The following is a 130,701-nucleotide window of genomic DNA, read 5'->3' on the forward strand; positions in this document are numbered from 1 at the left end:
TCACATTTGCCAGTGATTCCAGAACCTTGGTGTAGTTATCTGGTTGTTCGGAAGAGGATCAGGGCTGGGCTAGCCGGTGGCGAGATGAGGCTCTAGTCATTCCCTGACCCTCAGGACCTAGAGATGTTGACCACATGATAGGACTCTAATCACAAGTCAAAGGCCACCCTAAGCATTTTCCCTCCAAAAACCCCCAAACACTCCATCAAGTCCTCAATCTCTGGGCCTCGAAGCCAGTTAGTCCTTTTGAATCATTCTTCCCATTTAAATCAGGGACTGATTTAGACCTGGGAGACCAGGTGGGTGCAATTAATTATCAGGCAGAACAGAAAACCAGCAGTAGTCCGGACCTCGTAGGGTCAGAGTTGAATACCGCTAATTTAGAGGCAATGTGATAGCTTGAGGGAGGGGTTTCAGTCAGAGCAACCAGAACCACTGGAGTTGTTCAGAGGCAAAAATATTCTGTACGTCGATCGCAACACTGGCCTTTACACGCAAGAACCCATATTCAGAGGCAGTGTGTGTGTTGGTCAATGTTAAGAGGGTTTCTACAGCAGGCAGCTACGGCAGAAGCTGACAGAGCGGAGGCATTGTTTACGGCAGGGTTCCCTAACTGGTGCGCTGGTGATTTTATTTGGCCCCCCAGTTTTTTAAAAATGTTTTATTGTTGGACACAAGACTAAAACACCAGCAAATCAGCTTAGTGATTTTATTTCAAATCTGTTCCAACGTATTCCCACGCATAACAGATTGTGATTGTATACTGTATATGTGATTGTATACAAATGAAAGGGGTGAAATTATCTTTTAGACAAATATTAGATCTGTTTTGTGCTTCGAGGTCAATTTGCAGTCTACAAATTCTTGGAAATTATGTTCCGTCCCTGTCCATCATCTAAAATAAAAGATGCCAAAATTGGCCTGCCGCTGAACCTAGTTGATGATCCCTGGTCTACGGGTACTGTGTGTTGGTAGGATCTCTGGCACCTCAAAATCAATGGAGCAGCACCAAAATCCAGTGACTGACCGACAGGGCACAACCCAAAACGCTGTGTGCCCATCAAAGGAGGCTGAAGTCATCCTCTGAAGAACACTACCTTCGGTCCAGGCTCCCTCCTCTGGCTGCCCTTCTCAAATCTCTGACATCACACCTCTGAGACCAAAGGCCCCGTTCAATCTCAAACCGTAGCAGATTCACCATGAGGATAAACCCAACGATCTGCCCTTGTACTTTGCTGTAGTTTAGAACACCCTTTATACAGTGTGAAGAATGTTTCTATAAGGAAAAGGGACTCAACTTGAAGGAGAGAAGAACAGCAGAGAATAGGACCAGGATCAAACGCATGGCGCAGGTATCTACACAGCCGACAATTCACCTTTTAAAAGGCAACAACATTCGCAGAGATTACATTCACGGTAAACATTGTGCAGTTCGGCTCAATTGTAAACCACCTGTTTATATTGTGCTGCCATATAACATGCATTGCATTGAATCCCGGCCTAGGTCTTTATGAATCAACAGAACAGCAATATTCATAAACCACATGCAAAAAAACATTGCTCCAACTTTTATTTCAGATAATAGTAATAGAAAACAGACTGAAAGGTGATATCTTTTTACATTTCCACCTCCGCAGTGGGTTCCTGTTCAAGTCTACAAGTTAACAGTGTAATAAAACAAACAGAATAAGGAATTTATACATCAACTTGACCTTCTTCAAACATTGAGGGTAATGCCATGACAAATATAAATATGAACACACAGTGCCCATAACGTCACAGCCCCTCTAAGCAAGAGGAACACAGATAGTAGACATTACTAGAGTAATGACATTCTACAAGCATTTAGAAATAGCTTAAATCGACAACACACACTGAAGCGTGGCTTGGGGCAGCAAGCATGGCGAACCGAGGAGAAGCCAAACAGTCTCCAATAGCCACGCGTAAAGCAAACGTATCAAATAGCCCTTCTCTCTGTGTATGCTTGTCTAGGCGGACGGAGAGAGAAGGATCAGACGCAGATGCTGCTAGAGAAAGAGAGGGCCAAACGTGGTCCTTGAGCGCAGAGCGAGAAAGCAAGACAAAGTCAGCATCGGGGGAAAGACCCCAGCAGGGGGTTAGGGTCTACAGCCTAGGATAACAAGTAGACGTCCATGCTTTGGGTAATCATTGCATCCAGGGGGGTCTGTTCCTAAGGCCAGACTGCCAGGTTGGGGTCTGGGGAGCGTGAGGTACTGGGCCGATCAGAAGCCAAGACCCTTGCTTTATTTCTTTACGATAGGCCGGGCAAAACCACATAGCCGCATGGGTTGGATTTAGGCGAGCAAGGGGTGAACATAGAGGGATAATGGCGCAGTCTAAGAGAGGATGTGAAAGGGATGGTTTGGGAATCAGCTTGGAGCTCCCCTCCCAGCAGTGCAGTTCAGGGCGAGGCAGGGTGAGATAAACGGGGTCAGGAAACAGCCCGCGGGTGCTTCATGCAGTATTGGGCCTCCGATGACGACACGTACGCCGACTCCGGAAAAAAGTCCTCGTGGAACTCAGCCAAAAACCTGGGGAGCAAAGAGAGGGATGGAGGAAGAGGGACAGAGAGAGAGAGAGAAGATAGATATAACACCATAACAGGGTCTAATTCACCACACTGAGTAGAAGTCTGAAGTTAAGGCTAGTTAACACTGCATGGCCATCAACAGACAGCTAATGCATTTGAAACAAAGACCACTGTGGGAAATGCATCACTCCCCCGACTCCTGTGGATGTCACGGACCAGACTCAGCACTCCCAATCCTGGCGTCTTCCTTCCAACAGGGGGCTTGTTAACACCCCTACCACACTCCAGGCCTGCAGTCAGTCAGTGCTTTTAGTAACTTGCCTTAAATAACCCAATTCGCCAGAGTTGGAGAGGGAAAATCTCCCCGTCTAATCAGTAGGGAAAATAATCCGGAATGTTCTTAGTAACCGCTGCTCAGCCAAATCCTCTAAATCTTGCCATCTCATCTGCAAACAAATTATCCTCATCAGAGGGCGAAATTAAGAGGCGCTTTAACCGGCGACAAATTATTATGGTCGTTGTGGAGCACCGAACTAGTCAGTACGGACCACAGGACCGTGGCTACAGATATATTTCATTATTTATTGGTCGTCCTATCTATTAGTCAGTGCATATGTAGAGCAAAGGCTGTAAACTCGAACCACATTTCTCTGCAGATGTTAGATATGGACACATTTTCATGAGAGTGCAGCTGGGCGGACACAGGCATCCTCGTTCTCATACACACTAGGCACTCCCTCGCTCTCCCTCCCCAGTGGTGGAAAAAGTACCCAATTCTCATACTTGAGTAAAAGTAAAGATACCTTAATAGAAAATGACTCAAGTAAAATACTACTTGAGTAAAAGTATGAAAGTATTTGGGTTTTAAATATACTTTAGTATCAAAAGTAAAAGTATAAATCATTTTAAATTCCTTATATTGAACAAACCTGATGGCACAATTGCCATTTAAAAATATATATTTATGGAGAACCAGGGGCACAATCCAACACAATCCGACATAATTTACAAATTAAGCACTTGTGTTTAGTGATTGCACCAGATCAGAGGCAGTAGGGATGACCAGGGATCTTCTCTTGATAAGTGTGTGAATTGGACCATTTTCCTGTCCTGCTAAGCATTCAAAATGAAATGAGGACTTTTGGGTGTCAGGGAAATGTATAGAGTAAAAAGTACATTATTTTCCTTTGAAATGTTGGGAAGTAAAAGTTGTAAAAAACATAAATGGTAAAGTACAGATACCCCCCCTAAAATACTTAAGAAGTACTTTAAAGTATTTTTACACCACTGTCCCTCCCTCTGTATCACAGAAACACACCAGACGATTCACGATTCTTCCAGAGATCCGTCCGCGTGCCCAATCCCGGCATGCACTTCTCCACTTTGCTACAGTCAACATCCAGTAAGGTTTTTTTCCTTCCTGTCTCTCACTAGTCTGAAGAGACCTCCTTTCTAAAGATGTTCGTTTTCAATCCGTAGCAGACTAAAATAAATGGGCGTGAACAGCTGAAGTTAAATCCCATCGTGGGCAGGCATCAATATATTGCTTAAAGCATCCAACATTATTTCTCTGAATGCTCCTGTATTTTCAGACAAGTAACCAGGTATCTATCCAATTAGTGACAGATTTTCATGCGAATATTCCAAAATCTGCACAAAGCCAATGTGCATTTTCCCACCAGCGGTGCGTTTCCACCAAATTGATTTGTCGCGGATAAAAACCAATGCACAAAAAGTTAATCACATTTTCAACCTTGTCAATAGTTTTATGACAAAAACTGTTGCGTTAAATAGCAAATATGCCTAGTCTGGTCTTGGCACGTGTGGTTTAGGCAACAACTTGCCGATAGTGCTGGTAGGCTAGTCTACATGAGAATAATATTTTTATTTGTCAAATGGCAGGCAAGCATCGATCATGTCACCAGAGTAATACCTTTGATATTTATTGGAAAGGAGCATCAAGCTCATATCGTACATTTTCACCACCCTGTGAAGTTCATCATAGCTTAATAAACCGCATGGTTTCCCCAGTCGTATTGGGAGGACCCCACACCATGTCATCGCGTGACTCCCAAGTTGACTTCGAGATTATAGTTATTATATCAATATTTCTGCATAAAGGCCTTTCCACCGCCATTTCTCACATAATTAATTTTACTGACACAAAAAGATCCCACCATATCTAATGAACAAATTCATAAAATTATACAGAAACTTCCTGTTTCCATCACAGCCATCACGATTATTTCTATACGGAATGACATCACTTGCATAAAACACTGTGGATGGAAACGTGGTTATTGTCAATAAAAAGATGACACTAGTGGAAGAAGCCCCTAATAGACTATTGACACGTAACCAGCTGCTAGAAGGAGTCATATGTCCCTCTGTGTGCAACAGCGCAGAGCGGTGGCTGGAGGGTAAACTGCAGGCGTTTCATTAATAAAGGAGAGAGAATAAATCCCCTAGGTTTGGGGACAGCTGAAGATCGCTGGGCAGGATTTAAAGATTAGAATCGCAGGCTTGTGTAACGCCCACTCAACTCCCTTCACTTTAATGTAGTCCGACAGTCTCACACACACACAGACAGATGCAGGTGCGCACGCGCACACACACACACACACGCGCGCATGCAGAGACTCAAAAACAGCAAATCAATCCCTCTGCATAAATAACATCTCAAGCCATCGTCGACTGATCACATCCTGTTAGACAATATTATGGCTACATTAACCATGGCAGGCATGCAGGGTGAACCAGCTTACAGGTCAGTGAGCACTTTTTCCACTCAGTGAGCTGCATGAATCACACAGAGAGTTGCTACCTAATAGCATTACACCACAGTTAACTGCCCCGGTGTATGCGCTACACTTCAGGTGACGGGGCTAACACTGGATAGGCAGAGAGGATTGTGTGCGCGTGTCAGCAGATCAATGCACACTGCACTCCCATTGCTCCCAACAGGGACCCCCATTCCTCTCTAAGATATACAAAAAGCCACCTGGGGGAAAAACCCATCTCTCTATTCTCCGGCTGCGTTGTCCAACTATTTTTTTTATTTTTATAGGCTAATGTTCATGTTACAGCAGAGGCCCGTCAAGCTGCCGCAGTGTCCAAACATTTCTGCATGCTAAGCTAACGTTAGTACGTCAGAGGCCCTCCAAGTGGAAACCACTCACCAGGCTAGCTAAGTGAGCACGTCCAAAGAAATGCTGACTTGGGCAGTATCGCGTTGCAGTGATCAAAGGAAGTCTATCATGGAACTGTCGTCGGCACGGCAACTAAATGGCAGCCTGTCCCTTCCTGCAATGCGGCCGGCCCAATTATACACCAGGCAGTGATTGACTGGGGGATAACGGGCTTCGCCCAGTCAGTGTCACTGATCCTGGAGACTGGTTTCTTGTGCATCTTCGGTTCCAATGTGCGTTAATTTGGCTTGAGGGGTTATTAAAGGAATATGGCCTGAGGAGGTGTGGTATATGGCCAATATACCACAGCTAAGGGCTGTTCTTGGACATGACGCAACGTGGAGTGCCTGGATACAGACCTTAGCTGTGGTATACTGACCATATACCACAAACACGGAGGTGCCTTATTGCTATTATAAACTGGTTAGTAACATAATTAGAACAGTAAATTGTAATTTGTCATACATTTGGTATACCACAGCTTTCGGCCAATCAGTATTCAGAGCTCAAACCACCCAGTTTAGAAAATGTGACTTATGACCTTTATTTAACCAGGAAGGTTATTGAGAAGGCATTTAAATAACCACCTGAGATTGGCTTTACGGCAGCACAAGGAAACGTTCCAGGCCTAGATTGTATGAGCTTTGGCAGCCAAAATAAGAGATTATTGTAGCCCTGGTTCTAGCCTAGTTATGGTGTGTCGCTGATCACTAAAAGAAGAATGAAAGTAAAGAAAACGTGATTATTCTATAATAAGATGGGAGGTACCTGAGGAAGAGCTCCAGGTGTTTGACCAGGGCCCTTAGGTTCTTCTCTGGGATTTGCATCTTCCCTAGGATCTCTGGCAGCTTCACTGTATGAGGGGAAGAAACCAGATTGAAAGAGAACGAGTGACTGGAGGCTATATTGAACTAAACAACAATCCCTGTTTCCCCACACACACACACACAGAGAAAGGGCTTAGGAGGACACCTACCGAAGAGGCGTAGGAGGTGCTGTGAGCCGTACAGGTAGGAGGGTGGGGGAGGCTGGTCACTCTGGGGATAGTTATCAGGGGTCAGCTTCCAGCTCAGGACCTCGTTGAGCTCATTGTTCCGTCGGCTCTCCAGGCCGGAGAAGACGCCACTGCCCTCTTTACTGGGCGTCTGGGGCAAAGGAGAGGACGAGCCACTGTGGACAGGAGTTTCTGGGAAGGGGACAGGAGGGCAGACGGCAGTCAATCAACTGATAGTGTGGGTGGAGGACAACATTGGCATGGACACTTAAGAAACAACAGACGTTCACTGTGTGCTGTAGCACTGAGAAGCTGTGCACAGACTATTCCATGTGTTTGGGAGAGTACTATAATGTATGGCAACAGGGAATAGTGCCATCTAGCGGATGGATATGGTCATTACAACAACAGAGGCAACGAGTAACATTGCATAAAGTAAAGCACTACACGATCAACTGTTTATTCTGTGATTTAGTGTGTTTTCTTGCCACTCACTCTTCTCCAGATTGAGGAAGAACTTGGGCAGCTGGGCAGGCGTGTCAAGGCGGCGTTTGGGCTGGGGTGAGGTCGTAGCGCTGCCGCTGCCCCCCTCGCCCGCCATCCGCTCGCCCCCCGAAGTGTGGCGTGTGGAGCGTCGCAGGGACTGGGGGGCGTCGGGGTCGGCTGCGGAGGCACAGCGCCGGCGTTTGGGTGTGGTGGTGGGGTTTGCCGTGGTGGTGGAGGCCTCACTCAGGGCCGGTTGGCTGTCCGTGGACTGGGGGGTGGATGGGTTGTGGCCCGAGGGGCTGGGGGTGCGCTCACGCAGGGTCCTGGGACAGGAAGGGAGGGTGGAGATGATCAAAGAAAGACCAGTTTGGTAATGACATCCAACATCACAAAGAAAGGTACAATAATTTGTCACTGGCATTTTCATCTTAGGTCAGCTATACAAACTGAACAAATGGCCTAATGTACTTAGCGTCTTCCAACAGTAAAACGTTTTCAACTTCATTTTGTTTCATCTTCTGACCTGAAAATGACCCGATGTTAATTAGTCAAGAGGATTGCATACATAGCCTGATGGTCGGTCTTACTTGCTGGAGCTGGCTGTGTTGTCCCGGATAGGCAGGAAAAACTTGGAGGAGCTGACTTTCTTGAACTGAGCGTGCTCGTTGGGGTACAGGAGGATCATGGGAAGGGTGAAGTCAAAGGTGATTCTCAGGCCGTCCACCATCTCCTTGCAAAGCTCCTCACTGAAACAAAATGGTGACTTCTAGCTACTATCAAAGATCATTTCATCCACGATGACCATGTTCGAGAGCATCGAATCTGTGATGCATTTATTGGTAATATTGTAACTGACATACTTGATCTACAAATAACACTGAGTAGTTATTTATGATGCAAGGTGATTTGTAGATCAGTCAGTTGGCAGGTGCCTGCAATGTAAAAAACAAACATTGTGTAGCCTATGAGAGGCAAAAAGGCTAATGGGAAATGTTGTACTTTGGGGACTCACTTCTTCTCTGGAGGAACATAGTGAGGACTGAGGCTAGTCTGGGCGGTGCTCTGGTGACTTCTGTACCTCTCATTGGCAGAGAAGGCTGCGTTGAAGGCAAAGTGCTTCACATATGATTCCAAGATGTTCAATATGTTCATCTGGCACGGAAGCTTCACCAACTGGGGAGAAAAAGAACAAGGCCCTTAATGATCACAGCTCATTGGCAGTGAGATGTTGAACTGTCAAAAGTCAAGGGTTGCATTCAGTAGGGTACATGGAGGCAAAAAAAATTACAACAGAAAATGACAAATTTGTGTTCCTATTGGACTAGTTCAGTTAGTACCTCCCCGTTTTTATACGTTTGTCCCTACTAAACATGACCAATATCTCGGGATTTGGAGGATTAGGAATAGGTATACGGAACTACAATAAAGCGGGAGTTATCTTTGTTTAATTACACACCTTCTTCCTCTTGTTGATGTAGTAGCAGTCATCCTCCAGTTTCTTCTTGAGAACCTCAGGGATGTCTATGTTGATGGTCTTGTCCTCACTCTCCATCTTAGCGTGAGCTTCCTGCTCTTCCTGCTAGAGATAGATAGGCAAACATTCAGATCCATCCAGCCATTTTGTCAAAATGTGTATTTCAGACAATGTCAATAGAACAACCGAGTCGATAGGTTATGTATTAAGAAAACATATTTGTCTGTAGTACTCTATAACTCAAAACACTACCATTTTGTCCAAATCTTCAGAAGAGTCGCTCTCCTCGCTTTTCAAAGACTCCGGATCCTCAGAATCGTCCTCGTCACTGTTGTCTGAAGACGTAATCAAACCTGAAAGATACCCCCACCAAAAAGTACCTGTCATTTTAGCTTGCAAGCCATTTCCAATGAAAATGAAAAACCATTCCGATAAACTAGTCAAACTCACATGCGTCATCACTCTCTTCCTTCTCTTCTGGAAGTGTCTTCAGAGCTGACTCAACACCGGGTAGACGACGACGTCTCTTCCCCCATCCCTTTCTCCTCCTGTGGGTTGAAGTGAACATAGTTAGACAGGACACTTGCACCAAAATCTGCAGTCACGCCTACTGCTTACTTTTCCGATTTTCTCCAATGGAGACAAACTTACATGCGAGCCACAGCTTTACGAGCCAGTTTACGTTGTAATTTGCGATTTTCGTCAGTTTCCCTGAGCACATGGTCTTCCGCTGCCAATCGATCCCAACTGTAGCACAAAGCAACAGATGATGAGTACCGCCCCTTCCAATTCAAGCTGCATGCAGAGTGTTTTGTCTAAGTGATATCAAGGACAAAGCTCCACTGAAGGTTTCTTTCCACACTCAATGATTTCCACCATATAGACAGCTAAAACCATAGACAACTACGTACAGTTTAAGGGATTGTTAAATAAAAGTTACCACTATGTTTAGTCAACCGTACAAGGTTTCGACCAGTAGCTTGCAAAGTAAACATTATCAGCTAACAGTCTTGGAAAATGAGCCCTTTTGCTGCTCGACATGCAGAGCCCACAAAGGATGGGGAAATTAACCTAAACCACTCATAGAAACAGGGAATGACCCTCCCACCCACCCCCCAGGAACACAGCGAGAACCCTCCTAACTGTCCCACCCATCCTCCTCACCAGTATCCCTTTATCAAGCCCACCACCTCAGACTGTCTTGTGCATGAGTTTACCTTCTGTTCCAACCATTGAAGTGAATCAGGTATTCTGGGACTCGCTTTCCACGTTCATCTTTGCCAATTACAACATCGACGACCTAAAACATACAATTCCAGAAATTAACGTTAGCCGACAAAACTCAAGTTATCGTGTAACAGACAGCAGGAAAATGTATCACCACATCTGGACAGCTAGCTAACAGTACGCATTAGTTAGCTAACGTTACATTACTAATTGGCGCTAGCTAGATAATGTTATGTAAACAACGGGTTGGCTGATTGTAATTTGTTACCCTGGCCTTGCACAGAGGCTAGCTAACGTTAACTCATTATATGTTAATTCACCGTTGGTGTTTAACGTTAACGCTAGCTAGTTTAACGTTACTTCCAACGTTAGCGGACAGTTGTTATGACAGTTAACGTTAGCTACTTAGTTGGCTAAATGTAGCAGCTACGAGCTAGCTAAGAAAATATACCCGCGCTAACTTGGCTACCTACAGTATGTGCAGAGATTAACAACAAATAACACGGCTGCAGCCATTATTGATGGCCTCCTTTTGCCATAAACCAGTTAGCCTAATAACAAACGTTAGCCTTTTAGCAGCTAGCTAGCATGACAACCTCGGTCGGGCCTTCTGTGGTCTGTCCGGATATATTAAATAAACATAATGTCTAACTTAGCTACAGTATTGGATAAAGCCATAAAAACTGGCAATCAAAATGTTTGGGAATTGCATGCGGTATCAGTCTCGTGACCGCAAACAAACTCTTGGCTAAACAACAAGCCATTTACCTTTGCATCATAGAGTACTTTAGCTTTCGTAGGGTCAGGTTCGAAACAGAGGACTTTTTCTCCTTTGTGGAATTTAAATTTCATTCCCCGGGAGTTCATTTGTTCGTCATAGCGAGCAGGAGAGGAGGCATCTGGACCCCCCGCTCCTTAACCCTTTCCCTGCCGGGCTGTATCCAAAGGGGTCTTTGAAAAAAAATATGGAGATGGCGCTAGGACACAACTCATCAAACGAATCCGTAATAGGGAATATCTAGTTTGGTCCTTCGTGGACGCCGTAGAAATAAACAGTACATAAATGTACCTGCAGAGGGCGTCCGTTATTCAAATTTGATCTTACTAAAATGTGTGTTTGCCAGGGTGCTGAGGTGACATGTAGTCCTCCCTCCCTATAATAAATCAAAAGTTTAGTGTGTACAAATGAATTAAGAAGGTAAGGCAAAAAAATAGGCCAATAGTAATGACAATTTGGCAATTTACACTGGAGTGATATATGCGCAGATGAGGATGTGCAGGTAGAAATACTGGTGTGCAAAAGAGCAGTAAAACAAAAACAATTATGGGGCTCATTATTTTAATGAGGCTCATTCTTTTCTAAATTTGGAGACTGAACTAGCATCATTTCAGACTCTGAAGGAAATCCCTCTTTGTATAGCCTATCTGCATTTGTGTGTATGATGCCTTGTATGCTCAACCTCTTATCAGTGCCAGTGTGTGCTTTTTTCCATTCTGACTGAAACCATCAGGCTATCTCTGCTGTCACATCTGTCACCGCACCGACGTGTGCCACAAAGAAGACCTGCATTCACTGTGCAATTCTAATGAGTGACACATTTAGCTCAGTCAAGTCACAAGGTCCGGATTGTATGTCATAGCCTACTTAATTAGCCTAACACACTACAAATGTTTACCGGTGGCCAGAGTAGGTTACTGATTAAGTAGGCTACCTATTTCTTGCCTTATGGCTAGACAAGTGACTTCTCCAATTATAATGAATCAGAGCAGAACAGTTTCTTTGTTAAAAATCTTTACTTTACAGCCAATTGGACTGCTATTATCTATAAACACATTTTTTTTAAAGTGTTTTTTAAATTATATTTGGTTTCTTGTGGCTGGTGCCCACTAAAGTATATTAGAAACCATTCTACTTGGTCCCTTCCCAGCGCCCCTCTCATCCTAATTTAACCCCTGCAGGCTGTTTTAGCCCCATTTCTCTGTGAATTAAATATGTGGTTTTATTAATCACACAGACTAATGGTTGGTATCTACGTATCCAGAATAAATAGACGGATCCAATGTTACATTGATGTTTGAAAGTGGTTAGAAGTCCAAAACGTGCCTGCGTTACGGTGGGACTCATTGGGTTAACATGGGGGAGCTCACATGCACATGTGACGAGGATGATTTCTACCTCTGGTACACACCAACACTGTGTCTGGTTTTACAACCACTGCAGCCGGGAGGTAGAGCAGCAATAGATTGCTTCTCTCTGACTCCTTCTCACCAATCTCTATTCCTCTACTGCACTTTCACCATTTTGTTTCACCTTTATTTAACTAGGCAAGTCAGTTAAGACTATATTCTTATTTACAATGACGGCCTACCCCGGCCAAACCCTAACCCAGACAACGCTGGGCCAATTGTGCGCCGCCCTATGGGACTCCCAATCACTGACAGCTGTGATACAGCCTGGACTCGAACCAGGGTCTGTAGTGACGCCTCTAGGACTGAGATGCAGTGCCTTAGACCGCTGTGCCCTCGGGACCCCAAAATGATGAGAAGGGATGAATAATTGCCTTGCTTGTGTGTATGTGTGTGTGTGTGTGTGTATGCCTTTCTGTGTACGTACATGCGTACCTTCATTCATGTGTATGTGTGCATGCGTGTGTACCTGCGTGAATGTGTGTGTGAAGGTATGGGGAAAATGCTGCATCATGGGAGACTGGAGGAGGGGGTTGCCCTGATAAAGCTGCTTATGAAGCTACACTGCATGACACTGATAACAGCTCAGTCAGATTTGACCAGCCTAAAAACAGACGGGGGGAACGGATGAGATAAAGAGAGAGAGAGAGATCCACAAAGAATTTGAAAACGCTGGGGCTCCTCCCTTTTGTACTTTAACTGTTTGCACATTGCTACAACACTATATAGACAAAATATGACATTTGAAATGTCTTTATTATTTTGGAACTTCTGTGAGTGTAATGTTTACTGTTAATTTTGATTGTTAATTTCACTTTTGTTTATTATCTATTTCACTTGCTTTGGCAATGATATCATATCTTTCTCATGCCAATGAAGCCCCTTGAATTGAATTGAATTGAATTGAGAGAGAGAGAGAGAGAGAGAGAGAGAGAGAGAGAGAGAGAGAGAAAGCAGAGATAATTATAGAAAGAGGAAGCCATGACCCTATAACCCTGAGATTCTCAAAAGACACCATCGAAATGTCCATTACAATGGAAACACTAATAGAGTTGGGTTGGAGGAAAGCGCCAAAATCTGAGCTCCTTCTGGCCAAACGTGCTGCACAGCAGCTAACCCATATATAGCAACATTGTGGTGCCTGACAGTCTTTCTCGCGGCTTCTGAGAAACTTGTGGTGCGAAAATGCAGAGAGCAAGATAATCAGACCATGATATTTATTTTGAGCGAGTAAGACACAAGTGTGCCCCAATGTAATGCAAAAAATGTGAATAGTAGTAAAATAGGCTAGACTATAGGATTAATCCTCATTTATGGATTATGGCTTTAGGTCGATGATTAATCTTTATGCCTTGTCCTCAATCGGCCAGCTTTAGTTGTGCTTTATTTCAACAAAGTGAAAGTTAGGCTATGCAGCTATAGGCCTATGCATCACATATGTCAGATATGTAGGCTATACAATTAATGTATGGTACAAACTTGAAAGATGCAGATAAAGACCCGGGGAAGACACTTGTATGCACTGGTTTTGCTCATTGGAGCAACATGAGAGCGCTGTCTTAACGGCCACAGGAGCGCATTGGACGGATTAGAGGAGCGGCGGCGAGGGTCATCAGTTGCGAAACTTCTCTCATCCTGCCGTCCGCTCTGACTACAGTTTGGGAATGAGCTGAGCTGCATGCATAATAACACCGCACAGAGAATTGGATACATTTGCGCGCTGTCTGTCTCTCGCTTTATCTGAAGCAAAGGCATTCTGGCGATGACATCATAAATACACGTGGACCAAGGGTTCACTGTCAGAGTATATTGATGGGACTTATCTCGTGGTTTGGTTCTTTATGGCGCTCGAACTAAACTTCTGAGAAATTGTTTTTTTAAACGCTGCTGCGTTTGTGCAGAGGGGAGATAGAGATGTCATCTGGACAAGGAATATTGAACGTCTTCTCCTGCTCCACTCCAGCCTCCAAAGCCATCTCCAAAAGGAAGTTGCGACAAACTCGGAGCCTGGACCCTGATATTATAAGGAAATGTGGCACAGAGACAGATGGAACCCGTGGGGACCGCTTGGGTTTACCGGGTTTGCGCGTTGAGGATGCAGGTGCGTTTTCATCCTCGCCAAGCTCCTCTGAGCACCCGGTTGCGTTGAAATCAGATCCCCGTTCCAGAAATCTTAGGGTGAAACAACCCCTTTCGTCTTTATCTGGTCCCTCCACACCCTTGGACATCTCCCCGACATCAAACTTTCCCTTTGACTATGACGTGACTGTGAGGGGCACAAAGCGGAATACCGCGTGGGATTTACCGTTTCTGGTGAGGAGCCCCAGCGTCACTCCAACTGGGAGCACGAACACATTATTCTCACCGCGGAGATGGCTTCAGAAGAAGCAGCAACAGTCCAGTTCTCACGCCTATATCGTTTGGAAGTCGGAGGTAAATATGACGACGCGTGCACTCCACGCAGTAAAAAAAAAAAAAAGTCTTCATGGTATTTCAGAGGAATGATATAATGAAATGACAACCTACTTTTGTTTTTGAAGATTTACAGTGCCTTCATAAAGTATTTACACCCCTTGACTTTTCCCCGCATGTAGTTGTTACAGACTGTATTTAAAATAGATTACATTTAGATTTGGTGTCACTGACCTACACAAAATATCGCGAATTAGGCTTTTAGAAATGTTTACAATTAATTAAAAATGAAAAGCTGAAATGTCTTGAGTCAATAAGTATTCAATACCTTTGTTATGGCAAGGTACACACACATGCATACGCACACATTGTGATATTGTATAGTGGTATTATTAAACGTTTTGTGTTCTGGATATGTGGTGGTGTAGGGATGTTATATGATGTACTGTTTTATCTTTAGCTCATTCAGTACAAACATAGTTCACTGTTTTATATTTTGTTTGATATGTAATGTGGGTGCGTGCATTGGTGTGTTTGGACCCCAGGAAGAGCAGCAGCTAATGGGGATCCCTAATAAATACAAAATACAAATACAGAATACAAATATTCCAAAACCTGTATCCTGATTGCAATAAGGCACTAAAATAAAACTGCAATGCAATGTGTATGTTTGGGGCAAAGAGTACCACTTCAAATTTTCGGCAAGGACTAGGGAGTTTTTTAGGATAAAAATAAACGGAATAGACACTGGGAGATACATCTTCCTTTCACCAGGACAATAACCTAAAACACAAGGCCAAACATACACTGGAGTTGCTTACCAAGGCGACCTTGAATGTTCCTAAGTGGCCTAGTTACAGTTTTGACATAAATCGACTTAAAAATCTCCGCAAGACTTATAAATGGCTGTCTAGCAATGATCAACAATCAACTTGATAGAGCTTGAAGAATTAAAACAAATTATACATGTGCAAATATAATACAACCCAGGTGGGCAAAGCTCTTAGACTTACCCAGGAAAAAAAAAGCACAGCTGTAATCGCTGCCAAAGGTGATTCTAACATGCATTGACTCAGGGGTGTGAATAATTATGTAAATTAGATATTTCTGTATTTCATTTTCAATTAATGTGCAAAAATGTCTAAAGACATGTTTTCACTTTGCCATCATGGTGTTATTGTGTGTAGTTGGGTAGAAAAAGAAGAAGATTGAATCCGTTTTGAATTCAGGCTGTACCACAACAAAATGTGTAACAATTTAAGGGGTTGGAAGACTTTCTGAAGGCACTGTATAACGGTCCCGAGTTTTAATGTGTTTTTATTTCCATTTCTTGTCTTTTAATAATTAGAGATTGTTCGTTTAATCTTTTTTACAGTTAATAAAGGAGAGAGTACCTGCAATATTAGGCCTTCCAAATGAAGCGTGCATGTAGCAGGGTCTGCAGAGTGTGTGCAGCAGTCAGACCCATAATGAAATCCTTACAAAAACATACTTGGGACTTATTTTTAGCAGCGGCTTCATTGGCCGCATATTTGGCAGCTGTCCACATGCTGTCCACATGCTCCAGTCTAGTTGAAAGGTATAATGATGTTTTTCCCCCCATCCCTTGTGGACTCCCTTGCTATCCGGTATCCTTGGGACGCTCATACATGAAGTTTAAATTTAAAATGGTTAAAGTAAGGGCTAAAGTTAGGGTTAGGTAAGGGAGAACGGCTCATTATAATGGCTGGAAAGGAGTTAATGGAATGGCATCAAATACATGGAAACCATGTGTTTGATGTATTTTATACCATTCCACCGTTTCTGCTCCAGCCATTACAATCAGCCCACCCTCCCCAATTAAGGTTCCACCAAACTCCTGCGGTTATGGTTAAGGTTAGGGTAAATCAGGGCTCTCCAACCCTCTTCCTGGAGCGCTACCATCCTGTAGGTTTTCACCTCAACCCTAATATATCGCACCTGATTCTAATAATTAGCTGGTTGATAAGCTGAATCAGTTACAACTGGTTTTGGAGCGAAAACCTACAGGACGATAGCGCTCCAGGAACAGGGTTGGAGAGCTCTAGGGTAAATGTAGGGGTTAAGGTTAGGGTTACTGTTGGGACGTCCCAAGGATCCCGATTAGCGTTAATGACCCTGGAATTAAGCTCATGTAGCGTTGCTTTGGCAGCACGTGACGACGAGTTTTGATGGCACTGAGTTGGTTCTCAAGAGTGTGAACTGAACTGTCACGGGGTCAAAGACAGACACATGAAAAAAAAAGAGCTATCTCACGATTTTATCCCCTCCCCATTATGTTGTTGTTCCCCAAACAGGGCAATGAATGTGACATAGACCTATGATTCAGGAAACTCAGTCAATGTGAATGGTGGGAATTTCCAACAAGCCTGAATGTGATTGAATATAATGTAATTGTATGAAATATATATTTAAATCCATTAAACAGAGGCAACAGAAATGATTCCTTTTTGTGCTGACAGTTAAACTATGGTGACTTCGATGCTCTAGGATGCAGGAGTAGAGGTAGTGTCTTACCTGAGACTGGTATTATCCCTTCGAGCTACACTACACAAGTAAGTGGACACCTGCCCGTCAAACATCTTATTCCAAATCATGGGCGTTAATATGGAGTTGGTCACCGCTTTGCTGCTATAACAGCCTCCACTCTTCTGGGAACGGCTTTCCACTAGATGTTGGAACATTGCTGCGGGGACCTGCTTCCATTCAGCCATAAGAGCATTAGTGAGGTCGGGAACTGATTTTGGGCGATTAGGCCTGGCTCGCATTTGGCGTTCCAATTAATCCCAAAGGTGTTTGATGGGGTTGAGGTCAGGGCTCTTTGCAGGCCATTCAAGTTCTTCCACACCGATCTAGACAAATCATTTCTGTATGGATTTCGCTTTTTGCATGGGGGAATTTTCATGCTGGAAAAGGTAAGGGCCTTCCCCAAACTGGAAGGCCCTTTCATTGTATGCTGTAGCGTTAATATTTCCCCTCACTGGAACTAAGGGACCTAACCCAAGACCATTATTCTTCCTCCAACAAACTTTACACTTGGCACAATGCAATTGGGCAGGCATCTTTCTCCTGGCATCCGCCAAACCTAGGTTTGTCCGTCGGACTTCCAGATGGTGAAGCGTGATTCACCACTCCAGAGAATGCGTTTCCGCTGCTCCTGAGTCCAATGGTGGCGATCAGCACTTGGTGGTCCCGTTCTGCTTGTGTGACATACCACTTCGCGGCTGAGCCGTAGTTTCTCCGAGACATTTCCACTTCACATTAACAGCAACTTACAGTGCACCGGGGCAGCTCTAGCAGGGCAGAAATCTGTCGGAAAGGTGGTATCTTATGACGGTGCCAAGTTGTTTAAAATACTCCCTCTCAAAACCAGCATTTCAGGTTTACTGGGTTTGTCAGGTATATGGCAACGGAAAGGACAGATAGTTCATCATTACCAGAGGTTCTAAACTAGTTGACATCAACAGCATATGATGTAACATATAAAGTATTGTGGTTCTCTGATTCAGTTAGTGTGTGGAAAAGTTTGTTTGATTTGCTATCTAAGATCTCTAGAAGACTCCTTTGAAGTCTACAATCAATCGTCTACCTGGGTGTAATTGGGTGTTGCCTCCCTGGGTGTCTAATTTCCCATCCCGAATTAAACCAATCAATCAATAAATCAATCAAATGAATTTATCAAACCCTTTTTACATCAGCAGATGTCACAAAGTGCTTATACAGAATCCCAGCCTAAAACCAAAAGGGCACCTATTGAGAGTACAGGGAACATTAATTGCAAACTGAAAGTGGCAAAGGTGGTTTGGGATTTATGGTTTTTGGATCACTCCAAAGTCCTATCATATTATACACTAACAAGGTCGTAACTCTGTTTTTGGAATCCTACCACTGCATACATTATGTATAATTGAGATAAAGCAGGGTTGCTTCTTCATCTCCACATTATTCAGATACGGTAGTGGTATCCCACTAGTCTATTCTTACAGACAACTAGTGGATTCATGTTGTCGTGTTTTCTGTTTTTTCCAACATGTTATTGTCATATCATATTTAGTTTTGTAGCTTGCTTATCTTGTCATAAATTGCCATTTGACAGTCTATCTTTGGATTCTCTTCGTGGGTGTTGGGTGTTGATTAGTGGGTGTTGATTCTGCATGGATTCTGTGTCAGAGAGGCCTAATGAAATCACAAGATACCGAATGGAACATTTCGACCAACCCCTCAGCTAAGAGATTCAGAGTAAAGTAATTCTTATCTTCCGATGTGATCCACGAACAGGAAGTGAAACCAGTGTGTTGACTTTTGTGAGGAACTAGGTTTACATTCAGGAACTATTTTTAGACATCACTAGTATTAATGGTTTAAGAGTGACCGAGTGGAAAGAAGAAAAAGAGGGAAGAGAAGGAGAAAAGCAGTAGCTAGGGTGTCTTAGTTTATCTTATTGAGTCCATCGACTAAAGACACCCGCTTGGAGCTTCAGTCAGGCTATAACAAGAAAGGTCCATTACTGGACATACTGCATGTTTACTTTTTAAGTTCCGTTGTCGCTAAGTAGCCCTGAGACTCATCCAGGCCTATATTACTTCATTTAATGCACATTCTGTAGAGTATAGCATAAGAAGAGTTTATTTCCAATATGCTTTATCCACCTATTTTTCACATTTGTGTTTTTCATCAGAAATGATTGCTAATGGGTGCCTTCACCTGTGTGTGTAATATATTACTGTTCTCAAATGTTCAATTCATAGATTGTAGATGTGTATAGGAAATGGTTTTATTTTTGGCAAAACGCTATATATCCATTGTTTAGCTGGAATGGAATGTTCGTATCCTGTATATTTGACTGTGATATGCGGTCGTCTCACCTAGCTATCTTAAGATGGATGTCCTTAACGTAACGTCGCTCTGGATAAGAGCATCTGCTAAATGACTAAAATGTCAAGTGTAAATGTTTTAAATAGAACATCTCATATTACTGTATTTAATGATGCATATACAACAAAAATGATGTATATTTTAAATATGGATGTCAATTTCTTTTGTCTTATGTGTTACATTTGACTGTGTAAAACTTAGCAACACTACTTATTTATCTGAGAGTGATGAGGATATGTAGCATTTTGAAAAAAATATGATTATTTCTCCCTCTGAAATGAAACCAAATACTGTACATGTCTGTCAATGAACAACCCCATGCCATGAAAAAAAAACACTCCAATCTCTTTTATAATTTCTTAAAACAATATCAATCAAATTCAATCAAATGTATTTATAAAACCCTTCTTACATCAGCTGATGTCACAAAGTGCTGTACAGAAACCCAGCCTAAAACCCAGAACAGCAAGCAATGCAGGTGTAGAAGCACGGTGGCTAGGAAAAACTCCCTAGAAAGGCCGGAACCTAGGAAGAAACCTAGAGAGGAACCAGGCTATGTGGGGTGGCCTGTCCTCTTCTGGCTGTGCCGGGTGGAGATTATAACAGAACATGGCCAAAATGTTCAAATGGTCATAGATGACCAGCAGGGTCAAATAATAATAATAATCACAGTGGTTGTAGAGGGTGCAACAGGTTAGCACCTCAGGAGTAAATGTCAGTTGGCTTTTCATAGCCGATCATTCAGAGTATCTATACCGCTCCTGCTGCCTCTAGAGAGTTGAAAACAGCAGGTCTGGGACAAGGTAGCATGTCCGGTGAACAGGTCAGGGTTCCATAGCCGCAGGCGGAACAGTTAAAACTGCAGCAGCAGCACGACCAGGTGGACTGGGGACTGCAAGGAGTCATCAGGTCAGGTAGTCTTGAGACACGGTCCTAGGACTCAGGTCCTCATAGAGAGAGAGAGAGAGCGAATACTTAAATTCACACAGGAAACCAGATAAGACAGAAGAAATTCTCAAATCAAATTGTATTGGTCACATACACATGTTTAGGAGATGTTAATGCGAGTGTAGCGAAATGCTTGTGCCTCTAGTTCCGACCATGCAGTAATATCTAACCAGTAATCTAACAATTTCACAACAACTACCTTATACACACAAGTGTAAAGGAATGAATAAGAATATGTACATATGAATGAGCGATGGCCGAAAGGCATAGGCAAGATGAAGTAGATGGTATAGAGTACAGTATATACATATGAGATGAGTAATGTAGGGTATGTAAACATTATATAAAGTGGCATTGTTTAAAGTGACTAGTGATACATTTCCAATTTTTAATTGTTAAAGTGGCTAGAGATTTGAGTCAGTATGTTGGCAGCAGCCACTCAATGTTAGATATAACAGACTGACCCTAGCCCCCGACACATAAACTATTGCAGCATAAATACTGGAGGCTGAGACAGGAGGGGTCGGGAGACACTGTGACCCCGTCCGATGATACCCCCGTACAGGGCCAAACAGGCAGGATATAACCCCACCCACTTTGCCAAAGCACAGCCCCCACACCACTAGAGGAAATATTCAACCACCAACTTACCATCCTGAGACAAGGCCGAGTATAGCACACTGAGATCTCCGCCAACCCGGACAGGAAGATCACATCAGTGACTCAACCCACTCAAGTGATGCACCCCTCCTACTGACGGCATGGAAGGGCACCAATAAGCCAGTGACTCAGCCCCTGTAATAGGGTTTGAGGCAGAGAATCCCAGTGCCCGTAAAACCTTATTTACCAACATCTCAGAAAAATTGCCATGTAGCATTTTGGTATGAAACTCTTCACATAGTTCTGGTTGGAGCATGTGCATTTCACTGATATGTCCACATCATATTCATTTAGTGTAAGTATGTATTCATTTAGTTACTAGATGTTATCTCAAAGAGATATTCACAAACTGGCACCCCGTCGTTACCCCTTCCCTCCTTACTTGTGATTTATACTGGCAACCTATTGGTCCATTTAGCTGCAGTTACCCAATGGTTTCTTCCCACTGCTATAAGGTCACAGTAGGATAACAGAGTATTCTGATATACAGGATGGCAGGTTGCAGTTGTCCATATTCAATCTTGTTCTGATGGCAGCTCTGCCTCGAGGGCAGAAATAAATGTGAATGGTTTATTTAAGCGGGAAATGTGACAGGTTAAGTTTAGACATGTAATCCCAATTGTTTAAGGTTAGGGGTGCGGTTAAGTTTGTGCAATCACTGTTAGTGTAAGATTGAATAAGGAAAACTCCTCTGAGCTACAGGTTGGTTGATGCTCAGTGCTGCTATGGACAGTTTCCACTGTATAATGCACGTGTTCTAGTCTAGCTGACAGAGACAGACACCCAGAGGTACATTCTTCAGTCAAGTTACCGAGAGAAGATCTCCAGTCAAAACAATCGAGACCATGTGTTCAAAGACCATTGATAACTGCCCGTACCTGTTCAAAGACTGCAGACTGCAGGCCTAACTTCCCATACCTGTTCAAAGACCGCAGACTGCAGGCCTAACTTCCCATACCTGTTCAAAGACTGCAGACTGCAGGCCTAACTTCCCGTACCTGTTCAAAGACCGCAGACTGCAGGCCTAACTTCCCGTACCTGTTCAAAGACTGCAGACTGCAGGCCTAACTTCCCGTACCTGTTCAAAGACCGCAGACTGCAGGCCTAACTGGATGCATGTGTTCAAAGAAGTTTAGGTAGATATTACTGTACTGGACGTGTGCTGAGTGTGTCTCCTCAGTATCGTCATTGCAAGGTCTGTCTTCAGTCCAGTTGATTGATAACACATTGTGAGGGATCACACTGTTATCTTTTAGGAAAGGGTTTTGATTTCAATGCCATCTTGCCTAAAAGCTACCCCACCTTACACTCTGCACGTGCGCACACGCACGCACACACAGGCACGCATGCACACACACACACACACACGCACACACACAGTTTTTAAAGATGCGTCGGGAGGGTGACGACCTTGACAGAGACATCTCCGGGAATGTTTCCCAGAGTGTGTGTAGTAGCGTCTGGATTGGTTCAACCTGCCATCCCCTTTGCCCACTTCGCTTTTTCACGCAGTGCTGAATCGCAGCTCTGTTTTTAGCTCGGAGAAGAAGTCTCGGTGAATGTCATCCGACAATTCTTGTTCCCTGGCCGGACTTCAATCAAATGTTGAAGTTGCCCGGAGAAAGAAGACAGTGCGTCTGCATGGCACACCAGCAGAAATAGCTGGTTCGCATTTTTCCCCGCTCACATAATTCTCCTTGGGGAAATCAACCGTGGTTTTGCGTCTGCGGATCTGCTGCCGCTAGAGTTCTAATCTAATTTCACGCAGAATGTAATTTGTTGTGGTCGTTGTTATTATCGATCGACACCATGCTATCTAGGTCAGATTGTTTTTTTTAGAGTTGTTGCTTGCGTTTCATATCTCTATGATGTATCAGTCAATTACAGATGCTATCTGACTGAGAAAGTGGACTTAAGACAAAGAAAATCCTAGAAGCAAAAATAGCATGTTATTGGATTTGTGTATGAAGGGGACTATTTGTTGGTTTATCAGGAGACACATTGACACACCATTCCTACAACTTCTAGCCAGATCTCTGTGCTCTTCGGACTCTTCTCCGATGACAAGACAGCACATAGAGATCTGGGGCCAGGCTATGCAACTACTGCTAGCCCACCATCACCACTAGGCTATTGACTTTTGGCCTCTGCATTATCTCAAGATGGCTCCCTCAGGAGATACACAGAGTGAAGTGCTCCTGCTGTCTTTGTGAGAGAAACAGTGGAATGTTTATGCAGTACAAAATCACATCACACATCTCATTCTAGGATGATGTTATACAGCTTGGAGAAATGAAAATGGCCATCCTCTGATCTCCCTGTCAGGAGAGGAAAACATTCCAAACTGTGGGTTTGTTCAAACACAGGAGTTGGGTGCCACAAAGGACACAGGAGTTGGATGCCATGACAAATATGATCTCGCTGAGGGTGATCATTTTGTTAGTTTGTAATATTGAATGCTGGATTTTTGTACGATTTTCAGTGCTTTAAAACGTTTTGGTTGCTACGTTTCACAACTGTAGTGGGAAATGTATACTGTTAATTAGCAGTCATTTCACCAAACAAATGGAATTTTAGGGCATGGTTTTGGTTTATTATTTGTCTATATGGAAAGGATTCTCTCCTTTGAGAAAAAGGGGCATATACTGAAATAGAATCACATGCAAAGTAAACATTCATTTCGTTGCCAAATCTCAGTGTCTGTTGCCAATTAAGTCTCTCCTACAAGGACACACACATTAATGTGGTCAGTCATGGGAAAAGCATGTATATGATTTAAGCCATTTCAAACCCTCACAATCCTCCGATATGACTGTTTGTACTGGGTATTGGGTTTATGAATCCAATGTATTCATTAATTTTGTTGAATATAAACTGTGGCAATCTGATATACAAAGGCTACATTTTCACATGGAGAAATTCACAAGTGATAGACCTGGGGCCTCATTTATAAACGTTGCGTAGGCACAAAAGAAGGCGTATGCCACTTTCTAAGCAAACGTTGGGATTTATAAAAAACAAACTTGATGAGAGAATGTGCATGTTATGACATTTATTCTAATAAAACATAAGGTGAACAGTAGGGCAACTTACGTTTAAACTGACGCCGTTTTCGATGCCTTTGTCGGGCAGATAAGAGTACACAGTTTCACAAATTTCATACATGTTTGTTGCGCAGAACTGTCAATGTAATTCTGGCCCAGTCATTGTCAGTTACAACCGGGGTAATTACCACACCTGAAGGTGTTACGCAATTGGGTATCTTTGACAATCAAATGGGTGGGTATAAAAAAGGCATGCAATTACAATGCGTATTGACGCACAATGGCTGCTGTTGGAAGATGTGGCGAATGGAAGAATTCAGAGAGAGCCAATTTTAGAGACCTGCAAGATTTACTGGCCAATGATGAGGAGGGCTTATGAGCCGGTTCCGATTTCCAAGAGCTGTTCTCTTGGATCTCTGTGCTGTAGTGGGCCCAGCTTTACAGAGAAGCACCTGCAGAAACCAAGCCGTGCCTGTCCCACTTCAAATCCTTGGCAACCTCGGTTAATAGCGTCGTTGGTGTCTCTTTGCGTTTGCAGGACTGCATCTGTGAGGACACGGCCGCCGGAGGGTTGTGACGCACGAGGTGCGGTGGAGACGCCGGGGCAGGGTGCACTCAGCTCCTGCTCAGCTGCAGCACCACCGACCCCGCTAGAACACGCAGCGACTAAAAACAATAGAAAATGTCACAATTGTTTGTGTAAATAAATGTTTAAACACAACTTGAATGCATTTGGTTTACTCTTTTCAAACGAGGGAATACTAATTACATACCTGGATCATCCGGTGCGTCTTGCATGTCCGTGTCCACCTCCGTCACTACTGCACTCAGGAGGGATTCCCCTATAATACCGGCAAGTCAAGGGGGTTGAGCTCCGGTATCCCCTTTTCCCCGCCGGTGGCACAAACACTTTGTCTGTGTAAGGCCATCTTGGCCTCCATTTTTGTCGGACCACTTCTTTTTTTTTATTTCTGAGGGGGTCCGACCTTCTGAGCCAGCAGCATTCACAGCGTCCGCCACATGCTGCCACTCTAACTAATTTTTGGCATTTGCAATGCTCACACTGTGTCCACCAAACAATATATTTTTTCATTGCTTCAACCTCCCCTACAAGAACTTTCTTTTTTTTAGCCTTTCTGTGAGGATGTGCGGTCATTGTTGTCATGCAGTCAGTATGGATGAATATTAATTAGGGACCTTTCACTGACTATCTATAGGCAACTATGGGTGTTCACGTGCGCCAAATTTCGAGTTGATTGTGATTTATAAAGTGAAACCGGGGTGGAACGTGCGTGGGCACTGTGTTATAAATCAGAATATTTTTGTGCATAAGCACATTCAGTGTTTGGTCCATAAGCCACCTTTTGACGTGAATCCTCCTCACAGTTTTATAAATGAGGCAGCTGGGCTTTCAACCCCTGTGAAATAGAATAGTGGCTGTGGAAGAGGCCCTCCGTTCCCATCAAGCCAATATTACTGTTTGCCATGTTTGTGGCTGTTCAATAGAACACCTTATAGACTACCTACACACTTGCTCAAGATCACAAAGCTTGGAGAGTTAGACTCAGGTATTTTGCTCTACTGTTATTACCATCTTACATGCCACCTGAAGACTAGTTTAGAGGTGCTGCTGTTTCTCTGTGCCTCTGTTCATCTGTAATAGAGGGCTGTACCGGCTGCCCCTTCTGCCAGCAGGACCTGTAGACTATCAGGCCAAGGAAATCGAGACGTTTTCATTACTAGAGAATGAGCCCGAAGGAAGGAAGTGTTTTAGAGGCCAGGTCTACTTCTGTTGGTCAGGAGAGTTTAATAAGAAATATTATATTTGACACACAAGTGGTGTGTCCAGCTATAGTAAGTTTCCATTTCACTATAGTCTACTGGTGGTTGCGATTCACATATTGTTTCAAATGACTTTTTATACGTGAATTTATTTGCGATGTGAATTCTATCTCTTTTGGAGAGAGAAGCCTGAAAACAACTGTCATTAGCAAATTATTACAACTATATGTCTTCATTTACCTTGTGCTTTAATTTCCATCTAGGATTTTGTCTGTGTTAGAACTCTCAACATTGGTACAGTTCTACTCAAATCAGATAAGATCGGCATAAGCAGAAATGATTTGTGCTTGTTTTTCGAGAACATTAAGTTTGGCATCTAGTTTCCTTTCGCATGCCGTTCCTACTGAGACTCAGTATCACTATGAGGGAGAAGAAAGAAATCACTTTTAAGACGGGATTACCACTCCCACATCCAAGAATTCCATATTTTGTGCTTAACTTTTTGAGATACAATAATTCCTAATACAGTCATTCCGAAAAAGAAGAAAGAAAAGTGTTCTTGGGTGCAGTAGGTTACGTTTTACGTGTCCGAATCATCCCGTTTTTTTCTGTACACTTTCATAGTAGATGAGGGAATGAAGCTTGTCCATTACTGCTTCCTGGACCCATGGCTGGTTTCCAGCAACACTCGTCCTTGGTTGCTTCCTAGCTTCCGCCTCACTCGTCCACGGCAGTCATTCTAGCTTCATCCTCACTCGTCTATGGCTTCTTACTAGCTTCAGCCTTAGAGAAGGGTGGAAGAGTTGTTTGGAATTCCAGTCCATTGATGCATGGGACCCTGTCGAAAAAGGGTGACTGCCCACAATTCCCAATCCTCTGGCTTCACACTCAGCTAAATTCCAGCTATTTCTGCTTTATTTTTTCACCCTGCTTTCCCAGGCCTGTTGTTACCTAGAATAACCAAGGCACTGGTGTCAGAAACATACAGTAGTCTGAATGGCATATGGATGTTTATGCTGTAGAACTACTAGGTCCCCTTCATTCAGTTATGTCTATAGGAGCCTTGGCTCACTGTTAGAAATAATAATATGGATCGTTTTGAATCTGATTCCACGCTTCAAGACTGCTTCGAACACGTGGATTGGGATATGTTCCGCATTGCGTCCAAGAACAACATTGACGAATATGCTAATTCTGTGAGCGAGTCCATTAGAAAGTGCATCTGCGATGTTATACCCATGGCAATGATTAAAACATTCCCAAACCAGAAACCGTGGATTGATGGCAGCATTCGCGCAAAACTGAAAGCCAAACCACTGCTTTTAACCAGGGCAAGGTGACCGGAAACATGACCGAATACAAACAGTGTAGCTATTCCCTCCGCAAGGCAATCAAACAAGCTAAGCGTCAGTATAGAGACAGTATAGAGTATAGAGTCAGTATAGAGACAAGAGGTATGTGGCAGGGTCTACAGTCAATCACGGATTACAAAAGGAAAACCAGCCCTTTCGCGGACCAGGATGTCTTGCTCCCTGGCAGACTAATTTGAGGACAATACAGTGCCACTGACACGGCCCGCTACCAACACCTGCAGACTCTCCTTCACTACAACCATGGGAGTAAAACATTTAAACGTGTCAACCCTCGCAAGGCTGCAGGCCCAGACGGCATCCCCAGCCGCGTCCTCAGAGCATGCGCAGACCAGCTGGCTGGTGTGTTTACGGACATATTCAATCAATCCTTATCCCAGTCTGCTGTTCCCACATGCTTCAAGAAGCCACCATTGTTCCTGTTCCCAAGAATGCTAAGGTAACTGAGCTAAACGACTACCGCCCCATAGCACTCACTTCCGTCATCATGAAGTGCTCTGAGAGACTAGTCAAGGACCATATCGCCTCCACCCTACCTGACACCCTAGACCCACTCCAATTTGTTTACCACCCCAATAGGTCCACAGACGACGCAATCGCAACCACACTGCTCACTGCACACTGACCCTAACCCATCTGGACAAGAGGAATACCTATGTATTCATCGACTACAGCTCAGCATTTAACACCATAGTACCCTCCAAACTCGTCATCAAGCTTGAGACCCTGGGTCTCGACCCCGCCCTGTGCAACTGGGTACTGGACTTCCCACCACCTGGGGTAGGTAACAACATCTCCACCCCGCTGATCCTCAACACGGGGGCCCCTCAAGGGTGCGTTCTGATCCCTCTCCTGTACTCCCTGTTCACCCACGACTGCGTGGCCATGCACGCCTCCAACTCAATCAACAAGTTTGCGGACGACACTACAGTGGTAGGCTTGATTACCAACAACGCCGAGACGGCCTGCAGACAGGAGGTGAGGGCCCTCGGAGTGTGGTGTCAGGAAAATAACCTCACACTCAACGTCAACAAAACAAAGGAGATGATTGTGGACTTCAGGAAACATCCCCATCGACGGGACAGTAGTGGAGAGGGTAGTAAGTTTTAAGTTCCTTGGCGTACACATCATGGACAAACTGAATTCGTCCACCCACACAGACAGTGTTGTGAAGAAGGCCTCAGCAGCGCCTCTTCAACCTCAGGAGGCTGAAGAAATTTGGCTTGTCACCAAAAGCACACACAAACCTCTACAGATGCACAATCGAGAGCATCCTGTCGGGCTGTATCACCGCCTGGTACGGCAACTGCTCCGCCCACCACCGTAAGGCTCTCCAGAGGGTAATGAGGTCTGCACAACGTATCACCTGGGGCAAACTACCTGCCCTCCAGGACACCTACACCACCCGATGTCACAGGAAGGCCATAAAGATCATCAAGGACAACAACCACCCGAGCCACTGCCTGTTCACCCCGCTATCATCCAGAAGGCGAGGTCAGTACAGGTGCATCAAAGCAGGGACCGAGAGACTGAAAACAGATTCTATCTCAAGGCCAGCAGACTGTTAAACAGCCACCACTAACATTGAGTGGCTGCTGCCAACATACTGCCTCAACTCCAACCACTTTAATAATGGAAATGGATGGAAATGGATGGAAAAAATGTATCACTAGCCACTTTAAACAATGCCACTTAATATAATGTTTACATATGTAACGGATGTGAAATGGCTAGCTAGTTAGCGGTGGTGCGCGCTAATAGCATTTCAATCGGTGACGTCACTTGCTCTGAGACCTTGAAGTAGTGGTTCCACTTGCTCTGCAAGGGCCGCGGCTTTTGTGGAGCGATGGGTAACGATGCTTCGAGGGTGACTGTGGATGTGTGCAGAGCGTCCCTGGTTCACGCCCAGGTCGGGGCGAGGGGACGGACGTAAAGTCTATACTGTTACACATACCCTACCTTACTCATCTCATATGTATATACTGTACTCTATATCATCTACTGCATCTTGACATCTTTATGTAATACATGTATCACAAGCCACTTTAAACTATGCCACTTTTATGTTTACATACCCTACATTACTCATCTCATACTGTACTCGATATCATCTACTGCGTCTTGCCTATGCCGTTCTGTACCATCACTCATTCATATATCTTTAAGTACATATTCTTTATCCCTTTAGTAGTTGTGGAATTGTTAGGTTAGATTACTCATTTGTTATTACTGCATTGTCGGAACTAGAAGCACAAGCATTTCGCTACACTCGCATTAACATCTGCTAACCATGTGGATGTGACAAATCAAATTTGATTTGATTGACCATTTGATTGATGTAGACGGGAGGATACAGTTTAATCCTATATCGATATAGGATCATGTTGACACTCAATCAAGTCCATGCCTAGCAACATTGTCATGTCACTGATTCCATATTCAGATGTTTGAGTTGGGCATCAATTCATAGCTAAACAAACTCCACAGGCAGCCTGTGATATGGTTCAGTGCGTTCTTATGCAAGTGAACATAGAATCCAATGTTCTGTCCTAGACAGCTCTCTGATTGACTCGGGTCAAAAGAGGGGTAAGTCAGCGTGGGGAGGCATGAGGCCCAAGCGAGGAACCCTGTCTAAACTCATCAGCCTGATATTATATGCTCATCTGCATGCTACCTCTGTCATGTTGAAACTGCTGATATTAACTCACTGCCACTTTCACTACTTCTACTTTTACCACTAGAAAATTATACTGTTACCACTACTTTTACTGATGTTGTCATTGGATACGCATGTATCTGTAATAACAACAGGCAGGCCCGTCATGCAACCGAGCAGACAGACCTCTCTCTCTCTCTCTCTCTCTCTCTCTCTCTCTCTCTCTCTCTCTCTCTCTCTCTCTCTCTCTCTTCTCCGCTCCCTCTCTCCGTTCTGTCTGTTCAGTGCTGTGACCTGACCTCTGGTTTCCGTGGCAGCCAACTGGGCTGAGTCCTCCTCCTCCTCCGTATTCTAGCGTTCTTCACCGCACTTAATCACACGGACGAAGCTCACAAACAATTCTTAGTTGTGGGTCGAGAAGTATCCGAGTCCGCCTTACTCATCAACCATGTGGCAGTTTTATTAAATCAAATAGTCCGGCTAACTGACAAGCTCTATCCACTTAAATGCACCCCACTGCTACCAGTACATTCCAAAACAAGCTAACTGCAACCCCTGTATGACAACATATAGCTAGACCCCAGCAATCATTGCACCCATATGTCCTACCTGAACAGATCACAGAGCCTGACTAACTTGTCGTTCTTGTAGGCCTATCCATCCTAAGCAATGATGGGAGATAGAAACTCTGTGAGCTTTTGTGTCAGACAGGCAGAGCCCAGCAGCTGAAGAATCTCCACATTTAAACACAGGGATGTTGGGATGCGCCTCAGATGTAGGCCAAACAGACTCTCTAACCAGAAGACCTTTCACCCTGAACTCTGTCAGACAGCAAGGAAGCATAACAAAACATGAGGCAAGAGGAAAATAGCTTTCGACTATTTTGTTGCTCTCTCTCCGGACGGCCTACGTTTGAGAAACAGGGCGATGTGTTTAGTGTGTGTGTGCCAACTACACAGTACATGTCCATGTGAACGTGGTAGTGGGTGCAGTTGGTGTCAATATACAGTAGGTGTTTCTTTGTGGAGTCGTGTGTGTATGTGTGTCTGCCTCATGTCACAGGCCAGTACACACTGGAGGCTTTGTGAGTAGGACAGGAAAAGAACACCTCGTTATAGAGTGTGTGTATGCCCTGTCACACAAAAATGCATTTGAGGAGATTATCCATCGACAATAATTGATTAACCCGATTCCAGATAGTCTCTTCTGGAGTGCTCCTCTGTGACAATGCGTCTGAAAAGGAGTGTATTTTCTCTCATTTGGCAATGCAACCCTTCAACTCCACCTAGTGGTGTTCATTTCAATGTGGCTGAGTTGGGAGTTTGACTGGACCGCATCCAGAGTGCAAGAAACAAAATGGAATGTTGAGAAATTGGAGGTGTAGGTTGCCGTGTTAACCAGACGGGGGTGCTATTGACCCTCCCCATCCCATATTACAGCCTCACTCAAAGCTTGCTGAACTGAGTGCTGAGTCGACAGCTGCAATGACATTTGGTACAATCCAGCAAAACACAGTCAGTGTGAATGAGCTGAGCTCCCGGGTGGCCTGTGGTTACCGTGGTACCCAGCTGCCTGGACTCCCCTCCTCTGGCTAACCTGCCATGAATATCTCTCCCTGCTCTAACTTGGTGGTGGAAATGACTCATTGGATCATAACCCCTATAAATGATCATGCTGTTACAACATAATACTCTTGTTGAAGAGTGTGAACTATGGTAATACTGTGGCCAGAAAATAAAGTACTAACGAGTTACTCAGAGGGTTTAGACATGAAATCCAGGCATGGATCCCTTACCCTACTGCTGGGTCCCTTCCCAGAAGCCTGGTGCTGTGACGTGTGACGTGTGACGTGTGTGTGTGTGTGTGTGTGTGTGTGTGTGTGTGTGTGTGTGTGTGTGTGTGTGTGTGTGTGTGTGTGTGTGTGTGTGTGTGTGTGTGTGTGTGTGTGTGTGTGAGTGAGTGAGTGAGTGTGTGTGTGTGTGTATAAATGTGGTGTGTATCCTGGCCTCTAGATGTGAGAGCAGTGTAGGGTAGTGATGGGGGAAAAGATCGCTACAGTTACATATCGGGATATTATTTTTTGATGATATATTGTATCTTTTTGACAATATTGCAGTATTATTTTTGCACTAGTTGGCTGTAGCTGCACCAAAACGTCAGTATTTTTCCCTCATAGCTTGTTCTCCATTTTATTTTTAAATAGGGAGCCAATTTGTTTTCAGCGCTTCTATTTCCATGACTGATAAAAAACTATATTGTCCCTTTGCAGCAGACATATGGTGAGCAATAGGCTTGGAATATCGAATCGCAATAAAATCACAGTTTTGAATCGCGATACATATATATTCGTGAGAATCACAATGCATATCTTATCGGCACCTAAGTATCATGATAATATCATATCGTGAGGTCCCTGGTAATTCCCAGCCCTAGCATAGGGTTGAGTTCACCAGGGTTAGGGTCGAGTTCATCAGGGTTAGGGTCGAGTTCATCAGGTTTAGGGCTGAGTTCACCAGGGTTAGGGTCGAGTTCATCAGGGTTAGGGTCGAGTTCACCAGGGTTAGGGTCGAGTTCACCAGGGTTAGGGTCAAGTTCACCAGGGTTAGGGTTGAGTTCACCAGGGTTAGGGTTGAGTTCACCAGGGTTAGGGTCGTGTTCATCAAGGTTAGGGCTGAGTTCACCAGGGTTAGGGCTGAGTTCACCAGGGTTAGGGCTGAGTTCACCAGGGTTAGGGCTGAGTTCACCAGGGTTAGGGTTGAGTTCACCAGGGTTAGGGTCGAGTTCATCAAGGTTAGGGCTGCGTTCACCAGGGTTAGGGCTGAGTTCACCAGGGTTAGGGCTGAGTTCACCAGGGTTAGGGCTGAGTTCACCAGGGTTAGGGCTGAGTTCACAAGGGTTAGGGCTGAGTTCACCAGGGTTAGGGTTGAGTTCACCAGGGTTAGGGTTGAGTTCTCCAGGGTTAGGGTTGAGTTCACCAGGGTTAGGGTTGAGTTCGCCAGGGTTAGGGCTGAGTTCACCAGGGTTAGGGTTGAGTTCACCAGGGTTAGGGTTGAGTTCTCCAGGGTTAGGGTTGAGTTCACCAGGGTTAGGGTTGAGTTCGCCAAGGTTAGGGTTGAGTTCACCAGGGTTAGGGTCGAGTTCACCAGGGGTGAATAGATGGTAACATGGGAGGACTGTAGGAGAGTGACTATTATTATTGCACAAATGAGGCGTGGGGGAGTCAGTTGAACCAGGACGAGCAGGGTAGCTGAGGTAACAAACCGACAACCTTTAGTATGCTGTTCTACTAACACCGATGGAGGGCTATATTCTTATGTCAACATAGAAAAAGAAGCGATATGGCACACTCGTTATGGTACGGTCTGCAACCCTGTATGTATTCTAATATGGGTGCTTGAAATATTTAGTTGCTTTACTTAGGATAATCTATTGATATGTCACCTTGCTGTATTGCATTGTATTCTAACACCCTTTCATTGTCCACCTTTTCCCCTCTCCTCCTCCTCCTCTCAAACCTTTTATCTCTCCTTTTCCTCCTTTCATCTCTCTATTGGCCATCCCTTTCTTTATTCTGATGGCATGTCCTCCTTAAGTCACAGGATGTGCCACAAATGGCACACTATTCCCTATATAGTGCACTACTTTTGACAAGAGCCGTATGGCCCCTTAATGCACTGTATAGGGAATAGGCTGCCATTTGGGACATTGCCACAGTCTCCATGTTAGTAGCTAATTAAATAGACGGCAGAAAGAAGCTGTCCTTTTGTTATCTTGGTTACAGAGGTAAACATAGCGCCTGTGTCTATTCCTCTTTCCCCCCCCCCCCCCCCCCCCCTCCCTCCCCCCTCCCTCCCTCCCTCCCTCCCTTGCACTCACACTGTTTTGGAAGGGAGCAAAGACCCTCGTCATACCAGAGCAGGTTCTGAAGAGCACTGACGCACTTCAGTGTTCTGTGTGTGTGTGTGTGTCTGTTTTAGCAGTTGGATACACTTGATGATGTGCTCATGTCCTGGCCAAGTGCTTAATAAACCTTTAAATGCCCTTGTTATGATTTAGAGAAGACTAGAGCCATAGATTGCTCTAGAGTCTAAAATGTCATCATTCTACCCAAAGCCCAGTGCACTGTGGGAATGTGTGCAGAATAAACACACTGAAAGAGTCCCCTTTAGTGGCCACTTTACTGTGCCTAGTCTGACTGGCTTTGTCCATGCTGCTGCTCCTGTCTCTCTCTGCTTCCACATCCCTTTGTCATGTTGTATCACTACACCCACACCCCACTGGCTCCACTCAGACGAGAACAGTCTGCTGCTGGAATGTAGACATTACAGGAATAAGCATTTTTCTTTCGGGCCCTTTCGGGAAACTCGAGCTGCCGTGGCAATGGAGGAGTATTAGGGAGAGAGGCAGACGGCTTCAGGGGTAGAGAGAGGAGAGGGAGGGAGGGGCAGGGAAGGAGTAGGGGGAGGAGGGTGTTACTACAGGGAAAGGAGGCTGAGTTCTCGTTATTCAAAAGTCAGAGTCATTTGAATCAAGACCCCCATGGGGTCATTTACATTAAGAAGCCCAAAAGATGGGCGAATTTCAGTTTAGAATAGCCTAATTGTCTCTGGATCATTTGAATGAAGGAAATACATTCGGGAGGCTTGTTGAAACAAAGAGGGGAGGTTCTTGTGGTAAATCTAAAAAAAAGAGGAGCCAACACTTTAACTAGGAGTCTAGATCATTATATTAAGACATTAGTCTGAGCTTTAATACGATCGTAAAAATGGACGTCTCCTACTAATTTGCAGCAGAATGCTGAATTCATTTTCCTGGCTAACCAAACTTGCTTAGGCCAAACATGAGTTTATTCTCCGCAATGAGTTTGGGCCTGAGTACCTTCCAGACGATTTCTAGAACGAAAACACATTCTAACCATTCTGATTGGAACCAGAAACCGATGGGTTGGGCTAGAGCCATAAAACGTGGGTAAAAGCAGCATTTTGAAAATGTGTCATTGGCTTTGATACTCTGATTGGTTAGAAATGACCCAATTGCAGATTACTTTGTTTTGTACAACATCCCTCATTTTGACATCACCACAAACGACTTCAACGATGGCAGTCTCAGACTGAAGTATGGAGCGAACATAGAACAGTCGAAGAACTCAGTTTGAGTCGCCAGGCAATGAATGAATCATAATTTGCCCTAAACTGAGAGGAGGGCGGTTAATAAGCCTCAAAGCCCAGGGGTAGCGTGGGAAACGGAGTTCTGGGTAGAAGCTGCTCAGCCTGAGGCCTGTTTGGGAGCTGTGGTTGTCTGGAGCCACACCTGTGTCAGATTAGCTGAGCCAGCAGGGAGGGCTTCCCTCTAATGGAGACTTAATAGGCTCTGAAATGACTTACTGCTGCTGCCGCTGTGTGAGGAGCAAAGCACTGTCTTACTGGGTTCAGTGTGAGACAATGGCTTCCATGTAAGACAGTGGGTTTCATGTTAGACACTGTGCTGTACCCACAGACAGACAGACAGACAGACAGACAGACAGGCAGGCAGGCAGGCAGGCAGGCAGGCACACACCCTGCGTGCGCACACACGCGCACACGCACACACGCGCACACGCACACATGCGCACACGCACACACACGCACACACACACACACACACACACACACACACACACACACACACACACACACACACACACACACACACACACACACAAACTGCAATCACTCATACCAAACTGTCCCTTCTCACCTCCTGTTCTTCTGTTTGCCGACAGACACAGCACATTTGGGTTAAACCTGTACTTCGTAGATTCATAGCATGTGGGTTTGTCATCGTCACTGTGTTGCCAACACTGTTTCATTGTAGTGCAGCAGCAGAGCGACTAGAATATGCCCTCTACTGGCCAACACTGCTACCAACCAGCAGCCCAACATTCTTCTCTCAGGGGGCTGTCCATCCAAGTTTCTATAACTTAATAAACTCATCAGTCTGCTACTGTATGCTCAACTGCATGCTACCTCTACCATGTTGAAACTGCTGATATTAGCCCACTATCACTTTCATGCTACTACATCTACTTTTACCACTAGCAATTGATACCACTACTTTTACTGATGTTGTCATTGGATACACATGTATCTGTAATAACAACAGGCAGGCCCGTCATGCAACCGAGCAGACAGACCTCTCTACCTCACCCCTGGAGTGTATCTCTCTCTCTTCCTCTCCCTCTCTCTCTCTCTCTTCCTCTCCCTCTCCCTCTCCCTCTCCCTCTCTCTCTCTCTCTCTCTCTCTCTCTCTCTCTCTCTCTCTCTCTCTCTCTCTCTCTCTCTCTCTCTCCCTCCCTCCCTCCTGCTCTCCCTCACTTTCTCTCTCACTCTCTCACTTGGTGTCGGCTCACCCCTATGGAGCCAAGAACAGCTGGAAGCTCTCAGAGCAGGAGGACACACGCTGCTAACCTCTCACTGAGAGGACACTCGAGACGAGGGCCTGTGGTGCATTAAGACTCAGGGAAACGGACTGACCAGTGAGTGGCCACTGTCCTCTAGGTTGACCATCCACTCTGACTGAATAGATGGAGGGTTACAGGTCATGGTTCTAAAATGAAGTACCCTTTTCACACTATCATGCCAAACCGAACCATACTGTACGGTTCCAGGAACTATGGTAGTGTGAAAAAGGCAGACTAAGGAGTGAAATCCATGGACAGTACTCAGTTGGGCAATTCTTTAAAAAAATATATATATATATACTCATTGTGTTGCGTCCAAGAAAAATATTGGATTCTCCATCTGATAATAATGTAACATTTTGTATGTGGTTAGTTAGGTCATCGAATGTTGCAATAGCCAAGCAATGGTAGGACCTAAAACTGTACAATTTGCCGGATATACGTTTTGCTTTTGCGTAATCCCGACGGTGATATTTCCCCACACACTCCTCTCTGCTTCCTCCTGCGTGCTATGGCGACCATGGAGAGTTGTAAACATTTCTCGTGACCCTGTCTGTAGGAGGGTGACTACGTAGGGTAATGCAGAAGAACGGTATTGGACTAAAGCCTCTGAGATGTCTCTATACTGCATTTAGTCCCAGATTGGTTACAGCATCTTTACAGGTTCTATAAACCAGAACGCGGACCGATTACACTCAGAGAATATTAAAGGCTCATACACATAGCTTACAGTATAGGTAGGTAGGCTGTAATGAACAGGGGCTACATGTGGTTGTGAGGAACAAGCATTGGGGCGGCAGGGTAGCCTATTGGTTAGAGCGTTGGACTAGTAACCGAAAGGTTGTAAGTTCATATCCCCGAGCTGACCAATAGGCTACCCTGCCGCCCCAATGCTTGTTCCTCACAACCACATGTAGCTCCTGTTCTGTCGTTCTGCCCCTGAACAGGCAGTTAACCCACTGTTCCTAGGCCGTCATTGAAAATAAGAATTTGTTCTTAACTGACTTGCCTAGTTAAATAAAGGTAAAATAAATAAAATAAAAATATCCACCTCCTTTGGCTATTATAGGGGCCAAATAAACCCCCCAGTGTCTGTCCGTTAAAGAACCATGAATTCCACCTCAAGAATACCACCTCCGACACACAATGTAACATCCACATCAGTTTGAACCATCTCTTGTGCTGTGATTAGTTGAAGATCTCATCTCTGTGTGTTTTGTTGCAGTGCTAGAGGAGCCTGCTGGTTTGAGATGGAGGGAGGCTGGAGCTGAGGGGTGGGGCACATGGGGGAGTCTGGGTAGGATTCCAGACACATTCCGGAGCTCCCAGGGAGGGCAGAGGAGCCGGGATGGATCTTTCAATCTCCACCTTTTCTCCCCCTCCTCCCTCATTCCCTCATCCCTCTCTCTCCCACAATTGCCTGCAGAAGCTCAAATAGAAGTGGAACACATAACTAAGCTTTTGGAAGGAGAGTCAATTCATGAGATAAAGCTTTAGAATCGTTCTCCAAAATGTAGATGTTTCAATTGTCTAAGCTTTTGGAAGGAGAGTCAATTCATGAGATAAACCTTTAGAATCGTTCTCCAAAATGTAGATGTTTTAATTGTCAAATCCTCTGTGGGTTAGTGTAAATGTTTACAGAACGTCTGGAAAAGTACAGTTTGGACCTAATGCTGCAAACAATGAATTCAATATTGTTTACAGTACTTTTACACCGACTGCCAATAGACTATATAAACAGTGGTAGTTTGTGTTCACTCATCATTAATGCCACATACTTCATACTATGGATATACAGTATGACGTGTAAAATACTATAATATGATGTGTAGTGGAATTCCCCACAAGCTGATGTGAGAGAATGTATAACCCATTATGGTCGTGTTTGCTTCATAGGTCAGGTGAACAAGGTCATATACAACAAAACTATACTATGGGTAGGCTAAGATGAAACGTCATGAATGTTTTTTTGGGTCTTTGTGCGTGTGTGAGCGTGTGTGTTAATGTTTGCGGTGGCCTAGTGTGGTGTAGGTGTCACGGATAGCTAGGAGTGGTGGGTGTGGAGTCAGGCGCAGAGAGCAACGCATACGTTTATTAAGCTGAGTCTAGCCAACAACCAGGCAAAATGACCAATAAACAGGTATGTCCCCAAAACCAGGAAAAATAACAGACAGCAAAATTCGTATAAGCAAAACAATTACACCACTGACAGCGAGAATAAGCCCGCACAAATGCAGTCGGGCCCTGGAAGTTTAAATAGGCCAATAATTAACAACAAATAAGTAACAAGGTGAAAACAATCAAGACAAAACTAACAGAAATGAAAAAGGAATCGGTGGCAGCTAGTAGACAGGTGACGACGACCGCCGAGCGCCGCCCGAACAGGGAGAGGAGCCACCTTCGGTGGAAGTCGTGACAGTAGGAGGTGAGATAGCAATGTCATGGTCCAGTCTACGTTGTGTTTGACAAATAGGGCACTCTGACACAAGAAGAGGCGGCATGAAACCAAAACGATATCCTCGGTGCTTGCCCTCTCTCTGCTTGCTCCCTGTCCTTCTTCTAACACATACAATGACCCCGTTTTTACAGCTTGCAGACCGGGTTCTCAGAACTATGTGTTTAGAATCCAACATAAATATTTAGGACGAGAGCGCAAAAGAACTGGAGCTTCTCGGTTGTGCGACAGATAAGGGTTTCGATGTGTTCAACGTCAAGACTTTGTTGATTTGGACGTTGTGAAATGACAACAACAAAAAATCTTAGAAATGAATTATTAGCAAAGTCACTAAATATGTCCTGTATGTTTTTTTGTAGAGTAGTGGGCTGTTCCCAGCTCTCAGTATAATATAGTGGGTTGACTGGGTTCACTGGGTTGTGTTTCTTTTAGAGAGGATGATCGGTTCTCCCGGGTGGTGCAGTGGTCTAAGGCACTGCATCACAGTGTAAGCTGTGCCACCAGAGACTCTGGGTTCGAGCCCAGGCCATGGGACGACGCACAATTGGCCTAGCATGGTCCGGGTTAGGGAGGGTTTGGCCGGTAGGGATATCCTTGTCTCATTGCTAGCTTTTTCAAGCAGAAATTTGCTTCCTGCAAAAAAGTTCTGGGACACTGTAAAGTCCATGGAGAATAAGAACACCTCCTCCCAGCTGCCCACTGCACTGAAGATAGGAAACACTGTCACCACTGATAAATCCACTATAAATTAGAATTTCAATAAGCATTTTTCTACGGCTGGCCATGCGTTCCACCTGGCTATTCCTACCCCGGTCAACAGCACTGCACCCCCCACAGCAACTCGCCCAAGCCTTCCCCATTTCTCCTTCTCTCAAATTCCAGTCAGCTGATATTCTGAAAGAGCTGCAAAATCTGGACCCCTGCAAATCAGCCGGGCTAGACCTTTCTTTCTAAAATTATCTGCCAAAATTGTTGCCACCCCTATTACTAGCCTGTTCAACCTCTCTTTCGTGTCGTCTGAGATTCCCAAAGATTGGAAAGCAGCTGCGGTCATCCCTATCTTCAAAGGGGGGGACACTCTTGACCCAAACTGTTACAGACCTATATCTATCCTACCCTGCCTTTCTAAGGTCTTCGAAAGCCAAGTCAATTGGTTTCTCAAATGATTGCCTCGCCTGGTTCACCAACTACTTCTCTGATAGAGTTCAGTGTGTCAAATCGGAGGGTCTACCGTCCGGACCTCTGGCAGTCTCTATGGGGGTGCCACAGGGTTCAATTCTTGGACTGACTCTCTTCTCTGTATACATCAATGATGTCGCTCTTGCTGCTGGTGAGTCTCTTATCCACCTCTACGCAGACGAAAACATTCTGTATACTTCTGGCCATTCTTTGGACACTGTGTTAACAACCCTCCAGGCAAGCTTCAATGCCATACAACTCTCATTCCGGGGCCTCCAATTGCTCTTAAATACAAGTAAAACTAAATGCATGCTCTTCAACCGATCGCTGCCTGCACCTGCCCGCCTGTCCAGCATCACTACTCTGGACGGCTCTGACTTAGAATATGTGGACAACTACAAATACCTAGGTGTCTGGTTAGACTGTAAACTCTCCTTCCAGACCCACATCAAACATCTCCAATCCAAAGTTAAATCTAGAATTGGCTACCTATTTCGTAACAAAGCATCCTTCACTCATGCTGCCAAACATACCCTTGTAAAACTGACCATCCCACCAATCCTCGACTTCGGCGATGTCATTTACAAAATAGCCTCCAATACCCTACTCAACCAATTGGATGCAGTCTATCACAGTGCAATCCGTTTTGTCACCAAAGCCCCATATACTACCCACCATTGGGACCTGTACGCTCTCGTTGGCTGGCCCTCGCTTCATACTCGTCGCCAAACCCACTGGCTCCATGTCAAGACCCTGCTAGGTAAAGTCCCCCCTTATCTCAGCTCGCTGGTCACCATAGCATCACCCACCTGTAGCACGCGCTCCAGCAGGTATATCTCTCTGGTCACCCCCAAAACCAATTCTTTCTTTGGCCGCCTCTCCTTCCAGTTTTCTCCTGCCAATGACTGGAACGAACTACAAAAATCTCTGAAACTGGAAACACTTATCTCCCTCACTAGCTTTAAGCACCAACTGTCAGAGCAGCTCACAGATTACTGCACCTGTACATAGCCCACCTATAATTTACCCCCAACAACTACCTCTTTCCCTACTGTATTTATTTTATAAATGTATTTATTTTGCTCCTTTGCACCCATTATTTTTATTTCTACTTTGCACATTCTTCCACTGCAAATCTACCATTCCAGTGTTTTACTTGCTATATTGTATTTACTTTGCCAACATGGCCTTTTTTTGCCTTTACCTCCCTTATCTCACCTCATTTGCTCACATCGTATATAGACTTGTTTATACTGTATTATTGACTGTATGTTTGTTTTACTCCATGTGTAACTCTGTGTCGTTGTATGTGTCGAACTGCTTTGCTTTATCTTGGCCAGGTCGCAATTGTAAATGAGAACTTGTTCTCAACTTGCCTACCTGGTTAAATAAAGGTGAAATATATATATTTTTTAAAATCACGCAATAGCGACTCCTGTGGCGGGCGGGGCGCAGTACACGCTGACCAGGTCGCCAGGTGTACGGTGTTTCCTCTGACACATTGGTGCGGCTGGCTTCCGGGTTGGATGCGCGCTGTGTTAAGAAGCAGTGCGGCTTGGTTGTTTTTCGGAGGATGCATGGCTTTCGACCTTTGTCTCTCCCGAGCCCATACGGGAGTTGTAGCGATGAGACAAGACAGTAACTACTAACAATTGCATACCATGAAATGGGGAGAAAAAGGGGGTAAAAAAAAGAGAGGATGGTCACGCCAGAACAGCCATTCCAGACATTGTCACTCTACTTGTTCTGTTATGTCTACTGGGTTTGGGCTAGGTCAGGCTTCAGAGGCCTGGTGACCCTGTCAATGCCAGCAGAGAGAGGGGAGAGACAAGGAGAGGGCTGGAGGATGAGAGAGAAAATTCAGTGCTTGTCTACGACCACGTACATGCATGTGTGTGTGTGTGTGGATGCGGTCGTCTCACTCTGGCTTTATCTCTGTCTGTGAGACCAATTCATAAGACCAAACGCTATGCTCAAGCTTCAGTTTTCCCTAATGGACCAGAACACCCATAATCACACAATGACACTACAGAGCAGACCGTGTACTACATCCCCAACAGCGCAGGGCAATATAATCAGCTAATTTAAAGTAGCCATTCCTCTTCTTGCTGTGTGCCCATTTAGACAACCCTTATTTTGAGGGAGGGCAATTAAGGGATATTTAGCTGTGCAGAAGAGGAGTCACTTGAGAGACATTAGCCGGCAGTGAGTTGGTGTTTTCTCTGGGTCTGCCGTCTCTGATTACTGTAGGGTGAGACATTGGCTTTATTGAGGAGGAATTCAACAAGGAGCCCTCAAACATCTCTCTCTCTTCTTAGACACAGCATCACAGCATCACAGGAAGGCATTGGAGCCAACAGTAGGACTCAGATAGAAGGGGTTTAGGGAAAGGGAGAGAAGGGAACCGATGGAGGTAGGGATGTAATGTCTAAAGTGCTTGATAATTGTAGGTAGTATAATTTGTCCACCACATTTTCACGCAAATGCCATCTGTCAAACTGTCAGTACCAGATGCAGTGCATGCCCGTTGCTGTGTTTCATTTCAGTCAAGTAACCCTCTGTCTGTCCTCTATCAGCTTTAGTGTATGTTTCATGTGACAAACAATGCGCTGCGTGACACTGACATTGTATGGACATCCGTAGCATTGTGCTGTCTTGCACAGCTGGCAGGCCGCGACGCCATGGCAACAGTCGTCAACGGTGGTCAGTGGAAAACATGTAGGTGCGTAGGTGGAGGATGTCTGTCTCTGTCGCTGTGTAAAAGCAGCGTGAGCCGCACATCCCATTTCCCTGTCTAGGTCTGGTTTTCGCCTGCCTTCAGTTCCTCTGTGTCCGCATTGGTTTCTTCGGGACTAGTGTTCCCCTTAAGGACAGTCTGACATGGAGACATTGTTCACACACTTCGCAGAATGTGCAAGCCTTCTCAAACTACCTTTGAGGTCCTTAACAGTTCACACGAATGCCATTCCAACTACATCATTTGCCATGGTTTTAAAAGCCTCCCGAAGCCAAGGCACAACAGAGACATTTCTTAAACTGTGTCGTGAGCTAAACAGGAAATTGATAATGCCATATTTTAAGTGAGCTAAACAGGGAATAGTTGATGTGAGTGGCCCTGTCTACATGTAAAACTTAAGGGGAGAAATAGAGCACAGTGTTATGCGTGTACCCTGATAAACATCACTCCCAGTCCGTCACAGGCCAACTTAATCCTAATTTGTATCATACCACTGTGCTGGAGAGTACAAGTTGTGCAGTTTCGCCAGAGAAGCCTAACTTCATGACTGTGAGGCATGTGATGAAGTATAGCCAGCCATCAGCAGACAGATATTCAGGCAAAGAGGGTGTAACTAGGAAACACTGACCCCCAAAAAAAGCATGCAGGTCTGGATTCCATCTCACTGCCATAGTCTTTTGTCTTCTGAAACACTTGGATTTGATTAACATTTTACTTCCTTCCTGCCTTACTTTTAACTTGGAATTTTTTAAAATAAATTCTGCCCATTTAAGCTTTAGCATAGGTCTTGAACAGCTCTTGGATGGGACAACTGGAGTAAACAATATGTATAGAACCCCTGTTCACCCTCAGGATAGAAATGGATTCAGGGCAAGTGGTCCCTGTTGCCTGCTGATTGAAGCCTGCTGATTGAATCCAGACCAGGGGGTGTTGTGTGTTTGGGATGGGGTGGATGCGAAGAAGGGTGTCTTAACCCTAACCCCCTTCCTCTGCAAGAACTCATGTTCGTACAGGTGACGTTGTCCGAGGTCCTTGAAGACGTCAGCGAGAGACACAGTGGTAATAAGCGGCTGTAAACAAGTACGGTAAATTTGTCCAGGGTGAAGTATAAATAATTTTTCTATTGCAGTGTTTCATTGGCTCTTGTCTTGTATCATGGGAGATATCCAGATGAGGAAAGAGAGTCACGTAAACAAAAACGAATCCACCAAACGATCACCGAAAGGGCAACAACAGAACTCGTGCAAGTATTTCATGCCGAGTTTCTTCTGCGAATGTTTATTAGACAGGTCGTGACCACTAATGGGATATGTTGTCATTCATTGGATTGTCATAAAGGCTTTTATGGGAGATGTTCCATACGATTCAGGGATTTCAGTGCAGAAGCATGTAGTCACTTGTCTGGATAAAGCGGGCGCGTAGTAACTGAGCGATGTAAACATTTGCATTTTGCTCCACGCTCTGAGTTTACGATGACAGAAGGCATTAAGATGGCCGCCGAGGAGTGCATTTCATTCTTTAGTATTTTTCCAGATGCATAAGCCTGGGAGAAACAACTGAGGTAGTAAGTAACGTCACACAGAACCAGGCATAGGAATAAACAATTCAACTACCAGTTACAGAGACAGGCACATGGCAGACAGTGGAATGTGTCAGGGTTATATATACACCGTACGTTGTACTGTAGTTGAATCACAAGAAGCAATTGTCCGTACAACCAATGTACACACAACCAGAAATATCAGCGGTGTGAGAAATAATGGAGCATGTGAAACATTATTAGATGTGTGTGTTTATGTCTCGTGTTGGGGAGTAGTAACATTCCACATTCTGTCCCACTGTTAGTCTTTTTGTTAGTATTTTTGTTATGACTGTGACTGTGAAATATGTCGCTCATCAATAGGATCATTCTATGCCAGAATCAACGGTGGGAAATATCAAGCACAGTGCTAAATACGATACCAAAAGACAATGGATCTGCCGCTGAAGGTGAGCACAGGAAGCAGGTTAAAGGTGACAGAGAAAATCCCAAGGCTCAAGATGTATGTGCTCAAGATGACTCAGGTCAGACTGGATATGATGACTATCAGGGTCCCATCTCGGAGCCGTACACTTTCAAAGTGTTACGCTGTGAGGGAGGAAGCAGGGAGGGACCTGCACCTTTTAATGATTATTTCTCACTTGTTGGATTAGGCAATGTGTCTCTTTGACGAGCTGTGAGTAAATTGCAAGAAGAGCTCAGGATAGTATGTATGTAGGCTTCATCCAGACCGTATGTGACATTATGGTCTTTTGGTTAGGTTGCCATTTGCAGACACATTTATGAGGCATTTGTTCGGCAGCAAATTGAAGATGGAATCTATAGTGTCGAGCATTCTCAAAGTATATCCTACTCACTAACCAGTGAGCAGAATGAAGTGGATTGCTCCACATACAGTGCCTTGCGAAAGTATTCGGCCCCCTTGAACTTTGCGACCTTTTGCCACATTTCAGGCTTCAAACATAAAGATATGAAACTGTATTTTTTTGTGAAGAATCGACAACAAGTGGGACACAATCATGAAGTGGAACGACATTTATTGGATATTTCAAACTTTTTTAACAAATCAAAAACTGAAAAATTGGGCGTGCAAAATTATTCAACCACTAAAGTTAATACTTTGTAGCGCCACCTTTTGCTGCGATTACAGCTGTAAGTCGCTTGGGGTATGTCTCTATCAGTTTTGCACATCGAGAGACTGAAATTTTTTCCCATTCCTCCTTGCAAAACAGCTCGAGCTCAGTAAGGTTGGATGGAGAGCATTTGTGAACAGCAGTTTTCAGTTCTTTCCACAGATTCTCGATTGGATTCAGGTCTGGACTTTGACTTGGCCATTCTAACACCTGGATATGTTTATTTTTGAACCATTCCATTGTAGATTTTGCTTTATGTTTTGGATCATTGTCTTGTTGGAAGACAAATCTCCGTCCCAGTCTCAGGTCTTTTGCAGACTCCATCAGGTTTTCTTCCAGAATGGTCCTGTATTTGGCTCCATCCATCTTCCCATCAATTTTAACCATCTTCCCTGTCCCTGCTGAAGAAAAGCAGGCCCAAACCATGATGCTGCCACCACCATGTTTGACAGTGGGGATGGTGTGTTCAGGGTGATGAGCTGTGTTGCTTTTAAGCCAAACATAATGTTTTGCATTGTTGCCAAAAAGTTCAATTTGGGTTTAATCTGACCAGAGCACCTTCTTCCACATGTTTGGTGTGTCTCCCAGGTGGCTTGTGGCAAACTTTAACCGACACTTTTTATGGATATCTTTAAGAAAGGGCTTTCTTCTTGCCACTCTTCCATAAAGGCCAGATTTGTGCTATATACGACTGATTGTTGTCCTATGGACAGAGTCTCCCACCTCAGCTGTAGATCTCTGCAGTTCATCCAGAGTGATCATGGGCCTCTTGGCTGCATCTCTGATCAGTCTTCTCCTTGTATGAGCTGAAAGTTTAGAGGGACGGCCAGGTCTTGGTAGATTTGCAGTGGTCTGATACTCCTTCCATTTCAATATTATCGCTTGCACAGTGCTCCTTGGGATGTTTAAAGCTTGGGAAATCTTTTTGTATCCAAATCCGGCTTTAAACTTCTTCACAACAGTATCTCGGACCTGCCTGGTGTGTTCCTTGTTCTTCATGATGCTCTCTGCCCTTTTGACGAACCTCTGAGACTATCACAGTACAGGTGCATTTATACGGAGACTTGATTACACACAGGTGGATTGTATTTATCATCATTAGTCATTTAGGTCAACATTGGATCATTCAGAGATCCTCACTGAACTTCTGGAGAGAGTTTGCTGCACTGAAAGTAAAGGGGCTGAATAATTTTGCACGCCCAATTTTTCAGTTTTTGATTTGTTAAAAAAGTCCCACTTGTTGTTGATTCTTCACAAAAAATACAGTTTTATATCTTTATGTTTGAATCCTGAAATGTGGCAAAAGGTCGCAAAAGTTCAAGGGGGCCGAATACTTTCGCAAGGCACTGTAACATAGCAGTGGCCAGTTTGGAATTGAACTGGCAACCTTCTCTCAATAGAGAGGTGTGGGAGCTTAAACATGCTGCTGACCTTTTCTTTTTGATCAGCGTTCCTTCTTGAGTTAAACACTCTCTCTCTCTCTCACTGCCAGGGCTTGAACAGTGAGAGCTCTGCTCAGTTGGGACAAAGCGCCCCATGTTGTGTGACGCAACACATCTGGAGTTTTGGGATGTTCTGCCACGTTCCTTCCTCCTCCTTCTTCCTCCTCTGCAGCACAGGCCGCTGGGTCAGCGTGTCAGCCACAGTCACACTGGGACTATCAAACTGCCATTTTAGGAGACAAAGGACTTCTCCAGGGGGATCACAAAGTGGCTCCTTCAGATATGAACTCATGTTTACCCAGTGGAGTGAACTCAATGAGTGGCATTGGAAAAAAAACCCGTAAATAAACGACTTCATAATTGTTTCATTTGGACAGTGCCACAAGGTCTATGTTTCTTTCAGGGAGCAGGGTTGGCCAACCTAACACGTTTCCCAGGTTTCCATACTGTAACAAGATTGTAACAAGTGATGACGTCAGTTGATCGTGATCATGCACCTTGATATAGCTGCACTGTAGTGCAATGCAAAAACCCTCCATTCCTTTTAGTCAGCAGATTTCTCTTTGCAGTGCCTCACACACTCTTCAGATGTTTACACGTCTCGTTCTGATTACACCGGTATTCAGCCTGTTTGTGTGTGTGTGTATGAATGTGCGTATAGCCTACATGCCCTAATCATGTGCTGCATGTCATTTTCAATCAAGTCCCCTGAGGTTTAACCATGCCTCCGGGCTGGTTCAGTATTAATGTCCCCTATAAGAGCTCTGTACATGAGAGATGGACAGTGAAGACAGTTTCCCAATAAACCCTTGGTCAGCTAGCAAAGCAAATGGTTTGCAATAACTCAAGTGAATATGAGCCTGGAAAGTGTATTGTAAACCCCTCACAGGAGGCCAGTATTAGTCCCTGTGCACCGTGACCCGATGAAACCGCTTTATTTTATTTCTGTGTTTGTAGAAATTGCAGGCAAACCTTGGCCAGGATTGCTCAAATCTGGTCTCACACAAAGCATTGCAAAAACTCAGCAATGTCCCCCTAAAGCCCTAATGGGCTTTTTCATTTAGAGTTATTTTTAGCCACTAGTTGTCTTTAATATCCTTTTAACAGTAGTGTGACACATAGCCATCGTGCATAACTGTAAAGTCTGAGGGTCTCATCTATAGCCCCCCCACCGCAAACAATGTACTGAAGGGGTTTTGCGTAGTGATGAGGTCACAACACATTCATTGGTTTACAGTCATTTCCCAGCGTCCATACTCCAAAGGCTGTTGATTCTTTGTAAGTTTCTGTAGAAGCAATGGGGTGAACTGTTTATTTTGTTTTTGTTATCCAATTACACACCGCTGTGACAACCATGCCTAATACAGCCTACAGTAATTGTACAACGGGAGGGTGAGAGAGGAAACAGCCAATAACAGCCTATAACAGCTTATAACAGCCTATAACAGCTTATAACAGCCTATAACAGCCTATAACAGCTTATAACAGCTTATAACAGCCTATAACAGCCTATAACAGCCTATAACAGCTTATAACAGCCCATAACAGCTTATAACAGCCTATAACAGCTTATAACTGCCTATAATGTGGGGACCCGCTCAGGCGTTTCTTTTACACACGCTACATTAGGTTACTGTGGCCCTGACCCCCAGTCACTCTCACACAGATATCATGAACATGATGAAAACATATATAGAACTGCAAGACATGTGCTTTAAAACAGCAAAAGTGTCTCACTACCCTATGGCAAAATGCGTAGAATTGCAGGAAATGTATTGTAACACTGCAAAAAAAAAATGCACTGAATATCGGTATGTTGTTGTTGCATTGGCCGATCATCTCTTTTACTTTCTCCACTCGCTCTCCGTGTGCTCCCTTGAGGTGCCCCGCCTTTAGCCCCTCTCCCTGACTCGTTTCCTCTCTGTTCAGAACAGCGGCGCAACATCGCTAACTTCATCAGTAGGTCCACTACAGAGCGGAGTAGCCAGCATGGAGCGGGAGCTGTTGCGCACTGACACTGCTGTCCTCCGTGGCATGCATAACCTCCAACCGTACAAGTGTTGTCCTATTCGGGGATTTGACTATTCAGCATAAACCTGTTACAAGTGTTTTAAAAAATTGTTTAGCTTTTTTCTTTAATCGAAATTGATGATACAGCGAGTTGTGAGGATATAACGACAACGCTCGGTCCGTTACTTTTGCAAGGATTCAAATAACATTCATTTTATTTCCTCGTTCACTTTTGGATAGGCTACTGTATATGTGGATACTTGTTCTGAACCATGGGCGACTCCGTATTCTTGGAGAGGCACAATTCTTACCTTGTAAGTATTCTGCCTTATTCTTCTCTCATTACAGCCTGTGGTTTTAAGAAGTACGGTAGTTGAGACATAGGCTTCCTCCTGTATTTGTTCATGTTAGAGGACAGAGATGGGAGGATATTGGTTTCCTGAAAGGAAATGACTGACACATTGTGCAGCATCGACATGAATCCAGGCTATGTGCTATGCACACTTGTTTTACTTCTTCCTCCAGACAGTAGTGTTTTAGCCTCACCTCATTTCAGCTGCTATTCAAATGTAATTCCCATAGAAGCATGCAACTAAAATCGGTTTAGTTTCACACCATCCAGTGTCCTTCCAGATATCAAAACAGGAGAGGAGAAAGCCAGAGGCAGCTAAGGTCAGTGGTAGGCTGCCTCATGACTCCGGAGAGTTATGTGGCTGGCTGAGTGGATGTTACCACAGAGATGAAGAAAGAACAGTACAAGCAAAGCCAGTCTATAAGTCTTCTTTTTCCTCACTGCCAGGTCAGGGTTCCAGTGCAGTGAGTGCACTCAGGCTTCACATAGAGCTCTGAGCAAAGAAAGCAACAGGTTTTGTGTAGCCTACAACGTCCTGGGCTTTTGGAACCTCAGTGTTTCCAATATTTCATGAACTGAACATGTTGTAGTTTCCTACCATCAGCCCACAGTCTTCCCTCTTGCTAACTTCACATTCTATGATGCTTCTTATTAGAGAGAGAGAGAGAGAGAGAGAGGTCTAATGATGCAAGGGTCAGAGAGGCAGAGTAGAGGATAGAGAGGCACGCACGCACGCAGACATACACACACACACACACCACACACACACACGCACACACACACACACACACACACACACACACACACACACACGCACGCACGCACACACACACACACACACACACACACACACACACACACACACACACACACACACACACACACACACACACACACACACACACACACACACACGCCTTGCACCTGTCAGAATGTGTTGCATGTTTGCTTAATCCCAGCATGCATTAGGGCTCATTCCAAAGTGACACATATGGAGATAAACCTTCATAAACAGGTTTATTTACACGTTTCTGAGACTTAAAAGATAGTGGGTTACGTAATACAATATAGGAGCTCTGAGAGCCAATGACCCCGTGTTGCCACAATCGTGTTTTGATGTGGTTAAGTGGTTGACGCCATCAGGCACCACAGAGGTGTTAGATAAGGACAAATCAAGTCTATTCTGTCGGTGATCACAGAAAATACCTGAACTAATGCAACTATAGCCTCATTAGCAATTGTGAGTGGTGTCTTTTGTTTACGTAGTGGAGTCTTAACCAAATCGTAGATTGACAAAGAACTCTTCTGCTTGTAAATCCTCATGGGTGGTAAAATCAGCATTGCGGGTTGCTGTCTTTGCCCTTGGAAATGATGTGGGGTAATTTCTCCCCATGTGTGAGTAATCTACTGCCCACTGAGGCTGTTCGGTGGGTCGACTTCACTTTATGAGCTATGTTTTTGCGGCGAAGACTCATAAAAGTGCGACCAAAGATTGAAAAACAATACAGTTTTCTTTGGCTTCGCTGGCCCACACTGTGGTCTCCCAGCTGACACTTTTTCCTGAGGGGCATGAAACGTAGTATGTATGAAAAGCCCATGCAAGTGTGTAGCCTCTCATTTGTGGTATCACTCACACACATTTTACTTAGATAAACAACATGTCCGCCTTCTCTCGCCCGCAATTAATTGGTCGTTCAACTTCAACTGTCTCTGGAGTTATGAATGTCATGTGGAGTGTAAGCAACACATTGCACATATCATATTTCAGAGTGCCTTGGTTTTCATTGTAACTATTTAAGCAGACTCCACATAGCCTTAGACACAGCAACCTGAGTGCTGCTTCCTCGAGTGTGTAGGAGTGGTTTATGGTTGGCTGTTGGTCGTGAACTCTGGCATTCTGATGATGCAGTCCAAGGTTAATATCACTGCCGAAGGATCCCAAAGTTGGTGACAAAGCGTGGAAAGGAGGATTAGGTCCGCATAAGCTTTCCCCATCAGCCTTCCAATAAACAAATTCCATATTCCGTCATTCTGTCCACTGTGTATAAATATTCCAGATTCCAGTGTTATACTGGTTGGAGACATTGAGGATTTGAAGAGGAGAGAGCAGCACCATGGCTGTTGCCAAGGCATAAACTTTGAATCTGTCTTGTAGGCAGCCATGTGGCTCTGCTCTGCTAGGTTCTGATTGGCTCTACTAGGCTATGCTAAGTTCTGCTAGGCTCTGATAGGCTCTGCTCGCTTCGGAGTGATGCTAGCTCCTCCAGGTGTACTAGAGCTGGCGACCCAATACTCAACCTAGACACAACTCCTCACTGGGGCGGCAGGTAGCCTAGCGGTTTAGAGTGTTGGGCCAGTAACCGAAAGGTCCCTGAGTAAGACACTTTACCCTAATTGCTCTTTACCCTTAGAGCATCTGCTAAATGACAAAAATGTTTAAAAAAATGATCAGACCCCACAGGGTTGGTTTTCACCCGGTCTCCCCTTTGTTCCAGACCATTCCCAGACGTGTGTTATTACACGGTTGTTATCTAATGTGTTTGGACCCCCCCCCCCCCATGCTTTCTATTTGTTGGGGTTTGGGGTTCCATGATGGATTCTCTCTTCCTCATTTGGCCGAACATCCGCTGCCTGCTTCCTCCTTGACTAAAATGGTGATGTGTTGATGTCATCTGGATGTCATCTGGTGGCTGGTTGTAGTGTCACGGCATTACACAGGATGGCACGTGTTTGTAGCATGGTTAGGGGAAGTGATGTCAACCTCAGCTGCCACTCACTCTACTGAGGCTGGTTCCTGCTGCTCCGACTTGTATCACTGTTGTCCGAAAGCTGCATCTTTACTCTCCCCTGGCTCTCCATTGTGTCCTTTAACCTTTTACTGCAGTGGGATAACTCAGGGTCACACAGAGTGTTTCTTGGTAGTCTTAAACAGATCTACTTCATAACAAAAGTATATACCCCACACACATGGTTATGGGCTTAAAAAAAGAAGACACCTGAACCATGTCAGATATAGAGTTGAAATGTATTCAATTTTAAGTTTGTATCCCAATATTACATGTTATATACATCACAGAAGCCTGAAATATAACAACATTGTTTGACATAGAAACAGACATGTTTTTAGAATTTTTATTAATTATGAAATTGTGAAAAATATTAATAACATTCCACCCATGAGGCCACTAGATGGCGCTTTGGTCATATGACTGCAGGAAAGGGCTACAGATATGGTACATTATGTGATGTAGCAACAGACCTATTGGCTACTGCGTGCATGTGACTGACTCAGAGAGAGGAAGCAGACAGAAAATCAGACACATTAACTACAGATCGGATTCTTTAATTGTTGATTAATTGAATGACTGATTACATACGTGCTGGTGTCAGCTGACCTTCAAAAGACTTCTGTGTCACAGTGGCTGGGCCTCTGTCTCTGTCCCCCTGTCCACACACTCTCTCTTGCCCTCCTGCCTCTCCCCCTAACCGAGGCATCACTGGCCAAAAGGAACCCGCATCCACCCTCTTCCCTATCCTGGAGACATTCAAGAGAGCCTCGTCAGTCTGAGGGCCAAGTACCTGCCCAGACAGGCTCCAAATTCCTCTCATTGTTCTAGTACTAAGTAGATGTTTCGTAACGGGGTCTGGCCCCCTTACCCTTTTCCCGCTCACCTTGTCCTCGTTGTTTCCTGAAGGCTGTTTGCTTTGCCCCAACCACAACCACTCCCTCTGCAAATAGGACTCAGGTGATCGGCCGCACAAAGAAGGCTGTTTCAGGGCACCTGACTCCATGATTAAACACAGTCGGATCCTATGGCATCCAGGATGTTGCCCAGTTCCAACAGTGTTTGAGTAGATTTCTATTGATTCTGATTGAGTTAGAGCTGTTCTAGTTCTAACATTTCTATTTCTATCAACGCTTTACTTTTTTTCAGTTACCGGCGATTTCAGTGATTTCAGCCAACATGGTCAAACTAATAATACAGTATAACACGTTGTATTGGACTCTGAGGAAACAGATTCAGTGTGTTGGATCTCTACTTACGGTTGTGTAATCTGACCAGAACCTCACATATAAATACAAGGAATAAGCTGTACTGTTAAATATCATTTTCAAAAAACATTTGAAGAGGCCAGACCGATTTCTTATTTTATTTATCTCATGATTTAAGTTGTATTGCAGGATTAAAGCCGCCATAACAGCCCAACGGGGGTCAAATGTTGGACGTTAAAATCGGATGCAGTTATTTTGTTCCAGTGCCCATTTAGCCTGGGACTGGAAAAATCCTGTGGTGTTACAGAGGTCATAGGGTCAAAAGGTGAGACAGGGGTCAGCACATCACTGTCATCTGATTAACTTTTCTGATATGTCTCACTGTGTACGGTCAAAGGGCATGGAGCTCAGTGAACTGCAGCCAAGGCAATGTTCAGGATCGGGGGAGTGTGGCTAGGCTAAATCAACCAGCCAGGGGAGAGGAAGATTCAAAGAAAAAGCTTATGCAGCTACACTGAAAAACTTAGATGATGCATGGAAAAATAGTGGGATATGCTTCCGATGGAAACAGTGTCCAAATGAACTCTGGAAGATTCCCTGCTTCCCTGTAAATTCCCCTTGATGATGTAGATATAAAAAGCTTTTTATATAATTTTCCCTGATCAAAAACCTGGAACTCCTTGACAAATTCATGTTCTTTGCTTACATGGAGCCAATTTCCTGCAGTGCCCAAGAAGGAGATTGAATGGATAGAAAGGACATTCCCACTTGATTTCACATCTACACTTGCATGCTCCGAAGAGTTATCATTGCAAAGAGCGAATGAACATAGCACTTTATTGTAGACTGTAAAGTGAGTGTAGTGGTTCTACGTTCAATTTCTATTCCTGGAAACAGAAGCACTGCCAATCTAGATGATGAAGAGCACATATTCTACCATATAAGGAGAATTCTGCAGACGACTTATTCACAGAAGGTTACAGGCCTAAGAGGGCTTGTGGTGATTTTATGTGTAAATGGGTGTTTACGCTTGAGTGCTCGCGTGAGTGAATATGTGTGTGTGTGTTATGGCAATCACAGGTCTGTGTATGGGTGGCCATAGTTAATTAAAGCCCAGTGTGCGACCTCTTAGCTCATGCTGATGCGGCTGGTGACACTTTGCTTCTTGAAAGTCCAATAACTTGAAAATGTGACAGCTGACACGCAAAACATTTCGGGACTGTATCGACAGTGGACTACGGGAAAAAAAACACCAAAAGATTGTTTTTGAGTGGATTTTCCCTTTAAGAGTAGATAAGCTTGCTTCCATGCTGAGGTGAGGAATGTCAGGCCGAAAAGCGTGTCTACGCATACAACACACACACACGCATGCATACACACACACACACACACACACACACACACACACACACACACACACACACACACACACACACACACACACACACACACACACACACACACACACACACACACACACACACACACACACACACACAGCCCAGTGTGTGACCTCATCATCATACATTGAGGCCGAACAAGGTTAAGCATCACTGATTAGTGAATTTTCAACTACACTGACATCCCACTCAATATATTATATTTACCACATCAAAGCTCTGACATCAGGATGACATTCCTCATCATTACAGCTGAATGGCTACACCCTTCACTTTCAACTGGTTGCGGTAAACATTGCATGTGGCTGAACAAAAAGCAGAACGTGCTTGTCTCCCCCACTCTCCTGGTATGTTTGCTGGTCGTGTCTTGTGTCCGTGAGCTGATAGCTCACAGGATAGCTCAGAGGATTCCAACAGGCAGGGTCAGAGGTGCATGGGACAGAGGAAACACCAACGGGATGAACGGGAGACCGAACAACCATCCGTCAGAAGTGATGTGGGGCTTGAGGGCTGTCTCCTCTGCCTTCAGTCTCTCTTCTATCTCATCTCCAGCATGTGGACATTTATCTTGTGTTGTGACAGCCTCGTGTGGTTAGACTGAGCGACTCTCTCTCAATGGACTGAGCGAGCAAGTTCCTTTAGGAAGTGAAAGTTGTTTGTCCCTTTTTCCACGTTTTGAGTTCAAGAGGAAAGAGATGTCAGTGGTTAAGTCAAAGCACTGTTCTGTAGGTGATGCCATGATGGACCTTTCCCTTTTGCCAGTAACGTCACAACATCAACCAAGGCCTCCTCGTTAGTATACAGTATATCCCATGTCTAGAGCTAGCTGTGTATTCCCAATGAGACCCCCCCACCAGACTCAACGCAGAAATGTCAAAGAGCTTCCCACTTTGTTTCACAGGGTTCCTGTGATGTCAGAGAACGAAAGAGAAAGAGAGAACAAAACGATGGTGTGTTCCTTCCTTTTGAGTCTCAGGTCTTTGAAAAGGCAGCAAGGCTACTCCCCCACCCTCTCTCTTAGACCCTCAGGAGGATAGAGCCCAGTTTGACTTGGAGGGTCCTTGTCTAAGAAAACATTCAGTGAAGACCGTTAAGGTCCAGCACTTTATCTCTTCCCTTGCCAAGTCCTACAGAGTATAAAAGGCTGGGTGGTTCTGGTGACAGCCAGCAGATAGCTGGATTAATGGCCAGACCTCCTGCTTTCCAAGAGGAATCTATTTTAATTGTGGTAAAGAAGTCCAAAAAGAAGGTGAAATCATGCCAGAAAACAAGCTAAGTATACAGATACATGGTGTGATTAAGAAACTCAAAAATATCGGACTAAATTGTACTTTTAGAAAGGGTGGACCCAAATGGATTCGCAAAAGAACATTGTCAACAAGGTTTTCATTTCTTTATACAGCAGAAGTGCTCTCAAAGTTTCGGAGCTTAGGCTGTATTATGGCCTGTTGATGATTCACCAAGGAACGGATCTCTCCAGGATTTGTGTAGTTATGAAATGACACTTTTAGTGGAAGAGTCTTTCATAATAGGTAGTTTGGGAGTCATTTGTCACTATGAGGGATGTTGAGGAGGAAGTTGTGAGGGCAGGAGAACAGAATTAAGTCATTGTCTTATAAACACACCAATATATCACTATCTGGGGAACTATTGTGTGTGTGTGTGTGTGTGTGTGTGTGTGTGTGTGTGTGTGTGTGTGTGTGTGTGTGTGTGTGTGTGTGTGTGTGTGTGTGTGTGTGTGTGTGTGTGTGTGTGCATGTGTGGAAGGAAAGCAGTGCATGTGTAGACTTGACAGCATACCAGTGTTAGACTATGTTTATAGTGGAGCGATACCGTACAGTATGCTATTAAAAAATGCCTCATTGAAACTCATCAACAAGAATTCAAACTGTTGAACAACATTCATCATCTTGAACAAATGAATTGATTGGATAGAACACTGACTACACCCCACAGTTCAAATGCCCATGGTAACACTCGGCTAAAAGGGAAAGTTGTCCACAACGCTGGACTCCGAAGAGGTCAGCTGAAGGTTGCGGTGCTGGAGGGAGGAGGTACAGAGCCGGGCAACTCAGATCAATAATCTGAACCGAACTGACTGATATGCAGGGCCCTGGTGCTGGAACGCTGGGCACTGGGCGGCTTTTCTGTGTTGAAGGTGTTTAAAAGCCAAGGACTCTTTCCCTCGCTCACATGCACGCACACACACACGCACGCACACGCACGCACGCACGCACGCACACACACACACACACACACACACACACACACACACACGCACACGCACACGCATACCTGCCGGAAGTGACACTTGTCTCACACTTACTGAGCGGAGAGAAATTAGCAGCAATGACTGACTGTGGCAGCTTGTGACGTTGCGAGTCATTGTTAAATCAAATCCAACTGGTAAATAAAACTGTGGTTGTGTTATTGTGCACAAAACAACTCAACTGGGGTAGAGATAAGGACATAATTATCTTTCGGCAATTTCAACACACATGCCACACACACAGCCTGCATACATATGAATGCACGGATGCACACGCACACAGATGCATACACAGATGCGCGTGCGCACACACACACACACACACACACACACACACACACACACACACACACACACACACACACACACACACACACACAGTCTAACAAAATAATAAACAAACTCTGAAAAGCTTTTCTCTGAGGTGGAAGAATGTGATGGTGACCTTTTGTGCCACGGTCAGATATCATCCAGGTCATACCGGGGACAGGCATTCTCATTCAGCCATGGAGATTCTCTTTGTCCAAGAGAAAGTTCTGTAAGAGGTCCTTTCCTATTGGTCATTTCAGTTGGCAGGGTTCAAAGACAAACATTTCCTATACGTAGGCATTCATGACACAGTCCATGACAAAGTGGTGATGCATCAACAGCAACCCGCCGAGCACAGCCGTCAATACAACGTCTATTCCACATTGGTTCTACATAATTTAATTGAAACGACGTGGACACAGCATTGATTTAACCAGGGTGAAGTACCTGAGGTGGTTTTCAAGTGACACAATGGAGGACACCATTTGAGTTCTTCCATTCTATAGGTCAGGGGTTCTTAAACTTTTTCGTCTTGAGTCCCTAATGCGTAGTTGACCGTCCTCCCGTGACCCAAAACCTCCTCCAACAACCCAAATGAAGAATAAATAGTGTGTGATGTGTTTTCAGAACTCGCGACCCACCTCTCACATGCCCCCGGCCCACTTTGGCTCCCGACCCATAGTTTAAAGAAACCCTGATGTATGTTGAATGAATAATGGCCTGTCGAAAGTTGACAGGATAAATGTACTGTAATGACCTCTCCATCGGGACATCTGAGAAACGACTTTACAGGCGTAACTGTTCTGGTTATGAATCGCCTTCATTTTCAGGCTGCTTAAGTCAGCACAGCCATAACACTCTGTAACCATCAATCACATTCTCATGAACGTCTGATGGCTTCTTAGAGTCTTAGCGCGTAGTGAGTGTAAACGGTGCCATGTGTCTCGTAAAGGGGGCATTGCCTGGTGCTCAGCCTTCCCCCTGTCACCAAAGCTTTAAACCAGCCCAGTGGAACCAAGCAGTGTTGTAATCCCTGTTTTTTTAACAGGGTCTGTCAAAGTGAGGACTAGGTAGCGGATGGAATGCAGTGTGGCTTGGGGCTCGCTCACAGTGGGCTATTTGGAGCGTTTTTTAAGCGCTGTTAAAGAGTGGCCCATGCCATTTTGCTAAAGAAGCTCTCGTAAGAGCCAGAGCTGCTGTGACATCACATTAACAGGCCACAAGGGCCACAGATTTAGTCTGTCTGGGCTCGAGAAATGATGCGAGTGGTTCGCAGGGGGTGTGAAATGTCACAGCGAGTATAGCGCGTCTGGAGGTCCCCGGTGTGTTTGTTATCCGGCGAACAAACACTGGTTTCCTGAAATGCGAGAGGAGAGAGGGAAGGAAGAGAGGAAAGGAAACGAACAGGAGAGGAGTTAGGGAAATAAAATGTTTCACTTTTCTGGCCCCCACAGAAAACCTCCAGTCTTGATGGTGGAACATTGTGAAATATTGTGTTGTTGTTTTTCTCTAGTTATTGGTCCTAAGAAAACCACCTTAGCAACCAAAGTTTCTCCGAAACCAACTAGCGGATCATGTGGCTCGATATGGTCGTTCAGCTTGATTACTCCTGATTGATTCTCTATTTATTTCCAGATGTCCCGACTGAGGAGGATGATTGAGTGGCACATTATTTCTTGGGGAATGGGTTATGTAGTGATATGTTCTCATGCCGTGGGTATGGCAGAGTGTTCTCTCAGAGCAATCTGTGAGAAACCAATGCCCACACTGCCTACTAGACAGATGAAGCAGCTGAGAGGGGGAAAGAGACCAGAAGCTGCTGGCTACTGAAGCTAACGTCTGCAGTTAAGAGTTCCTAGAGTTATTGACACACATTGGAAGGCCATACTTAAAAACATGCCTCAGCTATACTGTCATTACCACCTTTGATTTGGGCACAGTCTATAACTCACAGCACTATAATTAACTAAGTTGGACAAAGGTAATTTCATTCAATATCAGCCACTCCCCTTTCACCTAACCAAAACCTCATGTTTTGCCTCGGGTCACATGTTTGACCACCCTGGTAGCTTTGACATCAAAGGACAATTGAAAACTAATGGAGTACGTCATCTGTTGTAAACACAGAACCGCGGTGCCATTGTGGCCTGCACAGTAAATTTATCAGAGTAAATTTTTACTCAAATTGAATACAATTATACTCAACAGAAGATAACATTTGGTCCCAGTCTAAATAGAGTAATAATTACTCTTGTTGCAGAGTTCAATTTTCAAAGTTATTTCTACTTTATTCAGTGCTTACATTTAACGCCACAAACTGTAATTCACTCTGTTTAGCTTAACATGGAAACAACTCTACTGCCAATTCACTCAATATAGAATTGAATATTATCTGTGCAAAGTGTCATTTCTTACACAAATTGAATACATTTTTACTCAACAAAGATAAAGTTTGGTCCTAGTCTAAATAGAGTGAAAATGACTCGTTTCAGAGTTCATTTTTTGGGGGGAGTTATTTCTACTTTATTCAGTCTTTATATAACTCTACAAACTGTAATTTACTCAATTTTGCTTCAAATGAGAACTCAATTCACTCAATATAGAATTTAATATTATCAGTCAAGATTGGCATTTGTACAACCAAACTGAGCACTTTATTCTTAAATGTAAGACTCTTGCAGTACACACATCAAAATACTGATGATAATAAAATACAATTGTGGACTGAAATGAAATGTTGGCCACTTTAAATGAAATGAAATGAAATGGTTCACTTTAATACTTGTACATAGAAAAAAAGCTCAATATTGAAATTCAATACATCTAAAAATGACATGGAGGCTCTTGTGAAACTGGCGTCTCGCACATCAAAAACACTGATGATAAAATAAAATTGTGGCCTCTGTAAAATGCCATTTTGGCATCTGTCCCCCCTGTATTAAAAGTAAATTAAAAAAAGCCTATATTGCAATACAATACATCTTGGTTTTAAAGAGCTTACTGTGCAGTTTTTAGAATCACAGGAAACAGTATGGGACAATAAACAAAGTTGAATCGTCACAGCTGTAAGACATCTGTACATCAAATGCTTTGTGACAGAAAAGCTCTTTAACATCAACTACATAAGGTCCCTCTGTTGTACACCCAACTCTATATGCATTAAAATTGCTCATCAAGACATATTGTTTTGTAGGGCAAATGTAACCAACCAGTAACCTCTCATCGTTAACAACAACATGGTGGATTTTCTGAAAAACTTGCATCTCACAATGAACTTTAAGACAAACAACTAAACCTGAACGATACATATTTCCATGGTTTTTGGCCCATTTAATATTCAAAACCATGGTGTCATTCTACCACATTTAAAGATAACATTTTACCTGGATCGATCATGACTGTTGATGCCAATTGTCTGCCAACTGTATGCTACTTCAGTGTTTTTTTGCCAATGTTTTAGTTACATTTATTAAAACTTTTTCATTTTTTAAAAAGACATTATGCTTAGCCTCATAGCGCATGCACCAGCTATGCAAAACCGGTCCAATTTGGGGTAATGCACCATAAAATGATGCTTCGGTAGCAGCCTCTTTTTCGGAAAAAATTGCTTGAATGACCCGTGGTGTTCTGCGATTAAGTGTTTCAAAAAAAAATGTCATACGGTAACTCAAAGCAGCATCCGAGCCCTCAACTCTGCAACCCTAGGATTAACCTTAGCGGTATCAACATCAATTTCATAAATTGTGGTTAGCAAGAAGTTGCACACATTTATCAGATCCTGGTTGTACGCATGTACCGAAGACAAAATTAGCTTTGAAAAGCTCATCAAAACAGGCAAGAGAGTCTGCTGACATACAAGGTATTGCATGTTTGTCAATCACAATGAAGTACTTGTGAGTCACACTCCTCTGGGTCCCCACAGCAAGCAGGTAGGGTTGAAGGCTTTCCGTGATGCTCTCCAGATGCCCCTGGATGCTGGTCCCAGTCTGTGACACAAGAACTTCATTAGTGTGCTAATAAAATGAATCACGGTTCGCAAACAGTTTGTGAAAATGTAAATTACAGCTACACATGATCTTACTATGATTTGTCCCTAATCACAAAAGTAGTAATTAGGATTAGGAATGGGGACAGAATAGTCAACTGTAACCTCACCTTGATAAACTTCACAATGTGGTCACTGGCGTGTCTGGATGAGGTTTTTCCTGGTCTCTTGCTTCCATGAGGTGACGGTGGCAGAAGGTGGACAAGGACCAAAATAGATGACATGTCACTGTCCCATCCTGAAAGTACACATTTTCACTGAAAGTTACATCATTCCAATTTGCTTTCAAAAACAATGCTCCCTTCCATTAGTATAATCATTTTATTCCAGCAGACCATTTTCCACTTCTGTTGTGGATCCAGCATTTTGAACCAGGTCATGCAGGTCGCCTGTCTGTGTGAAGCCACGGCTTAGGTCAATTTTTTAAATTTTATTTCACCTTTATTTAACCAGGTAGGCGAGTTGAGAGCAAGTTCTCATTTACAATTGCACCTGGCCAAGATAAAGCAAAGCAGTTCGATACATACAACAACACAGTTACACATGGAGTAAACAAACATACAGTCAACAATACAGTAGAAAGAATATTAAAAAAAAGTCTATATACAGTGTGTGCAAATGAGGTAAGATAAGGGAGGTAAGGCAATAAATAGACCATGGTGGCGAAGAAATTACAATAAACCAATTAAACACTGGAATGGTAGATGTGCAGATGATGAACGTGCAAGTAGAGATACTGGGGTGCAAAGGAGCAAGATAAGTAAATACAGTATGGGGATGGGCTATTTACAGATGGGCTATGTACAGGTGCAGTGATCTGTGAGCTGCTCTGGCAGCTGGTGCTTAAAGCTAGTGAAGGAAATATGTGTCTCTAGCTTCAGTGATTTTTGCAGTTCGTTCCAGTCATTGGCAGCAGAGAACTGGAAGGAGAGGCGGCCAAAGGAGGAATTGGCTTTGGGGGTGACAAGTGAGATATAACTGCTGGAGCGTGTGCTACGGGGTGGGTGCTGCTATGGTGACCAGTGAGCTGAGATAAGGCAGGGCTTTACCTAGCAAAGACTTGTAGATTACCTGGAGCCAGTGGGTTTGGGGACGAGTATGAAGCGAGGGCCAGCCAACGAGAGCGTACAGGTCGCAGTGGTGGGTAGTATATGGGGCTTTGGTGACAAAACGGATGGCACTGTGATAGACTGCATCCAATTGGTTGAGTAGTGTGTTGGGGGCTTTTGTAAATGACTTCACTGAAGTCGAGGATCGGTAGGATGGTCAGTTTTACGAGGGTATGTTTGGCAGCATGAGTGAAGGATGCTTTGTTACGAAATAGGAAGCCAATTCTAGATTAAAGTTTTGATGGGAGATGTTTGACGTGGGTCTGAAAGGAGAGATTACAGTCTAACCAGACACCTAGGTATTTGTAGTTGTCCACATATTCTAAGTCAGAACCGTCCAGAGTAGTGATGCTGGACTGGTGGGCAGGTGCAGGCAGCGATCGGTTGAAGGGCATGCATTTAGTTTTACTTGCATTTAAGAGCAGTTGGAGGCCACGGAAGGAGAGTTGTATGGCATTGAAGCTTGTCTGGAGGTTGGTTAACACAGTGTCCAAAGAATGGCCAGAAGTATACAGAATGGTGTCGTCTGCGTAGAGGTGGATCAGAGAATCACCAGCAGCAAGAGCGACATCATTGATGTTTACAGAGAAGAGAGTCGGCCCGAGAATTGAACCCTGTGGCACCTCCATAGTTTGACACACTGATTTCTGTCTGAGAAGTAGTTTGTGAACCAGGCGAGGCAATCATTTGAGAAACCAAGGCTGTTGAGTCTGCCAATAAGAATGTGGTGATTGACAGAGTCAAAAGCCTTGGCCAGGTCGATGGATACGGCTGCACAGTAATGTCTCTTATTGATGGCGGTTATGATATCATTTAGGACCTTGAGCGTGGCTGAGGTGTACCCATGACCAGCGCGGAAACCAGATTGTATAGCGGAGAAGGCACGGTGGGATTCGAAATGGTCGGTAATCTGTTTGTTAACTTGGCTTTTGAAGACCTTAGAAAGGCAGGGTAGGATAGATATAGGTCTGTAGCAGTTTGGGTCTAGAGTGTCTCCACCTTTGAAGAGGGGGATGACCGCGGCTGCTTTCCAATCTTTGGGAATCTCAAACGATATGAAAGAGAGGTTGAACAGGCTAGTAATAGGGGTTGCAATCTTTTCGGCAGATACTTTTAGAAAGGGAGGGTCCAGATTGTCTAGTCCGGCTGATTTGTAGGGCTCCAAATTATGCCGATTTTTCAGAACATCAGCTATCTGGATTTATGTGAAGGAGAAATGGGGGAGACTTGGGCGAGTTGCTGTGGGGGGTGCAGGGCTGTTGACCGGGGTAGGTTTCGCCAGGTGGAAAGCATGGCCAGCCGTAGAAAAGTCCTTTTTGAAATTCTCAATTATAGTGGGTTTATCGGTGGTGACAGTGTTTCCTAACCTCAGTGCAGTGGGCAGCTGGGAGGAGGTGCTCTTATTCTTATAAAACTACAGATGCGCCCATAGATGAATAATTGCTCATTCAACAGGTCTGCCCCTCGCAGTGCAGAACTTAACTGGGCTATTATACCACCAGAGTTGAGCTTAGGAAAGATGGCAGAGATGGTAGGCATAGAAACATGTTATTAACATATATTTTGTTTGAAGAAAAACATCACCCGACAGTAAAACAAGTCCCGGAGAGTGAAAAAGGTTATCCTCGGCTGTCTTTGTTGTAGCAGGACTCTGCTGCAATATAATGGTGTCATCGGAGTCCCCCTCATTGTATCCAGTGTATTTTGATAAGGAGCTGCTTGCAGAGGAGCTCAACTCATGTTAACACTTTAACTGGTGTGATTAACACAGTAATTATAACACAATTTAGGTGGAAACATCCATTATTATGATTAGAGGACTTTTGTTAATGATAAGCGGAATGCAAAAAATAACATTTTGAATTGATTAGGCCCACTACCGTTCTAAAAGGGGTGGGAGAGGTGAGCACAGAAACAAATATCATTTTAAAATATCAAAATGAGAAAAGAAAATCAGCAGATATATCTGCTTGTCTCACATATTCAGAACATGTGTTAGGCTAGCCAGGACTGTATGGATGAATGTGAAGCTCTAAGCTAATAAGCAACTCACCATCACGATTTGGGTCTTGGGGTAAACAAATCTCCTGCACACCAAGGTCTTGTTTCTTTAGAATAAACTCAAATGTATTGGCAACTGTGAAGACAAAATAAGATTGCACAACCTTATTGATTAAATATGTTGTGTATTTTTTGAGAAAACCCAGAACAGAAGACAGAAATCAAGAGGTCATCTTTACGTGAACATCGTAACCCCAAAACTGACTTAGTGCTCCTTTCCACGTCAATTCCAATTATATGCAGTCTACAGCCTGTCTACTACTGCCACTTACTGAATTATTAGAACAGCAGTCTGAGTATTATAGCAATACACCACAGATAGCTATCAACACTGAGCTCATTGTAGAGGCATCCAAATGTTAGTATCACTTATTCTTTAAAACCATGAATTACCGGCAAAGACAATGAGCGCAGTTACAGATGAGTATAACTAGACAACTCCCAAAACAGAAACCAATCTTTGACTGATCTGAGATTTGGGGAGGCGCAGGTTTGCATTGTATTCATTATCAGCAAGGTAATTGGCAATCAATTTGACAGTAAATATAAAGTAAGCATATTTAAAGTTTATCAGTATAAGTATGTTGTTCCATAGGATATTGTGTGAAATTTGAAACGTTTCACTCACCACAATTCAAAAAGGATTTGAAGGTCAGTTGCCCCTCATAACACATGTACTTCTGACAATCCCTGTACTTCACACGTACAGCCTGCATCCTTGATGACAAGAAAAAAAAGTTCATTTAAATTGCGTTAACACAAATATGCACAAATGACAAGAGAGCAGTGCTCTGTTTAGAGTAAAACACACGTGTTGCCTCGACCTGCCTGCCACTAAATACTGTCTACTAACAGCTCTCTTTTCACAGTAAACGCCATGTGTCTTACCAACCAAACAGGAGCTAAAAACCGTCAACAGGTAACAGCTCTAAAGTTCAGAGTAAAATGCACATGTCGCACCGACCAAACCGAAGCTAAAAACTGTCTAATAGCTCTAACTTTGAGTGAAACACACATGTAGCACAGACCAACTGCCTCTAACTGTCGGCTAACAGCTTACCATTTCAGAGTAAAACACATGTTGCACTGACTAACCTGCTGGCAGTAGTCAGTAAAGTCCGCTAGCTACTGATAATAGCTAATACCGCTCTGTTGAACATTTAAAGCAGGTGATGCACCGATCCACCGGGCGTACATACTGTCCATAAACCACTAAAAGTGGTATAACTTAATGTTACAGTAGCTAGCTAGCTAGCTAATTAGCTCTAGCCAGATGCTCACATTAGCATCTGACTATGCAAATAGTGCTGTAACAGTTAGCATACACTACAATGCTAGCTAGCTGTAATGTTGCTCAACAGTTTCAATTTGCACACAAAGTTAACCAATAACAGTGCACTTACCTGGAATTCTAATTAAGTTTAGAAATGAAGAAATTCTGTGGTTCTGTGAATGACTTCTGATGTTCGGCGGATCCTCGCTCTCGATCTGTCCACTCTTTCCATTCGCGAGACACTTGCAAATGGACGATGGCGGTAAAATCTACATTTAACCAACATTAGTGGGCGTGGTCATGCTGTTTCACAACAATAGAATTGAATCAATATTTTTGCTCTCTCGCTAGCGGCCGCTGGTAATAATTACACTCTAAAAGGATTTCATTTGACGACTCTAGAGGAAAATCATTTTAACTGCAAAAAACACTCTCCAGTTTTTACTGTGTGCATACCTCGAGTAACAAGCGCTTGCGTATGAAGCAAATCAATCAACCTATGTTAGGCATCAATCAACCTATGTGTCAGGGAACCTACATAAGCTGTCTTAAAGTGGGACTATTAGGACTTTAGGGTTTCCTCCCTCCAGTCAATAAATATGTGTAAATCCTACTATAAGGGTGGCTTTAAAGGGGAATGGCATTGCCCTGGCTGCCTTAACTCAGGAGCTTCTAGCTGGGTAGATTAGAAGCAGCAATTGCGGGGAGATGGAATACTTTCTGCAGCTGTGGAGCCTTTGAAAAAAGGACTGTACCTTATATGATCAGTGGCTAATCCCAGGGCAGAGGTCAGAGATGCATGCCCCCTTTGAAACACAATAGGCTGCGATATGCATGTGTTCAGCAGAGAGAGAGAGAGAGAGAGAGAGAGAGCGAGAGAGAGCGAGAGTATGTTTGGTCGTGTATGCATGAAAAGATATGTGCAGCCCTCCGTGTGAATGTGTTTGTGTGTGAGCCAGAGATTTTTCGATTATACTCGTTATCGTTTTGATTGTTGTGTGATTAGTCTAAGCATTTTGACGCAGGTGCGTTTGCTTATGATATGCACGTATTTGACTACATCATATTTACTTTGAGACATTGACAGGCCCACAAGAGAAAATGGAGACATTCTTAATGTGAGCTATAATAGTAAAAAAAAAAAAAAAAAAAAAAAACATAACAAATTATATTTTCAAGGTTTCCTGATTCAGGGCCAAATCCTAACTGGAGAAATGTGTGTATAGCTCAGACGTTTGTGTAAATCATGCATTGATGTCAATGGCACGGAAATTCAAGTTACGTACTTGTATCTCCAGTGAGGAACTCAACCATCACTGTCTACCCAGCTTCTACTGGACTAATGAAATAAATACCAAAAGATCGTTTTTGGGTGGTATTTTCCCTTAACATTATCAATTATCATTATCAATTTCCCTAAAAGACACAGGTCCCTGACAGTATATGCAGTGGTTAAAATGGGGAAACAAAGAGTAGTCATGCTATGTTGTATCAATATGTATCCATTCATTGACCCTTGACATTGAAGAAGGAGATGTGAGAACATACAGTCACAATTTGTATGTATTTTCAATGTTTATGGCTACCACTTTTCCAAGTTTTGAAACTAATATCCAGCGCCACACCCTTCTTTGCGTTCCTGCCTCACATTTACGTGTTTGCGGTGACATCTTCATCTTTTGTTATTGTGCGGCCATTCGGAGGTCGCAACTACTACTTAAAAAGGCTCCAATTCACCAAGAGTCGAGGAAAGGTCTTGCCTTCCTCTCTAGCTTTAATCACGCAGCAGCACTCAAGTTCAATTGCACATTTAAAATTGCACATTAATTCCACATATTTTCCCCCATTGACTAATCATTGAAAGCTCTGCATATGATATTGGAATCATTAAGAGCGTTCGTTAGCTCACAGCGCTGTTGATCTCTAAAGCTAGAGGATTTGCCTGCTGGCATGCATGGGAGATTACACACATTCTTTGGTGGTGGTGATCTCGGCTGTAGGGGAAGAGAGAGCAGGGAGCGCTTGCACCAGAGCCCCTTGGTGTTTGGGCTGGTTGGCTGGATGGACAGGGGTGGGGAAGAAGAGCGAAGGAAGGAGAGAGAGGGGAGCGATCTTGGGTCATGCTATAGGCTGAATAGAGCAGTGGGAGGAGGTGTGGTTTAGTTTTACATGATTAAAATATATGACACACACACACGGGCCACTCGCACACACATAAAGTTATAGCTGAAGGGAAACGTTACAGTACTTAACTTACACTAATAAAACTTTACAGTAATAAACCATTCTGTGATTGAATTTGTCAGTAGAAAAATTGGGCCAATGTGGTTATGATTTAATTGAACTCATGTTGTCTTACTGGCCTGACTGGGGTAATGTCTACAACCTCTCCTTAACAGTCACATTTGCTAGATACCAGAGTTGTTTTGGTTTTATATGTTATGTAACAATGATGTCATCTATACCCTCAACCTCAAGGGTTGAACTCAGTTACCCTAATGCACACATTCTTATGTAGTTACAGTTTGGAGTTTGTGCTACCCTAATGTCTTCAAAATAATCTACCTCATATGACCCCGCTCCACTTGATTAGCAAGCAAGTATGTTTGTCACGAGCTGGAGCTGGTGTGTTGTCACAGTCCCACATATTTGCAATTTAGAATAGTACATTGGAAGCACACCATCCCCCTGAAGAAACACTAAATATTTTGTAATTGTTGATATGGCCAGTGGTAGTTACCTCCCCTGCTTCACCGTGGTTTATTTTGCAGCGAATATAGTCTCTCCCTGACAGCCATGCTCGAGATGAGATGAAGGCTCACAATTGAGGTGCTCGGATAGTTAGGCATGATTTTGCTTCTTACTGAATGTTTATGATACACGGTCGTCCTCATTAGCCCCCCCAATTGTCTTCTGATAACTTGACTTTTGCTAGTTGACGTACCAGGATGTTCCCCGGGCTATTTTCTCTCAGCCAGCGAGACGGATGGACCACGGCAGGTGGAGGGGTCCATCAATCCTTTGTCTCTGACAGGCCAACCAGAGTTTAGCTAGCCCAGCGGCGCTGTAATTGCAGGCAGATGTTCGCCTTGGTGTGGTTCCAGCGCTACACGAGTAATCCATTACCCCGTCAGAGTCAACGGGACTTGTAAAACAAAAACATAAAGAGTGAAAACAATGACGTAAAAAGGAACATTCCTTTGCTGCAATCGCTTAACACATTTCCCTCTTTTAATTTTTTTTTTTCGTGGGCCACGGAATCAGGCGGTATCCCTATGCAAAATTGGGATTGGGAGGCCTATTTGGGATTGGGATGTTTCCTCTTCAGATGTGCGATGTGGTATCCACATCTGTGAGGGTTGGAGAGCCGACCGTGAGGGTTGGAGAGCCGATCATTTTCAAAAGGCAACAGATGTTGCCGTTAGTTACATGTGCGGCCTGTCCTCTCTCTGTGGTGTGGATATGTTTGTGTTGGGGTGTTTCAAGGTTTGTTTTTACATGAATTAGATTCTATTTCATAATACCACATAGAATACACACGCGGTAACAATGGATTTAGAAAATTAGAAGGGCGAGAGTTGATGACAGGGACATCAGCTGTCTCCGATTTAATCTGTTCACGATCACATTCGCATGGGGTTGTTGTTATAATAAGAAATCCTCAAAGTGAGGCCTGTAGCATACTGGTCAGTGGTGCAAGAACGGTTGAGCAAAAGTTCACTTGGCAATATGAGGTGGTTGTCTTATTGTATGATGTATACAGTTCCGTTTAATACTCTGTATAACGAGTGATAGCCTCCTGTACCTTCAGCATAAGAAACAATCACATTGTTTAAAATGTTCTCGTAGATAGATCAAATTGTTTAATTTGCAAGGTTTGGATTCTCATTCTAAAGTTTGACTTCACATGATTCTGTACAGGCATATGCATATGAAACCACTTGAAAGGAACCAGAGTGGTGTCAATAACCTATTATTGTCCGGGCATAAGCGAGGTTACACGTCGGCCCGCTGCAGTAGAGGCTGCTGAGGGGAGGGCGGCTCATAATAATGTCTGGAATGGCGCGAATGGAATGGCATCAAACCATGTGTTTGATGTGTTTGATACCATTCCACCTATTCCACCTCCAGCCATTACAATGAGCCCATCCTCCCCAATTAAGGTGCCACAAACCTCCTGTGGCCCACTAATTCATCTGACTGGTGAATTGCTTAGTTATGTTCAGAGGATTCTGCATTGTTTGTTTGCTGTGGTTTAATGGGTGATGTCGTGATCTTTTGTCCTGCAACCAACACTATGGACATGTGTTGTCATATCAGAGGATTCCTATTCAAGTCATTCATTCATACTATTCATTATTTTTATACACTCTCTCACCCATTGAATAAGAATGACTAGAACGGACGTTCAAGTCGACATTCCGGCGGCCATATTGAGTGTACCCCTATTTCTATGCTCTCACCTATAGGCTATGACTGTGTGTTGATCCCTAGAGTGACATCCTACACCTCATTTCTGGGCCCAGGTTCATCTGGTCCTTTGGATCAGCTGAATGTGTTCTCAATTAAAGCAGTAGGTTTGTACCTGCCAGGGTCTTAATAGAATGAATCTAATGGAGAGAGAGGAACATGTTGTCTTTGGCAGAGTGCCAACCAGGGCTATTGTGTCTTCCCAACTTTAAATTCACTGGTTTTCATGCAGACAGCGTGTTATGAAAATCACCATGAAATGTTCGATTGTATGATGTAGTTGAAGTTACTGTGCAGTTTGCTACTGCTGATGGTTGCTGAGTTGTTGAAGATGGTTTTAGGTCACTGCATTTAGCTGAGAAATGAGAGAGAGCGTATGGAACATTCCAGTTGGTCTTCTAATATGAAAACATGCGCATTGATTCAACTGATGATGCGCTTTCTTTACCATATGTCCATTCAGTGAGGTCAGTAGCGTGGGCAAGTTTAGCGATTGAGCGTTCGTTCGAGGGTTGCCATGGGGATGTTTTCTGCATATCCCGGAACACTTGAGGCTCTGTGTATACGTTACCATGGAAACAAACATATTCTTTTGCTTCAATTTGTGCAATTTGTCCTCGCTCATTGAACAGAATTAAAAAGGTGCATACGCCCACCTCATTAGCCGAGCCATCCCAAAGCTATTTAGAGAAGGGCTGCCCTGACAAACAGTAACACTCCCACACAATACATCACATAGGAGAGAACAGAACCTATAGGTTGAATATTGTCATGAGTCAATAGATTTTATTTCAGCTCGGATTTGAGAGTCTGGAATAGCCATGATTAGATGAAGATGTTGATCCTCCCTCTATACATTCTATACTTTGTTTAGCGAACCTTCTGTCTGCCTGAAGGCGTTATTGTAGACGTGTCCTTTATATCACAGTAGAGTAATAGCCTACCCTACATGACAGTCATTGGTATGCTACAGTTAACCTTTCTTCTTGCAAGACTTTTACACTTTTCAAAGCAATTGAATTACTACCTAAGCCAAGTTGTTAAGTGATATGATTAGTGACCGCAGCATGACAACCTGAATAAGATTATAGTTAGATAACAGGAAGTGTTTTCTTGCACATCGTCTGATGATTGGTTGAATAGAGATGTTCAAAGCAAATGGAATAACTCGATTGCAGTACACGACCATTTTACAATTTTATTCTCATCCCGCTATTAAAGCAAGCTCAAACATGATTGAGACCTATGACAATGTGCTACTGAAAGGCAAGGTAAGAATCAACTTGCATACAGTAAGCTTATTGTTTCAGCTCTATGCAGTTGGCAAGGAAGTTGAATTGATTTCCTGATTTCACTGGGAAATCAAATGGAATTGATGTGTTGAGGACAACTCATTCTGAGTGACAATTTGTACTCATCCTATTGGCAGTATCTTCGGCCATGAGGTCTACCTGTGTCGAGGGTAAACATGTTTTCAGGCGCAGAGTGGATATGATAATATGTGAGTAGTGGAAAACACACTAAGAGTGTGGAGGGAGGCAGCCTGGTCGGACCCTGTCTTTATATATCTTTATATTTGGGACCATGTGGGACCCAGAGCTGGGTGGTGGAACAGGAGTTGAGATGGTTAACAGGTTTGGGAGATGTAGTTCCTAGTCAACTGTAGTCCTTAGCCAAGTGTGAAAAGAGCGATTATGAAACACAAACTGACCGATATTGATTGGTTCTCTGGCAAATGTTTACAGTATGTACAGAGGAGAGGATAAAATTGGACAAGATAATTTTTCTTCCTGAGGTTGTTAAGGGAGCCATAGTAGATATTTGACCCCTTTAATTCACCCAGTGGGTCATGGCTCTGACAAGCATGTTGAATTGTTTTGTAACAAATGAGTTGTGTACACTAAGCACTGTCAAAGTCAACTGGCTTTCCTGTTTACTGTATTGTAAATGTGCTCATAGAGACTAGAATTAGAGTCTGAAGAGAACTCCCAAGTGGTGAGGAGGGAGCACCATTTCTGAGGTACCAGCGTTCCATAGACATTCCATACATGATCCATAGATGGACTCGGGGGAATTGGAGCTCAGCCATCGCATTCAGCCCCCCTGCCATGCCAACAGCTCAAGAGAGTAGCAGCCCCTGCTTTTCCAGCTGTCCCCCCCCCCCCCCCCCCCCCCCCGACCCCCTTCAAAGGTCCCCCTTCCCTTCACCCCTTACGGCTGTGTCCTATGTGTGCAACCAGTGGAGGGGACTGGAACGGAACGAGCTCCCTGCCACCACCAGTGGGGTGGGGAACTCACAACAACACTGCTGTGGTTTCATCCACACAGGGCTAGACGCTAATGACTAACTATTGGAGCGAGTGCATCTGGCTGTTCCTCTGCATGCTCGTTAGCTAGGAAGTATCAGGGCGGGTGAGAAGCCTCTGTCCTCTTAGTACAGCTGTGTAGATCTTCTATTTCCACCTCCTTGTTTTTCACTGTTCTGGTGGAGGATGCTGTTGTTCCTCTCAGCTGGCTGGGGCGTTTTGGAAGCACAAGGTGGGTATTGTTGTATCTTTAAGCAGGAGTGAATTCAAAGTTGTTGCACAAAACTAGGCTTGCGTAAGAACAAATTACAAGCTAAATGAAGTTCTATGACGTACTAAGGCCGGTTCAAGGAGGTGTGTGTGTGTGTGTGTGTGTGTGTGTGTGTGTGTGTGTGTGTGTGTGTGTGTGTGTGTGTGTGTGTGTGTGTGTGTGTGTGTGTGTGTGTGTGTGTGTGTGTGTCAGATTTAAGACTTTGTGGCTGTGCCCACTAGTGACCACTCTGCAGAGCTGCCTCCAGAACAAGATTCATGATGAAAAATGCTGACCTGCTCTGATCTCTGGCTAATACATCAGTACTCTAGCTCTGTCCTCTCTCTTCACCAGCTTGTAGGGATGACAGAGGGGAATGCAGAACCATAGACCCAGGGATTGAGGTGATTTATGAGTTCATCATGAAGCTCTTTTTGAGTTGACTGCTAGTCTAGCCATCCACTCTCGTCCCTCCCCTTTCCCTAACCCACCATATACAATACTGTCCGCTCCACTATGTATATATACTGTATATACAGTGGGCCTAAAATTACTGGCAATGCATAAACAATACTTAAACAAATATAAACAATGCAATTTTAGAGATAAACTCAAAATACCAACATGTGAAAAATACTGTACTTTATTAATGTTTCAATGGAACCCAACAAAATAATTTATTGATTTAATTAAAATCAATGTCCTCCAAATCAAGGTTTCACAATTAATGGCACCCTTAAATATTATTGTGAATAACATCTACCAAAATTAGACCAGGAATTAAATTGCACTTATTTAAGTTGATCTAAGTGTTTTGGAACTATATTGAGCCATAACATCACTTCCCTTTTCACTAGGGTATTAAAATGCGGTAACACGCATGTAATATCCCTTTGTCATCCAACACCATGAAGAAAAGAAAAGAACGGGCAGTTCAAAAGGGACAGATGGTCGTAGACCTTCCTAAATCTGATAATGGCTACAAGAAGATCCACAAGTGATTGAATATACCACTGAGCACTGTCAGGGCAATTATAAAAACAAAAAAAAATAAAAAAAACAGTTGAAAACCTCACATGGTCTCAATATGTCGTCCCTGTTAAAATAAAGGTAAAAAAAACAAAAACAAAACAAATGCTGAGCCTAAACATCCATCAGCTTCACTGACCTGGGCTTCTCTTTCAAGCTAAGGAGTGCGCCTTTAGGACTTATTGCTCAGGCATAAAATGCTTTGGGTTGAGCTGTAGAGGTTTGAATCTAAGGACAATCTGTCCCGATACTGTAGCACCTGTTTGTGACGATAGTCGAGACTTGTCCATTCCTTTCAAGGTGTTGCAACTTTACAAACAAGCAGCCTTCGATCATTATGGGCATCACGGTCAATTGTAGTTATTGCAGACCCATTCTTCGAACAGAAAATATCTGACAACGCGGTCAGGTTTTGGTGACAGTATCACTGATGAAAGTGGTAACAGTGGAGGTAGTCTTAAATAAGAACAGCTGGAGCTAGCCACTCGCTCCGGTAGCTAACAAATGTTCCTCTGCCAAGTGACAGAATAGAAATCTCTCCCCAGGGTGACTTCACCTGGAACAGCCTGTCAGGGCGGAGTGTACGGCTGACGCCGACGGCCATCCAGAGCCTGTCGGAGCTGGAACGGACCTGGCTACAGGAGGTAGCCTTCAACAGGCTCCATCAAGACTATGACCTGGGCTGTCAGATCACCATCCCCAAAGGTAAAGCATCGAGGTGTTTTGTGTGTGTGTGTGTGTGTGTGTGTGTGTGTGTGTGTGTGTGTGTGTGTGTGTGTGTGTGTAAATGTCGTCTGTCTGTCTTCCTTTCTAGTCCGTCCATCCGCCTGTCTGTTCATATGGCTAGTCAGTCTGTCCCTGTGGCAATGCTACAAGCGTTTTCACAAACATATGCCATCAACATCCACCTTGGACCTCTCCGAGACCAACATCAAACTGTCTAGCAGACAACCGTGAGCTTCCCCTCCACAGAGTGTGTTTGGAGAAGCTTTAAGCACTTATGATTTGAGATGCAAACCTCAGTACACATGTTTTCCTATACAGTACATCTAGAAGACTCAGGAGTGAACTTCCTGTCTTATGTAGTGTCACTAAGACTCTTACACATGAAGATGTGTAGCCCTTTCCACTCAGTACCATAGGGACGTAGCCTGCTGCTCTGTTCTAAGTCATGCTCTGTGGAGAGCTGTATATTAGCCAGGGCGTGCATTCCAGTCAAAAGTTCTACCTCTCCCCCGGATGATTTAATGCGTTTGTCTGTGTTCCTTATGAATTCCAGAACCCCTCAGGCATGTGTTACTGAGATATTTCAGCACACTGACTGTGGGTTTTGTTTATCTTCGCCTGGGGTTGGGTTAGCTGGTGTTTCGCTGAGGCCCGGAGATCCTTGAAAAAATTGAGAACAGAAAAGCAAATGGCTCGTTGGATCGTTTCACGAGTCGTTGGAGTGGGGAAGAGAGAGAGGACTGGAGATTCCTGGGATTACTGTCCAACTTTGCAGAATCAACTGACAAGAATCCAAACCATTTCCTCTTCTTTCTTTCTCTCTTTTTTTTTTTCTCTCTCTCTCTCTCTCTCTCTCTCTCTCTCTGTCTCTCTCTCTCATTTTCTCTCTCTCTTGCTCTCTCTCTCTCTCTCTCTCTCTCTCATTTTCTCTCTCTCTTGCTCTCTCTCTCTCTCATACACCTTCCATTCTCTTTCTTTCTGTCACACACATACTGTCTCCCGCTCCCTTTCTCTCATGGCATCTCTGTCTCATACCCCCCCGCTGTCTTTCTCCCGCTCCCTCTCTATTCTTCACTCTTGTTCTCTCATACTCGGTCTTCAGATATTCCATAACGATCTGTAGATATGTCGAAGCATAGTTTCTTAGCAACCTGTTCTATGTACCTGTTCCAAGAACAGATTTGACTGAGTCAATTGGGGAAAAAACAATCCTTGTTAAGATTATAAACCAATTATAAAAGAGCATAACCACAGGGCACAGATGTCAATTTAACATCTATTTCACATTGGTTCAATGTAATTTCATTGAAACGGTGTGGAAACAATGTTGATTCAACCAGTGTGTGCTCAGTTAATAACATCTCGACTGTTTTGAAGACAGATCAATCGACTGTTTGATTAGAGTTGCTCTGGCTATAGACACAGTTTTGAGGTATTTCCCTAATAGAGTTCCAACCCCTGGTCCAAGCTACCGGAGGTTTCCTGTGCATTAATCAAAGTTCTTGCTAGGAGTCATAGATCTTGTTGACAGCTGACAAAACACTTCTTTCCCTTCCTCATAACGATTCAGTCCTTTTCAAACTGAAACTCATATTTGGATCCACACTAATTCAAAGCATGATGTGAAATTGTCCAAACAGTCCACAGCTGGTAATATATTTTCTTGTTAAGTGGTGTGCTGTAACCTTGATATAACAGTATAATAATATGCTATAAAATATATTTTTACTGAGAACACATTCTCATTTGCAGCAACAACCTGGGGAATAGTTACAGGGGAGAGGGATGAATGAGCCAATTGTAAACTGGGGATTATTAGGTGACCGTGATGGTTTGAGAGGCAGTTTGGGAATTTAGCCAGGACACCAGGGTTAACACCCCTACGATAAGTGCCATGGGATCTTCAATGACATCAGAGAGTCAGGACACCCATTTAACATCCCATCCGAAAGACAGCACCCTACACAGGGCAGTGTCCCAATCACTGCCCTGGGGTATTGGGATATTATTATTTTTAATTTTTTAGACCAGAGGGAAGAGTGCCTCCTACTGGCCCTCCAACACCTCTTCCAGCAGCATCTGGTCTCCCATCCAGGAACTGACCAGGACCAACCCTGCTTAGCTTCAGAAGCAAGCCAGCAGTGGTATGCAGGGCAGTATGCTGCTGGCCATTGAAGGGGCTCATTCTCTACTTTTCTCAGGGTTAAGCTTCACCTCCAGGATTGAGCTCAGGTGAACTGGAGCCCTGATTCCTTATTATAAAGTGGGTGATTTGAGTCCTGAATGCTGATTGGCTGATTCCTTAATAATCCCTCTTCACAGGAAAGCCTGAGGATCAAGAGGAAATGAGAATGTCCTATGTTTCTTTCCTCTTGATCCTCTATTGATGAAACCACTGGACCAGAGGCTGGAGACACTCATCTGTCATCTTTATCGCTGCAGTGTTCTGATAAGCAATGCTCTTTGAAGCCACTGGCTTGATCATCTTCAAAATGTCCGACATACATGCTAATGGAAAATATCACCTAATGTGACAGCAGGTCAATGTGTGGATTGTTATCAGTGTGTACAGATAAATTACAGTTTTCATTATTTTCTTTATTTTTCTCTCTCAGATGGACAGAAAAGGAAGAAGTCGCTGAGGAGGAAGTTGGACTCTTTGGCGAAAGAGAAAAATAAAGATAAAGGTATATGAATGTGAAGCCCTCAACATGGTTACCGCATCCACAAAGTCATAAACCCTGTCCATTTCTTCGATTTCTCTTGTTAAATGTTTTATTTTAAACCTAACCTTAACCACACGGCTAACCTTATGCCTAACCCTAACTTTAAATTAACCAAAATATAAACCAATTTTTATATAGCTACTTTTGACTTTGTGTCTGTGGTAACTAGTGGAACCCCGCCCCAACAATATAATTTTTATGGAAAGACGAAGTGCTTTGTACAGTACATTTTCTTGCTGTGACAAACTGTTCAAATTAATGTAACAGATCTCTAGGCTATGCAAGCAGCATCCCCCTTGGTAATGCAATTAACACTGTTTAACAAGGCAGACATTGAAAGCAGTCCCTTCACTATTGGTGCTTCAAAATGGACTAAGGAGGCAGAAGGATAGTGGAAATATTGGAAAGATAAGGATTGGGTGTCTTTTCAGATGCAAACTAGAACCAGGGGTTAGGGGGGAGCGCTCTAGTTGACATTTTTTCTTTGGGTTTTTCTTTTTATGCTGTCACTTACATTTATGAAGACGTTTTCCCAGTCCTGGTCATTTAGTTTTCAGGGAAAACAGAACCTTGTCAGTCTCCAGCCCTACACTCTTAGAAGAAAGGGTTCCAAAAGGGTTCTTCGGCTGTTGCCATAGGAGAACCTTTTTTGGTTCCAGGTAGAACTATTTTTTGGTTCTGGGTAGAACCCTCTGTGGAAAGGGTACTACATGGAACCCAAAAGGCTTTTTGCCTCAGAACCAAAAAGGGTTCTCCATTGGGGACAGCTGAAGAACCCTTTAAGGTTCTAGATAGCACCTTTTTTTAAAGTGTAGCATCAGCCCCAGGTGAATAGCAGAGTGGCTATGAAAACACAGACATATTTACTAGGGGAGGAGGAGGGATATTTTTAGCAAAGTGGAGCGACTCCTTGTAAGGGGACTGGGCTGAAATACAGCCACTGTGCTTGCATCACAGACGGCATATTTGGCAATGTGCTAACTACAGATCTGCAGGAAGGTAACTCTCCAATAGAGATGGAGGTAAAAACCACTCCAAGTATCTTCCACATTTGCTCACAAGCTGTGGGGAACTTTCCTTGCAGTCAGTTTATTCGATGTAAACATGCATGTATTTCAGGTTCTCTTTGATGCTGGTGGGCAACAGTAACATCAACGTCAGCTCTGCCCGTTGTACACAGTACCAGTCCAAAGTTTGGACAAACTCATTCAAGTGTTTTTCAATTTTTTTAAAACTATTTTCTACATTGTAGAATAGTAATGAAGACATCAAAACTATGAAATAACACATGGAATTATGTAGTAACCAAAAAAGTGTTAAACAAATCAAAATATATGTTATATATAGTAGCCACCCTTTGCGTTGATGACAGCTTTGCACACTCTTGGCATTCTCTCAACCAGCTTCACATGGAATGCTTTTCCAGCAATCCCACATATGCTGAGCCCTTGTTGACTGCTTTTCCTTCACTCTGCGGTCCAACTCATCCCAAACCATCTGTATTGGGTTGAGGTCGGGTGATTGTGGAGGCCAGGTCATCTGATGCAACACTCCATCACTGTCCTTCTTGGTCAAATAGCCCTTACACAGCCTGGAGGTGTGTTGGTTCATTGTCCTGTTGAAAAACAAACGATTGTCCCACTAAGTGCAAACCAGATAGGATGGTGTATCGCTGCAGAATGCTGTGGTGGCCATGCTGGTTAAGTGTGCCTTGAAATCTAAATAAATCATTGACAGTGTCACCAGCAAAGCACCCCCACACTATCACACCTCCTCCTCCATGCTTCACGGTGGGAACTACACATGCGGAGATCATCCATTCACTTTCTCTACATCTCACAAAGACACAGCGGTTGGTACCAAAAATCAAGAATTTGGACTCATCAGACCAAAAGACAGAATTCAATCGGTCTAACCCGATTCCGGGCTGATTCAATCAATTCAAGCCCCCCTGGAAGAGGGCCACTTCTAGGCCGATTCTTCAGGTCACACCCTGACCTTAGAGAGCCTTTTATTCTCTCATTTGGTTAGGTCGGGGTGTGACTAGGGTGGGTACTCTAGTTTTTGTATTTCTATGTTAGCCTGGTGTGGTTCCCAATCGTTGTCTCTGAATGGGGATCATATTTAGGCAGCCTTTTCCCACTGGGTTTTTGTGGGATCTTGTTTTTGTGTTGATGCCTGTGAGCTCTACAGAACGTCATGTTTATGCTGTATTGTTTTGTTCTGTTACTTGAACTCTGTGAAGCATTTCTTTGGGCTGCAATTTCTGAGGCTGGTAACTCTAATGAACTTATACTGTGCAGCAGAGGTAACTCTGGGTCTTCCATGCCTTTGGCGGTCCTCACGAGAGCCAGTTACTTCATAGCGCTCGATGGTTTTTGCAACTGCGCTTGAAGAAACTTACAAAGTTTTCGACATTTTCCGGATTGACTGACCTTCATGTCTTAAAGTAAATGGACGGTCATTTCTCTTTGCTTATTTGAGCTGTTCTTGCCATAATATGGACTTGGTCTTTTACCAAATAGGGCTATCTTCTGTATACCACCGCTACCTCGTCACACCACAACTGATTGGCTCAAACGCATTAAGAAGGAAAGAAATTCCACAAATGTACTTTTAACAAGGCACACCTGTTAATCAAAAGGCATTCCAAGTGACTACCTCATGAATCTGGTTGAGAGAATGCCAAGAGTGTGCAAAGCTGTCATCAAGGCAAAATGTGGCTACTTACACTGGGACAAAAAAGTATTTAGTCAGCCTCCAATTGTGGGTACACTTCAACTACCAGCAACAGTGAGTGAAAACCTTGTGAAGACTTACAGAAAACATTTGACCTCTGTCATTGACAACAAAGTGTATATAACAAAGTATTGAGATAAACTTTTGTTATTGCCCAAATCATTTTTTTCCACCATCATTTGCAAATAAATTCATTAAAAATCCTACAATGTGATTTTCTGGATTTTTTTTCTCATTTTGTCTGTCTAGTTGAAGTGTACCTATGATGAAAATTACAGGCCTCTCGCATCTTTTTAAGTGGGAGAACTTGCACAATTGGTGGCTGACTAAATACTTTTTTGCCCCACTGTATAACATATATTTTGATTTGTTTAACACTGTTTTGGTTATTACATGATTCCATGTTTTATTTCATAGTTTTGATGTCGTCACTATTATTCTACAATGTAAAAAATAAAAAAAATAACGAAAAACCCTTGAACGAGTAGGTGTGTCCAAACATTTGACTGGCACTGTATGTAAATAATTCATCACAGCAGCAGTCCCATTCTCAGTTTCTCATGTCATGTAAACTCACTGTGGGAGAGGTTGGCGGTCGATGAAACATTCCCCTGAGGTACTGGGTTAGAACCATAGTGGCTGTGAACATGCAGGCTGCCAAATGCTTTGTCATTACAGTGTGTGTGTGTATGTATTCATGTTCAAATGCATGTGTGTGTGTGTGTGTGTGTGTTTAAGTAAACATTCTCAAAGTGTGTGGTTGTAGAGAGAGTGGACTGTGTCACCTAGCATATATGGTTGTTTAGTACATGATGACTCGCTCATTCTCCCTCCCCGCCCCCTCTCTCACTCTCCTTACTTCCATCCCTCTTTCTCCCTCCCTCCCTCCCGCTCTCTCTCCCTGCTTCCTTCCCTCTCCCCTCTCTCCCTGCATCCCTCCCCCACATCTATCTCTCTCCCCCTTCTCTATTCCAGCTGTCCTGTGCTGTCTCAAAGCTCTGGCTCAGTCTGTCACCAGAGTGGGACATATGTGATGATGTGGCATGTGCTGTGGTCCACTGGGTTGATGTGATTCCATACTGGCCTCTGGAGCAGCCTCTCTCTCTCAGCTGTTTAGACAACCATAGTAAATGAACTTTCTTACATTTGGGTACACACTGCGTTAAACTCACTCCTGAGAGGGATCTGTTTATAATGTAGCCTTCTACCACCAGTTTTGGAGACGCACTTGCTCTGAAGGCTGTAACAGTAGTTGATTTTAGTGCTCATTTTGAGTACGCAAACTAAAATAGTTTAGTTTCTCTCCTAGACAGAGAATGAGAACAGGCCTAGAGTAGAGCCAGATCACACGGACGCTGTTAATTGAGTTTACGAGACTGCCGTGAGCCTGTTCTAAAAATGACTTGTAGCTGGACAGGCTTTATTGTTCACTGGGATCAAAGACCACCTGGCTAATGTGCAGAGAAGTCTTAAACAGACGTACTGTTAAGAAATGGTTCCTTGTTGACTTATTTATGGGACAATATAGGCTGGATGAGACGTTTTAAGAGATTTAGTTTCATCTGTTTTATTCGTAGCATGTGCAGTAATCTCTTTTTGGCGTGTTCATCGAAATACAGATGGTATCTTGTAATGTTTAATTGGTGAATTGTTTCATGTTGATAATCCTGAGCTGCGATAAACCAACTCTGTAAACAGCAATTTGTTTTTAGCTTAAACCCTTCTCTTTCTGTAGTGTCAATTACATTTCAATGAATCCCTTCTCTTTCTGTAGTGTCAATTACATTTCAATGAATCCCTTCTCTTTCTGTAGTGTGAATTGAATTTCCGTTAATCCCTTCTCTTTCTGTAGTGTGAATTGAATTTCTGTTAATCCCTTCTCATTCCGTAGTGTGAATTGAATTTCCGTTAATCCCTTCTCTTTCCGTAGTGTGAATTGAATTTCCGTTAATCCCTTCTCTTTCTGTCGTGTGAATTGAATTTCCGTTAATCCCTTCTCTTTCCGTAGTGTGAATTGAATTTCCGTTAATCCCTTCTCTTTCTGTAGTGTGAATTGAATTTCCGTTAATCCCTTCTCTTTCTGTAGTGTGAATTGAATTTCTGTTAATCCCTTCTCTTTCCGTAGTGTGAATTGAATTTCCGTTAATCCCTTCTCTTTCTGTCGTGTGAATTGAATTTCCGTTAATCCCTTCTCTTTCTGTAGTGTGAATTGAATTTCCGTTAATCCCTTCTCTTTCCGTAGTGTGAATTGAATTTCCGTTAATCCCTTCTCTTTCTGTAGTGTGAATTGAATTTCTGTTAATCCCTTCTCTTTCCGTAGTGTGAATTGAATTTCCGTTAATCCCTTCTCTTTCTGTAGTGTGAATTGAATTTCTGTTAATCCCTTCTCTTTCCGTAGTGTGAATTTAATTTCCGTTAATCCCTTCTCTTTCTGTCGTGTGAATTGAATTTCCATGAATACCTTCTCTTTCCATTGTGTGAATTGAATTTCCGTTAAAACATTATTTGTGATGTTTTTTTCTCTCACTATTATAGCTCACGTTAAGAATGTTTCTATTTTCTCTTGTGGGCCTGTCAATGTCTCAAAGGAAGTATGGTGTAGTCGAATGCGTGGATACGTGTGCAAAAACACCTGCGTCCAAATATTCAATGAGTAATCACAGAACAATCCAAACAGTAACGATCGTAATCTAAAGATCTCGATCGTTCACGCACAAACACATTCACACAGAGGGCGGCACACATCTTTCATCCATACACGACCAAACACACACACACTCTCTCTCTCTCTCTCTCTCTCTCTCTCTCTCTCTCTCTCTCTCTCTCTCTCTCTCTCTCTCTCTCCTCTCTCTCTCTCTATCTATCTCTCTCCCTCTCTCTTTCTCTCTCCCTGAGAATATGGTATTTACATTCCTCTCTCCCCCTCCCCTTCCAGAATGCATCCCCCAGGCCTTCGGTATGGCCCTGTCCCAGGTAATCGCCAACGACCGGACCCACAGGCAGCGCCAGGACGGCCTGCGTCAGGACCCTCCTCACAGGGAGGAGCATAAGGACCCGTCGGACCTGGTGTCGTCCATCTTGCAGTTTGCCACCAAGAGGTCCACCAATAAGGAGCTGTCCAGCAGTAACTCCTCCCTCAGCTCCACCTCGGAGACAGCTAACGAGTCCACGTCGCCCAACACGCCCGAGGCTGCCCCGCGGGCGCGCAGGAGGGTGAGGGTCTCCCCCCACACGCCTACTGTACCAACTCCATGCACACACTCCATCGTTGTGCGTGTGTGTTTGTGTGTGTGTCTGTGACCTCAAGTAGACGTCAGCTTGATAATGCTCTCATTGTGGTCTGCAGGGGGGCATGTCAGTGGACTCCATCACAGATCTGGACAATAACCAATCCCGCCTGTTGGAGGCGCTGCAGCTCTCTCTGCCCGCTGAAGCGCCCAGCAAGAAGGAGAAGCACCGGGACAAGAGGCTGAGCCTCAACCCTATCTACAGACAGGTGCCTCGCCTGGTGGACAGCTGCTGCCAGCACCTGGAGAAGTATGGTACGAATGAACACAGCCCCTCTCACTGACCAGACCTGGGGCCTGTTCAGTAGGGCACAAAAGGTTTTGCAAAGGAAAACAAAAACAAGCACAGGTAGCACCTCCCTGTTTCAAAATGTTTCCTATGTGCTGGACACGGCTCTATTCCGGTCTTCAAAATCCTGGTCTTTGTCCGGGATCACTCACCCGATCTGACCCTACAGGGAGTTGGAGTTTCCAGCCCCACGTCTTTACCCCGCCCTGCACTGCCCAACCAGCCCCACATCTTTACCCTGACCTGCACTGCCCAACCAGCCCCACATCTTTACCCTGCCCTGCCCAACCAGCCCCACATCTTTACCCTGACCTGCACTGCCCAACCAGCCCCACATCTTTACCCTGACCTGCACTGCCCAACCAGCCCCACATCTTTACCCTGCCCTGCCCAACCAGCCCCACATCTTTACCCTGACCTGCCCTGCCCAACCAGCCCCACATCTTTACCCTGACCTGCACTGCCCAACCAGCCCCACATCTTTACCCTGACCTGCACTGCCCAACCAGCCTCACATCTTTACCCTGACCTGCCCTGCCCAACCAGCCCCACATCTTTACCCTGCCCTGCCCAACCAGCCCCACATCTTTACCCTGACCTGCACTGCCCAACCAGCCCCACATCTTTACCCTGCCCTGCCCAACCAGCCCCACATCTTTACCCTGCCCTGCCCAACCAGCCCCACATCTTTACCCTGCCCTGCACTGCCCAACCAAGATGATGTAGAAACAAGACAGTAGTGTCTGGCCATTCATTCCTGACACTCAGTGAACCGACTTTGCAATCCTTCTCAACGTGGACCCCTGGGTTTACTCCCCCCGCTCTCCCACAGTCTTTAAATCCTCACTTGCTGGACTGAATGTTAGGAGCTAAAGTCCTCTAAGGCGTGAATGGGCCACAGCAGCGTTGGTTTAGGTTTGATGGCTCATGATGCCTGTGTTGAAAGGAGGCGTATGGCGGCTGCGTCTTCACGTCTCTTCCGTCTGTGATTATTCGGCCTGAGTGTCTCTTTGACCAGGGGAGGATGATGCTCACTTATGTCCTCCGCTGTTTCTTTCCGACAGGTCTTCAGACGGTGGGGATATTCCGAGTGGGGAGCTCCAAGAAGAGAGTGAGGCAGGTGAGAATCTGGGAGAGGCACTTTTTGATACTTCTCACACATTGCTGCACAACGCTGTTGTTTCAGCTCACCGTGAGTGGTCGGCGACACCTTGTAACTTAATTCATCTTATTAATAGGTGATCTTGTAGTGTTAACTTAGTTGAAGCATTGATTGTCATGAACTACACATTTTATGAATTGACTGTTCTGGTTGACTATATGGTTTCATAAGTACTTTTTTTTTTTTTACAGGGGCCCATGCTAATTACCTTATATTTCTGCATACTGTGATATAGATAGAAGCTATTAAAATTCAGATATATTAACAGAATATATTTATATTCATGCATTGGTTTTGATATTGCCGCCGCTGCGGAGAATACACACCCACTTAGCATTAGTTCAGCGTCTGTTATTAAAGGAAGCAGAGCAAATGAACTTGTCTCTCGGCTGAAGAGCCAGGCTCCTCTGTAGCCGTGGCCCTGCTCTACAAAGGGACGCAGTCGAGCCTTAATGCCATATTTGTAATTCAAGCAGGGCTTTTAGCATTCATTTCCATCCCAGGGCCTGTATTCAATTTCCATCCCAGTGCTGATCTAGGATCAGATTAGCCTTTTATATCATAATGAATCAGCTTACATGGACAGGTATGTTTTGCCTATATCGTCCAGGTGTGGTTTTACTCTCTAGTCTTATTTTGCTCGCCATAAATTTCTTTCCCTCCTTTTTTTTTAATGCCAGTTGAACATTTGCTTTTGGTTATTGTGGCAGAAAACTCCATTCGTTTTTAGTGTTGTACTTGGACAATGTCTTTGTTTAAAGGAGATTTGAGTGTTTTCTGAGTTGTGTTCTCCGAGTTTGAACTTCTCGTGTTCTCTGTTTGCGTAGCTCATACGCAACGCTCACAATGGCAGATCTTAATCTTTCATTCAAGTCAGCAAAAACAAGCACTGGTGCCAGCCGGTTTCAGTCTCAGTCTTAAATGGTGTTGTTTTCGTTCTATGATGGGGATTTTTTACATTTATTTCCAACATCTCACCGTTTGAGGGAATACAATGCTCTCAGCGCGTTGAATCAAATTGTCACCATGTGAGACAATTTCCATGACTTCGCACTGTAGTTTGCTGACTTGAAAAAGAACAGACTAGCTCATCGACATCACTTAGTATTTTCAAAGTTACTTAAATCTCAACTATCTCTCACTTAAGGAAGTACCTATATTGGTCGGCTACTTCCTGACAACATTTAGATCTGTAACAAAGTTTGTTTAAAAAAAAATCCAAAACACAAGCTATAATCACACTTTGATATAATGCTTCATCAAATACAATACTTGGTTATCATGCTTATCTTACTGGACAAAGTGGACCCATTTTAACCCTGAGTAATGCTAGGGGTCAGATTGTGGAGTAAGTAGGTTGATACAGTATGGGAACAGAACCGGTCGGACCAGGACTACCTGTGAGAATGTTTTCACCGCCAAGGTCACACCTGGTGTGTGCATACCTGTGTATATCTGTGTATATCTGTGTGTATCTGTGTGTCCCCGTAATGTGTGTGGAATGTATTTTTGTGAATCTGTTTGAGTGTTTCTCTTGAGTTCACTTTCTAACTGTAGTCGCTATAAGCAGTAAAGTACGTGGGCTACACGGTATATCTCATGTTCTGTTTAACTCTGTCTCTTAGCTGAGGGAGGAGTTTGACCGGGGAGTGGACGTCCAGTTGGATGAGGAGCACAGTGTCCACGACGTGGCCGCGCTGCTCAAGGAGTTCCTCAGAGACATGCCTGACCCTCTCCTCACCAAGGAGCTCTACACTGCCTTCATAAACACCATGTGTGAGGACACATCAACTTCACTACTTATGAATACTACTCTCTGTGTGTGCAGTAGTAGACTCACTCTTTTCCCTAGGCCCAATCACCTTGGTTGGCCTCTTTCAGTAGGACACACCCTCAGATTGCACTAAACCCACACTTAAGAGTGTATACTTGAGTCAATGACACACAGACATGTTGTATGCTCTGTAAATGTTGGGCTTTAGCCTACCAGAGTGCACACATTGTGCCAAATGTTGTGTATGTGATTGTCGTTGTCTACATGTATGTCTATGCATGTATATTTGGCTATGTGTATGCACTGTATGTGAGAGTGTGACATATTTCTAATGATTTAGACCGAATCCTCACTCTTAACCCCTGACATCTAACCCCTGACCCCTGTCCTGTTCCTCTGTAGTGCTGGACTGTGAGGAGCAGCAGAGTGCCACCCAGCTCCTGGTTTACCTGCTGCCAGCCTGTAACAGCGACACCCTGCACCGCCTCCTGCAGTTCCTCTCTACCGTGGCCAACCACGCCCACGACAGCCAGGACAAAGACGGACAGGAGGTGAGTCGAATACCCCCTCTGTTACCCCCACCGCTCCCCATTATTCCCAAAACAACCATAAGCCCCTACCCCCTAGACCTCCCTAGAAACTAGATCTGAGAGGATTGGATAGGGGTGTAACCGGCGTCAAGCTGCCGTTTCAACAGTATAGCTTCCTCCCTCACTGAGACTAGGTCTCTAACTCGCACCGAGACTAGGGGCACAAGCTCTCAGGAACGTGCAATCAAAACTTTGTCATGTAATTGTGTCCCTCTGATGCACAGTGACTGATTTGGTCTCTTGTTCTTCATGGTAGTTGTCCAATCTGTTTAACTATTTATTTTCTTGAAGCACTCAATAAAAATATAAGGAAACTCAATATAGTATTCTATGAGGTCAATATAGTACTCAATGAGGTCAATATAGTAGTCTATGAGGTCAATATAGTATTTTATGAGGTCAATATAGTATTCTATGACGTCAATATAGTATTCTATTCGGTATAGTAGTCTTTGAGTCAATATAGTATTCTATGAGATTAATATAGTAGTCTATGAGGTCAATATGGTATTCTATTAGGTCAGTATAGTATTCTTTGAGGTCAATATAGTATTCTCTTAGGTCAATATAGTATTCTATGAGGTCAATATAGTATTCTATAAGGTCAATATAGTAGTCTATGAGGTCAATATGGAATTCTATTAGGTCAGTATAGTATTCTCTGAGGTCAATATAGTATTCTCTTAGGTCAATATAGTATTCTATGAGGTCAATATAGTATTCTATAAGGTCAATATAGTAGTCTATGAGGTCAATATGGTATTCTATGAGGTCAATATAGTAATCTATGAGGTTAATATGGTATTCTATGAGGTCAATATATTTTTATCTGGTCAAATATTTTTTTTTAAATCAGGAAGTATAATGAAAAAGGAATTGTTTTCCATGGTGTGTCTCTCTTTGTTAAAGACAATCAATTGCACTTGTTTGTCTAGTATGTGATTCCATGCTACTGTATGCAGGAATCACCTACAGGACACACTAAAATTGAATGCACTCCCTGTACTGTCAGTTGTTTAGATATAACTGTTTGATAAGCAGCTGGCATTATTGTTATTCCTATGTCCTCATCTCCTCCAGGTGACCGGGAACAAGATGACCTCTCTGAACCTGGCCACCATCTTTGGTCCTAACCTCCTCCACAAGCAGAAGAGTTCAGACAAGGAGTTCAGTGTGCAGAGTTCGGCCCGCGCAGAGGAGAGCACTGCTGTTATCGCTGTCCTCCAGAGGATGATCACAACCTTCCACTCTCTCTTCATGGTGTGTGGGGGGTTCCTTGTGTGTGCGTGCCTGCGCACATATGTCTGTGTTTGAATAAAGAATAAAGATATAAACATACTATGTGTGTGTGTGTGTGTGTGTGTGTGTGTGTGTGTGTGTGTGTGTCTGTGTGTGTGTGTGTATATCCTACCCACTCTCCTGTTTAGTCACTCTTTATAATACAACCTTGCACTTGTATGGTAATTGGACAGGCAGGTACTGTGTTTTTACAGTAATGTATTCGTAATAGCCAGCAAACAAGCTACAATTAATGATCACTTTAGATTGGCCAGTAAGTAAGACTCCCTTGTGAGTTCATTGTATACACTACATACAGGCGAGGTGACGCAGTTGTAGAGAAGTTGCAACAACTGCATAGTATACTCAAATCTGTTTATGTAGTTACCATGTCAAATACATGGGCTTAGCACTGACACATTTGATGATCACTCTATGTCCTGGGTCCATATACATCCATTCAATTTCCATTACCTCTGCCTGTCCTCTTTCATCACACATCCCTCCCTCCCTCCCTCCCTCCCTCCCTCCCTCCCTCCCTAGCAGTGCCACTCAGTAAAATATATCTGCATCCAAAATGGCACCCTGTACCCTATATAGTGCACTACCTTTGACCAGGGCTCATAGGGAATACAGTGCCATATGGGACAGAGCCTGTGTTTAAGTTAGAGAATCTCCAGGCTTTACCAGACAATGGCTCTGTCTTATAGAATGAAAACAAAGCTCTGTGGGCCTTTGTTAGTGCTGTTAGAGCTGATCCTGGACCTGATTAAAGGCCTTAGGGCCCAGTTCAGGACCACTACAGATCACAGGCTTCTGAGACAGTGCCAGAGGGACTTATGGGCCAATCCCTTGCACTGATTGTTCCGACACCACCACCACTATTTCCCTGAACAGAAGTTGCATTCGTTGAACTTTGCAGAGGTTGTTTTCTCCTCCGCCCAGATCATGGAATTCAGGGTAGTGGCGGGACAATGGAAAGAGGTCTTGTTAGGTTCTGAAATGTTATCCCTCGTGTTTTATCGACTGGGCTGGGTTGTTTGCTGAAGGTCCTGACGTAAACCAATAAAGATGTTTGTAGCTCTTTAGTCGGATGTGTTTGGACTGTCGTGCTTCATTGCCAAATCACTTCTTTTATTACCCTTGTATTTTATTGCCCATTGCCCAGACACTATACATCAGGGATGGAAAACTTTGATGGGGGCAACAAAAAAATCGGGAACTCATTATGAGGGGCCGCAGTGGCTCATGGGTCGGAGTAAATGTTATTTTTCAAGTTAATTTCCTGCAAACATACTATGTTCATGTATTGATTGGCTTGTGGTCACTGAACGTGAAGATGGAAAAAGTTAGACTCACTTTCACATGAGGTTGTCTTGGACAATAGCACCCCCTAGTGCTCCATCAACTGCCATTACATACATAAACCGTTTTTTATGTACATGTTTGGTTATGTCTGTGGTTATCTGTGTGTAGGTGCCCCCCGACCTGCAGAATGAGGTCCTAATGACTTTACTGGAGACTGATCCTGATGTGGTAGACTATCTGCTCAGGAGAAAAGCATCACAGTGAGTACATTGGTTCCACTGCACATATCACAGTCACACATTTTGAGTACTCATGGAAAGTAGTTGCTTAAGCCTGGTGTTCATGTCTGTTGAGAGAAAGTGGAGAACCCATTATCTATGGCAATATCTTTTTATTCTCTCTACCCATCCTTTTCTCTCCCCCATCCATCCCTCCCTCCACTCCACAGGGGTCCAGACGTGTTGCGATCGGAGGATCCTTTCTCCCTGAGCGAGAGGCGCTCATCCAGTGACTCCAACAAGGTCTCCAGTGGAGAGCTGTCCCCCTATGACAACAACTCCCCCATCCTGTCTGAGCACCCGGGGGAAGGGACCAGCCCAGGGTCAGAGAGGCTCTTTCATGTCCCAGAACAGTACACCCTGGTGAGGCAGGTAGAAGGACGGACACGGAACCCCCATGGGTCCAATCCCTGGGTCTCAAAGGGTGAGAGGACTACTGTCCAGTCTTACTTAGCTGTGGTTGATATGATCGTGGTGGTGGTGGTGATAATTAAGACGATGATGATGATGATTGTGGTGAAGGTGATGATGATGATTATAATCTTGATAATGATGTTGATTACAGTGCCTTGCGAAAGTATTCGGCCCCCTTGAACTTTGCGACCTTTTGCCACATTTCAGGCTTCAAACATAAAGATATAAAACTGTATTTTTTTTGTGAAGAATCAACAACAAGTAGGAAACAATCATGAAGTGGAACGACATTTATTGGATATTTCAAACTTTTTTAACAAATCAAAAACTGAAAAATTGGGCGTGCAAAATTATTCAGCCCCTGAATTCAGTGAGGATCTCTGAATGATCCAATGTTGACCTAAATGACTAATGATGATAAATACAATCCACCTGTGTGTAATCAAGTCTCCGTATAAATGCACCTGCACTGTGATAGTCTCAGAGGTCCGTTAAAAGCGCAGAGAGCATCATGAAGAACAAGAAACACACCAGGCAGGTTCGAGATACTGTTGTGAAGAAGTTTAAAGCCGGATTTGGATACAAAAATATTTCCCAAGCTTTAAACATCCCAAGGAGCACTGTGCAAGCGATAATATTGAAATGGAAGGAGTATCAGACCACTGCAAATCTACCAAGACCTGGCGTCCCTCTAAACTTTCAGGTCATACAAGGAGAAGACTGATCAGAGATGCAGCCAAGAGGCCCATGATCACTCTGGATGAACTGCAGAGATCTACAGCTGAGGTGGGAGACTCTGTCCATAGGACAACAATCAGTCGTATATTGCACAAATCTGGCCTTTATGGAAGAGTGGCAAGAAAGCCATTTCTTAAAGATATCCATAAAAAGTGTTGTTTAAAGTTTGCCACAAGCCACCTGGGAGACACACCAAACATGTGGAAGAAGGTGCTCTGGTCAGATGAAACCAAAATTGAACTTTTTGGCAACAATGCAAAACGTTATGTTTGGCGTAAAAGCAACACAGCTCATCACCCTGAACACTGTCAAACATGGTGGTGGCAGCATCATGGTTTGTGCCTGCTTTTCTTCAGCAGGGACAGGGAAGATGGTTACAATTGTTGGGAAGATGGATGGAGCCAAATACAGGACCATTCTGGAAGAAAACCTGATGGAGTCTGCAAAAGACCTGAGACTGGGACGGAGATTTGTCTTCCAACAAGACAATGATACAAAACATAAAGCAAAATCTACAATGGAATGGTTCAATAATAAACATATCCAGGTGTTAGAATGGCCAAGTCAAAGTCCAGACCTGAATCCAATCGAGAATCTGTGGAAAGAACTGAAAACTGCTGTTCACAAATGCTCTCCATCCAACCTCACTGAGCTCGAGCTGTTTTGCAAGGAGGAATGGGAAAAAATGTCAGTCTCTCGATGTGCAAAACTGATAGAGACATACCCCAAGCGACTTACAGCTGTAATCGCAGCAAAAGGTGGCGCTACAAAGTATTAACTTAAGGGGGCTGAATAATTTTGCACGCCCAATTTTTCAGTTTTTGATTTGTTAAAAAAGTTTGAAATATCCAATAAATGTCATTCCACTTCATGATTGTGTCCCACTTGTTGTTGATTCTTCACCAAAAAAATACAGTTTTATATCTTTATGTTTGAAGCCTGAAATGTGGCAAAATGTCGCAAAGTTCAAGGGGGCCGAATACTTTCGCAAGGCACTGTATAATCTTGATGATGATGATGAGTATGACGGTCCCTAAACACGGTCATGTTCATTATGTTCTATGTGTCAGAGGAGCATGCTAATATCTGGGGAGCCTGGCATTCTACTCTGAAACCAGGGCTGAAGGACCAGGCTTATGCAGGTAAGCTGTTGAAATGTAACAATCACATTTTTGGACTTTTACTTATCTTCGTTTTCGGACTTTTCCCATTGACATTTGTATCTCCAGGTTCCCATAGCAACATGTCAGAGGGCAGCTCACGCAGCTCCCAGGAAGGACTTGACTGTCTCCAAGGCGATGCCAGGCAGGTGGTACGACGGACACAGACCTCGCTGGGCGTGGCTGAGTGCAGGCCCCACCCCCCTGTGACACGGGTCTGCAGCAGCCCTCACGGCGAGGCGGGACGGCCGCTCCTCCTGCTGAGCCTCAACCCTTTGACCCCACCCCATCCGCACCCCGACAGCCAATCAGCAGCCAGCAGCGCAGAGGACCTCCCCCAGGGCATTAGACACCAGGCTATCCTCAGCCCTAACTCTGCCCACTTGGGTCCCGCCCTCTCAGGGCGTCCACCCCCTCCCCCGTACAACAGCTCGTCCTCCAGGCTCTCCCCTGCTGCCTCTAAACCAGCCCAGCCTGTCTCCCCCTCCCCCGCAGCACCCCTTCACCAGCAACCCCTGCAGGGTGGGAGGCCAACGGTGCCACAGAACTCAGCCTCCCCTACCACGTACAGCATGGTACCCATGAGCCAGGAGTGGCAGGACTGGCAGAGGGACAGATGGCAGATCTGGCAACTCTTGTCCTCGGAAAATGCAGACACACTCCCAGAGACACTGGTGTAAGCTGGACAATCGGACCGTGGGGTGATGCTAACCATCCCTTCCTCCATCCCTCCCCTCTGTCCTCCCCTCTGTCCTTCCCCCCAAACATGGACGCCATGGGGTTGTTTACATGTGCAGCTGCTGCCTATACTACGGACTTGGTACGGAGTCACAAGTGTTTCCTGTTTGCTATGTATTGATCCGCAATTGATGTTGTATCCTGGGGACCCCTTTGTTATTAAATACTCTCTCTGAGCTGTTTGAGAGGATCAAAACTAACTGTCCGCAAGACATACCTCAAACGTCAAGTTCATCAATTTGATTCACAGTTATTACTGCATGTCCACATTTCGATAAGGCCCCAGTTTAAATTGAACTGAATGTAATATGTAGAGGTGACTTTTGAAGACAGGAAGGTTTAACATTTATGGCAACGATTGATAAGCTACAGTCAATTTACATGACCAATCCTACCCTTATATATTTACTGAAGTCATCATATATATTAGTGATCGCTGCTAAATATTCAGAGTGTATTTACTTGCTGATAATATATCCCGGTAAGTATCGTACGAGTTTGTATGAACAGAGTTTTATTCAATGTCAGTCACCAAGTAACAGAGCCCACAGTACTGTTTTTGCAACAGTTTGTATATAAGCATTCTAATGCATTTTAGGTCGACCTAGCTAAACAAAAACCTTTTACAGGCAGTCTAAATGTTTGTGTCGTGTGGTTTTAACACGGTTTAAAAAGTTAACCTCTGTCAAAGCTTTACTGAACAAAATTGGGTTCTAAAAGAAAACTATTATTGCGATCAGTACAGTAATGTGCCACGTGCCAAAGTTCCTTTCCTCTCTCTTTTCATCAAATGTTTTTTGGCCGTCTATAAAGTCTCATCTGCTTTCTCTCATTCCGTAGTTAGCATTGTTCTTTTAGCTTTTGGATTTCACTTCACCATGGTTGCTACAGCATGGCTTATCGTACAAGGTCAAATCAACATGATTCCAATTCCAATGATCTCCCTCATTCCATTAGGTGGTTGATGTCAAGGTTATGGCTGCATAGGAGTATTTTTGGAAGCAGATTAAAAAGACAAGTTCATTGCTTGCCTGACAGGTTCATTGCTTTACCTCTCACTGTATTTATCTGATTGTTATGGGATTTCAACTAGATATTTGCACTTACTCTACTGTGGACTCTGGGAATTGCCCATTTTATTTTTGATTCCTCCTTTTCAACAACAAAACAAACACGTCTCTTGCTTTTGTCATTACGTGCACTGTCTGCCTCTATAACTTACCTTTTTGCTCCCAAATACATTAGTAGTCTCCAATCATTTCCCAGTTTTGTGGATATTTGCTGGCAAATATTGCACACTTTCTAAATGGGAGTTTGGGTGGTTTATGTTTGTTTCAATCCGTCCGCATGTCAGAGGAATTTGATGTGTGATAGACATTGGAATTATTTACAAGGATTCACACATTTCTACATGTCTTTGCAGTGTCCCACAAAATGACAGTACTTGTTTCGAAAACGTGTCCCATCTTTACTTCTATAAAAAAAACGCTTTCAACAGCTTGTGTTTCTAAGCACTATTCTGAATGTCTGTGTGTTTGGAGTCAAGTATGCCATAGATCCATGCTCTTTGAAAATGATTTGATACCCCACATTGCTTTGTGGTTGTCAATGATTTTTTTTGTAGCATGTCATCCAATACATTTTTTTTTCTTAATAACTATTATGTCTAACAATTTTTACTCCCCCAAAAAATCTACAAACACATGTATAAGGCCTGAGTTTTGACCGGATGTCAGCTTTTGTATTGTGTGTCGTCTTAAATGTGCCATGGTGTAATTAAACGTGAAAGAAGGTGTTTTGTGTACTTGGTTGGTTAACAGCTTGTGCCCTGATACGCCTTTTACCAGTGGCAATGTAACCGATGTAAATGTTTGACGGTGTAATAACAGTTTTGAACCAAAAGAGGGGACCCTAGATCTTTTTGCTTAGTCATCTTGTCCATCTTGTCATTCTAAAGGTATCTAAATCCTCCACATCATCCTTTATCACCCAACGCTCTTTTAAAACCATTTGGATATAGTTGGACAATTTCATAATTCTTCACCTTGAGGAAAAATCATATGAAAAGAGAGAGGAGGCGAGAGGGCGAACGAGAGAGTGTGGGAAGGGAGGAGGTAAGAGTGAAGACCAATACCTCCGTGTTAGAAACCTGAGATGAGAACGTTCCACGCATGGCGGCTTTAATTCCCACTGAGCTCAGGAGAAGTCCTAAATCTGTTTACGGCGTAGAACAGAGCTGACAACTAACTTCCAGGAGATCATTACCCACATCTTAATTGGTCATGTCCTGCTAATCCCGTGTGTAAGTACAGCCAGAGAGATGTGGTCAGAAGACACAATGATTTCCCACCGACGTCAGAGGATCATAGAAACATGGTCTACTCTTTGATAATTTGACGATTGATTAAGCTATTCAGTAGGTCATTTCGTGCAATTACTTGCAAACCATCAACTATAAGTATTTTGAACATTTGAAAATGAATCAAATCCCCTAGCTTAAAATAGTTCAAAGGGATGTTAAGCTTTCTGTGGAAAATTGCTTCCATAAAACAAAATCATTCTGATTTGTGCAATCAGACTGCATAATGATCTGAAAACGGACTTCCTCGAAGATAGCTGACATTCAATGGTGCAGTGTCCCATGGACTGCTCAGAATCCCCTCTAGTTTGGCATCCAATCCGGCAGTCAAAGCATGTGATTCAAGTATTTCCTTTAAAGCCTGTGGTTCACCCAATCGGAATTCCAATCACTGTGTATCTGTAGACCACTGAATATTTCCCTCCTTTTTTTCCCAGAAGGCAGCGGTAGGTCTTACAATCCTTACTAAATTTGGGCTCAATTTCCCCTTAGCCTGGTGTAAGCACAGACACAAGGAGAGAAAGGATACAAGACATAATGAATCAATCAGATTTTTTTCTCTCTCAAGTTATCAATGAGTACATCTTACTGACATCAACCACTTATTAAGAGAGGGATACATTTTTCTATTAGTTCCCAGTGGATATCTTAGTCTATGGAAAGCAGTGATCATACTCTACAGGTATGGAGCGGTGTAGCTATTTGCCCTTGTCCACCTGACATTAACCATGCATTGTAATAGATTGTCAGTGTTGCAGAACAAGCAGATACAGTGGAGGCAGATGATCGCATGCAGGCCACAGTAATTCCCTCTGTCTCCGGTTTGGCTCTTGCAAAGTGGAACCATGGGGACCAGATGGTTCTGGAGCCAGACCCAAGGCTGACCTCAATCCTTAGCCCAGTGGAGGAGGAGTGGTTCTGGTTCTGAGAAGGAACACACTCCGTCGGTGGTTCTGTTCTGTCTCTGAGGTCCCGACTCCGCTCTGCTACCCTGCCCACGCAACGCTGTTTCATAGAAAACACTCCTGGTGGGAGAGCGGGAGGGAAGGAGGGAGAGATGTGTGTGTGGGGGGGGGGGGGGGGGGGGGACTGGTAGAGAGAGGAGAGGGAGAGAGAATGGAGAGAGAGAAAGAGAGAGAGGGGGAGACCGAGGAGAGAGAGAAAACAAGTGAAAGTACGCTTCTTCAAAGAGATGAACACACACACCCCTGTGCCTTCAGGGAGAAGGTTTGACTGACTCTGTGTTCTCTCCTGAGTATTTATCCGCCTCCAGAAGTAAAGTGAACTGTTTGGTATCTATCTCAACTAGAAAGGAGTTGTACAACAAAAGCTCTTTTGTGGCCAAAAACCGACAAGCCCAGTAAGATCGAAGCTCAAACAATGACTACAAACAATGGCACACAATTATTTTTCTCCTTAGAAGCTTTCCTCTGTTACTGAATGCTTGCCCATGCATTGTTTCTGTTTTATTTCAATGTTCTAGTTATTCAAAGGAGCCCACCAAAGGATACCGTGAAAAGTCGCTATGCTGCTGAATGCTTACAGAATCTGTGATATAAAAAAGACTAACTTTTTGCAATCTGCCTTAGTAACGCGAGAGCGATGGGGAATGATGCTTGACTATCCCACTGGACACAGACATCAATTCCACGTCTATTCCACGTTGGTTCAACGTCATTTCATTGAAGTGAAGAGGAAACGACGTTGATTCAACCAGTGGGTGCCCAATGGGATGTGAATATTAGGCCCGGTTCTTTTGTCTTCTGTCTCTTTTGGGCCCGTGGGACATGTCTGTTTTCTGGATAGCAGCTTTGTTCTGAATAGCCTTTGCATGGACTGTGAAAACAAATATAGCCAATACAAAGCAGCTTTCTTTCTGAGCGTGATGACATGGCCTCCTAACAGAATAAGCCGACTGGCCTTTGATTTCTTGCTGCAGGGGGGTAAACAGTTGGTTGGTGTGAGCTGTGGGAGGTCAACAAACCATTGATGTACTGGAGTGTTTAGTTAGATGGAGCATATGTGGATCTATTTTTCTACATAATGTTTGCACGTGTTATGGTGCCCACTGCATTAATGAGCCTCTTATATCCTCAATGTTTTTCTCACCATCACTGTGTGTGCATGCGTGTGAGTGTGCATGTGTTTGCATGCGTGTGAGTGTGCATGTGTTGCACAAGGAAGGGTGTTTGAGCCCAGGAGGACCTCATTAGCAAAAAGGACCAGCAGCTAGCTGTCTGTTTATTATCAAGATTTCTGACCCAATTGTCCCTTATTGTTATCACACAGTGAGAAAATGCTAAATATCATGGATTTTCGTGTTCTGTTACTGTTTTTGCCAAGGAGACCCACTAACGTTTTCCACATGAACTAAATAGCCTGCATAATGCTGTGTACCTTGGGCCAGCATTTTGATTCAACCCTAAGACAGTTGTGAATCAAGAACGCTGGAATACTTAGTAAATAATCATCCAGATGTGTTTTACCACTGGCTCATCTGCATCATGTTTGAGGTTGTGGTGGTCGGGACAGGGAGGGACTCTGATTTGACTGGATGTCAACAGTGCCCAGAGTGGATGGGCACATCATCAGGGGGGCTGGGAAGCAAGTAGGATGGAAGATGGGCGATTCAGAGCTCTGTTAGCTCTGTTAGCAGCCAGAGGGGAGGAGGAAGGGGAGGTGGAGGAAGAGGAGGAAAGAGGGGAGGAGGAAGAAGAAGAGGAGGAGGAAGGAGAGGGGAAAGGAGGATGAGGAGGAGGAGGAGGAAGAGGAGGTGGTGGAAGAAGAGTTGGAAGGAGGGGAGGAGAAAGGAGGAAGGAGAGGAGGAAGAGGAGGATCAGGAAGAAGGGGAGGAAGAGGAGTAGGAAAGAGAGGAGGAAGAGGAGGAGAGGTGGAGGAAGATGAGGAAGAAGAGGAGGAGGGAAATTTATCCATCCGACCGTAACGTTGTCCACGGGGGATACAGAGCAAACACGGACTACACATGTTCATACTGATGCTAACATACTGTACTGTACTTATGGAAGCACATGCAAACACACACATTCACACAGATGTACGAGCAGAAGCGTGCACATACACACACGCACACACACACACACGCACACGCACACGCGCACACACACACACACACACACACACACACACACACACACACACACACACACACACACACACACACACACACACACACACACACACACACACACACACACATACACACACACACCTTGGTCCTCCTTTCTATTTGATGACCCATTTACCCCTTTACCAAAGAGCACCTTCTGTCTGCCAAGATCTACTAATGCGTACCTTAGCAGCGCTTCCCTTACTCCTGTAAGGGAACGGCCTGTTTTAATAGGCCGTTGGGCCACCACAAGCCACCAGAACAGCTTCAATGCGCTTTGGCATAGATTATTCTACAAGTGTCTGGAATTCTACTGGAGGAATGTGACACCATTCTTCCTTGAGAAATTCCATCATTTTGTGTGCTGTTGATGGTGGTGGAAAACGCTGTCTCAGGCGTCGCTCAAGAATCTCCTATAAATGTTCAGTTGAGATCTGGTGACTGAGACAGCCATGGCATATGGTTTACATCGTATCCATGCTCATCAAAACATTCAGTGACCCCCCAACACACACAGATACCCTGCTTACCCTACACACACACACACACACACACACACACACACACACACACACACACACACACACACACACACACACACACACACACACACACACACACACACACACACACACACACACACACCGTTGATGTCTAAGAGGCCAGCTCAACACCGATAGCCCTGAAACAGCTGTGATCCCTCCCCATGTGAAAGCACATGTGTTCCATATCCTGCTCTTTGTCCGATCAAAGCCTACCGCGGGCCCTTACAGTATGGAACAGGCCTGTCTGAGCACGCTGAAAATAAAGGCCAACTCAGGTATGTCCTTTCTGTCTCTCTCACCTGAACACATATTGAATGTTCTGGGTGAAATCAATGTTGTGGGACAGTATCCTGTGTAGTTCTTGGTTTTTGGCTCAGTGGGTTCAGTGGGTTGGCTCATATGATTCACACCTTTAAACTAATCTAAGGTCACTTTTGCATTTGACCTCTCAATAGTAAGAGTAGGTTGGGGAAACATCTGCTGTAACTGGTCATTTGAGATAACATTTATAAGCATAGTGAAGTGATTCGGTTTGACCTAAAGAACTGTTCTAAGGTCAGGATATGTTTTTAACCTTCCAATGGTAAGAGTAGGTTGGGGCAACATCTAGTGTACCTGGATCATACAGTGGGTCTGACAAGATTCTGCCTCTGAGAAAACAGTATGATAAATTACATTCTTCTAGGTGGCAAACAAACAAAGCACAAAAAACGCTCAACATGCTATATAACATATGACATAGATGATGTAGAACTATGACAGACATAGATCATATGCAGTATGTCATTACATGTCATGCAGAGTCCCCTTGACATCCTTTCCCAGTCGTTGATCACTCCCTGTCAGCAGCCGTGAAGCGTGACAATAGTGACTTCAGACCATGGTCACGTTTTCCATGGAGGTGTTTCCCAGAGCTCGGCGCTGTATGATGGATGTTACCCATCATGCTGAAATCAGGAAGTGGAGGTCAGTAAGTGCTGAAATGAGGAAGTGGAGGTATAACCCTCACACCTCCTTTATCCTTCCCAATGCATTTACTGTACTGAAACAGAGAGAATGAAGAACTGTTAGATGCTTGGAAGTAGCCCAGAGCTGCAAAGTGTAGTTGTCTCTGGCAGCCGTTGTTGATAGGCCAGAGTATACGTAAACAGATCTCGAACATTCAGATGCAACGATATGCAACTTGATGGTCAACATTTGAAGTTCAAAAAACATGCACCTATTTTTTCATTATGCAACTATCATGCCAGTATGTAGTATTTATTAGGATCTCCATTAGCTGCTACCAAAGCAACAGCTACTATTCCTGGGGTCCGAAGAGGATTAGAACAACTACATCAGAACAAAACACAACAACAGCCTACATTAAATTAATTCATTAAATGAATCAATGCAACATACAAGACATTATTACAATTTTACTCTATTATTACAAATTACAATATAAAATCCACAATACCATAACATTACAATGTGTGTGTGTGTGTGTGTGTGTGTGTGTGTGTGTGTGTGTGTGTGTGTGTGTGTGTGTGTTTGTGTGTGTGTGTGTGTGTGTGTGTGTGTGTGTGTGTGTGTGTTTGTGTGTATGTTAGTGTGTATTCGTGTGTGTGTGTTTGTGTGTGGGACTCTTCACAGTTCGCATTGTTCCATGAGGAGTTGTTTTATTTGTTTTAAAAAAAATTGGATTTTAAATTGAGTTACTTAATGTGGAAGAGAGTTCTACGTAGTACTGCACATTCCCCAGAGTCTGTTCTGTCTTGGGGACTGGGAAGAGACCACTGGTGGCATGTGTTGTACGGGTGTCTGAGCTGTGTGTTAGCTCCCGCGTTGCTGTCGCGTTGTGCCTTGAGGTGTTGTTTTATTCTGTTTTTTTTTATCTGATTTTACGGCTTCGCATGAGTTACTTGATGTGGAAGATGTCTGAGCTGTGTGTTAGCTGTTTGTACAGACACTTCAGTGTTTTCTGCATGTCAATACCTCTCACAAAGACAAATAGTGATGCAGTCAATCTCTCCTCTACACCATTCAGATTCACAGTCAAGTCTATGAACCATGCCAGCATGACATTGTAGAGGAAACAAATGATAGAGAACATCCCTCAATCATCTTGACACTCTCAAGGGTGTTCCCATGTGTTCTGTTGGATGAACAAATGTGATAAGCCAATTTGAAAAGCACCACGTCACATCAGGGGCACACGCAGTGTCTTTCTGTTTCACTGCACCATCGGTTTCCTAGGCGACAGCCTTGCTGCTTCTGACTGGCTGAGTGCAATTTCCTGTTTTGTTTTGATTGTGACAATCAGGTTGAATGGTCCCTCCAGCGGGGCAGCAGCAGGGAGATGCCCACTAGGAGGTTATTATTTCTGGCAGGGAGGATGGCGCTAACTAACATCCCCCAATGCAAACACTATGCCAACTGCCGATGTGATGTGTTACAGCTGGGATCTGCCCTTCGTGAAGTGTCTGCATGTTGTTTGCAAAGGTGAAATTTGTCCTACAACCAATGCTTCTATTTATTTTGTTTATGGAGTAATTCTAGCCTGTGATTGTAGAGCTCTGTAGTGCTCTGGGTTTTTTACAAACATGTCTTCATACATTCATGAACTGTATGTATATGTCAACACATACTCATACACGTGTCGTGTATGACCTTAATATGATGCTAATCTACAGTAATGGAATATCTCACGTGACATTTTCACCATGGGTTAATCAAGTCGGACAATGTGAAAAGGACATGCCATCCAACAGTCAAAACCCATTAAATCAATACATCAACTACATCCGTGAAATAAAGGGCTTGCAACTCTTTTGTTCAGATGTTTGCATGCAGAGCGAACAGACTGTTTTGAGTAAGATGTCCTTTTTTCCATTTTAGCTGCACTGGCAGAGAACCAAATGGAGACCGTTTGGCTCGTGGTGCCAACAGACCTGAGACAGACAGATTGTTTCTCTCCTATAAGAACTGTGACTACATGGGTGCGCCCCAAATGGCAGCCCATTCCCTATATAGTGGGCTATTCCCTATGGACCTTGGTAAAAAAAAAAGTAGTGCACTATATAGGGAATAGGCTGCCATTTGTGATGCAAACCTTCTGTGAAGACATACTCAGTAAAATGTTTTGCATACCTATGTTGACATATGAGCGAATGGAGGTGTATGGGTACAGGACGGTCAGGGTAACTAGAGACAGGTACAGTCAGCTATCTGTTTAAATGGTTATTAAAACCTCCTGCAACATTCTGTGCCCCGTCACCTGGCTCCAATAAATGCATCATTCACCATTGAAGCGTATGGAGAATGTGTGCTGAGTATCAACTAAATATCCCCAGGTTACCAGGTACCAATAAGCTCCTGTGAAATTACGTTTGATAAGCCGTCCTCTCCTCTCCTCTCCTCTCCTCTCCTCTCCTCTCCTCTCCTCTCCTCTCCTCTCCTCTCCTCTCCTCTCCTCTCCTCTCCTCTCCTCTCCTCTCCTCTGCTCTCGACTCGCACCCATGCTAGCTTCCGGACCGCCACGATAAGGCACATACATTTCACTCAGGATATTAAAAAGCACATAGATAAAATCCATGTAATATGTTGAGGGGTGTTAAGGGTTCTCTCTCCATCTGATACCGTTCTAAACTCATATTGCTAAAACAAGGCTTTGTATTACATGTAATAGCTGTCAAAACATATTGTACACACATTCTTTACCACGTCGTCTGCAAACACTATCCTCAGCAGGCATATTACCCCGGGGTTGGTATTGTACTTCATGACTTCACAACACCTTTCTGTTATTTCAGGGGAGGTGAGGGGAGTTCTGCAATGACGGTATAGTCCCACATGGGAAGTACAGGAAGAATAAGATGTTATGACAGATTGTGCTCCCCTTGCTCTTAGTAACCTCCGGGGTGAGAGGCAACACTGTTTCAGAGATGTTATTAATCCCAGCATGCCTCAGGAGAAGGGAAACCAGTTGTTTCAAGGTGCAGGTTTTTTCACAACTTTGTTTCTATGACCGGTTCAGTGGAAAGTAAGTAACAGTGGGACAGCAGAAGCGTCTGAAGTGATGCTCTGGATCCCTTGTCACCATCTTGACCAGAAATGATGTCACTCAACATGGAATTCAGAAATCAACTGTCATTATTTGTATTGCAGGTGCAAAATGGTTGTAAAATAAATCTCTGTTATGTCTGCACGGATTTAAGATAGACCATCAACACATTCCCTCCCCTTCTTCATTGAACTCGCAGTAGTAGCTTTGTTCTCCGAACATTTTTAGAATATGTTGAGAGATGGTTGTTTTTTGGAGGAGTAAGAAACGTTTAAACTACAACTCTCTGGCAAGTAACATATCATTTAAAAGGGAACTTAGATAATTACAAATGACAGGACTGCTTTGGAGGACAATGTGGTACCTCCTGCTGACCTTGCAGTTAGTCAAACCGGATCTTGCCTCAGTTTGTGTCTATGGGGCAAAGCTAAACTACACTATACACTCTTAGAAAAAAGGCTTCCAAAAGGTTTCTCTTATGGGGACAGCTGAAGAACCCTTTTAGGTTCTAGATGTAACCTTTTTTTCGAAGAGCTTAGAGACTGTTCTGGGCACGGCCGCCTTTAACCACATAACCATAGGCTCTCAGAGCAGGTTGTAATTATGCTGAAGCAGAAGTCCTGATTATAAGTAGGCTGTGTATTTGCTGAAGAGAAGACTCTGAGTACAGGCAGGGTCATCTTGGGCCTATACACACACACACGCACGCACGCACGCACGCACGCACACACACACACACACACACACACACACACACACACACACACACACACACACACACACACACACACACACAATGTCAATGTAAACCGTTCACTGAACATTCCTGAGCATGTGAGAGCAGGGGCAGAGAGGTGGCCGAACTGAATTTGGCCTCGGTCCTATGAGCAGTAATAGAAAAGCAGAACCGTTGGCTCTTCTCCACATTCCTCGGTCCTCTCTCTCACTGTACCTCCCTCTCAGTGAGCCTGTCTGTAAAAAGACTGCTGGGACTGGTATGCACCATTTACTGCGAGAACTCACTTTGCACAGCAGATAGCAGCAGGCAAATCGTTTAAGGATCAGCTAACGTACGCTATATAGACAAGCCATAAGTATAGTCACTGATGTCTGTTTTTCTCAAAACACAGACACATTTGACATCAGTTGTGCAGGTAACGGGGTTGAAATGATTGAACAAACTTGACTTTTAACTCTTTACTACTTAATATAGTCCCAACAGGTGATATGTTCTCTGTCTTTCCCTCGCTCTTCCTCTTGACAGAACGACTCACTTGTTCTGCTTGATGACTTTGGATGTCGAGGCTCAACACTCGCTCAGATGGACTGCCGCACGAGAATATAACGAGTCCATTTCTAATTAAGATAACGCGTTCTCGTTTTAATGAGGATGCTATGCTGATGTTCTTGTTGAGCTACGTTTGATTGAAGGGAGAGACACAGATCTGCTCTACTTAAATGAGTTTAACGGTTGCACATATTTTTAGAGCCATACCAAATTGTATATATATAAAAAAAAAACTTTAAATTAATCCCACTTGAAGAGACGAGCGGAATGTATTTTGAGGTACCTTTTAAATCTTTTCCCGTGGCCCACCGTGCATCTTTGGCATGGATGCCAAATCTGCAGTTGTATGCCACTCCATATCTATTGTTAGAATGAATAAATAAGATTCACAAGAAATCTTTTCCAAGTTGTGATGTTTTTCAATGGCCTCCCGCTCAGTCTACTGGGTAGGCTAGTGATTGTAGATGGCCTGAAACATCATGCATCGCCGCAGAGGTTTTGTGGATAGGAAAGACGGATGTTGAGATTCACTTATCTGAAGTTTGGTAAAAGTTGCATCCCCGTGTGCTATGTGTATTACTTGGAGAGGAGAGAATGAATGAATAATGCAAGGTCAATGCCTGATGGGCATCTATTATTCTATTCCATTGTTTGGAGAGGTCTGAGCTTCAGCTGTCTCTGTGAAATATTGATTCCGTACTTAGCAGTTGTTGTGTGGAACTGTGGTGTAAAGGCAAGATAGATTGTGTTTTTTGTTTTGGAAAGACACATGAGGTCAGGACTTATCGGCTATACACAAGTCTGTATCTTGCCTTTCTTGTCCACCATCTTGGACGGGTCAGGCAATGACTTTATATTTTCTTCCTCCCCGTTTCATTCCTTCTTCTCCGTCCCACCCTTTTTTATTTTTTCATTTTTTTTATTTCACCTTTATTTACCAGGTAGGCCAGTTGAGAACAAGTTCTCATTTACAACTGCGACTTTGCCAAGATAAAGCAAAGCAGTGTGACAAAAACAACAACACAGAGTTGCACATAAACAAACGGTCAGTCAATAACACAATAGAAAAGAAAAATTGAAAAATCTATGTACAGTGTGTGCAAATGTAGAAGAGTAGGGATGTAGGCAATAAATAGGCCATAAAGGCAAAATAACTACAATTTTGCATTAATACTGGAGTGATAGATGTGCAGATGATTATGTGCAAGTAGAGATACTGGGGTGCAAAAAGCAAGAGGGTAAGAAATAATATGGGGATGAGGTAGTTGGGTGGGCTATTTACAGATTGGTTGTGTACAGGTACAGTGATCAGTAAGCTGCTCTGACAGCTGATGCTTAAAGTTAGAGAGGGAGATATAAGACTCCAGCTTCAGAGATTTTTGCAATTCGTTCAAGTCAATGGCAGCAGAGAAGTGGAAGGAAAGGCGGCCAAAGGAAGTGTTGGCTTTGGGGATGACCAGTGGAATATACCTGCTTGAGTGCATGCTATGGGTGGGTGTTGCTATGGCGACCAGTGAGCTGAGATAAGGCAGGGCTTTACCTAGCAGAGGCTTATAGATGACCTGGAGCCAATGGGTTTGGCAATGAGTATGAAGCGAGGGACAGCCAATGAGAGCATACAGGTCGCAGTGGTGGGTAGTATATGGGTTTTGGTGACAAAACGGATGGCACTATGATAGACTACATCCAGTTTGCTGAGAAGAGTGTTGGGGGCTATTTTGTAAATGACATCGCTGAAGTCGAGGATCGGTAGGATAGTCAGTTTTACGAGGGTATGTTTGGCAGCGTGAGTGAAGGAGGCTTTTTTTTTGCAAAAGAGGAAGCCGATTCTAGATTTAATTTGGGATTGGAGACACTTAATGTGAGTCTGGAAGGAGAGTTTACAGTCCAACCAGACACTGAGGTATTTGTAGTTGTCCACCTATTCTCGGTCAGAACGGTCCAGGGTAGTGACCCTACTCCTCCCTCTCCTCTTCTTCATTGATCTCTCTCTATGTGGTTCTCAAAGCTATTGTGCGTAGAGCTGGAGGGAGACCCAGCATCATTAAACATGACAATTCACTTTACAGTCATTAAGTGGATGGCTTCATTGTTGGTTCCCCAAGGATTCATCCTACTTCTTCATTTCAGGGGGGGGAGCCTTTTCTTCAAAACGTAAGAAAGTTTCTAATGCCACCCATCATTCAGGTATGGTTACAGTGTGTGAATACTGTATGCATCCTAGTTGGTGTATGATTGATGTACACAGTGCAGTGTATGCATGACTTAATTGTTCCCCTTTAGGAAATATGTTTCATTTAAAAGTGAGTGAGGCATCACCACGTCCCTTCCTGTCCACATGAATGTTTCAGAGCTGGTGCCCCCCCACCCCTTTTGTGTCCCAGGAAAAATGTCCAAATAGTTTCCCCTCACTGCTTCTCTCAGTTACCCTCTCATAGCTATACTGAAATAAAGATTTCTTATGAATTACTTATGTCTATAGCGTAGGCGGGCTAAGGCTTATGTACAGTAGGTTTCGTCCGTCGCCATAGAACTTCAGTTGTTGGGGTCACTCTCGCTCATGATCCTCTCCTGTCCAGGGCAAATAAATATTCAGCATGGATTAATATACAAGATCATATGCTGCAACCCACAAATCTGTTTACTAATGTTACAGGTGTACAAGGCAAGATCAGGACTTGGTTTTGCCCAGACATTATGTTTGAATAATGCACAATTATTATAAGGATAGCGCATTGGTTATGTAATGATTGAATCCTATCAAAATACATGAAGCGACTAATGCACTATGGGCCAGTTGTATGAATTTAATGCGGAATATTTCTCTGTATTTTGGTTGGTTTGAAAATTGCTTTTGGGAATGATTTGCATTTCAATTGAATTGGGAGAAAAGTGGTTCAGACAATTGTGATGGATTTTTCTCAGGGGCGAGCTAAACGTACTGTCTACTCTGGTTGACTGATCGTAGTTGACAAACGGGTTTACTTATCTTTCATTTGTGTTCATTATTTCAAACTGAATGTTTTATCTCAAGGCAATGAATGACAGGAGAGCAAAGTGGACTTAAGCAATGCTGGCCAAGATTACTCAATACAACAAACTAACCCAGTATATGTTTGTTTTGTCAATTTTGGGACAGACATAGTAACTTCTGGAAAACATACTGATTTTTTCCACATTTTTCCACATTTTGTTACGTTACAACCTTATTCTAAAATGGATTAACTAAAAAAAATCCAAGGGACTCCCGAGTGGCACAGTGGTCTATGGCACTGCATCACAGTGCTCGCTGTCCCAGTAGAGATCCTGGTTCAAGTCCAGGGTCGGTCACAGCTGGCCATCACTGGGAGATCCATGGGGCGGCGCACAATTGGCCCAGCGTCGTCTGGGTTAGGGGAGGATTTGGCCGGCAGGGATGTTCTTGTCCCATTGTGCTCTAACGACTCCTATGGCTGGCAAGGCGCAATGCACGCTGACACGGTTGCCAGGTGTACAGTGTTTCCTCTGACACATTGGTGTGGCTGGTTAAGCGGGCTTTGTGTTAAGAAGCAGTGCAGCTCGGCTGGGTTGTGTTTCGGAGGACGCACGGCTCTTGACCTTTGCCTCTCCTCAGTCCATATGGGGAGCTGCAGCGATGGGATTGGAAATAGGTAAATAAACAAAATCCTCATCAATCTACACACAATAGCTCATAACAAAGTGTAAACAGGTTGTTACAAAATGTGTAAAAAAAACTTTGCTATGAGACTCGAAATTGAGCTCAAGTGCATCTTGTTTCCATTGATCATCCTTGAGATGTTCTACAACTTGATTGGACTCCACTTGTGGTCAATTCAATTGATTGGACATTGTTTGGAAAGGCACATACCTGCCTATTAAAGGTCTGACAATGCAAAAAACAAGCAATGAGGTCAAAGAAATCGTCCGTAGAGCTCCAAGACAGGATTTTGTCGAGGCAAAGATTGGGGGAAGGGGACCAAAACATTTCTGCAACATTGAAGGTCCCCAATAACACAGTGGCCTCCATCATTTTTAAATGGAAAAAGGTTAGAACAACCAAGGCTCTTCCTAGAGATGGCCGCCCGGCCAAACTGAGCAATCGGGGGAGAAGGGCCTTGGTCAGTGAGGTGACCAAGAACCAGATGGTCACTCTGACAGAGCTCAAGAGTTCCTCTGTGGAGATGGGAGAAGGACACCCATCTCTGCAGCACTCCACCAATAAGGCCTTTATGGTAGAGTGGCCAGACGGAACCCCTCCTCAGTAAAAGGCACGTGACATCCCGCTTGGAGTTTGCCAAAAGGCACCTGTCACGTCTGGAGGAAACCTGGCACCATCCCTACAGTGAAGCATGGCGGTGGTAGCATCGTGTTGTCTGGATGTTTTTCAGCGGCAGGGACTGTGAGACTAGTCAGGATCGAGGTAATGCTTGGAATGTTTTGTCCTGTGAAACACATTTAACAATGCCCACGTTAGTTTCTACTCCTGTCTCATGTCCTGATATTGGTTTTATAGTAAAACAGTGTGCTATTCAAAACTCCCCAAATACAGGTGTGCCAAGCTTGTAGCATCATACCCAAGAAGACTTGAGGCTGTAATCGCTGCCAAAGGGTCTGAATACTTATGTAAATGTCATATTTCAGTATTTAATTTTTTATAAATTTGTCATTATGGGGTGTTGATTTAGGGAAAAAAATAATTTAATCAATTTTAGAATAAGGCTGTAACGTAACAAAATGTGTAAAAAGTCAAGGGGTCTGAATACTTTCCAAATGCATTGTAAAACAGACCAATTAACTAGTGATATATCTGCTTCAAGTTTTGTTTTGAATTGGTTATCTGTTTAGTCTGTTTGTCATAATTTTTTACCTGCTGCTGAAATGCCGTGCTCCCTCGCCTCGGGCAACGGCCCACTCACACTGGCGCACACCACAGGAGGTTGGTGGCTCCTTAATTGGGGAGGACGGGCTCGTGGTAATGATTGGAGAGGAATCAGTGAAATGGTATCAGGTACATGAAACACATGGTTTTATGACTTTTCATGACCTTTTACAAACCCTAATTTGACAACTTGGAACAGCGAATCATACGTATTCCGGCTGGCGCGTTTTCAATCTGCCCTATCTCAAACAGATTACGCACAGATTCACAGACTAGGCGGCAAATAAACTTGAGCAAAGCGGAATCAAGAAGTGAAATGCCCACTGTCTGTTGCTGTTTAACTTGGTGGGTTCACTTCCTGAAGAAGTTAACAGCATTGGTGGGTTAACTTACAACCTCATGCTAATTGCATTAGCCTACGTTAGCTCAACCGTCCCGCAGGGGACCCACCAATCCTGAAGAATTAATGCAGATCTCGCCTTCATTCCGCTTTGATCAAGCTTTTTTGCCTCAGTGTGTGAATCTGGGCTGGTGATTATAGAGAAGCCGGTATGCCAAAATTGTAGGTGCTGGTAAGGCGCTCAAGACCGCTCTGGCCCACATCAAGCACTGACTACACCTTAATCAAAGTTGACAGTAAAGTGCCGAGACAAATTCCTGTAATCCATCATTCCATGTCAAACTGTGCCACCAAGACCATCATCTTTGTATGTGTTGCGCTAGATGAGGGCTTATTCCCAGCCCATGCATGTGGGAGTGAAATATGCCATCATTTTAAAGGCAGGTGTACAAAAACTGTTTAAATTGGTGTCCGTGTTTAACTATGGCTAACTAACTACTAATGTCGTTGTCGCCTTTCAACCAGCACTGTAGATAACCTAAATAAGTCTGCAACGTCGGGAAACTGGGATTCCCATGTAATTGAGCCAATGTTACAAATATTATAAGAATGGCCTAATTGACAAATAACTTGCTGAAACAATATTTGAGCCTTATATACATGTCTAGATACCATGCTATGAAGTAGCCTACCTCATCCATTGAGCCCTGATTTATTGAATGACGGAAGTACTTCATAAAGACAAAAGAATTTGCTTGTGGGCCTAATGTTAAAACATTTTATATCACGGGTGGCGACCTTCCTCCGGGACAGCTACTGGGTGTGCAGGCTTTTGTTCAAGCCCGGATCTTTTTTTCCCACATTGTAGCTTAAACAACAGCTGCTCAACAGGACCTTCTGTTGGATCAAAAGCCAGGGCAGCACACCTGGGAGCTCTCCAGATGTAGGGTTGACAACATGTGATTAACAGTGCAGTACTACTTTGTTGGGGGTTAAGTGCCTAAATCAAGGCCACAGTGGCAGGAGATGGTGGGCCTATATGGGATCAGACACAGCAGCCTTCCAATGTCAATAATGCTTTCTTTTTCATGTAGGCTTTAATAATAATAATAGTCATGAAAATTTGGTTGAAAGTCATTGAGAAGTCATGGAAGAGCTGTATGGACCCGTAAGAGTGAATAATCAGAGGTCTCTATAGTATAATGTAGTGAATTTCGGTGAACACAGTCTGATGTACTTGGAAAAAGACAGCTCCTGCTCTTATTTCATCCCAAGTCAAGCACTGGGTGTAGTATTACTTCATAGCCAGCCATATTGTTGGTTGTGTTGTTTTCTAAATGATCCAATGTCAAAACTAAGATGAACAACATAGGGAAACATTGCCAACACATTGAGTGCTATCAACTGAAGTATGTCCAATTTTGCATTCATCCACAAATTGCAAGATTACGGTGGCCAAAGCCAGAAATAACTTCATCATCATCTGGTCCTCTCCTCTACTGCCCTGCCCGCTCCGTGGGCAATCCCAGCCACAGCGCCAAACTGTACCCAGGTCCAACAGTGGGGTGGAGCTCCATGGATCTGCTTCCATTTCAGACAGTGGAACTTTGCTGAGGAACCATGGTATAATGCCTGGACATACAGTGGAAACTGTGACTCCAGCCAGTCCACTGTTTGCGTGTGGGTTCGTGTTGAGTTTGTTCTGGAAAACTGAGAGTCATTATCTGTGGTAATTAGTTTGGTTAACAGCTGCTTCGTTTTCCACAAACAGATTTGAGCACCATCTCTGGATTAGTTCATTTGCCTTGCTCCAGTGCTCCAGCCTACAGTACAGTATGACGAGTCCCAGCTGCCCTCGATGCTAACTTTCTTAGAGGAGTGAAGTGCACTGTATCGTACCAGGCCTGGGTCTTCGTGCCTCAAGCGAGAGTGCAACATGTTCCAATGAACAGCTGACAATTACATCTCCATGTGAAGGGAAAATACACACATCTAACTCTTTGCTGGAAACGTTTTAGAAGTATAATTTGATTCATTCAAGTGCAACAGTAGAGGTGACATTATACAGCAGCCGTGTGGATGCTGGTTGATAAAGTTGATTGATAGTAGGCTGCTGTATGTAACTACCGCTATGTCATCCCAAGTTGTTCGGCGTAAGCGGGGACCAATGACCATCCAATGACTATCTAGTGGAAAATACTAGGCCAACATTGATTGATTGAAAACACTTTCAACTTGGCCATTTGACCTAAAATCAGCTGATGTTAATCTACTTATGCACTCTCTCGACATGCTTGTAAAAATCATTGACTTAGATGTGTGTGTGTGTGTGTGCGTGTGTGTGTCTATCTCTCTCTATGTGTGCAAGATTACCATAAATCTCAGCTGGCTGAATCTCTATATATCTGATGGTGTATTTATGGAATGTTGTTTTGGTATAGCAGTCTCAGTCTGCCATAAGCAATTTCTGTAACTGAACTCACGAAAACACATTTCTTGCCCAGACTGACACTTGATATGCAGTGTAGCCATCTTGCCAGGGAGTTGTGAAAACAAAAATAGGGTAAGTTGTGTTTCGATGATAAACAGCTATGGCAACCACAACAGACAATTGAAGGCAGGAATAAATGAAAGAATAAAAATAATGATTTTTCCAAAAGTGAATGAAATAGTCAGTTGTCATAATTTGTGGTAGCCACAGGACCAAAACAGCAGAGAAGATGAGCCTCACACTTCAACGCTCGTAGTTGGTGCAGAAAGTGACCCACTATGCTGTTTACTTTCTGCATCTACTGTACGTCACTGAGTCTACCTTCAATGGGATACTTTGAGATTTTGTCAATGAGGCCCTTGATCTTCTTCCCCAGAGTTGAACTCGTAGATACCATTTTGTTTTTCCTAGCATGCTAGTAGATAACCATAGACTTCCAGTCATTGTGCTAACGCTAGCTACCATTGGCTCGCGAGACTACCTCTGACTTTGTTCATACTGGCCACAGAGACATAAAAATGGTATTCACAAGTTAATCTGACTCTGGGGAAGTAGATAAAGGGCCTCATTGCCAAAATCCCAAAGTATCTCTTTCTCTTTTACCCTAATTTCAATGTTTGCAACCCTGGTTGAAATGAAGTAAACAATACTGGTTGATTACTTTATTCAAATCCAATGTATTTTCCACATTGATTCCACGTCACAATACTGGACAAATTAAATTGAAACAATGTTGATTCAACCAGTGTGTGCCGAGTGGGACATTTGTGTTAACATATACACTTTTGCAGTTGATGACACACATCGCAAGTAACACACAGTGGGAAAATTAATTAATTCATGAATTACATTCAAAAAACAACTACAAATCTAGAGTGATGAAACTCTCCGTAAACCTTGCTCTGAGAGCTGGCTTTAGTCACAAAACAAAAAACGTGCCAGATGTGTTTAAGTTTTCACATGGCTCTGAAAGCCTTCAATTCCCTTCATTCCTTCAACGCGTGATTGCTACTCTTCGTCTGAGAGCACAAGGCTTCTTCTTAATGCCTCCTAAGAGCTATGACTGCATTGTTCAGGGACCCACTTGGCCAAATAAGAATATATATTTATATACAAAATGAGAGGTTATGAAATACGCATCAACAAAAGTGGATGCTGCGGTTTCCCCTTTTTCTTTGAAGATGCCTCGACATGATCTCCGTGGGGAGAAATACATGCATCCGATAGGGACGATACAGAAGGGCTCTTTATGCTCTTTGTGGGGTTCAGAGAACACAATCTGTCTATGTTCTCTTCGGGAAAATACCCAGATGAGAATAGTTCATCTGCGGTGGACTACCCATGAGCAGTGATTGAACTCGGGTGGTCACCTTTGAATGACAAGAGCTTCAAAGATATTTCAGGAACACCAAATGATGTGAAATCATCAGATTGTGGGTCTTTGCTGAGATCTTGCAGTAGAATGACAGTCCCTCTTCAAATGATTCACACCATTGTTTATTCTCAATTTTACCAAATGATCCGGCTCAACTCAATGTGCTGTCCAATCATAAGAAATGTGCCATGTAAAACAGCCACTGGTATGTGCTGACATATTCAGGAAATTACTAAACCTGATACTCTCATTTCCAAACCTGAGGTCTGTTGTGTTCCAAAAATCTATAGAGGCCTGTGAAAACACTTTGTAAAACAAATCCCTATCCCGGTGAAACAATGAAACATAGAATGAATGTTTTTTTGTGCTTCTCCGGGGAGATTAACAATGTCTCGGCATGAACTGTACTCTATGTGAACACATGCATTGTGCAGTATGGGATGAAATCAATGAAAAAAATACAAGACACATGTTTGTTAAACGTGACGGAGTATGAGAGGATGACAGCCATTCTCTAATATAATCAGGGAATAGTTCTCATCTTTTCCCCCTCTCTCTTCCCTCTGTCTCTCATTTATTTATCTCTGTATGTCACACCCTGATCTGTTTCACCCATCATGTGCTTGTCTCCACCTCCCTCCAGGTGTCGCCCATTTTCCCCATTATCCCATGTGCCTTTATATCTGTGTTTTATGTTTGTCTGTTGCCAGTTTGTCTTGTCTCGTCAAGCCTACCAGCGTGGTTTTTCCCGTACTCCTGATTTGCTCTAGCACCTTGTTTTTCTAGTTTTTCCGGTTTTGACCACTCTGCCTGCGCTGAGCCTGCCTGCCGTTCTGTAGCTGTCTGACACTGCCCTGGATTACTGACCTCTGCCTGCCCTGACCCTGAGCCTGCCTGCCGTTCTGTACCTTACTGACTCTACCCTGGATTACTGACCTCTGCCTGCCCTGACCCTGAGCCTGCCTGCCGTTCTGTACCTTACTGACTCTACCCTGGATTACTGACCTCTGCCTGCCCTTGTCCTGTCTTTTGCCTGCTCCCTGTTTGGTCAATGAACATCTGTGATTCGAACTGTCTGCATCTGGGTCGTGATACTATATCCCCCCCACTCTCTTTCTACCTCCCTCTCTCAGCAGAGAAACAACTGCACATTCTATTTATTCTATCTAGCATTAGTCTCTCATGGAAAGGTCCTGGTTGCCCATCAGCATGACCTTAGTCCCAGGACATTGTCTGTCTGAGGCGGTTTGCCAACAAATGACCTTTCAAAGGTTAGAAACCATGAGCCAGTGGACTACAGATTAGCCTACAGTTGTTAAGTAAATGTTTCCTCTGGAATTATCACCACTAAACACTGATATAAGACCACTGGGAATACTGACTATTATTAAATATATCCGTGTTGTTGTGACATGTGTAGAGGCATTATCTCAGGTATGACGTTTATCCATAGTACGACAGTGGACAATGTGGGATGCGGTAGTTGTCCGTCCATAGGCTACAGATGTAGGATCTTAATTTGAGCCAGTTTGCTACAGCAGGAAAAAAAATCCTTCAGAAACAGAAATTGTGGATTATAAATAATGGACATTTTTGTAGGGGCTGGTACATTTTTTTGTAAGAAAAAATCAAGTCTGCAATTTCCAATGGGAATTTCCAAACTTCAGAAGCCTTTTTAAATGGCAGGTAGCTTAGTGGTTAGAGCATTGGGCCAGTAACTGAAAGGTTGCTGGATTGAATCCCCATTTCAGTTGAAGGCATTCAGTTGTACAACTGGCTAGGTATCCCCTTTTCCCTAAACCTCAAATGTGAGTCACTACCTGGATTTGGTCTTGTGTACAAAATGTGAAATGGTGTTTTTTACATTGGATACAAGTAGAGAATCAGAGCTACAAAATGGTATATCATATGCTACATTTGAGAAAAATATGGGAAAGTAATTCTGCTTTGAAAGTTTATCAACTTGTAAACTCACTTTTGAGAAAATTGATTTTGAATGCTTTGGAGTCTAGTGAAGGGCTCTACTTTGTCTACACCCATTCATCATCGTTCACACCCTCTTAAGCTTTATCCACACCCATCTCATGTTGCTCTCGGAGTGCACACTTGATGCTCTGCCCGATGATTTGTTTACCTATGGATAACATGAAAACAGCCTAACCATCTCTACTGGCAACAATTTCATTACGCTTTTTTGCAGTCGTTTACTGACACCGGCCACATTCAACGGGTGTTGTACACACGTAACGTTAGCTAACGAGCCAGCCAGCTAACGCTAGCTAGTTAAACAACAATGAACAACATGCCAACAATACCACAGTGCTTGGAGCTAACCAACCAGGTTCAATGTTAGCTAGCTAACATTAGGCTCTAACTAGAAAAGCAAACAGCTCGGGGAAACAAATAATGTCAGCTAGGGAGCCAGCCATTAGCTAGCTAGCTAACAGTACACTTTTGCTTGAAATGAAACCAGTTTCTGTCTAAATTAGAAATGTGTAATATTTGAAAATGTAGCTAGACAACGCTAGACTATCTTACCTGTATACATCATCATGCATGATGGACACGTCTCCCTCCCTGTCAGGAATGCCATACCACGGTTGCCCTTAGTTTGAAGATGTAATCCGGAGACAGGTGTTTTCTCCATCTCTTTAGCGATCACTCTCTAATTTCACTGATTTCAAAACTTGATTCTCCAGAAAGTGGAGAGCAACACTACATAATACATTACAAAAAGCGACACCTGTCAAACGTTGCAATTTGCAGTATAATATAAAACAACATAACATACCATAATTAAGTATTCTCGGTTCAATCTGTGTCCTTCGCCATGATCATCCCATAAATGAATTAGTATGATGGAAATATACAGTCATAACCTAGTTTTCACTAATGCCTGTAGCTACACACTTATTATATATGTTATCCCCAGGGTGGACTATTATCATGTTGCTCATATGAAGGTCACCAAGCAGGGTCATGTTAATTAGAAACCAAACAGAAGAAAAATGGATGGAAACAGGGACAGTCTACCTGAATGTGTCCAAAAAGTAAAATGTGTTTTCATGAATAGGACCCAGTACTCTCTACATCCATCCACACGTCTGATGGTTTCTCTTCTCCAGATCATTGCACTCACTAGCTAATTAACCCCAATATGCAGTGAAGTGGCACATGGGAGATGGAGACCATCTGCAATTTATTCAGTCAAAAATAATTCTGAGAAATCCAACTGTGCGGTGAGCTGTCCTGGAAGAGACACAGTATCACTATGACAGCATTTCAGAGTCCAAGAAGACATTAGTGTTTACACTCAATCTCTTGCATACAAATTCCCTTTGCTCAGAGAGTTTGTGAACTTGTGAAGGAGATATTTACTTCATACTTAGCAAATAAAAATTACAGAGGCGGATTTGAGTAAAACAAAAAAAAGCTAATCGTTTTGGGCTTGGGGGAGTACTGAGCTGGCTTAACTGTGGAGGAACAAAGACCAAAATGAATCACTCATTAATTGTGTTGGTTTTGTTCTTGGCCTTCTGGAACAGGCAGTGAATGTAATTAAAATTAGCATGCCCCCCAAAGAAGCAAATAGCGAGAAATCGCTTGAAGAACACAGTGAGCGAGACATGGCTCCAAACTGAATCCAAGTGAAACTATGCTCCGAGGACGCTTCAGGGTCCTGGAGGGTCTTCTGAATGTGTAGATAAAATGTTAATATATACTTCTGTCTGGAACAACACTGTAAAGTTCAGAGCACAATCTGCAGCCATTGTGATGTATGTACCGTCGCCTTCTGAGGGTCACTGCCGTGCTTATTGGTTTAGTTCACATCCTGTACGTGACACCACATTTGCCACATTTCCCTCAAGAGGAAATGTAGGCTTTTTATTTTGTATCTTTTTAGTTAACCTTTATTTAAATAGGCAAGTCAGTTAAGATCAAATTCTTATTTACAATGAAGGCCTACCCTGGCTTAATGGAGGCTATAAGGCTAACACATCGATCTCATCCAACCCCGCCCCCCTCCCCCGCCCTCCGAACCCCTCAGGGGCAGCTGAGAAAAATGAATAATTTTTCCAGGTCACTTCCCATTGTTGCTCCTTGCCTCGCAGCTGACTTGGCCTACTCTAATTACAAGGCCGACCGGGGGTCAAGGGGATGGAAGGTTTCTGAGAGTCGCAGTGGCATGAGGCGGTAAGTGGTCGTGGCATGCTTCTTCCCCACCCTCGCCCACACTGAAGCCCGGAGGCATTGCCTGGCGGGCTAGGAGGCTCGGAGGAGAAGCAGTCCTACATATGACAGAAGCTCCAGAAGTACTGGAGAGCCTGCATGCTGCACTGACTAAATGGGCAGAGACTGACAGAGTTCAATGCTGGCTTCCGTCTTGGCACATGGCTGTGTTGGGATGTACTGTAGAGTATCTCACTGCACAGTTCATGGTTGCTGACATTGGTGAACGGCTGTTGGTCAGCATTGTTCTATGGTCTTGAGATGTATGTTGTATCAAGGCATTGGTGTCTCCTCAATTATCTTTCAATATTCCGCTAAATTGCTAAGTATCTTTCCAGTTAATTTGCAATACCGTAGTTAACGATCACACTAGCAGTTTCCTGGCTACTGCGTCACAACTCTACCAATCTAGCAATCATTTTAGTGACCGACACAATACTCATTAAGAAATATGACCTATTCTTTCCAACCAACAAAGTAATACAGCAAATAATTCACCAATTTCTGGAATAAAATGTATGTAGTCTAGGGGAAAATATTGTGTGAATTATTTCAAATCCCATTCTATTGTTGCCCTGTTAATACAGATACACCCTCGGGGACAGTGTTTAGCTGGATGGATTTGTGTATTGTCCTATACAAGCCGTCTCCATCTTTGATTCGGACCCACATTACATAAGAGCCTCTGGGATTGAGGAGGATGGAGGGGAGGATGGTGAAGATGGTCCACAGTTATGAAGGCTTGTGTTGCTCCACATGCAGAAATCGCATCATGTATACTGTGACACAAAGCATTAATGTCATGATCAGGCAGTCTTTGTTCAATGGCTTGTAGGTAACAGCATTGCCCGTGGACACTTTCCCCCATCCATTCCTCTGACACAGACTTGACCCTGAGATGTGTGCTGGAGAGTCATTCTTCACCCCACCACTGACCTGTACCAAAGCAAGCTGTATTACAGTGAACCTGTCAAATCCACTTGTATACAAACTACTGCAATTCACTGGAGGGATGCTATTCTCTCTTCAGAGTTTATTCCTGGCTCTGTTGCTTTTGCTCTGGCTCTTTACTGGGTGGCCCTGGGTTTTGTGTTTTTGGCGCCACTATGTATTACTGAAGTAGCTCTGAGGGACCATCATTCCTCTGCCCGGGAGATGACTGCCGCACGGTGTCCATGTTAGCACAGGCTCAGTCTCAGCAGGACTTATTCTACTTCTGCTGTCACACAGATAAGAACAGCACTTTGTTGATACTAGCTTTAAAAGGCTTTGCAGATAAGGATTGATGACCTAAATGTCCCTTTGCCCCTGCCCACCACTCTGAGATTAGCGACCCTAGTATATGTGTACAATCTTGTCCTTTGCTGTTACTTAATTTACTTAGTTTAAGAACTTCATGAGCAGTTACATCATTTAGGATTCCACTCTCACTGTTTAATGCCAGTAAATCCATAGGTGGTGAACCTCCATTCCCCCCAGTTTAACCATAACTGATCTATAGGTGGTGAACCTCCATTCCCCCCAGTTTAACCATAACTGATCTATAGGTGGTGAACCTCCATTCCCCCCAGTTTAACCATAACTGATCTATAGGTGGTGAACCTCCATTCCCCCCAGTTTAACCATAACTGATCTATAGGTGGTGAACCTCCACTCCCCCCAGTTTAACCATAACTGATCTATAGGTGGTGAACCTCCATTCCCCCCAGTTTAACCATAACTGATCTATAGGTGGTGAACCTCCATTCCCCCCAGTTTAACCATAACTAATCTATAGGTGGTGAACCTCCATTCCCCCCAGTTTAACCATAACTGATCTATAGGTGGTGAACCTCCATTCCCCCCAGTTTAACCATAACTGATCTATAGGTGGTGAACCTCCATTCCCCCCAGTTTAACCATAACTGATCTATAGGTGGTGAACCTCCATTCCCCCCAGTTTAACCATAACTGATCTATAGGTGGTGAACCTCCATTCCCCCCAGTTTAACCATAACTGATCTATAGGTGGTGAACCTCCATTCCCCCCAGTTTAATCATAACTGATCTATAGGTGGTGAACCTCCATTCCCCTCAGTTTAACCATAACTGATCTATAGGTGGTGAACCTCCATTCCCCCCAGTTTAACCATAACTGATCTATAGGTGGTGAACCTCCACTCCCCCCAGTTTAACCATAACTGATCTATAGGTGGTGAACCTCCATTCAACCCCAGTTTAACCATAACTAATCTATAGGTGGTGAACCTCCATTCCCCTCAGTTTAACCATAACTGATCTATAGGTGGTGAACCTCCATTCCCCCCAGTTTAACCATAACTGATCTATAGGTGGTGAACCTCCATTCCCCCCAGTTTAACCATAACTGATCTATAGGTGGTGAACCTCCATTCCCCCCAGTTTAATCATAACTGATCTATAGGTGATGAACCTCCGTTCCCCCCAGTTTAACCATAACTGATCTATAGGTGGTGAACCTCCATTCCCCTCAGTTTAACCATAACTGATCTATAGGTGGTGAACCTCCATTCCCCCCAGTTTAACCATAACTGATCTATAGGTGGTGAACCTCCATTCCCCCCAGTTTAACCATAACTGATCTATAAGTGGTGAACCTCTATTCCCCCCAGTTTAACCATAACTGATCTATAGGTGATGAACCTCCGTTCCCCCCAGTTTAACCATAACTGATCTATAGGTGGTGAACCTCCATTCCCCCCAGTTTAACCATAACTGATCTATAGGTGGTGAACCTCCATTCCCCCCAGTTTAACCATAACTGATCTATAGGTGGTGAACCTCCACTCCCCCCAGTTTAACCATAACTGATCTATAGGTGGTGAACCTCCATTCCCCCCAGTTTAACCATAACTGATCTATAGGTGGTGAACCTCCATTCCCCCCAGTTTAACCATAACTGATCTATAGGTGGTGAACCTCCATTCCCCCCAGTTTAACCATAACTGATCTATAGGTGGTGAACCTCCACTCCCCCCAGTTTAACCATAACTGATCTTGGTTTAGTCTCTTTGAAGACCTTTTGTCCAGCTATATTCAATTATCTCTTTGCTCTAACCATAGCTCGCTTATGCTGCTTGTTTAGCATTAGAGCAATACAATCACTGTCCCGATGGTAAACTTAGTGAGTCGTCTTTGTCTAGCTAGCCACTAGAGTACTTCTCAACCGATCCAGCTATCAGATTCCATGTTGCATCCCTACTGTCTAAAACCTATTATGAAAACAACCGTTTTACGTTGGGTGGGCCTATTCTGTTAGCTTTGTTGGGATAAGATTAAACCAATTGCAATCTAACTGAACACATTGTTGGATTATCTCTCATGTGTCTGCACGTGTGGGTGGAGGGATACTAGCAAAATAAGTTCCACGTCCTGCCTAGCCTTTAGGGAAATTGGGCTGAAGTTGCAGCTTGCCTATGCTCCTGATCTTGTAAGAGGTTTGCACTGCTGGCACCGCTATGGGTAATTCAAATCCCCAGCCTGTGTCATCAGGGGGTACAAAATATTATTGCTTTCCCCAGATGTCTAAAGCGGTCGTTTTGGATCTCGCTCCAGAACTACAGGACATTAATTTGAAGCTCTGGTGGATAATATTGAACCCCCATTGTCAACCAAACTGCAGGCATGTTGGGGCGGAGCGCGCCTCATACTTGTAATTCAAAAATCCTGCAATCTGTTGCAAAAAAATATACCCAGAGCCAATAGCATGTTTTCCAAGTCAATGGGCGACGCTACAGAGAGCTTGATTATCATCGGGAACAACAAGGGAGACTGCTGTGTGTTTGTATGGAAAGAAAACCCCAGCTGATCCCTCTGCCTTCAAGGACTGTCTGGAATAACCCATGATACAGGGAGTTTACACCTGCATTGAGGGAGTTTACACTTCATAGTCAGGTATAGTCAAGTTTACACTTTACAAAAACATATATTTTAAGAAGGTTTACCTGTTCATTAGAACATTTCACAGTTAAGAGTAGTTGTATAAGTAGGTTTATAAGAAGCACATGATAAATGTTCAGAGTTAACAAGGGATTTAAAAGGGATCAAGCCCATGTAGGAAAGAGCTGGATGCACTGTCTCCTCCATGTCTATGAGAAAGAGTGATAGCGATAGTGGGACAAACCGTTGGTGCCAAGTCTGCTAAGTGTCAACACAATCAGTAGCATCTCCCCCCTGAGGTTTCCCGCTCTTTTGTGTCCCATTCTGAAGTCAACGAATGGGACAGTGGGAAAAGGGAAGGTGGTGGTGGGGGGGGGGGGGGGGGGGGGGGGGGGGAGCAGGCAGCTCAACGTTCCGCATAATGGGAATGAGAGGTCCAAACCACATGATAAAGCACTCAAAGCACTGGTCTCTCCAGCCTGCTTCACGCTCTCCTGAGCATCTCGACAAGTATGAGTCAAGGGAAAGGGGGAAGGACAAGGAGAGGAGGGGGAGAACAACAGAGGGAAAGACTCACTGTGGAGGCTTGATTACTCATGTTGTGTTTTGAGTGCCCGTTGGATACGTGGCTCCAACTCTCTCTCTCTCTCTCTCTCTCTCTCTCTCTCTCTCTCTCTCTCTCTCTCTCTCTCTCTCTTTCTCTCTCTCTATATATCGTGCCGTGCTTCACTGTTTTCCCAGGTTGGTCATCCTATGCTTGTCTGTTCTCGGTTGGAGGATTACGAAAGAGTCTTGAATGTAAGTACTTCTTCATTTGTTCAGGGCCATCCTTGTGGGCTGTATGTTAGTGGAAGATGCTGAGGCACTAAGCTTGGTCACACATGGGGAGGTGTGTTTCGGGGGCTCCATGTGCTTGGGCATGGGTGCACGTGTACGTTGTCTGCACGTGTACATTGTTGTTATTCTGTCTGTGGCTTCCACTCTTCGGGTCTGACTTGGACTGGGATAGACTTCCAGCAGATTTACTTCAAATTGATTCAGATTCAGTAAGTCAAAGTAATTAAAAGTACAAACCCTTTGAGGTAACTATATGCAAATGTATGTCCAAAAACAACTTTGAAATGACTGATTGGACTGTATATATTGGAGACCACAAATACCATAGATTCAATAATACATAAACCTATTACATTGCTGATTAATTTTGCAGTACAGTTATTGAGAACATTATACGGTGGCTGAAACAGGAAGCAGTTGCTTTCCATGTTGAAACAAAGATCAATTTTTTCAGATTAATTCTTCTTGGAACCATAATTCCAGTCTTGACTGACTGATTTAAAAAAAAAAAAAAAAATTATTTTATTTTTACCTTTATTTAACTAGGCAAGTCAGTTAAGAACAAATTCTTATTTTCAATGACGGCCTAGGAACAGTGGGTTAACTGCCTGTTCAGGGGCAGAACGACAGATTTGTACCTTGTCAGCTTGGGGATTTGAACTTGCAACCTTTCAGTTACTAGCCCAACACTCTAACCACTGCCGCCCCTGATGTCCAATATAATGTCCCAAGTCTTTGGAATAAGGCTTTGGCCTATTTTGTATTCTCACAGGCAGCTGCCAGAAGGACTCTGAAAAGGGCAAATACCCTTGGAGCAATCATATTTTGTGCCTTTTTTCAAGGGATTTGTCTTTGGAGGTTTGCCAGAATCAGGGTTTGCGTAAATATCACTTGAATGACATGCTCACTGCTGAATTGTATAACAATCTAATACAATAATGTACAGGGTACATTAGAGGGCAGTGCCTTCAACTGCACTCAAGGAAAAATGGTTTTCATTTTGCACTCATCTGCAGGACTATGTTGTCAAGCTTTTTCTGAACACCTGCAACTGACCTGGGATAAATTAGTCTTACATTTTTGGATGTTGGTAGTTAACATTTGCATTACATTTAAGTCATTTAGCAGACAATCTTATCAAGAGCAACTTACAGGAGCAATTAGGGTTAAGTTCCTTGCTCAAGGGCACATCAACAGATTGTTCACCTATTCAGCTTGGGGACTCGAACCGGCAATCTTTTGGTTACTGGCCTAAAGCTCTTAACCCATACGCTACACAGCAACAAAGGAACACAATTCTGACCCTATTTACTGTCTTTTTTGGTCAATTATAGATGAATTATTTACCCATTTTGAATGTTATATTGTTTTTGTGCATCTCTGAGCAATGACCTATCAATTCCCGGGGTCATTTCATGTTTTCATGTATATCTAAGCTATTACTGTTCAAGCAGGAAAAAATCCTGCCGGTAAGATGTAGCGCTGCGATAAAGCTGCTCTCACTACACTCAAGTTAATAGGAATAAGACTTTTAGATTGTGAAAACATCTATCATACATGTCAGATTTCAATATTTGCAGATGTAATAACTTGGGAGGTTGCCTTCTCTAGAATGAGCCATTGGTCATATTTTTGCGATATTCCTACCTTGAGAAATGTGTAATTGAACAGGAGGTCCACCTAATTTCTCCTATTTGTCTGCCTCTTCAGTCCAGGGCGCCTTGCATGGTTCCGTTGTGAATGTCAGACTCCACTCTGCGAGGCACATCGAGCTGCAGATTGAACATGGTGAGATTGTAGACTCCTAAATTGACTCCAGTTTGTTTAGGCGATTTTAAAGCTAACTAGCTACTCACGTGTTGATATTGATTTTGTTATTATTGTGTGCAGCTATGTTTGCAGGCCAGCACATAGATAGAGTATTGTATTGTGGGTTTTGTAGTCAACTTGAGCTGCAACAAATTTCCACAATTTTTACATTACCACCAACTGTATTATAAAGACAAAATGTGTTAGTGTTATTTAACACTATAAATTATAGAAATGAGTGGTTTTGGGTGGATTTTTCCTTTAGGGCTGAAGCACTTTGAAACCCACAGGATACTGTATTCATCAAGGCCTAATTGTAAATTCCACATAGAACTACAAATGAATCATAAATGTCCCCTTTTCCACTTGCTTGTCACGTAGGATACTTTTATAGGGGTATTTCGATTCAGTGCAACTGAAGGACACTTGAAGTGAGTTTCAGTCAGGACGACTGATGAATAATCCACATAGTGTACATACATTTAAGCAATAAGGCCCGAGAGGGTGTGGTATATGGCCAATAAACCACAGCTAATAGCTGTTCTTATGTGCGATGCAACGTGGAGTGCCTGGATACAGCCCTTAGCCGTCGTATACTGGCCATATACCTGAAACCCCTGAGGTGCCTTATTGCTATTATAAACGGGTTATCAATGTAATTACAGCAGTAAAAATAAATGTTTTGTCATACCTGTGGTATATGGTCTGATATACCACGGCTGTCAGCCAATCAGCATTCAGGGCTTGAACCACCCAGTTTCTAAACATCAATAATACACATGCTTGGTACAGTATGTTTACAGAGTGCACATCAAATAAACAGAGTCCGAATTGGTGGCTGCGACCTAAGTTTTAATATTCATTATTGGTTGTTTTTATGTGTGGCTTCTTTCTACTTTTCACACGGTTCTGCCCTGGGTCCATTGTTATAGCATGGCAGATTGTGTCCTAACATAAATATTGGATGACAAGATAAGTGTATTGGTGCAGGGGCCTGGTTCCTCCTTCCACCCCCTCATCTAAACATATAACACCATCAGCTAGTCCCAAGGGAGTGATAAGATACATTCTGAAATATTTCTTAACACTTTGAGGTCAGGAAGGTAATATGCTCTTGGGAAACCGATGAAAGGTAGGATAGCTGTCCGGAACTCTGTTTACTTGTGAAAAGATGTACTTTCTTAGTCAGACTTCTCAGTTGACCTCGAGCTAATGTTTGTCCTCTGAGAGAAACTGTGAAATGGGACTGCTTGAGCTCAGACATATACTGTAGAAGTAGGATCTTCATTTGATTACTGTTTTGTTGCTGAGAGTTTTCCTGCAATTTTCCTACACTTGTAGTGTATTCAAGGTAAAAAAAAAGGCCTCTAAAGTTCCCAATTTCCACTTTAAAATGTCAAACTTGATTTGCCCTAATGACAAATGTATCAACCCCTACAAAAACGTCCATAAATTATAATCTACATGATAATTCACATTTCCTGTTGCTGTAGGAGTAATTTCCTACTGTAGCAAATTGACTCAAATTAAAATTCTACATTTGTATTTATAGATTTGAATAACTTCAGTTTGCCCCTCGCTTTCAGAAAATCCCTGATTCTAGTTGACACGCAGAGTTGAGGCAGTCGTGACAAAGTCAGGGAGTGACAGTTCTGGACCTGAGGCCTGGAACAGAGCTGTGGTTGGTCACACTGCTGAGACTGTTGACATAGAAACACAGAGAAAGTGATGCTGTTATACCAAGTCTTTGTCTTTGAATACTTGTCAAATAAACTCCATCAGAAAGTCATGGCCACCCCCCAAACAGTAAAAACACAATGGATAATGTATTCATATTACTTTGGTGGGATCAGTTTCAGTACAAATGTATTTAATTACTTTATTTATCTTTATTTAACCTTTATTTAACTAGGCAAGTCAGTTAAGAATAAGTTATTATTTACAATGACGGCCTACCAAAAGGCAAAAGGCCTCCTGCGGGGACGGGGGCCTGGGATTAAAATAAATAAATAAATACAATGTAAATACAGGACAAAACACATATCACAACAAGAGAGACAACACAGCCCTACATAACGAGAGACCTGAGACAACAACATAGCAAGGCAGCAAACCCATGACGACACAGCCTGGTAGCAACACAACATAACAACAACACGGTAGCAAAACAACATGGTAGCAGCACAAAACATTGTTTAAACATTATTGGGCACAGTCAACAGCACAAAGGTCAAGAAGGTAGAGACAACAACACATCACACAAAGCAGCCACTACTGTGAGTAAGACTGTCCATGATTGAGTCTTTGAATGAAGAGAGATAAAACTGTCCTGCAGCGAACTGAAAAGAGGTGCGACCCAGGGATGTGTGTGCTTTGGGGACCTTTAACAGAATGTGACTGGCAGAACGGGTGTTGTATGTGGAGGATGAGGGCTGCAGTAGATATCTCAGATAGAGGGGAGTGAAGCCTAAGAGGGATCAGAGATAAGCATCAACCAGTGGGTCTTGCGACGGGTATACAGAGATGACCAGTTTACAGAGGAGTATAGTGCAGTGTTGTGTCCTATAAGGATGACAACATGGTCTCATTAAAATGTCAAAATGGTGACATTTAACCTCTGTACCCAAGCTGACCTATTAGTTATATGAATGATACAGATATTCCTTTACATAGACTGCTATATGTTGTTAGTCAAAGCCTACAACGGAAGATACCACAATGGTTCGCAGTGGTCAACAAGGCAAAGGAGAGTTCACATCAGCACAGTCCGTCTTTAGGCTAATTACTGTGGTCCAATTTTAATAAACCAACTCCCTTGTTGCCATGGTAGAAACACCACCATTTCCAAGCAAGGCCTTGTGTCTCAGATCTATTCACGGCCAGCCAGTCTCCCAAATTCCTGCTGAAAATCTATCCTTTCCCCCTGCTGTGACTTCTAGTGTCTGGCAGCCATTCTCTGGCTCTTCCACATCACACAGTTTCCCACTTGAGTCAAGAATGCTGGAGTTGTCAATAGAACTAAAGTGGTTTGTTTGTGAGGGTCTTTCTTTTCTACGCTGTGGGGTTACTGGACTGTGTGAAGGGTGGTTTGTGTTCCGTGTGACCAGACATGACATTGGAACGTACCTCTTGGCAAAGACAGACTAGAGAAAACCAAGCGAATCCAATTTACTGTGGTGGAGGGTGGATATTTAGTTCTATTCTATTCCGCACCTACTCATTAAAGTGTGTTGGCTTGGGAAAGGTTCAGTGGCCACCCTTTTCCAGCTCTATGCTGGAGGACAGTAGCAGAGGACATACAGTCATAGTATGCTTACCCCTGGGATGGTGTTGTGCAAACTTGTCTTTAGATTCAATGTCATGTCTATTAAACCAGCTATGACCCTGCCACAAATAAAATGGTCAATGACTTTACCCTGAGGCCAGTTTCACATCACTATCTAATGAAGGTGTTAGTGCGATGTCAGACTTTGGGCATACAGGGACATGATAGGAAGCTGCTGTGGAGGTTTGTTGACTGTAACACGGTTGACACCGTCAATATAGAGCAGAAACAACCCGAGAGAGATCTTCGAGCAGTAACTGATAACTGCAAATATATTTTGGCTTGAATATCTTGACTTAGACCCAGGGCAAGTCATTGACCTCAGAAAGTACCCGTATTAGCCTAATCTGAGTATCTGAGTTGATTTACAAGGACGTAACGCCATCATGTAGGTTTATTGTTTCTCAAGTGCACACTTGATTTGAACTGGTTGATTTTAAGCGTTGTGCCAACATGATTTTAGTTGCATTGACAAAAGGCGCTGATGGAGTCTGTGTACACAGCTGTCGGCGTTAACTGGATATTCGATTGGATGACGTTTTCAGTCAATGGCACTGCATTTACACAACAGAGCAGTAGATTTTCTTTTCAAGCTAGGCTAGACGATAGCCCAGGATAAAAGAGGAGAGAAGCGAGTACAGAAAGAACAGTATTGATTGTCTCCTAGCCTTTAGAAAACACACGTTGACTTAAAAGGAAAGAAGATAATCAACGTATTTCCCTATTTCATGTTGTCACTGTGGTGAAACTACCAGAACTCGAGCACTGAAACATCGTCTTAGGTAACCTTCTACATGCCTTTTGCTGCAGACAATCTGCTGTGCTCTGTAATTATCCATTGTGTTTGTGGACCCATTTGACCCAGTCTATGGAGGGAGACCATAACAATACATTGAGATGCAAGGTGTGTACACACACAGCTACGCCGTGTTTAAGCTCATTAATACAGAAAGGCCACTATTGGTCCTGGGGAAATTTTATTTTGTTGTCAATTTCCCCTAATCTCCACTAAAACGGGCTCAAGGGGACAGTATTATTAAATGCAAGTGCTTTGGTGGGCAGTCCTGGCACATTGGTTATATAAGATAATATATATATAATCAAAGTTAAATGTCATATAAATGGTCAATTAACCTAACGGAATCCATTTAGAATTCATATGGGACGGGTTATGTTAACAGGGTATATTTATGAAATTCAGGTAACACTATACATTAGGCTGCTCTTATACACATTTAGTAACATCGCAATTACACTAGTAACAACATTGTTAACATGATGTCAACGCACACAGTGTTTCAGCATTAGTACACAGGTAGAAGATCAACTTGATGCAAAGTATTACAAAATATAACACTTATGGTTAAACGTCACAAGAGCAACTGAATGTAATGTGTTTACAAACATCTAGTCCAGGGAGGGTGACACTGTGCTGACTTGTGCTTCTCGTTCCACACTATCGACTATGGAAACGCTCTGTTGTCTCCACAGTTCGATGCAGCAACCCCTCAATGTTGTTTTCCATCCACACAATCCATTTGGACTCATTTGATATACCCATCCCATGCATGAGCACACGCTGAGAGGAAGTGTCAAGGTTGCATTGCATCGCCACCAATCAGAAAGCGTCTTTCTTCGTTAGCGGATAACAAGTTGTGAGACAACAAAGCCATGGTGTGCCAAGGGAATTAATGTGAAATCAGCATGTGGCCTATGATAAATTCGGTAATGTGTTTTAAGAACAAAACATCACATTCTGTCTAGATAGAGGCCTACAATGCAACGTTTGCTGGACAAAGGCTATGCCGTCAGTGGTTTATTGATTTAGGTTTTGAATGTAAAAATAATAGAGATAAGGCGCTTAGTTTGCCTTTAGTCTGAGTCAGAATCTGTTAAAGGCCCAGTGTAGTCGAAAACATGATTATCCTGCGTTTTATATACATTTCCACACTATGAGGTTGGAATAATACTGTGAAATTATGAAAATTATGATAATGCCCTTTTAGTGTAAGAGCTGTTTGAAAAGACCCCCTGAAAATTCAGCCTGTTTTGGTGGAATTGAGTTTTGGCCTGCCTGGTGACATCACCAGGCGTAAATTAGTTTACACACTCTGAGGAAGTTTACACACTCTGTCCCCATCGGAGAACGCTTTTTGGTTCCAAGTAGAACTCTTTTGGGTTCCATGTAGAACCCTTTTGGAAAGGGTTGTACCTGGGTTATTCAAAGGGTTATCCTATGGGGGCAGCCGAAAAACCCTTATAGGTTCTAGATAACACATTTTTTTCCCCAAGAGTATAGATCAATAAAAGGGAGTTCGAAACCTCTGCCAGAAAACAGCTAGTTTTCAGTTTTCCACTCCCAGACAGTCCCAGCTAAATTCTTGCTTGAGAAATTGCTCTTTGCTAAGAAGCTCTTTTTGTTTCTTTTTGACCATTTTAATGAGAAATATCACAGTAAAGTACTTAATTGTTACTCAGAAATGATTTGATATTGAGATAAAAACGGCTGCATTAGACCTTTCAGGCTTAACTGTTCATGGTTTAAACTATTTCAGGTGAAATAAACCCATTGTTTGACTTCCCATTGAGATCCTTAGAACGTTTTGTTTAGTTTGGACCCTATTTGGAACTTTTGGAAGGTGAATGGAGAATTTAAGGAAAATTAGTAATTCGAGATTTTGATAGGATCCACGACTATAGCCTGGCTCGAGGGCGTATCAATGGATCACGCGACCTAATGGCCGCTCATCACCATTTTTAATTCCTCTGCCATAGCTAGCCCGTGTCCGCTCATGTAAAATGCATGGCTCTGATGAATGTTCCTACGCCTTCCTCTCTTAGCCCCATTAAGCATTTCTCTCCCATCTCTCTGTCTTTGATGCCTAAAGATGATGCATAACTTTCGTATTGGCGAAGAGCGAAGTGGGATATTCCAGTTCTGAGCGAGCCCAGGGTATAGACCTCTTGCTCTCTTTTTTGAAGGAGAGATAAATCACGTCTATCCCTAACGGGCCGTCACATTACACAGTGCACTACTTCTAGCTCCACTGTTAGGGGAACGGCGAGGTTAGAGTGACGGACGTATTCATGACTTATTCATAAACTTGCATTTTTATGCACCTGGATATTTTCAGTGTGACGTTGCTAGCAAGGGCAGGTGGTACAGGTGGTAGCCCGCCTGGGAACTTAGTCTTCTCCCATCCATATTCGTCCTCTTTGACTTATTCTTTCGAGTTGTTTCCGTCAAGTCGTTTGTTCTAAATTATTATAAAC

The 130,701-nt window shown here is 43.7% G+C and overlaps 2 protein-coding genes and 1 long non-coding RNA gene across 6 annotated transcripts; 1 reads left to right on the forward strand and 2 right to left on the reverse strand.

Annotated features, from left to right (window-relative positions):
• Window positions 1–1,553: 1,553 nt before the first annotated feature.
• Window positions 1,554–10,948, reverse strand: LOC110495815 (male-specific lethal 3 homolog). 2 transcript variants are annotated; one of them, XM_021571268.2, is made up of 12 exons: window positions 10,689–10,948; window positions 9,911–9,993; window positions 9,345–9,440; window positions 9,144–9,241; window positions 8,946–9,046; window positions 8,676–8,795; window positions 8,232–8,392; window positions 7,807–7,965; window positions 7,229–7,542; window positions 6,716–6,925; window positions 6,508–6,592; window positions 1,554–2,552 (listed from the first exon to the last, which is right to left on the reverse strand). In XM_021571268.2, exons 1-12 carry the CDS (start codon window positions 10,785–10,787, stop codon window positions 2,453–2,455), a joined length of 1,626 nt encoding a protein of 541 aa, XP_021426943.1. In that variant the 5' UTR covers window positions 10,788–10,948; the 3' UTR covers window positions 1,554–2,452. The 2 variants fall into 2 exon arrangements, with proteins under 2 accessions (XP_021426943.1, XP_021426942.1); XM_021571267.2 differs by having other exon boundaries at window positions 8,676–8,798.
• A 2,652-nt stretch (window positions 10,949–13,600) lies between these two features.
• On the forward strand, window positions 13,601–94,676 carry LOC110495817 (rho GTPase-activating protein 6). 3 transcript variants are annotated; one of them, XM_021571269.2, is made up of 13 exons: window positions 13,605–14,540; window positions 74,220–74,379; window positions 77,016–77,087; window positions 82,801–83,078; window positions 83,212–83,407; window positions 84,506–84,561; window positions 86,229–86,379; window positions 86,780–86,928; window positions 88,048–88,227; window positions 89,722–89,813; window positions 90,002–90,255; window positions 92,054–92,125; window positions 92,213–94,676. In XM_021571269.2, the coding sequence occupies exons 1-13, from the start codon at window positions 14,022–14,024 to the stop codon at window positions 92,821–92,823; spliced, it is 2,790 nt and encodes a 929-aa protein (XP_021426944.2). In that variant the 5' UTR covers window positions 13,605–14,021; the 3' UTR covers window positions 92,824–94,676. The 3 variants fall into 3 exon arrangements, with proteins under 3 accessions (XP_021426945.2, XP_021426944.2, XP_021426946.2); XM_021571271.2 differs by lacking the exon at window positions 13,605–14,540 and adding an exon at window positions 48,728–49,121; XM_021571270.2 differs by lacking the exon at window positions 92,054–92,125 and having other exon boundaries at window positions 13,601–14,540.
• LOC118941122 lies at window positions 59,787–64,423 on the reverse strand. The gene is made up of 3 exons (XR_005037408.1): window positions 64,339–64,423; window positions 61,287–61,414; window positions 59,787–61,117 (listed from the first exon to the last, which is right to left on the reverse strand). It is a non-coding gene; the product is annotated as an uncharacterized LOC118941122 (long non-coding RNA).
• Window positions 94,677–130,701: the final 36,025 nt, after the last annotated feature.

The sequence above is a fragment of the Oncorhynchus mykiss genome, chromosome 18 (assembly GCF_013265735.2).
Source record: "Oncorhynchus mykiss isolate Arlee chromosome 18, USDA_OmykA_1.1, whole genome shotgun sequence".
NCBI lineage: Eukaryota > Metazoa > Chordata > Actinopteri > Salmoniformes > Salmonidae > Oncorhynchus > Oncorhynchus mykiss.

Bases quoted from the DNA above. Each gene is read 5' to 3' on its own strand.
- LOC110495815 (XM_021571267.2), bottom strand. From the start codon at position 10,787: ATGAACTCCCGGGGAATGAAATTTAAATTCCACAAAGGAGAAAAAGTC. The intron at 6,926-7,228 runs GTGAGTGGCAAG...TCCCCTTCCCAG, and splicing joins CTTCCTCAATCTGGAGAAGA to AAACTCCTGTCCACAGTGGC. The intron at 6,593-6,715 runs GTAGGTGTCCTC...CCCCTCATACAG, and splicing joins GCACCTCCTACGCCTCTTCG to TGAAGCTGCCAGAGATCCTA.
- LOC110495817 (XM_021571269.2), top strand. From the start codon at position 14,022: ATGTCATCTGGACAAGGAATATTGAACGTCTTCTCCTGCTCCACTCCA. The intron at 90,256-92,053 runs GTGAGAGGACTA...TCTATGTGTCAG, and splicing joins CAATCCCTGGGTCTCAAAGG to AGGAGCATGCTAATATCTGG. The intron at 92,126-92,212 runs GTAAGCTGTTGA...TTGTATCTCCAG, and splicing joins GAAGGACCAGGCTTATGCAG to GTTCCCATAGCAACATGTCA.